Source organism: Chiroxiphia lanceolata, chromosome 2 (genome assembly GCF_009829145.1).
Source record: "Chiroxiphia lanceolata isolate bChiLan1 chromosome 2, bChiLan1.pri, whole genome shotgun sequence".
Taxonomy (NCBI): domain Eukaryota; kingdom Metazoa; phylum Chordata; class Aves; order Passeriformes; family Pipridae; genus Chiroxiphia; species Chiroxiphia lanceolata.
In genome coordinates this window covers 5904571-6034856 of record NC_045638.1, presented here as the reverse complement: position 1 = coordinate 6034856, position 130286 = coordinate 5904571, and the positions used below count along the sequence as shown (strand labels likewise).

General features: G+C 40.8%; 4 protein-coding genes across 6 annotated transcripts; 1 reads left to right on the top strand and 3 right to left on the bottom strand.

Moving 5' to 3' along the window:
- Nucleotides 1-12819: 12819 nt before the first annotated feature.
- Nucleotides 12820-44165, top strand: LOC116783152 (V-set domain-containing T-cell activation inhibitor 1-like). 2 transcript variants are annotated; one of them, XM_032680472.1, is made up of 6 exons: nucleotides 12820-12933; nucleotides 32691-32776; nucleotides 33169-33221; nucleotides 37898-38233; nucleotides 39309-39344; nucleotides 42560-44165. In XM_032680472.1, exons 2-6 carry the CDS (start codon nucleotides 32769-32771, stop codon nucleotides 42661-42663), a joined length of 537 nt encoding a protein of 178 aa, XP_032536363.1. In that variant the 5' UTR covers nucleotides 12820-12933; nucleotides 32691-32768; the 3' UTR covers nucleotides 42664-44165. The 2 variants fall into 2 exon arrangements, with proteins under 2 accessions (XP_032536363.1, XP_032536364.1); XM_032680473.1 differs by lacking the exon at nucleotides 39309-39344.
- Nucleotides 44166-52151: 7986 nt separating this feature from the next.
- GATD3A (glutamine amidotransferase like class 1 domain containing 3A) lies at nucleotides 52152-58597 on the bottom strand. The gene is made up of 7 exons (XM_032680415.1): nucleotides 58372-58597; nucleotides 55784-55836; nucleotides 54910-55023; nucleotides 54446-54565; nucleotides 53290-53382; nucleotides 52947-53103; nucleotides 52152-52331 (listed from the first exon to the last, which is right to left on the bottom strand). Exons 1-7 carry the CDS (start codon nucleotides 58486-58488, stop codon nucleotides 52203-52205), a joined length of 783 nt encoding a protein of 260 aa, XP_032536306.1. The 5' UTR covers nucleotides 58489-58597; the 3' UTR covers nucleotides 52152-52202.
- Nucleotides 58598-60441: 1844 nt separating this feature from the next.
- On the bottom strand, nucleotides 60442-77091 carry PWP2 (PWP2 small subunit processome component). 2 transcript variants are annotated; one of them, XM_032680395.1, is made up of 21 exons: nucleotides 77003-77091; nucleotides 76598-76710; nucleotides 75721-75815; nucleotides 75261-75360; nucleotides 74119-74307; nucleotides 73557-73692; nucleotides 72830-73050; nucleotides 71808-71951; nucleotides 70989-71059; nucleotides 70144-70280; nucleotides 68865-69013; nucleotides 68097-68244; nucleotides 66914-67064; nucleotides 66383-66563; nucleotides 65226-65373; nucleotides 64175-64283; nucleotides 63679-63744; nucleotides 63102-63320; nucleotides 62745-62895; nucleotides 61548-61622; nucleotides 60442-61397 (listed from the first exon to the last, which is right to left on the bottom strand). In XM_032680395.1, exons 1-21 carry the CDS (start codon nucleotides 77018-77020, stop codon nucleotides 61238-61240), a joined length of 2781 nt encoding a protein of 926 aa, XP_032536286.1. In that variant the 5' UTR covers nucleotides 77021-77091; the 3' UTR covers nucleotides 60442-61237. The 2 variants fall into 2 exon arrangements, with proteins under 2 accessions (XP_032536286.1, XP_032536287.1); XM_032680396.1 differs by having other exon boundaries at nucleotides 74119-74262.
- Nucleotides 77092-79311: 2220 nt separating this feature from the next.
- TRAPPC10 (trafficking protein particle complex 10) lies at nucleotides 79312-121582 on the bottom strand. Its single transcript, XM_032679191.1, has 23 exons — nucleotides 121282-121582; nucleotides 112031-112112; nucleotides 111206-111341; nucleotides 109910-110106; nucleotides 107940-108135; nucleotides 106792-106903; nucleotides 105519-105766; nucleotides 103199-103345; nucleotides 101175-101289; nucleotides 99923-99999; nucleotides 97618-97709; nucleotides 96386-96526; nucleotides 95273-95385; nucleotides 93747-94261; nucleotides 89766-89907; nucleotides 88256-88414; nucleotides 87304-87533; nucleotides 85995-86095; nucleotides 85506-85632; nucleotides 84363-84533; nucleotides 82796-82973; nucleotides 82220-82414; nucleotides 79312-81408 (listed from the first exon to the last, which is right to left on the bottom strand). Exons 1-23 carry the CDS (start codon nucleotides 121358-121360, stop codon nucleotides 81170-81172), a joined length of 3792 nt encoding a protein of 1263 aa, XP_032535082.1. The 5' UTR covers nucleotides 121361-121582; the 3' UTR covers nucleotides 79312-81169.
- Nucleotides 121583-130286: the final 8704 nt, after the last annotated feature.

The following is a 130286-nucleotide window of genomic DNA, read 5'->3' as shown; positions in this document are numbered from 1 at the left end:
GGACTACATATCCCAAGCAACTTGAACACCTGCACAGGAAAGCAACACTTGATGCAGGTTTGGAGCAAGACTCTAAGAAATGGACTTACTTTCACAGAAAAGTGAAAGACAGTTATTGTGGCATGGCTGGTAAACCACAAGTGGAAAGCCCCAAGAGAAAACATGTGTAGCTACTTAGTGATCTGAATCCATCTGTCCTGTAGTCAAATTCGTTTTTAAAATCTTTTTACCTGTGAAAGCTGAAATATCTCTTTTGCCAAAAAAGCACTCCCTTTTCCCTCCTCAACAACCCTGACTCCAGACACTTTTCTCAGTAGCCTTTGTGCCATGCCAAAGAAACTCTATTAGTTGCTTTTCCAACTTGCAAAGTGAATGTTTCTCATATTTGTAGCAAACATACACAAAAGTTCACATTTCCCCGTAAGTGTAATCTCTCTAACCTCTCTTTTTTTCCCAGAAGAAGAGAAACTGCTCTAAAGAATAATTGAGTACAGCCCAGCTCCACAGGGAGAGAACCCCCATAACCCCTATAGATGTTGGTTGGGCTCCTGGGACTTTTCCTCTCAATGTGTGGTGGGCATTAGAACCTTCACCACGTTCATGAGATGATATGGAATGCAATCATTGTAATATGGTCACCATTTGAGGATTATTATGGAGCTCCTGGAGCAAATCCAGAACAGGGTTACAAAGATGGTTAGGGAACTGGAGCACCTCATTTACAAGGAAAGGCTGAGGGAGCTGGGCCTGTTCAACCTCAAGAAAAGATGACTGAGAAGGGACCCCATCAATATATATAAGTATCAGAAAGGAAGGTGTCAGAGGATGGATCCAGGCTCTGCTTGGTTGTTCCAAGCAATAGGACAAGAGGCAACAGGTAGAAACTGATGTACAAGAACTTAAGGAAGAACTTCTATTCAGTGAGAGTGACTGAGCACTGGAACAGATTGCCCAGAGAGGTTGTGGAGATCTCTTCCCTGAAGATATTCAAAAGCCATCTGGACACAATCCTGAGTAATGTGCTCCTGGGAACCCTGCATGAGCAGGGAGGTTGGACTAGATGACCTCCAATGGTCCCTTCCAAACTTACCCACTCTGTGGTTATAGAAGGCACTTCACATGTTCTTTGAGGTGATCTCTGCCTCTGGTATTCCAGGGAATTACAGGCCACACACCAGTGGCTTCTGTGTCATCCATCATTCAAGACACACTTAGGTGACAACAGGTCAGTTTGTACAGTTACCTTCCAACACAAGAAAAACACTTCAAACACTTCATGTCTTATCAGCACCACTAACAAGCATAAGCACTGTATCCAAACCAATGCCCCATGATGCAAAATGCAAGTCCTTGGCAACTATTAATCACAAACTCTTTGTTTGTAGTTACTAGGAAAGAGCCTGTTTCCCATTTTAGTTTGGCACAGAAAATTGCTGTGTAGAGATAGATGCTCATGTATCACAAGAGACTTAAGCTGACCCTCCAACTTGCCTGAAACAGGTCCCAAGAGTTTAGTAATAAATTAGTGATTTATTTTCCTGTGATTCCAAGAAGTGCTGCTTAGAATGATTTTATAATTGAAAAGCTTGGACACAGAAGTCATGTCCAGAGTCACTCAAGGCTGTAGCTCACTTGGTGCTTGCACTCACATCTCCAGCACGCAGAAGCCTTCTTTCACTTGCTGGACTGGAAAGTCCAGTCCTTTGCAGCATTCACCCCAGTAGTTATCATAAGTCAACAGAAGCTGTTTGAATAGGATTACATTGCACAAAAAAAAAAAGTCCACCTTTAAAAAAAAAAAAAAAAAAAGAGAAAAAAGATATCTCTCAGTTCAGACCAGGAATCTTTTAAGAATCTGTCAGTAAGAAGCAACACTAACACAGTTACTACGTGGACAGAGAGCGACTGCTCCTTCCTAATTTCTTCTGCCAGATCTGTGCTGTCCCATGTCATCCCTCTTAGGAGGCTGAGAGTGCAGTTTCGAAACAAGGTCAAATTCGCTTGCAGAAACAACTTTTACACAGCATCATGCTGGACCAGAAGCAATTCTGTTCCTCTCAGTTCATCTCTTTATCAGTCAGACTTACCACAATGGTGTTACCTAACTTGTAAAATACATCACTCCTGCAGTTGCCCTAACTAAAAATAGGTCAAGGGATAAACATGCAACTGTGTTTGAACTGTAGCTGTTTTTATAAAACTAGGCAAACACAAAATATCTTTATCGCTTCATTGGGAGTCTTATTAACCAGTTTAGATTAAACTGAGTTTGATCAAACTCTGTGTCAGCAAAGTACCAGAAGTCTTATCACAAGCCTGGTCTTTCAAAACCTTTTCTTTGGTTTTCTATACCTATGTTCACGCTTTTATCTGGCTCTATCTGCAGCACAGAGGGTTGCTCTCTTATTTAAGATATATTATTGAATTATCTCATAAATACCATGAGAAAAATCAAGCCCTGTGTGGGTTCCTGACCTACTGAACAAGGCAAGAGGGCTGGCCAGATAACGAGTGTCCTTTCCAGGAAAATTTATTGACTGTTTCTACACAGGGTGAGGTAGGGGCACAGCACCCCAGGGGTGTCTCCTGCACTCCTGCCACCAGCTGACACAAAGAGAGTGCCCAGGAACTGAAGAAGATGAGGAAGTGCCTTTGGAGACAGGCAAACCTCCAGGGATCCCAGTCCAGGGTGACCTGCAGTGCCAGGTCTCTGCTCAGAAGGTGAGGACCCCATCAGGAATCCTGGCACCCCAGGGCACAGCTCAGCTCTGAGGCGTAAAAGTGCCTCTGAGCAGGCAAAAAATAAAAAAATAAATAAACACTGAATTTTACACAACTGCCCTGTTTAGTTTAGCTTCAGATTATTTCTTTATTTATTTAAAGCTGAATTTTTCATGATGACCATGAAGCAGACAGCTGCCTGCCATGGTATTTCTCATGGAACAATTTGAACCAGCTGAGAGTGGGAACAAGAAAGAAAAGAAAACAAATTTAATATCTTTTAATCTGGTCCAGCCCAGTGACATTTGCCAGTCCTCAGCAGATGAAGCTCTGTGGGGGAAATTTTTTTTTTTAAATTATTATTTGAAGTAGCTCTTAAGTAGAGCTGCCATTAACAAACATATGCTCTGGTATATGCACCAGGCATGCACACAGTGAGCCAGTGACTTCCATTAACATTTTTGGCAACGTGGCAACTGCTGACCAGCTTTATACAATGTGTCTTAGCTTCATTTTTTAGCAATTCCTACTGCACTACAACATATCTGGACAGAAAATTAATTCTAAACAAACAAAGTCAAACAACAGCTCCCAGAAACAGAAAACTTGGCAAAAGAAATGCACCAGTTTCTGTAGCTGCATTTATTGCATCAATAGACCTTTAAGCCTCAGGAAACAGTAGTATATAATCCACATGTCAGAGACTTCTGCTAGTACTTCGTACTATGCCAGTTTTTGCATTAAAAGGGGTTTTAATGTTCCCAGGTCACAGGTGCTCAAGCTTGAGCACCCCACAGCCAGGAGGGGTCCCAGGCACAGAGGTGTGCCCCCGCCTGCATATTTTTCAGAAGTTTTGGGGTGGGGTTGAAGGCAGAGAATGAAAGGAATTGTTTGGTTTAGTCTCCTGGCAATGCTGCTCCAAATAGCCAGGAGGAAACTACTGAACTGAAGCCAGGTAAGAAATTGGCTGTGAAGGCGGAAAGGGACCCACCCTAACCCGCTCCTGTGTAGGTCTGGCTTTACAGCCCAGCTCTCTTATACAGCTCTCACTACATGTTTGACAAAGCATGCTATAATCTCAACCACTGCACTCCCAGCTGATGGGATAGAGCACCCAGCCTGGCAATACTTAGTTGTATAACATATCTCTGCTGCCTGGAAATTCCATGCAAATAATGAGCATAATTTCAGAGGTGAGCACGGTGCAGCAGCACACAGAATTTGAGCAGAGAAAACGTGCAATGGAGCAGTGTGCCAAATGCAGGTCAACTTTTGCAAGGAGATAAGAAAGCACGTGGCTCCCACAAAAACCTTGTCTGAGTGGGAGGACTGTCACAGACTGGATGCAAACTTGCCTGCTTTCATTCAGACTGTTTACTTTTCGGGGAGGCAAGGCTGATACTCCTATCTCCCCACACCCCAGCATATCAAAGTTCATTTCACTGTTCACTACCAAGACAAGCACAGACTTTTTTCGCCCTCTTGAATTGCTGCTCCCTGTAGGTTGGCAAAATATCAGCAACTTAATCGTGCCTGCCTGAATTTTCACACTGGGAACACTTGTACCTCCCTCATGAAATTGAGGTAAAAATCAGTACTTTATTTCTATGACAGCCAAGGAAATATCTGAAGGTAACAAAGTGCCTGGTCTCTCTGTGTGTCACATCCACAGAGCAGGTGTTGAGCTGTGAGGGCCTTTGGACACTCAAAGCAGAGCAGATGTTGCTGAACTAAAGCCTTTTCCCACTATTAGACCAATTTCTGATAGGTCAGGGGTAAAGGACTGCAGATAGCACCCGCAGAACTGGCACTTGAATTGCTGACAATATTTACAGAATATAACCCTTCAGAGACAAAAATCCCTCTACAAAATACAGCAAGAGTGGCTGGATCTGCAGTACTGTATTCAAAGCTCAAATTTCATCAAATTAGAAAGAGGAATTCCTTTGCCCCTGGGACTGGAGCACCCTGCAGAGGAGGGGAGTACTCCCATCACGGCCAAGGCTGCCGTGAGCAAAACCATGTTTTGCATGTAATGATTCAGTCAGCCCTGGGAGGCATCTCTCCTTTAGAGAAGATGTGAACCAAACTGTCCCAGGAACCAAAAGAAAAAAATACCTGCATGCCTTGAGAAAAGCATTAAGCTTCACTTAGCCCTGCCTTGCACAGGGGAACCAAGGCTTGAGGATACTCAAACCACTTTGGCTGTCAGCAGTTGTGTAAGACAAGGTTGGGCTTGCAGACTTAGATCAAGAGGGCAGAAAATAGATTTAGAAGAAGAGCTGACAGTGTTTTTGGAAAGCAGTCTAAAACATGAACCGCAGGAATGCCACAGGCAGCTCCTCTTCCATGGCAGAGACAGCGGCAAACAGAACACGTGCACTTTAGCCACCCAAAAATGAGGACTAGAGGAAGAGTGTCCCTCATGGAGGGTTGTGGCCTTGGGTGCAACAGTTTCATTGGTCATATTTAGAATGAATGCATTAGGCTTGACAAAACTCACACAAGATACCACAGAGAATAGTTGGTGATGCATAAACCAAGTTTGTAGGGGTTTTTTTGCTCTTGGATTTCATGATGTCCCTGCTGTGCCTAAATGAAAAAACCACTCCCATAATTAGGATTAGCCTGACAAGCTGCATCACTGAAGGACTGCAGATGACATTGTTGTGACTCTACTGGACCTCCAAAGTACACTCCTGTGATGGAGGCCACAGGGTGGGCATTCAGCACTTGGCTTTTATAATTCATTTTATAATTCATACTATTATAGTTGCAAATGAGCTGGTTGGAATGTTAAGTACCTTTCAGAAGGTAGGTGTGCTCCCCACGCATTTCTAGGCAAAGCAGAGCCCTCCCTACCATTACTGAAAGAGGCCCAAGCACAAGACCAAACTCTCCCCCCCACCAGCTCAGTTTTCCACCACAAGCAGAATTGTAAGCCCTGTTTTGGCCAGCCCAGGGTAGGGCCATATACCAGCAGCTGTAACAGAGGAAAGAAATAAAAAGTGGCTGAGAAAGAGACAGATATCAGAAACTTTCACTCTTTGAGATGTGCCAGAGTCCAGGACAGAGAGATGAAATGCAACCAAATGCTTTTTCACTGAATTGCTCAAAGGGCTGGAGAGATGAGGCAGCACCAGGAAAGCTGGTAAGGCCCATATGCAACTGAGTCAAGCCCATGGTGACATTTTGGTCACCACGATGATCTACCAAGCACTAACCAGGCTCCCCTTGCTGCAGCAAGGGCAGACATTCCCGGCCAGCCTCACTCAGCCCCTGCCCTGCTCAGCTAACCAGGCAGGTCAGCTTGTGTCATTTTGTCTAGTTTGGAGAAAAGGAGGCTGAGGGGTAACTTTGTGGCTCCTACAGCATCACACCTGACAGAGTTCAAAGAGCACCTGGGCAACACTCTTAGTCATTTGGCTTAGTTTCAGGTAGCCCTGCAAGGAGCAGGATGCTTATGGGTCCCTTCCAACTCAAGATATTTTATGATTCTGGAGGAGGTTCAGATTTCACACAAGGAAGCATTTCTTTACCAAGAGCGTGGTCAAACACTGGAACAGGCTCCTTAGAGAGGTGCTCAGTGCCCAAAGTCTGTCAGTGTGGAAGAGGCATTTGGATAGTGCCCTTAACAACGTGCTGTAACTTTTGGTCAGCCCTGAAGTGGTCAGGCAGTTGGACTAGATAATCCTTGTAAGGTTCCTTCCAACTGAAATAGTCTATCCTGTGTCTCGCTCATGCTGGGAGGAAAGCACAGACACATGGAGCAATTTAGGCTTTCAAAGTGCTTGCTGCTATTCCCTAGGAAAGCCCAGAAGCCTCAAGGCAAATACAGTCATGAACACCTTTACAGAAAAAGTGTGAATCCTCCCTCCTGAGTGTCTGAGATCCTGAGCCCTCAGGCAACTACCCACTGCAGGGTATTGCAAAAAAAGGGAGAAAAGCAACTGAGCAGAGGAACAAAACGCTAATTGATCAGCCTGGAAGATTATCATTTAAGAGATCAGACTGACAAAAGCAGGAAAAGTCGGTTTCACTCTCATTCCTTTCTCACAGTCAAGTTGAATATTGGTTCCCATTTCTGCTGGCATATTCAGGTCATTAGGCCTCAGCCTGATGTGTCTTCCTTGCCAAGTATCTCCTATTGCCAGAACCTAAAAGAACATTTCTTGGACAGGAATGCTGCTGACTGTTGCAAATGAACATGCTGCTTCAATTTCTGCTACCCTAGTAGCACCATGAAAGGACCTTCCCAGTTGCTCAAGTGTCTCAAAAGCCAGCATGAGCACTCATTATTTCTTCATATCTTTGCGTCCCCCTCATCCTGGGATAAGAGTCCTAACCACCCAACATGTTAGCTCAAATATGTGGACATGAGTGAAACCAGCCACAACCAGGGATGCTTCCCACGGGCTGGACAGCCTCAGTCTACAGCCAAATCCCAAATGATAAATAAAGTACACAGATCTCAGGTATTCACCAGCCCGATGTAAACAGTCTTTGTTTTCACCTGAACTGAAGAATGATGAAGGTTCAGCAAAACAGAGAGGATGGGTATGGCAAACTATAGCTACTGCTGGTCTGTGCTGCCTAATTCAAAAACCCTTGCTGCCTTCTGCTGTGAATGACAAACGAAGTTAAGTTTGCACTTTCCTTCTGAAGTGAGCCTGGTTAGGACTGTAGGTATTATTTGGTTCATCTGATAACAAAAGGGGAGCAAGGCAAAGAGAAAAACTCACACTTATTAATAATCCCAGGTAAGGTCATCACTATTAATAACTTATGATGAGTAACAGTCAGAAATGCAAGACTCAGTTTCTTGGAGTATTCTGGCAGCAGGTTTAGAAGCCATTTTGACTATAAACAGAAACAGAGGGGAAAAATTACAACTAAAAGAGGAACATTGTAAGGTTGCAATACGCTAACATAGTGTCAAAGGAAAATACATAGGTCCCTTGTCCAGTCTGCAGCAGTACTTAGTGGAATGCAAGTTTATAATTCAGATACTGAAGATTAAACTATATAAACCCTTCATTCTTCTATCAATTCACTTCTATGTGATGAAAACATTCTGGCTTCAGTCTGGAATGCTTATGATTCACGGTATTTAAATTAGCAGATGTGTAGGCAACTGCATTTGGTAGCAAAGCTAGGGAGTTGTATTGTGTGGGAAAGGAGATTGTATCTTGCTTCTGTTGGAAGCCTTTTAGCAAACATGCAGGATACAGCAAATGGAGGGGAGAAAGCACACTTATACAACCTAAAAGCTTCATCATGAAGGTACTGAGCATTTGAACGTCTCCAAACACTGAAGTGAGGTGCCCCAGGGACTGAAAACCAACAAGACATTGGGCAATGATCTTCAGTACATGAATTGGCTTAAGGATTTCATGTCTCAAAGTTTTGTTCTGTGCTTCATTCATCCTAACAAGTAAGAAGCAAGAAAAAAAAAAACCAACAACAACAAAAAAAAGGCAACAACAACAAAAACCAACAACAAAAAAACCCCAACAACAACAACAAAAAAACAAACCCCACCAAAATGCCTGTAAAACTCAAGCACTAAAATGAAGTATGCAGAGGGTGTAGCAAGGGTGGGTAACATGGAAGCAATAAAGAGACACTGCCTGAGCATGCAGAAAACACAGTTAAGAAAGTCAAAATCCACTTGGAATTTAATCGGTTCGGGGATTTCAAGGACAACAAGACTTCTATGCATACATAGGAGACAAAAGGAAGGGAAAGCTAGGGAAAATGTGGGCCTGCTGCTGAAGGAGACAGAGGACCTGGTCACACAGGACATGGAAAAGGCTGAGATATTGAATGCCTTCTTTGCCTCAGGCTTTTCTAGGAAGACTGGCCTTCAAGAATCACAGGTCCCAGAGACCAAGAGAAAGATTCAAATGAGTAAGACATATCCTTGGTGGTAGTAGAACAGGTGTACTGAGGTAAACTGAATATGTCTAAGTCCACAGGTCTTGATGGGGTGCACCCACGAGTGCTGAGGGAACTGGCAGATATCATTGTGAGGCCACTCTTGGCAATTTTTGATTAATCATGACAACTCTGACAAGTGCCAGAGAACTACAGGAGAACAAATGTCACTCCTGACTTCAAGAGCAAGAAGGAAGATCCAGGGACCTACAGGGCCGGTCGGCTTCATCTTGATCCCTGGGGACAGCAATAGAGCAGCTGATTTTGGGATCCATTTTCAGGCGTGTGAGGGACAAGAAAGTCATAAGGAGTAGACATCATGGCTTCATCAATTAGTGTGTGACCAACCTGATAAACTTCTATGATAAAATGATTGGACTGGTAGTCAAGGGGGGAGTAGCAGACACTGTCTTCCATAACGGTCCTTGTAGAAAAGCTGAATGAAGTATGGGCTGGGTGAGCAGAGTGAGGTGGATTGGAAAATGGCTCAATAACTTCATCTAGAGAGCAGTGATCAGTAACCCAACCTAGCTGGAGGCTGGTAATTATCACTGTATCCAAGGAATCAGCACTGGGTCCAGTTCTGTTGAAAGTCTTCATTGATGATGTGGATGATGGGGCAAATTTGCTGATGACATCAAGCTGGCAGGAGTGACTGATATACCAGAGGGTTGTAATGCCATCCAGAGGGATCACAACAGGATGGAAAAATGGGCTGACAGGAATCTCATGAAGTTCAACAAGGAGAAGTGCAAAGTCCTGCACTTAGGTGAAAAAAACCCCACATACCAATACATGGTAGGGGCCACCCAGCTTGAAAGCAACTTTGCAGAAAATACCCTGGGGGTGTGCTGATGGGCAACAAATTCAACGTGAGTCAGTGTTGTGTCCTTGTGGCAAAGAAGGTTAATGTTATCCTGGGCTGCATTAGGCAAAATATTGCCTGAAGGTTGAGAGAGGTGACCCTTCCCCCTCTCTTCAGCACTGATGAGACCACTCTTGGAGACCTGGATCCAATTCTGGGCTCCCTCACAGAAAAAAAACATGAATTTGCCAGAGAAAGTGCAATGAAAGACCACAAAGGTGATGAAGAGAGACGAACACATCTTCTGTGAGGAAAGGCTGAGCGAGCTGGGGCTGTTCTGCCTGGAGAAGAGAAGGCTCAGGTGGGATCTCATCAATGTATGTAAATACCTGAAGGGAGGGTGCTAAGAGGACAGGGCCAGGCTATCTTCAGTAGTGCCCAGCAGGACCAGAGGAAGTGAGCACACACACAGGAGGCTGTCTGAAGATCAAGCAAGTAACCCAGTTGGACCAGACCACTTCCAGACATCCCTTTCAACCTCAACCACTCTGTGATACTGGAAACCTTGTGACTGGATTTTGAAAGAACACAGGCAAAGTGTATAGCCATAACAAAAGTCTCCTTCAGGTCACTCAGCCCATGCTGAATTTAATAGGAGTTCCTTGGAAAAACAGAAAGGGTGAGAAGAAAAAAAAGCCTTTTCAGTGTTTTCTTTTTTTTTTTTCTGTCAAGATAAACAATTATAAGGCAACATTGCACTGCTGCCAGGTCCTCATTTTATTTCATGTTTAACTACACTCAGTGTAGCACAGGGGAACACTAAGCAATCACAGCATCTCACTTCTGTCACATGAGCAATAAGGAGACTGAGGAAAAAAATCCCCAGCTAAAACCAACTCCAAACCAAAACACAACCACATGCCTTGTACATATTGGTGTGGTTTGTCCTGGTAAGCAGTCATCACAGATCAGCACGATTTCCATGTCTTTATCACTGAGAATCAAATTGAGTAATAACTGTATGGCCATGTCCTCCGGGCCCACAACCTTTACTCCAGACTCTTAGATAACCAGAGGTGTCTGACTCCTGTATTTCTTTACACTGAGAGGTTTTGAAAGAATGAATTAGTAATCTGCTACCTCCCCTTGCAAGATGGGAGTAGAGCAATAACTTGAGAAAGGGATGGAAGGGAAGACACAGAGGTTATTTAGGCACAAAGCTGGAGAACAGCAGCTTTTCCATTCTCGTGATTTTTTCGCTAGATGGTATTTAATCAACCATGCCAATGCACTTCAAACACCAAACACAAGAAAAACTTGGAGTATTTAGAGACCTAGGACTTTAAAGGTATGTACTGAACAAGGCTGTTCAAATCACTGGACACTGAGAACTTACCTCAACTGATGGCTTAAATTTAGGCTGGGCTACGTAGCATCTCAGACTTGTTCAAAGCACATAAAGAAGGAATTAGCATATGAAGCATTAAGGATACACCTTTACATTCTCTAACTTTGTTATGGAGGGATTTTCTTTTACTTGGAGCAGGGCAGAGCATCTCTGAGTCAGACTGCAACAGTTCTGTTTAACTTGGACAACACTTCTGCTGTTGTGAGAGAAGTTCTCAGAGTAGGGTTAGGAGTAGGATCTTTTGGAAGAGTAGCTTTCAGAAGAGCATGGTGGGAAAACCCATCAATACTTCTTTCTCATTACATTAGTACAGCCATAGGTATTTTTGGTCCTTCATCAGGAATCATAGTCTTGGAAGCCTTCCACTTTTGTGCTTCAGTGCTAGACAAAAACCAACTTCTACAAACTCAGAAGTATTTTCCTCTACTCTATCTCATTCAAAGCTTTCCAAAGTGAAGTGCCCCAAGAAATACTCAGGATCATCACTGTCACAGGAGAGAATGAGGAATTCCATTACAATATCCTTTGAGTGAGAAACTGTATTGCTGAAATTCTACCATGAAGATGACTGATTTATCAAGTGTTACCTTTCAAACCACTCAAGTGGAGTGTGGGTGGTTTTGTTTGTTTTCTATCATAGTGAAACATGATTTTCTAGACTTTCTTCAATTATGTAACTTCTAGTTTAATACAAAAAGAAAAAAAAGAAAAAATCAGACATTCTGAAGTTTAAGCAATTTTTTTGTAGGAGTGTTCCATACTAATATTTAAATTCATCCAGCATGATTAACTAGCTCTCTGCTTCACCCAAGCAGAGGACTTAAAAGGAATGAGAACAGTGGTTATAATAATATTATTTCATTTTAATAATTATTATTATTTAGTACTTTCTAATAATAATTTATTTTAAATTAGTGGGTATGCCTTTTATGGCATGTTTGTATAATGTAAAGTTCAACACTAACAGCACATTAAGAAGTGTGTGTTTGCACTTATAAAGCAAACAAAGGGAGATGACAAGCATTCAATTCAATGCAAGAGAGACTACTCAAACAAGGGTAGTTTAAATAGAAGAGTTGAACAAAATCCATCAAATATATTTTCCTGCAAGTTCTGAATTGTGCAATTATGCAACTACATTAAAAAAAAAAAAAATCAATGAAGCAATGCCCTTCCTTACAAATGCCCATAGAAAGGAAAACTTAAACTTCTTTGCAAAATGCCATAGCAGAACATGCCAAGCACCCACATCCAAGTCCACATCTCACTGAGATGCAAGAGCTCTCTAGGGGAGAAAAAGAAAGGCTTCTACCATGGTTGGCTGGAAATGTAAGGGGTAAACATTGCTCAGTACCTGCACATCAAAAGCAGAGAGCCAGGGAAGCAACAGTGCTTGACAGCAGAGCAAATAAAAGAAACAGAGCTTTTTTGACACTGTAGAGTTTGCAAAGGTAGGCTTTGAAACTGCAAGTGGTAGCCTCTGTGTTCAGCTGTATAGGAAGTTAAATACATGAATGTGAGTCAAAACTAATTGTAAAAAGGTAAGGGTTTTTTAATCATTTTCTGTTCTTAATAGGAAGAATCAAGCAAAGTCTCAAGTGCCTGCTTGAGCTAAGAAGCAAGAGCTGTTTCAGAGACATTAGCAAAATCCTTATTCTGAACACCTTCAAGTAGCACATTTGTGCAAAGAAATACTTATTAACAAAGGCCATACATTTTATAGGACTAAAGGTAGGCAGTCCTCCTAGAAAGGACTGCAACACCTGAACACTGCATTATCATAAGCAGCTAAAGTTTGGGAAAAGACGAAAGGTGAAACATTGAATGTTTATGAGCTTTTACTGTTGGCAAATCAAGTCATTACATCAGCTGAACGCGATAGGCCCTCAATAATAATTTCTTTTATTCCTCAGCTAGTCTCGAGAAACTCAGCCCCTCAGCATCTGAGTCACTGCTCCACATCCTGTCCCGCTCCTGCACTTCCTCATTCAAGGCAGAAGTAACTCTCAGCAGCACGTTTGGATCTCAGCACATGCAGAAAGGATACCGAGAGATTCCAGAGGTAAGCAAGAGACCAAGTTTTCTATCTTGTACTAGTAAGTGCTAAAGCTGCAGTATCAGGGCTATGGCTTTTTGGCTAAGGTCTTGTAAAGTTGCTTCAAATGATGTAGGCACGGGAAAAATGAAAAAGAAACAATCGGGGTACGGCTTGTTTATTTTTTTTTTTCCTTTGTCATAAGCGACAATTTGCTGAAGCGGAAAAAAAATACAGATTGAGGGATTTCCCAGTTAAAGTGTTTCAGCTCTGTAGCTCCACTCCCCTGCACTGGCTGCCAGCTGGGGTGTGCTTAGACTGCAAAATGAGAAGTGAGGCTAAGGCTACCACTACAACAAAAGGCAGCTTTCACTGGACACCTCAAAAGGTATTTTTAACTAGTTTACTCACAATACAGTTTTGCCTTTATTTCTGCTCTTTAACCTTCTTGTTTATCTTTAATCATTAATGTGACACATTGACAGAAGTGGTTGTGTGGGGAGTTTCAGTTTAGTGAAGTTCAGAGAATGAACTGGCTGAAAAGAATCAAATCCCACTTACTGCCTCAAAATGTCATTTGGGCAAGAAAAAAAAAGGCTCAAGACATTCAGCATGCTAATCACACCAAAAAGGAAGCCCTACATAACTTCTCAGGTTCTGAATGGTTGGTCACTGTTTACAAACAGACAGTGTGTAACAGCAGCTAAAAAACCCCATGCAAGGAAGGTAAGGGGTCCCCAGGGTACCGAGCAGCACACACACAATCACACAACTCGAGGTGCAGTCTGCAGCTAATGAAGAAGTCAAGTGTAAGAGTGAAGAGACAAGAAAGAGGGAAAGCAACTGCATAGCAGGGTTTTCCCAAGCCACAAGTCACCCTTGGTTTCAGTTACAACCACTGGTGGACTTTGAAAAAGAAGAGAACAAAATAAAGTTGCACGAGTAAGTTTCAGGCAGACTTGTTGTCTTAGAGTTTTGATGGAAGATTTATATTAGATGAATTAAAAAATAATAAAAAACCAACCAACCAAACAAACAAAACCAAACAGAAAAACTACACAGCCACCAGTCCCTACAGCAGGGCATTTCAGACAGTTTTCCAATTTTATAATCTGTTTTTATTCTGGATAGCTCATCCCTTCCCTTAGAAGGAACTGTACCCACCACCAAGGTAACACAGGGAGAGTAGAAGGTGGGAAAGAGACAGCTTGGAAAAGTACAGAGCAACTGATGCTACAAAGCCCAAATTATCACACCTCCATGTGAACTCAGACCTCTCAAGAGCCAGCTCATGACAGACAATTTTGCCTTTTTGAAAGCTAAATAGAAGTATTTCACAAGTTGATTAAAACCAAATCCCAAGCAAGGAGGGAAATGACACAGTTACAGATCAAAATGTTTTTCCGTTACGGTCCATTAAATATACACACACATATAGGACGTGAATATATAGTCAGTGAAGTATCTCACTGAACACTGACAATTTTCAGAGGCATGTGGGGATGTGTATACACTGTGAATGTACCTGCAGTCAGGTTTTTCAAAGCAACCTGAGCCTCGGAGACTTCCAGTCATTGATTTCAGTTCACACCTGCTCATATGTTTTTAAATTCCAGTAATTGATTTCAGTACCCATCTGTTCAGATATTTTTAAAACAGCACCTTAGTGCCTTCAGGCACATCCTAACCACACCACAGGGTGTGGTGCAGAGGTGCCTGTGCTAACAGGGTCTGGAGAAGTGCCACTGTCCTTAGTGTAACATTGCCCGGGCATGAATTCCCTGTGCTGATGGGAAGGTACAAATTGCAGCTCCTCAATATACTTCACAGGAGTTGGCTGCTCCTGACCTGGGACAAGAGCTCTGATCAGCACAGGGCTGGGCAGACACCCTTGGCTGCTCAGACGTGGCCAAAGGCACCTGTACCACCTATGGTTTACAGAAGAGGCAAACCAGAACTTCCACTGGCTTGGGTTTTCAGTTGGGTCTGTTACTAGAAGTAGGGAAAGGTTAGTTTTGATAGTGAGTTTTTGGTTTTGCTGGGGTGCTTTTAAGTTTTCCCTCCTGCATACATAGAGTCCTAAACAAATAAAATCACAGCCATCTTCTGCATCACTAAAAAGAATCTTCATGTAATGGCAGTAGCTAATTCTAGGTTTAGTTGTTCTCTCAGCTGCTTTTTACAGAATGGTTTGGGTTGGAAGGGACCTTAAAGATTCTCTCATTTCAACCCTCCTTCAACAGCCAGGGACACCTTCCACTAGATCAGGTTGCTTAGAACCCCATCCAAAAATGGCCTTGAACACTTCCAGAGATGGGACATCCACAGCTTCTCTGGGCACCCTATTTGAGTGCCTCACCATCATTACAGTGAAGAATTTCTTCCTAATATCTAATCTAAACCTACCCTCCTTCATCTTAAGAGCATTCCCCCCTGGTCCTATCACTACGTGCCCTTGTGAAAAGTCCCTCTCCAGCCTTTGTGTAAGTCCCCTTTACATACTGGAAGGTGCTCTGAGGTCTCCCTGGAGCCTTCTCTTCTCCAGGCTGAACAACCCCAGCTCTCTCAATCTGCCTTCCTAGGAGAGGTGCTCCAGCCCTCTGACCATCTTCATAGAGTCCTCTGAACCCAGAAGGTTCATATCTTTCTTCCACTGGGGACCCCAAAGTTGGACACAATGCTCCAGGTGGGGTCTCACGAGAGAGGCAGAATCCCCTTCCTCAACCTACCAGGACACAGTTGGCTTTCTTGGCTGCAAGTCAGGTCATGCTGAGCTTCTCATACCCAAAGTTTCACTCTGAATTCACTTTTTTTTCTATAAACAAAGAGTGCTGGTGAGGGGTGCAATTTAGCTTTTGCTTGCTGTAGTTGAAGAATGCGACTTCAATAAAGAGTGGGGAGGATGGACCAAACAGGTGAATTTTTCAGAGAACAGTAAGGGGGTTGAATTTTTAAATTTCTTTCTACAGCTTAGCTTTGCACACGGTATTTTTCTCTCACACCTCCTTGTACATACATTACTGTGTACTTTTCTGTATTATTTTATTTCACTTATAATGTCCTTGCAAAGCTACTGACAAGACTAGGCTCAATGAGATGAAGGAGGCTACTATTTGCTTGATTTTTCTTTTTTGCCTCCCATTAGTTTATGAATATAGAGTTAATTGTAGAGTCCAAATGTGTTTCTCAGCTAAGCACATTTGAGATATAATCATTTCATCTCTGGCTTCTTAACATCTGAGCTTCCCATGTTCTGCCATGTGCTGAAGTTCTGAATCATAAGTTTTTGTAAAAGCAAACTTGCTTTCAGCTCCTTCATCAGTAGCCTTGCCAGAGCAATGATTGCTGTGGCCATGGGTAGAGAGTTATCAGAGCTAGAACCAAGCAGATCCTTCTCATCATTTCTCAAGAGGATTCATTTATTTTGACATCAGGAAAGGGAAGAGCATCCAGAATCCCCTACATTTCCCTTGTTGAGGCAGACCAGCTTTTAAAGAGAGATTTACAGGATCTAAAGGAAATTGCTGTATGTTCCTTCTGCATCCTTACATGATGCAAACTGACTACTGAATACATCTGAAGAAACAGCACATATTCCAGTTATCCAGCTCTGGAGGAGCTGTTGTTGTCTTTTTTTCCTGCACCACCACAAAGAGTGTAAACAACACTGAACTGCTCCAAAAGCACACTTGTGTTTGCAGTTACTCTCTCCATTACCACAAACTCTTAACTTTCTGAAAGGTGACAATGTCCTCCTACCCAAATGCAGTTTACCAGCCTGAGAAAGACATATCTCAGATAGCAATGGTGAGGAGGAAAGAAGAAAAAGATGCCCAGAAGCATTTGTGAAACCCAAGAGGTGAGAGGAGATGGCAGCAGGAGTGTCACCTGTCACCACTGTTCCAGTTCTTCCATATATCCAGTGAGGAACATCCCATGGCTTATTCACTCCCACACATTTCTCACCAATAGCAATATTTCTGACAACTCAGGGTGCAAGCTAAGTTTTCCTTGCAGCTGGCAGAACTATAGTTAGCATTGGAGGTACATTTCTGAGAGATTTTTGAACACAGGGCATGACCCTGTAGGAATCTAATGCTCCTTTCTACTAGGTTCTATAGAGTAGAACCTATACTAGCTCCTGTTGTCTCCTACAGCAAAATTTATATTCTTTTACAGATAGATTTTGTTTATTTGAGATGAGGAAGGAATTTTTCTGGACAAGAAAGGCTGCAACAACGCGTGAGGATGGGAATGGAATTCTCCTGGGGTTCCCATGTTGTGTTGCATCTCTAGTACTTTATAAGTCCCCTGCTGGGAAAGTGGTGGGGAGGGAGAAATTAAAAGCTTTAAAGCTAAAAGGTTTTCCTGGAAAGGTCTCCTTCACAAGACAGCCTGGGAAATAGCTGTGCCAAGCTAGAGAGTCGAGGGTCAGCGTTTCATCTGTCAATGTCTCATTTAAGTCCCTATGCTATAAAACATTTTACTGCCTCCTCCCCCATTTCTTCCCTCACCACAGAGGAATGAAGCAGAAAAGAGTGTGTTGATTTGTACTAGTGTTGTCATCCATCCAATAAATATGCTCTGGGAAAGCCTAATTCCATAAACATTGCTTCGGCCCACATTTGGGATCTATTAATGCCAAAGAAAGCAGCAGCGCCTTGCTGAGCACAAACTCCTTTTACAACACCAGGATACTGCAGCACAAGTGCTGCCCTAATATTGGATATAGGATGAAGCCCTAATATTCTTAAACCAAAAAGCAAAGTACCTAATTAAAGAGCTAGCAGGGTTGTATGGTAAGTCTGTCGGGGGGATCTTTGAATTTCCTCACGGGGAAACTTCTGTCCTCAAAGACTGTCCTCCACACAATTAATTTCACCCTTCTAAAGCCTCACTGCAGCTACAATTTTCATGGTGGTCATGGAATGAAACCACTGTATTACAGGTGTTTTCCAAATACTGCTCTCACAGCTGAAGTTGAACTCAGCTCAGATGCAAAGTGACATGCACAAGCTGGTCTAAGTCCCTGCAGCTCTGCTGACTTGGCGTGGTTGCAAGAGTGTCCCCGCCTCAGTCCAACTGCAGACATGTTCCACACATCAGAGGAAGGAAGAGAAGGATCTAAGTTAGGATAGCCTTGATTAAAATTCAGTTTTATTGTCTTGGTTCCCATTTTCCCTTAATGCTATTTTGTGTTGAGAGAGGCATGAACGACTTTCCACCCAGAAATAACCTTCATGTCAAGGGGATGTTTACGTCTACAGGGGATGTAAATGTGCTACTTAAGCTCCAATCCTCCTTGCCTTTGCAGCCCATGGTGCAGGACATTTTGGGACAAAACAACTGTAAGGAACAGAGCTCAGTGAGTTAACACCAGTTATGGCAAAGGCCACCGTTGACTCGCTACCAGCAAGGTGCAGGTCAGAGATACCCCAAATATTTCAAATATTTCATCCTAGGTGTCTCCAGAACCTGGGGGGCTGCAAGGCTCAGACATTTTGCCACCCCTGAACAACTGCTTAGAAATAGGGTTGCTTCAACTTCTAAACCCTCTGATCTGCTTCGGAGCTGCTCTAAGGTGTTCACTGTCCTTCAGCTGCCAGTTCAACTTAGCCTCCCAAATGGCTGTTTACGGGTCAAATGAAGGCTTATAAAAACAACATGTAATACTCTTAGTTCAGGCCTCTGAATAAACAGTCCTAGAAGTGCCAAGGTCAGCTCTGAGGTCCTCAGAGTCGGAGGCACTGTAAGAGTCAAAATCAATAAAGCTGTCTGGTCACAGGACAGGAATGTAAGGGCTTTGAACTACAAGCATGAAATCATCTAAAGAAGATTTCCACGGGTGTTCTGAGGAAGTGCTTTAAAACTAGGTTATGTAAACTTCACATATTTTGAGTGCTTCCTACAAATGATTTCTCCCTGGGGTTGAACCCATAAGCTACTACTTTGTTTAACAACTATCAGGTAAAGCACAGGGCAAATCACACCTAGGAATTACTAGGTAACTTTCCACAAACATATCAGCAAGGGGAGAAGAAAAAGGATCTTGTTCCATTACATATTCTCACGAACAATGGACAGTTGTGTCTGCAAAAAGGGCAGCTGTAATGTTTATTGCCATTCAACAGTGCTCTAAAGATCCACTGGCAGCTGCCAGTAAACCATGCACAATGACATCCCTAATCAATCAGCACTTTGTACTTTGTTATCTGAGGGCATTACATCAGTTTTCCTTTGAGGGTTAGGGATGCAGTAGGTTGCACAGCAAGTCCCAAACACTCCTCCCCGTTGCCCCAGTTGAAGTTTCAAGATGCTGTCTGGGTAAGCAGCAGGTAGTTGCCACATTCCCATCAAAGCTCAATCAACTCAATTTCTCATTGAATGCATCAGCTCTTTTTACCAGTAAGCAAATACAAATTGGAGAAGGAATCCCACCTTTCCAAATCAAAAAGTTTCTATATAGTTTTCACTCCAAGCTTAGTCATTTCTGAGGCCCCAAGTCTCATCATCTGTTACCACAAACACTCAGAACTCGAGCTTTGGGTACATCAAAAAGATGGGTTTTCATGAAGTTTTAGCATCAAGAGAGGATGTGAATTCAGACAGTCCAGCTATGGGGTGGCTCAGGGAATACATCTCTTCCCAGAAGTAGGAAGAGTCACTCAGTTGCTACATCTGTCTAGACTAAAACTAGCACATTGCAATGACAAAAATCCTTCCAGATGTAGCTTTGTTAGATGTCTCCCTGGAAGTGTCTACTTCCCTAGATTCTGATGGCAAAGCAGAAAATCAGCTGTTTACTCTAGCAGCAACAGCTGTAGTGGAAAAACACTCATAAGTACTTTGAGACATGCAAGTATGGACATCCTTGTCATCCTAACAAAATATACACAGCATACTACACGATACCAGAGAATGTAACCAGATATGATCCTGCCTCTGTACTTGCACATGGACAAAGTGTTTGGCCTATGATTTTAAATATATTTTCTGCAAGAACTGAATAAAGGAAGGTAGTATTATTTTTAAAAAGTGTAGCAGGAGTTCTTAGAGAAATCCAAAGACAATCAATGATCTCTCACATATATAGAAACAGAGTTCCTCCAGCTGGTATTTTACATGTCTTGCTCTCACTTACAGAAAACCGAGTTGTTCACTGGTGTTTACAGTTCTCAATGTGTATGATGACAGAAAGCAAAGATCTTGTCTCTGATTTGGGTATACATACACCTTAAGAGATCACTAAAACAGAGACTGTCAGAAGAGCTTGAGTGTAAATAGTTTAAGAATTATCACAACTGTAATACTCAACATTTGTGTCATGACTGTAGGATATGTGAACAGAGAAACATTTGAGAAGCCTGGTCTCGCAACTACACAGTCATAACAATCTGCTCAGTTCTGGATGGCCTCACAAATTACCTTGGTTCTCTGAAATGCCTGGAGAAGATACACAAAGATTGAAAGCTGTAAAGTGGATTAGAGATTTCCACTCACACACACCTTAATTTTTGAGATGGCTGGAACAATTGTCACATCTTTGTGCCCTTCATACCTCAAGGCACATCATGCAGCCAAGGAGCAATTTGCTCCTGTACAACACATGTACTTAATAGCGCTTCCAAAAATCAGTGGCACAGACCTACTTGCTCTAATGTTCCAACTCACTTTTCCCTGGATTTCCAAAGAACAGTAATTATCTATGTGTTGCAAAAATCTCATGACTTGTGCACAACTCGTCAAGAGCTTGAAGGGTGCCAAAACATATGTGCCACAGGCACTTGCTACTGTACAAGAGCTTTGTGTCTAAGGCACTGTAGAGACCAAGCAGGTTCCTCCAGCTACAACAGTGGAGCTGCTACCTGTTCCACCCTTGCAGAAGCAGCTACTGGGCCTGGATCATCCTCGGGAAAAATTCCTGGTGAGAGACAGCATCAGAAGGTATTTTACAGGGTGTTAGTCAACGGAAAGAAAAGAGCAGGCGTTCCAGGGAGATAAACGTGTGTGTTGGGAGCAGGGAGATGTCATACAAGAGGTGCTTCATCTAGAAGAGTGTCAAGACTTCTCATCAACACTGGTCAAATTAAATGTTACTGTTTTGGAAAGGGCACAGTCACCTGGGGAAAGGTCAGTGCAATGTTCTGCTGAATTTGCAAGCCTTATTTTGGCTGTGCATTTCACACCCTCAACTTCCACTTTGGGGCTAGTTGAAAACAAACTGTAAAACTAAGTTCACCTAAACTTTCACAGGGGGTTTCCTATCTTGAAAGTGTAGAACCACAAAGAGGCCAGGCTGATATTTCATAGCATGAAAGCTTGTGGTTTTGCACAAGCTGCTCCTCTTTCTTTTCAAGTCATTACTTACCAACATGCTTAAAACGGCAAAGGCATACAAAAGTTCTGTTTGGTATCGCTGACACTGAGAAAGAATAAGTTTGGTGCACTCTAAATTACAGAAAAGAGATGCCAGCAGCTACCCTGTTGTAGATGCAGCCTGCCTGCATAGCCAGCAAGTTCCCTTCATAGAAGAGTTGGGCAAAGTTGATCCAGTGACTCATTGCTAAGGTACTTTGTTTCTGTCCAGGGTCATATCTAAAGTGACCTCCACCAAAGCCCTTGGGATGACCTTATTGTCCACTGTCAAGTGACCACCAGATGCTATTGCAACACAGGACATCTGGGCAGCATTTATGAGCCCTGACAACATCTGGTTACTTTCTGATATTAAATCTCCAGCCCACATTCAGCTGTGTCCTACTTTCAAATGACAAGTATTGTGTTCTTTGGTATTAAACACAGTAACTGGTGAAAGGGTTCCATGGCTAAACTAAGCTCCCTTTGAGGAAAGGAGACCATTCACTGCCAGAGCTCCATTATAACTGAACTATTTCACTTTGGAAGAGTAAACTAAAGTCAAGTTCCCCACACATACCTAAAGGAGAGAGCAGGCAGCATGTGGAAATTAATAGTACACACACACACACACAGAGCCACAGGAAGAACAGGGTAATGTTGTGAGAAAAGAGTAGAAGGGAGGATGTCACCTGTTCCATGTGCCATGGTTCTGAACAGAAACATCTGTAGGAAGCAAACACAGGTGGTCTTTCAGAGTGATTCAAAAGAATAGAGTTGCTTGTTGTGCTTCCAAACACCAAGCTTTTTACTTTGAAAAGCAGCCAGCACCTCCCTGGGTGGTCAGGATTGTAGACTGGGGGGAAAAATGCAACGCTATTGCACTAATAACAGAAATTACTCTTTTGCTGGTGGGACAAGAATGAGACAAGATCCAATCATGCATACAGTGCTTGAGATGGGTGCTTCAGAGAGAAAATTATTTAGCTGAACTAAATCTGAACCAAGCACTAACAAGATCTGAATGCCTTAAGAAGGTTGAGAAACATTCCAGAGTAGAGGGCCTGCAGGAAGTGTTTATGATCCCCACTCTTCTTTTTCCAACTTATGCAAAATAACTGTTCAAGGTCTTTCTTTCAGACCATAAATACATCCACCTCAGCTGTCAAGCCAATAGTCTGCAGTCTTCCAGCACCTGGGCAAAATAACTTGGGCACCTCTACACAACTCTGGTGTATATTGTATGCACATTCCATTGACTCTATGTGTGACTGTTCTCTGCTTGGAACAATTATTTACAGCTTAGCAAAACAAGCATGAAGTGCTTACAGCAGTTTTTAGGGGGTGCTGTTTAGGATCCTATTTGTGTCCCTCTTTGGTGAACAGAATTTAATTGGACCTCAACATTCCCGTGTTTGCAACACAGCCATGCCACTAGAAACTTTCTGCTCTGATACCAGAACACTTACATTTAAGAACTGTATAGGCTTCAACTTCATAAATACGTTCACAAAGCAGTGGTTGGGAAGGCAATTTCCTTTGGGAGGAGGGGGTCAGGTTTAAGTCTGAAATATTTGGCAACTCTGTCTTATTTTTGTCAGTGGTTAAAGAGTCCTTGAACCATTAGGACTTCATCTTTTTATTGTACAAAGTATTCCATGAGTACTTCGTGCTTAACTTTGGCCAAGATGGGCTCCTGGAGAAGGAAATGGCTTTTCCTTGCCTTAGTTATTTACATTCACAGTGCTTATCTGTTATTCCCTTGCATAGCAAAAGGTGCCACCAGAATATCAGAGATATTTTGTTAGAACACCAAAGGTACTGGGTAAATGCTGTCAATTACTCAGCAAAAGTTGTTCTATGAACAGTTCCTCCCTTCTCAAAAAGTTCTCACAAGCGGTAGTTGCAGGTCTGTTTACAAGAATTAAAAGAAAACAGACCACAAATAAAACCCAGACACCTTCACTTTTGATTTAACAGAGCAATGCTCCTAGAGAGACCAACTCAGGCAGAGACCATCTCCTTTTGGTTCAGTAGCTCTGACATCAGTAAACTCATTAAAACCATTTATTGGCCTCATGATTTGTTCCAGGTCTATAAAGTCTCTATGATGAACAGTTGTTTATGTACATGTTCAAACAACCACATTGTGTAGCTGAGTAGAAAATCCCAGGATGTGACTCAGGTCGTTTCTCTCGCTCAGAGGAGCCATTGTCAGAGTTTATCTTCCAGGTGTGCAAACCCTCAGCAAGGTGCCTGTCATGGGACTCTCAGTTCAGTCACCAGTGAATATAATTCTCCACAGAAGAGCCAAGACAAGTTACACCAGTCTTGATTAATCTCAATTTCTTTTTCTCCTCTCATCCTGGCACCCCGAGTTTCCATTTTCAGACCCACCATTCCCATGTTTCCATGTCCAATGCAGCAGCTACAACAGCATAGGCTACTAATTAACCTCATTTACCTTTGAGGCTCATCGATACTTAACTCCTTCCTAGAGAACAAAAATAAACGTTTTCTGAACTTGATCCAGCTTTCTTCCTTTTATCACGCTTCTAGGGAAATATAAAATCCAACTGATTGTAGCATTACAGGTCAGGAATGAGATTTATTGTCCTAATAGGTCTGATAGAGGGAAAAATAAACTGACTGTTGAGTCTTGGTGGAATTGTATATATGTATCACTAACAATAGCATCTTGTCTCAAAGGTTCTAGGGTATGCAAATTAAAAATAGCTAAGAGGAGAGAGGAGTCACAATTCAGAAAAGAAACTGGTAGTCCTTGAGCCTGTTGCTGGCAAAAATAAGCATCTGCAGGTCAGGATTTTCCCTGATCTTTCTGTATTGGGTTGGAAAGTAATTTTGGAGAATAGAAATTCTCTGGCATTAACGTGTTAGACTTCCTCCTAGAAGGCATCGAACAAAAAACCGATAAAGGCATTTTATTGACTACTCTGTCAGCTCAAAGCAGTCTCTTGAGCCTGAAATAGTTTCCCTTCTCCTTCCTAGGAAATTCCCCTAGAATTTCCCTTTCTCCGCCTCCCTTGTGATCAGGCTACATCCACCACACAAATGCAAAACTTCCAAGGGAGGGAGTTTTCCTCTTTCCTTGTTTGGACTGATAACATTTACCAAGGGGGTTTTAGAATCCTGGCTTGGTGTGAAAGGTAACTGCTGACTGAAGAGAAAAAAACAAACTTGTAAAATGGATAACGCATTGGAGCTTTACAATCTAAGTAGCACAATACTGTTCATAGGATGGTCTGGGTTTAAAGGGACTTTAATAGTTCCAAACCCCCTGTCCTGGGCAGGGACACCTTCCCTAAACCAGGCTGCTCACAGTTCTGTTCATCCTGGCCTTGGGTTCTTACTCAGTGTTCAGTAGTTCAATTATTGTAGAGTTGTAACCTCCCTAAGTTCTATGGTGCTTCAGCTGCACTCTGTCAATGGATGGGATAGAGAACAGAGATAAAAAGAATCACATTAATGAGCTTTTAGAGACTTATGAGCTGTAGGCAGTGGAAGAAGTTAAGGCTGCTGAGATACCCTAGGTGCTAGGCAGAGAGCTGAGGTCAGAAAACACTCCTGCTTCAGCATTTGCAGGACAGCAGGCCCAGCTTGAGATGCAGGCGAAACATAATCTCACTTAAATCTCAGAGGGCTGGAGCTGGGAAGCAAGAGGCAGCTCAGCTCCTTCAATGCTCATCCCTCTGTAGCGAGAGAGACCACCCTGTGTCACCTCTCTGGCAGCCACTAGCCCTGCTCAGTCCTTTCCGTGGTTTCTACCAGCAATACCCTCTTTACTCTGTTTTTCCAAGAAGCCTGAACCAGCCTTGTACATGTCTAGCTGTGCATGTGCCAGGGAGTCCTTGTCCCTCTGTGGGAGCTTAGTGACAAAGGAAGAGCTCAAATAATCATGAGATGTCAACTGTAGATGCAAGTTAAGGAGCTTTGCCCATTGAATGATGAAGCTGCAAACTATTTGCAGAAATTTAAACTAGGTGGAGACATTCTGGTGCAGGGAGGTTCCTACAAGTAACAGACTAACAACAGAATTAGGCTGTCATCCTCATCTTCAATGAGAAAGAATCATTTCACATAGGGAATCTCTAATCCAGATAGCACAAAACCTTTTAAGGCAATTAATAACTACTGTGGGAGGGAAAGGCCACAACACAGAGAAATGCGTGGAGAAATACCTGCCACACCCATACTGTGCAAAAACTCCCCATATATTTCAATCCATTTGTGTTCATCGTGCCTGTATCTGGTTTATGAGAAGCTATACTCAGGGATTCATATCACTTGACACACTGGCTAAAGAAAAAAAATAACTAATGTGTAGATACCTGAGAGGGCCAGAGGAATGGCAATGAGGTAACTTTATTTCACCCATCTTCTCTCCTACTCCAACAGAGCCTACAAGAGTTTCTCCTTAGTTTATGTCTAGCAAGAAGCTCACACACAAAGGCAGTAAGAGGACTCAGTAAGGTTACTGGAGATTATGGCAATAAGTAGGCACACCTTTTGACAAAAGTTGAGCTCTCTACTCCCAAGTGGTACTAGTACCCCAAACTGGATCATCTCTCCCTTCAAAACCATGTCTCATTTTCATAACTAGCTTCAGATCATCCACTTTAGAAATATCAGTATCAGTGTTGTATTAATCCAAACATTTTTACTGACATCAGTTAACTTAATGCCTCCAGGACTCCTCATGTGATTGAATCCAAGCATCAGCTAGATTGTTTGGTTGTCGAGTGCTCCAGAATTGGGTAGTACCACTGATTTAAGGGTTAGTTTTAACAGGTGCCAGAAGAAAAAGAAAGCCCAGGGTGAAGAATGAAAAATTAAAGTCCTGATATCCATGTGAATATTTTACTCTACAGTATCTCTACCTTCAGAGGTCAAACAAGCCATCATCCAGAGAGTTCTAGAAGCAAATGTTCAGATAGGAACTGCCTCCAAAATCAGAAAAAATACACAACATGGATTTAGGTGAAGGAACCCTTGTTTCTTTCTGCATTGTCACTTGGGAGCTGCTTCCTTAAGGCTACAGTTTTCTAAAAAGCAAAACCCCCACACAACTATGCCTCTTCTCTTGAAAGAAAAAAATCTTTATTCTTGAGAAAAATATTCATCAAAAGCAAAAAAAACATTTTGTTGGAACTGGCAGAAGAAAAGCAGTGGAAACTCTCAGAAGAACAAAAAGGAATTGAGAAAAAGAGGAACTTTGGGGGGAGCTGTCAGAAAGGCTTTGCAAAAAGGAACAATGACATTTTGGTTTCATTCTAGAAGTTTCACAGAAGGGCATGAGACCCCCTGCACACCACTAGTCACAGGGAATAAGTCTCACCCACGAGCACAAGACCAGGTAGAGGGTGGGACACACCATATGCTGCCGAAGCTGTGCTTCCTGAGCTGTCACCCAGACACTCAGGCATTCAGCACTCAAAACCAGGAGGCCTTAGGATGTGCAAGACAGGGATAGGTGGGGCTGGGAACACTTGCTGGGGTTTTAGAGGTGAGAAATTCCTCCCCGTGCCAAGAGTCTTTCCAACAGGAAGAACGCAAGCGAAAGGCAGTGCCCTGCCATACAGCAGCAGTGTTCTCTTGGAAAGCTAACTGCTCAATCTAGCACAAAAGTTGTCTCACACAGAGAATAAAGCACGTTTTAAGACAATGGGATGGGAGCCCACTACTGAAAATTACACACAGATGTCATGCAAAACTGCCTAACACTGACCCCACAGGCAACAGTGACAGTGTCCCTCTGGGATCTGTGTGCAGACATCCTTCTAGGCCTTGGACTGACCTTTGCCCAAGGGGAATTAAGCAGAGAACAAATACAAAATTTCTCAGAAATGGCAGCTGGAAGTTGGATTGCCATGGATCTTGACTGCCTGAGAATTCAATCAGACCAGACTTAACATGAAACCACTGAACACCCAAAAGGCTGTGGTATCATTTGCCCAGTGTTGAATTCTGCTCACTTGCATACCAAGAGCGTGCTTCCTTCCCTCTGAAACTTGAAATGAAACGTGCCACATTTAGCATCAGTCCCCCGAGCCACAAAACCCTTCCCATTTTACAAAGCCACAAACTACTGCAGTTTAGTCTGAGACTTATTTAGAAAGGTTATTCTGAAACCAAGTCTAGTTTCCTGAGCCTTCCAGTTTACCAGGTGTGCTAGGTCACACACAGCCCCTTTTTGGCCAGACACATCTAGAGTTTTGCTATTTTCCTTCAAACCTTCAGAGAGATGTTTATGTTTGAATCCTGGAAACTGATCCATTATAAACTGTAATTTCTGTTTCTCCCATATGTTTTATTTCTATACATTGGGATAAATTCCTCCTTACCAAAACTGTTTATTAAAAGCCAGAGTAGGGTGTGTAAGTTCCTGCTGCAGCACCTGTACATGGTACAGTGAGGCAAACAAAGGGCAATGGAGTGATGAAGGGTCTGGAGCACAAGTCTGATGAGGAGCAGCTGGAGGAACTCAGCCTGGAGAAAAGGAAGATCAGAGAGACCTCATTGGTCTCTCTTTCTCTTACCTGAAAGGAGATTGTAGCAAGGGGGGGATTGGCCTCTTCTCCCAGGTAACAAGTGACAGGACAAGAGGAGATGGCCTCCAGTTTTGCCAGGGGAGGTTTAGATTAGCTATTAGGAAAAAAAAAACCTCACAGAAAGGGTTGTAAAGCACTGGAAGAGGCTGTCCAGGGAAGTGGTGGAATCACTGTCTCTGGAAGTGTTCAAAAAACATGTAGACATGGCACTTGAGGACATGGTTTAGGGGGTGAAGATGATGGTGGTGCTGGGCTGACAGTCAGACTTGATGATCTTGAAGGTTTTTCCCAGCCTTAAAGACTCCATGATTCTACAGCTTTCCACTGGGAGCAAGTCATGCACCATCACTCATTCAATTGTTGTCCTTGAAAAGGAAGAATTTTTCAGATTAGATATGAATTTAATAATCTTCCAGTCCCCAGAAAACAGGCAATGGGAAATTCCAGCTGCACGGGGAAACGCAGCAAGCCCGAAGGCAGCACCCCACCCACCACCTCCACAGCAGGGGTGATGTGACTGGAGCACGGGGCAGGGAAGAGAGGGAGCAGGGACAGAGTACACAGAACTCCAGTGCACAGCAGATAAGGCCAAGTTCAGAGAACTACAACAGCTATAAACTTCGCTAAAACAAACAAACAAACACACATGAAAACCAGGCCAGCCACCCACACCAGTGCAGCTGAAGATGAGGATCCCAATCCAGGATTCAGCTGTCACCACGGTACATGTTGCAGCCTGAAGCTCCAGGCAGTCCCCCAAGGAAGCAGAGAGCACTTCTTCCCACTGCCTTGAGCCACACAGGTGGATCACACAGTGGTTAGCTACAGAAACACTCCCTGCCACTGCCCACAGATTTCCAGAAGACCGCTTTCAAATTAGGGTAATTTCAAAACCTAAAACCCTAAAAGAGAAAGCCACTGTCATTTTTTAGTATATATCAGCATGTATCCCCCTCCAAGATCTCTTAAATACCTCTTCTTGAACTAATTACAGGACAGGTCTGTAAATGATTCATGTTGTTTACAAGTTGCTTTCAGATAAGAACAGAAGTAATCACCCAGTTTCGGTACCAGACTGTCACACCATAAAAACTTTCTCTAAGAAACCAGACTGTAATTTCCGCTTGCAAGCTTATTCATTAGCTTTCTATTAGCTAATTGGTTTTACCTAAAGGTAAAATAGGGACTGTGTGGTTGCACAAGTGGAGGGCATTTAAAGAAATGACCGAAAGTTGCCTTCACAGGGGTAAGGAAAAGTAAAGTGACATTTCTTTGCTCAGGGTGCACTCAGGACTTCACTAAGTCATGGAAAAAGGTGCCTCCCCCATCCTCCTACAAGCATCAGTAACGACAGTCAGTCTGCATGAATTTGTTTACAAAAGCTGCAGGCATACAAGAGAGGGAGGCAAAAAGAAAAACTCATACTCGGAGCAACTACCAGTGACTAAGCTACCAGCTGCATAACGAGAAGTTTTCATCTTGGCAGCAGCCTTCATTCCTCTGCTAAGTGATTTTTGGCTAATCCTCTCAGAATTATTAGTGCTTTCTCCCTCAGGTGTATCACCATTCATTCAGTGCCCAGCTGCATTACCCACATTACTCAGCCAGTGCTGAATGTTGACAAACGAAGTGGAAGAGCTGGCAAGCAGATCAGTTCCTTCCATAGAACATACAAATTGTTGTGCCCACTTAGTTCACAACAGCCTTTAGACCAGCAGCACACTTTGTGATCACCACACAGAGGGAACTCCACTGTGCTCAGCATCCCCTGCCCAGCCCAGCCCCCTGCTTCACCCCATCAAGACCATAAAACCTTCTCAGTCCTTCTCTAGATTTTCAATTCTCAGGTGCTTTCTGATCTCTATCCCAAACTGATCACTCTTTCCAGTGAATAGCATTCAACAATAGCATTTAGACCCTTTCTCTACCCCATCTCTCCTGCATTGGAAAGAGATAACTTGAATCAATTTGCTTCAGGACACAAAGCCCTGCTATTCTACAGGCACTGGGAGCATTTGATCACTTGCCCCACTTGATTAATTTAATTTTATTGCAGGTTGAGCTAACCTGCTCAATAAATGGCCTTACACATATGACACAGAAGCAGGATGACAGATTTGCAAGAAGATCATAGTTCTACAATTTAATCATATACTTTACAATTTAACCATATGCTTTAATTACATTAATGCATTAATAATTTCATGTGGGTTAGTGTGTTAAATAGTTATTAATTAGCATTTTTATTCTTCAGGAAGTGATTATTCATCACAAAGCCTTACTCAGTTAATTATTTTAATCTCTGAAAAAGTCTTAAATAATTCCTCTGTCTGATTAAAATGAACAGTAAATGGGTCACCATTTAAATTAAAAAAAAATTACAAAAAAAAATTGCTAGTTTCCTAAACTCCTAAACTAGCACTTAAAGGAAAAAAGTTGAAATAATAGAAACTGTTTAAAATTCTAATTCACGTGGTGCATGAAACATCTTACACCACCTGAACAGACAGGAATAGATCTCCCCTTTACGGTACCAAGGGCAATCCTTCTGTGGGCTCAGTGTAAACACTTTTGTTCCAAGCAGAGTCTGCTCAAACCAGAAAGAAATGTTATTTCAACTAAACAGCACTGAATTAACCAAAATTAAGGGTCAGGTCCTCCAGCTAGACCCATTGGAAGCGTTCCTGTGGTTAGACACTGCTTCCTAAAGCAAGACCTTTCTTTATGCACAATTTTAAATGTCAGCAGGGAAGTAACAACAGCACGTGGATGGCAAGAGAGCTCAACATTCACACGCAATTTGGTATTTCAACTCTGATCCCACTTGCCCCCCAATCCAAAACTTTTGAACAAGCATTTGTGAGAACCCAAAACCCCACAGGGACTCTGTGGGAGTAAATCAGCCAACACCAGTGACACAAACCAACCAGCTGTGCTGGAGCAACCACCTTCATGTTTTTCTCAACTCAGAATCAAAACAGGTAGAAAAGGACTGACCCTTCAGAAGACATCACTTTTAGGAGTTCAGACTTCTTCAGGAGGTATTTCTTCCCAGAAAGGGTTTTTGATAAGGTGGTAATTGGTCAAAGTTTGGACTCAATCTTAGGGGTCTTTTCCAACCTAAATGATTCTATGATTCTGTGATAAAAGTGGTCATCAGTGCCTGAATTCCATTTGCAGAAGGTAGGCAGGAAGGAAACACATATGGAATAAGCTCACTTTCCCTAAATTTTTATCCTTGCTTGAAACAACCTCCTCTAAGGAAGAGAGAGGCAACCACAGGAGTTCCTAAAAAACACAGATGACACACTGGTTTTAATGTCAAAGAAGCCAAAGATGGCAGATGGTTTGTACTGACTATCAGAAAGAGGCTGCTAAATGAAGCATAAGCAGAGCTTGGCCACAACGAGAGAGGGAGGAACACAAAAATCCAGGTCTTGGGTCTTGCTTATCCCAGGAAACCCCTTTGCACCAGGAGCAACAGGCAGGAGAACAGTTCCAGCACCTTCCCCATACAGAGCTTTCTCTGTGAGAAGAGGACCTTGGCTAAAACACTTCTTCCACCACCAGCATTATCCTGGAGCACACATGGAGGAACAGTCACTCAGATATCTGTACTCCTTAAGCTATGATATGCTATGAGGATGGCAAGAGAAAGTCCAAAACCCACATTCTTCCCTCTGCTTCCATGTATATTCCATTTTGAATTTTTTCCTGAGACAGTACCTGTTTAAAGCTCCCTCAAAGAAGCTCTTTTAAGCAACATTTTCTTTATAGGCTTATTATTTTTGCTGGTAGATATGCAGCTTCAGTGGTGTACTGGTTTAAAGGTAAACCAGCAGGGGAAATGAACTCAACTCAAAAGAGAGATTATAAATCAGAATAACAATTTAATAAAATAATACAATAAGTATAAAACACATACAAACAATTGGTTTTAACCCACAAAACCCAAATGTATAACCCAGCACCCTGGGGCATGAACAGAGTGGTGTTTGTCGGGCCCCCTGAGTCCAAAGGAAAAGGAGAGGGGAAAACCTGTTGGTGAGAGTGCTGGTGCAGTCTGGTCAAGAGTGGTGATCGGAGTCCAGTCGAGAGTGATGGTTGCAGTCTGGTTGAGAGTGATGGTCTGCAGTCTTCCTCTGGATCCCACGAGTGGTTAAAAATGTTCCAAGACTCCAAGATTATATGTTCTCCAGTTCAGGCAGGAATGCTCAGTACTTCCCTCAGGGCGGGGAGTTCCACAAAAGAGTGTGAGGACAGGGAGGCACCCTCCTATCTTGCAGGCCTCTTAACACCTAGTCCATAGCCTGAGGAGTCAGGCTCTATGGGTAGAGGGTGTAAATGGTTCATTGATAACAATTTCTGGGCAATGGCATGGAAGGCTATAGAATACACAGTTTTGGGTTACACCCATCCAGTGATGAACTGGTCCCAGCTGTTCTAACTAGGACAAGTGGTATTTGATAGTTTGTTGGATAAATACAACACCCATCAGCTTTCACCACCTTCTTTGATCTCAGCTGGCTGTAGAACCAGAGTCCCTTCACTGGGTTAAAAGCTCCAGGCTAGTCAGTGCATGGCTTGTGACTCACATCCGTCCTGCTCAAGAAAATATACCTTTTGTATTGCAAGAGCGTATTTAGAATGCAGATACACAGACAGTGTATATACACAGGGTGTACATAATGTATACACATTATATACACAGTGTATGTAATAATACACCGTGTTTTACATGCACAGAGTGAGAGAAAGCAGGCTGAACCACAGCAAATGAAGTACAAGTAAAATACCTGTTTTTCTCTTATAAGAAATGCTTATAACAACAAAAATTAAGAGCCTTTCACTCTTTTACAGACACAACTAGCAGCTGTGAAGCTGGTCTGGTGAAGCTCCCAACGGGGACGGATTCCCAAGGGCTGGGAAGGCACAAAAATGAACTGGTAAGTTATGCTTTATTTTGTGCTGCAAAACAGCTGGAGTTTGGGAGCAAAGAAATTTCATTTAATTGCCAACAGAAAATAATCTCAAGAGCAAACTGTGACTATGTGCAATTAACTTTGTCGACATGAGAATGCAAACCAGGGGTCTGGTGTTTGCAACTGAAGCCTCATCCCATTACAACCACTGAGAAACCTCAGGAAGGAGATAAAACCCACACCAAGACTAGATGACAAAATAAGGCAGAGTTTCTAATCCATTCACCTTCATATCCAAATTATCTTAACAGATGAAGGAGTTGGGAAAGGCAGGATAAATTACACCAGAGAAAAGGTCTTTGATCTCTGCTCTAGCATTCTAACAAAGCATTTGACCTTTCTCTCTTTCTCATTAGGGAGACTGCACTCTGGATTGTTGCCTGCTTACTGATTGTGTCTCTACCCAGAGGTAAATAAATTATAATACCCACCTAGGAATTTGCAGAAGTATTTATATGCGAATACACAAACTGCCAACAGAATCTTGGAGCAAAACAAAACAAATGCATGCATTGCTTTGCATATATTTCATCACAGTCCAAGGTTTGCAAGTATAGGTCATAACCTTCAGATAAATCTCTGTACCCAAAAGAAGTGGTTTCCAAGTTTATAGGTAAAAGTTTGTGGGTCTGGAACACCTTAAGTTTATCCTGCCATGTCCTTAAAAATACTCTACCATTTTCATAATATTAAGCATGACTTGAAATCTCGTCCTTTACAGCCCCCAACTGCCTTGTATCTGGTTTTGTATTTAAACTCAATAAGATACCAAGCTCTCTACAGGTATAACCAGGTAAGCAAAAGGTCTGGAGCCCAGCAGCAAACTCTCCCTAAATCTTCGGACATGCTCTGCCAAGTTCTGGCAGAGTTGGGTTTCTGACATTATGAGGAATAGATATAATCTTCCCTAAGAAAGAGACACACTAGTATGTGCTGGGGCGAGAGTTTTATATAAGGTGCAGGGTTAACTCCCTGCCATTTCCTTATCTGAGGTTTAAATTCAGCAGTAGTAAGAGTTCTGTGTGTGGTCAAGACTCCTGTTTGCTCAGAAGTGCCTCACACTTACCAGATGCTGCAGTGGTTGAGGAGGTTACACTTCACCTGGAAGGAGTCTACCCCTCTCTTCTGGAAGCACAACTGACCTTTTTAGCAAAACCTCTCAGGAGTCTCCACAGAGAAGTGTGAAAACTCTATTACCACTCAAGATGTGATCCTTTGGCAGCCAAGTGCACCTGAAAACACTACTTAAGTGACTGCCCTTTAACTCCTTCCTTGCCATTCCCACCTCCCCCAAAAAGCAAGGGAATTCAAGTTCAGTGTTTCTGAGCAAGAAACTGTGATTGCAAACAGCCTTCTACCCTCCTCAAAATACTTTTTCACGCAGGCAAGATTTAAACCTATAAGGAATTGCACAACACTGCTATATCAGAGTAACACATTTTGATTTGAGCTCTTAAGGACTCAGAAACACAAGAAACTTTCTGTTGTTTCTAACATCAGAACATTTTTGCTTAACGCAGTACTTCCACCATTAAACTACTTTGTTTTTTAAATTCACTCTGATGATATTAATGCAGCTCTAACAACAGACACACTTCCCACTTCCAGGCTCTTTCCCACAAGGCATAAACTCCAGATCACCTACTGGCATCCCAGATTCCTCTGGTAGAAGCAATATACAACTAATAAAAACAAATTATTAACATAAGTCACCTTCAGGGAGAAAAGGAGAGAGAAACAAAAAACCCCAGTCTTTGTGAGCTTCCCTGCACCACACTTTGGATGCTGAAGCAGCAGTGTTTTCCTATCATAGGCATCTCACAGATTGGTTAAATTGGCACATTCAACTTCACCTTGATAGTTTTAAACATTTGGGCAATATTTAAAACACATAATTAAAAAAAAAAACCCTCATCTCACTTTGCATTCAAGTCTTAAAACTGCAAGTGGAAGCTGTGTGCCAACATTCATTTGTTCCAACATAGAGACCTGCACCTTCTACATGCAAAGCTTACCCAGTAGGTCAGATGAGCACTTCTCATCCTGCTTCATTTACTACTCATCCAGCTGCCACCACCTCCACTGCACGGTTGCTTCAGACTTCTGGCCAGGAGGCTCCTACTTCCACATCCCCCAGTACATCAACAGCCTCAGTGGGAAGATTAACACAACATCACCAGCCTTCAGCATGACTTTATTCTTATTCTCAAGACTGACTTCCATAAGGACACTTATTTGACTTGTACCCAGAAGTCTGTTCTCCCCATCTACAAAAGACCTTGTGCAGCTGTAGGCTCATTAAGGAACTCATTACAGCAGATTTCAGTCACCTGCTTTTGTCCCAGCAAATTTCAGCAGTGCCTCCTTTTTTTGGCTCCTGCTGGCCTGGTTTTACCAGCTGAAAGCAGTGTAGGGCAGGGTAGGAGTTTCAAGAGTCATCCCAAGTGTTACAGGGTTTGTACAGAGGAAAGGAATGGTTATGCTGAGTTCATATGCTATGTACTGCTGTCCTCCAGCTTCAGAAAAAGAATAAAAAGCAAAAAAAGCAAGTAGATACACTTCCAAAACCAGTATGAGATTTAGAAGCATCCACAATCAGGAGACAGGATCCATGTTCTTTCTCCCTCTATGACCAAACACCATCTTGTCAACCAGACCATGGCACTCGGTGCCACAGCCAGTCTTTCCTTAAACTCCTTCAGGAATGGTGACTCCACCACCTCCATGGGCAGCACATTCCAATATCTAACCACACTTCCTGTGGAGAATTTCTTCCTAATGTGCAACCTAAGCTTTCCCTGGACCAGCTTAAGGCTGTGTCCTCTCATCCTATCACTGGTTGCCTGGGAGAAGAGACTGACCCCCAACTGGCTATACCCTCCTGTCAGGGAGTTGTAGAGAGCAATAAGGTCACCCCTGAGCCTCATTTTCTCCAGGCTAAACACCCTGAGCTCCTTCAGCTGCTCCTCATCAGATTTGTGCTCCAGACTCTCCCCCAGCTCCTTTGCCCTTCTCTGGAGTCACTCTGGCCCCTCAGTGTCTTTCCTGAATTGAGGGGCCCAGAACTGGACACAGGATTCCAGCTGTGATCTCACCAGTGCAGAGTACAGGTGGACAATCACTGCCCTGGTCCTGCTGGCCACACCATTCCTGGTACAGGCCAGGATGCCAATGGCCTTCTCAGCCACCTGGGCACACTGCTGGCTCATGTTCAGCCACTGTGGATCAGCACCCCCAGGTCCTTTTCCAGTGGGACACTTTCCAGCCTGCAGCGCTGCGTGGGGTCATTGTGGCCAAAGTGTAGCCAAATGGTTGAGCTCTCCACACAATAACGGGATTCTCCTTCCACCAACAAGCAGAAATAGCACTGGGCATATGTGTTTTTTCCAGCTAACACTTTACACTGTTGTGCAAAGCCAGGCTGGGATTTTCAGCTGAAAAATCTGAAAACCTAAGGAAAGCAGATGTTTGGTGACAGAGTTTTAATCAAAGACACTTAGTTGGCTCTGAGATTCAGCTTTCTGCATTACAGTTTTCCTTCTGCTTTTATGTCTGCCTGAATGGACACATCGTGACACCAAAAAAGACTCAAAACAGACACTGATTGATATGGAAACAGAGGCCTGAGCATGTGACAAGCTGAGCCCTGGCTGATGAGCCAGTGGCTTCAAAGGGAAACTGGGACTCTCTTTGGTTTTTAGCCTAATACATGCAGAGAGCTGATGCAAGCCTAGAACACAGGAATGACCGCACTGCAACCAGGAATATTTATTTCAATATTGAGTCTAATTACTTACCCCTTATGCTTTATAGAACTTTGGCCATGAAAACAGATTGAGTTGTTTCACAGTGAATTTTAGCTTTTCTTCTTGGCACAATCACAGACTCACACTGCTTTTGTTCTGCTCCCCGCTGGGGATAACTTTTCCATCCAAATTAATTCATCTGCATTTTAATTTATAAAATCATTTTATGAAACAGGTTTGGTCAAGAAGTTAATTTAAGCCAAAATTCTGTGCTGAAAATACCCAGCTGTATATGCTTTATAAATATGTAGAAACCTTATTCCATAGCCCCCTCTTCCCCCAAAAAATATAACACTACAGTCTGGTAGGAATTGAGGCAGAATCACCCATTTGTACAAGTTTTAGTATGCTTTCAAATAACTTGGAAAAATTTATAATAATAATTGGCATCAGATTTATTAAATGTGTGTAAGTGATGCCTGCCCTGCCTGTGGCCCTGTGTGTTCACCTGCAGGTGAACAAAAGCCTCATCCTGGCTTTTGCATGGGCTGGAATTGGTTGGTAAGGCTGGTAACATCCTTCCTCTTGTGTAGGAAACCTACAAAGTTTCCCCAAGGTCTTGGAAAAGTCATTTAGACAAAGTGGATATGACAGACCTTTCTTTCTGGGCTACTGGAGAATAATGCCAGAGTATGAGAGACCACAGGACAGGTACAAGCAAGAGTACAACAAGCCAGATCTGCAGAGAAAAGCCTTGTTCTGTCAGACCCCCTGCAAGGTGTCACGGGAGAAGGGAGACAGGGGGTTCTAGCACGTTCTTTGCAAGTCGGGAGTCACAATCTGAAAGCCAAACAGTGGGAGTTGGGGGATACCAAACCCATCCAGGAGTTTTCTCCTGCTGGTCCAGCACTCACTTTTCACATTTATTCTTTTATTTCAGCCAGATTTCCTACAAAACCAGAACTTTTTAAATCATATGTGCCCACCTTCACTTCCCTGCATCCCCTTTTCCTCTTGTGAACCGACCTATTAAAGTCAAATCAGATACCTGATCTCAAGACTAAGATCCCCAGAAGCTGGGAGAAAAATCACCAGCTAAGGAGATGAGTTCAAGCAGAAACCACACTGCCAAAGTGAAGGCAACTTGCACATAGCAACATCTGTCCTGCTGCACAGCTGGCTGGGCACTCAATCCTGGTGTGTACGACCTCCTGCCTGGCTGGGAGCAGAAGAAGTGGGAGGAAGAGTGGCAATAATGATGTGATGAAGCCAAATGATAGGAAATATGTTGTCCCTATGTCTCATGCACACTGACGAAGTTGTCTGGTTTTTATTCCAGGTCAACCAGAAACATGCCGTGCATATGTTGGAGAAACTGTTGTTTTGCCTTGCTCCACCACCCCTCCTGGAGAGCTGATCTTTTCCAAGTCAATGCTCTACTGGCAGATCGACCAGAAGATAGTGCACTTTTTTCAAAAAGGGAAGGATTCACTGACGACCCAGGACAAACGTTTCCGTGGCAGAACCAGTCTTTTTTTGGACCAGATGAAGCATGGCAACCTTTCCTTAAAGATCTCCAACGTCCAGTTACAGGACAATGCTGAGTATACCTGCATCTACAAACAGGATGCAGATCATCAAACAAAGAAATCTAATATTAAACTCAGCGTCTCAGGTAAGACTTTTTTTTAGTTTGGTCATATATGGCCATTGACTGGGATGACTTCAAACTTTGAAGCAATTTTTCACTCATTCTGTTCTTTCTGTTTCATTCCGTTCCTTGCTTTTGTGGGAAGAATATGTGAGAAAGAAAAGAAAAAGCCTCTTTGTCAAGGTTTAGCACAGCATATCCACAGAAGCAGCAGGACTCCTAAAGGCAAACCACCTGCTTCTTCCCCCTCCCTTTGCAGGACATTAGGAACTCTGAGGTCTCCCCACATTTAAGCATTTGGTTGTTTGTGGATCTGTACTGTCAAAGTCCGGGCCATAGACCCTTGCAGACAAAAGACAGCCAGTTGCTAGTTTCCTTTTCCCTTGCAGCTGGAAGATCTGGATCTGGTGACAAGGCTGGACACATGCAACAAGAATTATTATTTTTCTTCCTTAGGAAAATGAGTGAGACCATAATACATGCTTGAATAATGCCAAACCAGTGAGATAACTTTTGAACTACCTAAAAGCATGGCCATCAGAAGGATGGGGCACTGGGTTTGACCAGCTGACCAGCAGGAAAAGAAAGTTAAAAAAAGGGGTATATAAGTCAAAACAAATCATACCTTTTTATTATGTCTTATTTGAATAAACCAGCTGGAAACTTTCATTATGGTCAACCATATACATTTAGTTCTGCTTAAAATAGAAAAAAAAAATTGTTTTCAAGTAATATAAATCCTTAAATGTCTTTTAATGCACATTATTCTAAGGAAAAAAAGTGTTTTTAAAATGTAAAGTGAAACGCTTTTGTTCAGGAAATTTCAAAGTGAAATATTTTGCAGTTTTCAAAATGAAAAAACCCAGTGTTTTGGAAATGCGTAATCAAAATATTTCCATCATCTAATTTTTGGGAGCAGTAAGGTGTCTTTTACTCTGATTTAATTCTGTGATCATATATAAACTTTCAGTTTGTTTGACAAATGTATTCTTACCCAGGAAAAAAACTCAAAACACTGGCCCTTAGATCTATTATCAGTACACTTTTTCCGTTCTAGGGTCAAACAATTAACTTTGATTCTTGGGGTTTTTTTTTCCAGCCCCACCTAGGACTGAGGAGACACCTTTTCCTTCTGGTAAGGCAACACTCCTTAATTTACTAAATGTCTGAGTGATTATCCAGTTCTCTATTTTGAATTTGCAAGATTGGTAAAATCTGCTGAATGGAAAAAGTCCGATAAACTTACAGTGCTTGTTCTCTCTTACTAAGTCTGGCAAAATACAGCTGTCTCAGACAGGGAAAAATGTCTCCACCACTAAGACACACCTAGACTGCAGGAAGAAGAATCCTGAAGTGCCAACAGTCACATAAAGCTACAGTCACAGTGTGGGTATCCAAAAAATCAGTAAAACACAAGTAACATGGAAGGCACTCTGTTCTGGGAGTTAAGGGCTTTGTAAATTACCTTGGTATGAATGAATCCCAGAATCATCAGGGTTGCAAGAGACACTCAAGGTCATCCAGTGCCACAGTCACCCCAGCACCACCATAATCACCCCTAAACTCTGTCCCTGAGTGCCACATCCAGATTCCTCTTGAACACTGCCAGAGATGGTGACTCTGCCACCTCCCTGGGCAACCTCTTCCCATGTATAATCACTCTTTCAGTGACATTTTTTTCCCATTTGATCTGAACCTCCCTTGGCACAACTTAAGGCCATTTCCTCTCGTCCTTTCACTTGAGACATGGCAGAAGAGACCAACCCCCACCTCACTACAACCTCCTTTCAGGTAGTTGTAGAGTTGAGCTACCAGATCAAGACATTTGAGGGGTCCTTTTGCTAATACATATTCAAAAAACAGATGATTAATGACTCCACATAAGCTCTTCTGGGAAATTAAGGCAGATTTCATCCAAAGGTAATTCTGAAATATAGTGCAGATGCTCATATGTAGGTTTAACCATTACAGAGAGGTAACTACACCAAGGTCATTTGTAGACACTTCTGGAGTGAACACAATACAGAAGGGATGTCCAGCTTGTACATACCATCATCAGTAAGTTCTCCCTTAAAACCCTTCCTACAAGCCAAATTATTCTTATTAGCTCTACAAAATCTTAAATTGGTGTCAAACTTGTAACAACTTGTCATATAAAATCAATAGGTGCAATTCGTATCTTAGTGCAGCTGAAAGATATGATCCTTTACATATAACAATAATTATATTGCAGTTAACTTGATAAGTTCAGCCACAATATGACCTTACAGACAGATTAGGCCACAATAAACTCAAACAGAAACTAAGAAGAGAAATGTACCAGTGTTTTATCTCATGACCACACAGAAGAAAAAAACAAAACAAAACAAAACAAAACAAAAACAACAGTTTTGTGCTTCATGAGCAAAAAACAACTTGAAGAATTACAGGAAATATCCTTTTTTAAGATCCAAGTACTCTAACTGGCTTAAAGGTCTTTAAAAAACATGAAGTTAAATTCGAGGTGGTATTATATACCTCCAGTGGCACAGCACCACATTGCAACATTATAAAAGCAAACAGCTGTAATATCTCTTACTGTTACCTCCCACAAAACGATAATGAATTATCAAGGGTCAAACTTTTTAATGAATAGCAATGGAAAATCCTGAAAACCGAAAGTTAAGTAGGCTGTATTTAAAGTTGTATATATGTTTGACTCAGCCAAAAGCTTCCTGAAAACTTTCCCTCGTTACAAACTATTTCCTATGAAAAAGTATTTTCACTGAGGAAAAAAAAGTATTGGGACAAAGGGTGAGTGTTTCATTTTGCTATAGGAGTACAAACTGAATTACACACTTTTGACACCTGATGGTTCTTGTACTGCTGGATTTTGAGGGACTTGGGGAGGAGGACAGAACAAAATCCTAACCCTCTAAATGTAATTTTTTGCAAAAGGGAAAAAATATCTCCTACTGTCAACATCTTTTAAATAAAACCATCAGCCACATCTCCCTTTTTTCTTTTTTTCTTTTTTTTTTTTTTCCCAGCAATTTCTTAAGAAAGGGAGGAGGAGAATCTGGGTTTTATTAGTTGTTATTTTGGAAGAGACTTAGAAAAGTTTAATGACCTGCTGAGAACAAAGGCATTGTATGCAAATGGTTTTCACTAGTTCTCATTGACACTTCACAGTCAACCAGAGCAGCAGATATTATTTCTTTCTATAAAACAAAACCAGCTTTGTTTCACTTGGCTACATTGATTGGCTTGATTGATTTGTTTTGCTTTGGCTACATTTCTGCTTTTTTGTTGGATTATTTTTTCTAGTTATTTTTAAGAGCTGAATTGTATTGTCACTCTGCATGTCTTGCGAGACTCCTTCTGGGTCAATAAAACTCGTTTAACATTTTTTCTGGGAAAAATGAAAGGGCCTTGGCATGGAAGAGGGCACAAGAGGCAAGGAGACTTGCTCTAATCCTAATTTCAAAGTGTTACTGAGGACTACCTGATGTTTACTTGCTCTCTACACTTTAATTATAACATACTTCTTCTAGGAAGAGGAGGGGGAAGCACCTTGACTAGTGATGAGTTAACTACAATGAGATACTGAAAGGTGATACCACAGTGATAGGAAGAGCCCTCAGGCTGTTGATATAAAAAACAATGTACACCCTGATCTTCCAGGAAAAGGACTTGGACCTGAACACTTAAAGGAAAAATTTCTCTTCTCTTTAAGTCAGGGGTTCAAAATATTATTTTACTGGTGTACTACACCCAGCACAGGCTGCAGGTACCACCTGTGCCAAGGGTAATTTGTCCACTTGTGGGTTACATACAAATAGTGATACACGGTACTGCCACCACCCAAGCATCTGTAGCCTAGACTTTTTAACACTTCTTACCCTTATTTATGGACTCTTAATCACAGTGTCTACCTCAGAGCCCGAGAAGGAAGAATAGTAATGTATTTTCATCCTAGAATCACAGAACAGTTTGGATTGGAAGGAATCCAACCCCCCTGCCTTGGGCAGGGACACCTCCTCGTAGGCAGCTGGCTGGTTGTTGTTTTTCTATCAGGATTTTAAACAATTCTTAGTCATCCAGAAAATTAAGTTGCATTCATTGTCGCTGAGTTTCTGCGCCTTTTCTGTGATGGGGAAAAAATTATTTGTCACAGTACCTTGAGACTGGCTTTTCTGGATGGTGTGCACACACACAAAAGGGGAATTTTGAAAATGAGCCAAAATCCACATCAGTTTTACAAACACTCTTCCATCAATGCACTCATGCAAAATGTATCACACAAACTTCAAATACACTTTTTGTCAAGTCACCACTTACATGCCAACTTTCTCTTTTTCAATTTTCCAGGACAGAGTCAGATTGCCTCCAGAAGCCCTCCTGAAACACCATGTCCGGCTGTGTTTTCCCTCTCTCTCCACCTCCTGGTCACACTGGGGGTTTGGCACTTGTAACCAGGGAAGCCAACCTTGTCTTTGGGAAGTTCTCCTCACCAGGGGACCTCACTGGGCAGAACAGGCCTGTAGGTTCCAGAGCCACGTGACAGAAACACCAGTAGCTGAAAACAGACGGAGCACTGGGTGTTTATGTCCCACATTTGGTTCCAAAAAACCAAAGGCAGCAAAACTCTGAGGTGGCAAATCTGCTTTTTCATTTGGTTCTTGGAGTCCAGTTTTAGTGCTGCCAGTGGGAACATTTTAATTTGTGGGTTTGCTTTAATGACAGGAGAAAAGACACAAAACTACGGGGTCACATTATAACTGACCCTAGTGAGACATTTTGCTTAAGATCTCATCTTCTGTCCTTCAGAGACAGCTAAAAGGAGGAGCAGACAAAAACTGGAAGTTGTAAGGCCCTCCCATTTTGTGAAACATAAAAGAAGGAAACCTTGAGAAACTGCAGCCTGTGGAACTTTAGCTTCTGTTTTCACTCTTCAGCATCATGGGCCATCAGTAAGAACATTTTTTTTCCACAAGAAATATAGTATTTCTTCACCGGAAGGGTGAAGCTGATTGAGAAAGGGGATGGAAGTCCATAAAACATCAACACAGAAGAAGGAAGTGATGTATTACTACAAAGTCCACTTCTAAATCAGCCAAAAAGCTTTAGAAGGCTGAATTCAGTATTTTCTCTTTTTGTCATGAAGCACTGCTCACAAATGCGAGCATCGGGGGAAAGCTGGATACTTAAGCTAAAACCATGCAATAAGAAATTGTTACTGTGACAATGTAACTTAGTTTAAAAGAGCATCTTTGGAGGGGGGGGAAAAGTATTTAAAAACTCATCAGAATCATTGTAACTGACACCTATGCAAACTAAATAGGTTTATTTCTGGAAATGTTTGATTCAGGTAGCATAGATGGTCCTGTGTAAAACTTAGGTTGGAAGGATCCTACATACAAACAAAGTGCAGAAGTTTTATTTCAGGCCAGAACTGCAACTACCCTATTTCACAGCCAAAAAGCACTCAGAGGACAGAACCACTCCCCTGGGCTGGTGATCAGCAGTGACTGCAACACTTCCCTCCTGGCTGAGCCCTCGAACAGGGGGAGTGATTCATAAGGACTTGCGTGAAGTCATTTCGAGTTGGAACAGTTGCACCTTTTTCTTTCAAAGGAAAGAAAGGAAGGGAATAGAGTAACATAGAACTTAAAATGTTATCCACGGAGGTAAAGGAGATGGTTACCTTTGACTTTTTTAACAAAGGGCCCTTTCCCTGTGGCGGGGAAGAGAGATAACATCCCACACCCAGACTGTGCTGCTGCTGCAGCAAAGTTCAGCAGGTACTTGGCTACCCTGGGTACAGAGCAGCTCAGTGCAACAGCTGGGGTTCCCCTTCACAGGATTTGAATGTAAGAATTGTACATACTGTGATTGTCTTTTTGTGTCCTACCCTCCAAACGTTTGTCTCGGATTTCATGTATTTTTCAAACCAAAATTTGATTAAAAATAAAAACCTAAACCAAAACCAAAAACCTGGATGAGAGCAATCGTTTGGTCTACAAGAGTTATGTATTTGTATTCCAGTTGTTCCTACAATCATCAAGGCTCCTCTACAATCAGAAGGTCCAAAAGGTGATATCTGTTGGTCCTAAAAGTCTGAACTGCCTGCCCTCATCTCAAGGACCACATGACTTTTAAAAATCTATTAGCCACTCAAGCAGCCCTCCACTTTACAAAAGGTATAGAATCACAGAATTGTTTAGGTTGGAAAAGATCTCTAAATGTCATTAAGTCCAACCATTAACCCAGCACTGCCAAGGCCGCCACTAAACCATGTCCCTAAGCACCACATCTACAGATCTTTTAATTACCTGAAGTGATGGTGACTCCACCACTTCTCTGAGCAGTCCGTTCAAATGTCTGACTGCCCTTTCCATGAGGATTTATTCCTAATATCTACTCAAAACTGCACCTCCCCTGGTACAACTTGAGGCCGTTTCTTCTCATCCTGTCACTTGCTACCTGGGAGCAGAGCCTGACCCCCACTTGGCTACAGCCTCCTTTCAGGTGTCTGTGGAGAGCAATAAGGTCTCCCCTGAGCTTCCTTTTCTCCAGGTTATCACCACCAGTTTCCCTCAACCATTCCTCATAAAACTTGTGCTCCAGATCCTTTGCCAGCTCCATTGTTCTTCTCAAGGAAGGTTTGTTTTCTTCTAAAGGAGGGTCTGCTCTTCAGGGGAAGAGCCTTTGGGGTGCTGGCCTCGAGGCAGTCCCCATGCCCCAAAGGATGTGGGGCTGTGCCTGCCTTTGGTGGCCATGCACTGGACACAGCTGGGAATGGCAGTGGGATGAAATTACTGATGAGGTTATTCACATGCAAAGGAGCATCTTTTTTTTTCTTTTATGTTAATGAAAGAAACGATGAAAACCAATCCTCTAGCAGACGCTCAGTGATTAATTGGTCTGCAAAACTGGTGCAATGAGTGCAGAAAGCTGCCTGGTTATGTCTGCTCAGTTAAAGAATCTCAGCATTTTGATGCCAGCTGTGTGTGGAGAGACAGGCCTTCACATGTGTCCAGACATGGCTCTGATGGACCATCAGGCAGATAGAGACTAAAGACAAATTCCTTGCCAGCAGTGCCCCCCCCATCCAGAGGGCTGGTAGGGAAATACAGTCTGTCAGGAGCAAGGACTTCAAACCATATCTAATTTATCAGCTAAAGCCCGTGTTTTGAGTCACACTTGAAAACAAACGGGGAGCCAGTGCATTTTAAGACCACACTTCCCTCTTTGCAAAGGGCCCCACGAGACAAAGGGATGTTGAAAAAGCACATCCTGAAATAATTTGTTTTAGCTGTACTAATTGCATTCCCATACAGTGCTGTATCTAGCAAGAATCCAGACTGGAATTATAAAATTCTTTGATCACTGCATTGACTGCCACATCAAAAAAGGCAGGTCACATCTTTTAGCCATTGCAGGTGGATATTTTTTCAGACATGGAGGTGTAACTTGGCCATCTTCTTCCTTTAACGATCTCTTCACCTCCTCTCCCCTCTCTTCTCCTTTCCCTTTACCCTTTCCATTTTCCTTAAACCTTTTCCCTTAACCTTTCTTTTCTAAACTATGGCCAGATCTTGGGTTTATATCTCATCTCAGGTGCCTTCCAGTCACACTGTACAGAAGCCATCTAAAACCTCTCCCTCCAATTCCTTCCTCCCCACACCAGTCACACAGCTCTGTCTTTCACCCCTTTTAGACTGACAGGCACTGTGTGAATGCTGATTTAGTCCTTACTAATTACATACTAAACCCATCATTTTTCTCCACTTTTACATGGAATTAAAAAGGTGTTTCCATACTTTTTGAGGAAGAAAAGACCTTTGACAAGAGTCACAAATGAAAATTGCAACAAAATCGTTTAAATTCAACTAATAAGTAGGCATTAAGCACATTTGCACAGGGGTTCACCTGTATTAATACTCAAAGGCAAATGGTAAAAGACAATTTCTTGAATAAGGCCAATAGGTTCAACTCCAAAAACACTTTGCAGGACTCATATCATAAAGGCTACAATTGGTAACAGGATTTTATTGCATTTTTCTCAGTCTGTTTCAGAGCAGATGCTCACAAGCATTAACGTGGGACGCACACGTAGCCAGGAACAGGGTGATGCAATCCCCACTTTAGCCTGAAGAAACAGAACTTGAAGCCTGGCAAAGTCACAAAGAACTTGAAGCCACAGAAAGTCACAAAGCTCTTGTGCTGTGAGGAGCCGGATGCATGATTATTATTATTATTATGGAAAAAATATAAAACTTTGCCGGAAACAGGAAACTGACTGATGCACAAAGATGTCCCCAAGAACACACTGAAAATTTTAAGTTGGCATGAAAAAAAAAAAAACAAAACAACAGAATATTCCCACATCTGTTTTTTAATCATTTTCTCTCTCTTTTTTTTTCCTCCTCTAAATTACTTTTTTTGTTTCAGCCTTTGAGAAGAAAGGGCTATCATCAATGTCACATATTACTAAGCATGATACCCTCACAGTATGGCACAAGAACACAGGCTGAGCAGTTCCTGTCTCGTGAAGAGCAAGACTTTTAAGAATGAGGATCTGAATTTTAAGAAGAGGAAGAGGAGGAGGAGAAGGAGGTGCGTGGTATTTTCCAAATTATTGCACTTCCTGACACCAATCCTTTTTGCCCTCCAAAAATTGCTCTGCTGTGCTTCTTAGCCAGAGTTGGGAAAGAAAAACTGAGCCAGGGCACAAGTGGTGACCTGGAGGTGCAAGAGCAGCAGGTAAGAACTGAGTTGCAAGGGAACAGAGGAGCCCTGATAGAGGCTGTGCTCAGTGATACAGAGGACAGAAATAACACATTTATTTCATTGTTGTATCATCCATCTGTTTTTAAATATAATTATTGCTGTGATTTCTGTGTTCTGCTTGGTGCTGTATGAGCACCTCCACTCACATGTGTGAGCTCTGTGACTTACAGAAGGGCCTGGATGACCTCCACATGTTGTTTACAACTCCACTGTTTATTACTCAGATTTGCAGCAGCACTTGGGAGGTTTAAACATCCCTGTATATTATATTTTTCCAGAGCTGTAGTTAAAGCCACTCCCAGGGGTTATGTATGACTGTCTTTCAGATTTCCTGGGAGAAGTTTTGAATGACTGGCAGACCTTGACTTGTCCTTCCTTCTCTGGGTGGTGACACAGCAAGTGTCTGTCTTGAAAGTTCACTCAACATGCAGAACATGGGCAGCACATACTTGTGTTTTTTTCCTGTTTCATTGTGAACAAGAGGGACAGCTTTGAAAACTAATGAGTACAATAACAATTCACACATTTAAGGAGGAGGAATCTCCACTTCTCCCACTTCTGGTACCTTGGTGGCCCACACCTACATACTCCATATGGCAAGAGCATAAGGCTGATAATCTGCTACAGTAAAGAAATTTTTAAGATGTCCTTGTACATCATTCTTGCCAAAGAATGGCTGTAAAAGTGAGCTCATTTTTTCATGTTTGAAAGGGACACTGGTAAGAGACAAAAAGGAGTTAGTCTGCTCATCTTGTACTTTATCTAAGTTTACAGTGAGGCCAGATTAACTGGTTAGTGTTTCCCTCTGTGAGCTCCCTTTCGTTCAATATGATGTATGGAAATGGCTCATATAGAACATCAGTGAGAAATAAGTGTGGATATACTTGATACAGAATCATAGAATGTTAGGGGTTGGAAGTGATCTTAAAGATCATCTAGCTCCAAACCCTCTGCCATGGGTGGGGACACCTCTCACCATTAATTCAGCTAAACCTGAGGACAGTCATTCCCATAGTATGACAGCAGTTGAGCAGAGTACTAAAAAATACTGAAAACAAGCAAGGGAGGTGATTATTTTAAATATACATCATGAAATCATGTGTCTCTAGGTGCTGCAATCCTTGCTGCAACTTCTGTTTCAGCTTCTGGGATAGTCCAAGTTTAGCCCTCTCTCTCTCTCTTTCTGCAGAGATGTTGATATCACTAAAATCACCCTGGAGAAAACAACCAAATATCAGCTCCTTAATTCTTTTGAGGGCTAAGGCTGACCCATACCACATGCAAGCTTCCCCTCAGCCACTCCAAGCCACAGAAAGGAGGAAGAAAACCAGCTCAAAGAGAAGGCTCAAGCCCTGGAACGCAGGCAATGCTCAATTATTTGCAGATGGAGGATCGTCTAAGCTCCCACTCCGAAAAAAGAAAAAGGCACATATACATAAAAGATACTGCTAGCTTGGAAACACACAGATGCTTCAGGAAACAGTGTGTTTCCTTCAAGGGGTATTTCTTGGCCTGATAAAAGTCCCTCCCTACAAACCTTGGTAATAGGTCATCTGGTCTATAACAGCACTAGTATTTAAAAAATAAACAAGTAACAAAACAACCCCCTCCAAAGCACCCACATTAAAACAAAACAAAACAAAACAAAGCCCACTGTGTACTTTTATGACTTTACACTACACTGCTCCTCATTTTTTCAGTTATAGATATCACAGGAAGGGTTTAGAGCTTAATCTGTGTATATTTGCTATTATACTTTCAGGGGGATAAATAAAAGGTAACTGTGCTGAAGAAATGAGCCTTAACAAGACAGCGTGACAAATGCATTCACTGCAATGGAATAAGATGCCCTATTTATTTTTGTTAAACCAGTAGGAAACAATATTTGTTTTACTCTCTCTGTGCCTCCAAAATGTCAAGAAAACAGTCATACAGAGCTGTCCGACTTTCCAGCTGTTGTACAGCTGGAATATTTTGCCTGGGTAAGTGAAACCCTGCACAGAACATTGTTCACCAAGTGCCCTCTGCTGGCTTTTTATTCCCAGAAAGAAGTGTCTCTATTGTAGCCACAAACCGAAGGGTAAAAATGAAAAGGGCTTTTCAATCTCCAGCCCTTATTTCTGCTTTTAGAAGAGAAAAGCACTGCTGTCAAATTTGTGAGCACTTGCAACAACCCACAGAGCAACATTTCATAAAACTGGGTTTGTGTGGAACAGCAAAGGAGGCAAAAAGGGGCAGGAAGAAACACAACTCCTCCCAAACCCCAAAGTTAACCCCATCACAGCTCTAGAAAAGCAACACAAGCAGGAACACATTCATTACAACTGCCTTTCAGCAGGACAAAGCTCTTAAATGCTTCCTGAAGATAAGAAATGTCAGGAATCCATAAGCCAGGTGTTCTGTGCCTCCTCGTGGAGGCCTGGAGAAGCCTCTTTCACTTCTTATTTCTGATGGCATTTAAAAGAACATATTAATCATAAACTTCTATTTACTTGGCTCAAAGTAGCAAACCCCTCACCAGCTCCTAGTAGCCCTTTGGAAGGAAAGGAAAGGAAAAACCCAGCTTGGCAAGCAAATGTCTCTTTTAATAATTCTCAAAACACACATGGAATTTCCCTCCAAATTTACACTGGCTGAAAGCCAAGATGACAATCCTATCTCTTCTGCTGAAGTAAGACAGTCTTCTATCAATAAAACAAAAAGAAAATACCTTGAAAAATGTGTGTACCAAAGGTTTGTAGTCAGACATTACTGTGAAATTAGAGAGAATGAAAAAAAACGAAAGGCAATTCTGCTACGTGATTCTTTCTCCCTTAAAAAAACATTGTCTCTAAATTCAGGGAAATTAAATAAAGGTAAAAAGAAGGTCTAAAAGGTGAGTATATCTGAAAATAAAACTTCGTCCTTGATTTCCCCAGTCCACATTTTTGTCCCATCCCCAGTAAATGCCCAAGCTTCTAGCGCTGACAACAGTGTGGGCAGCTCGCTTTTTGTCACTACCTTGAAAGATGTTTCAGGCCCTGAGGAGGAGCTGGATCCTTAGTAACTCTTCTTACAATTCCCAGCCCCAGCCCTCAAACAGCCACTGGTTTGAGGCCATCATTTGAGAGTGTTGCTGTTGTTTAGCAGTGAGCTCACATTAGGTGAGCTGTTCAATTTGCACACTTGATTGTCAGCATATGTTAGTGACAATCCAGCCTGGAAGTCACCAAGTCAGGGATGGACATGAAGGTACACAGAGGATTGTTGGCATCTTCATGGCTTGGGTGTCTGGATTCAAGGAAGAATGTCAGAGGACTGTAACGAGGCCCCATCTGGATGATCTAACCAGCAACATGCAACAGCTGGTCACTGCATGGTAACAGCAATGTTTTCAAAAAATCATCATTTGTCAGGGCACCTGAATCTAAGATTCAGAATCTAAGAAAGCTTTGTGCCACCACAGCTGCACTTACCCTGGGAGAAACCCTAAATTCAGACACAGAACCCTGCTGTGGCGAGGGAGTTAATGGGAAGATTTAACTCAGAGGAAGAGTTGAGCTCAATTTAGATCACTCTTGAAGGTACTGCTAACACAGGCAGCAGCTGTTCTTCCTCTGCCCTGGGGATTTCAATACCATTTCTGTTTTGTGATACTTTCTTATGTTACCAAATTTCTTTTAAAACTCCTGCTGATGTAGGAAAGACATTCACTTTAAAGAGTTGTTACATTTTATATGAACAATGACCTCCCATATTTCGCTAAGCCTCTGTGTATAAAATTGATACTAAAAACACCCACTTTGTACAAGCAAAACTCAGAGGAAAGTTTTTGCACTCAATTACATATTGGTAGTGGTTTAAATTCTGTTTCTTACCAACTTGATAATTTCATGAAGAATTTGATGGATAAGCAAAAGAGATTTCAGAAAATGTCCAAAATCCACTTCATGAACCATGCCTGCTACCATGATGACTTGGTTTCTGTGTGTGATTCCTCACTGGATGCGGTGATCTGCACAGGGAATCTCTAGGAAATCCCCCAAGAATACACTGCCAGCTTTGAAGAAGAAAATCCAAATCATCTAAATCCAAATGTGGGGGTTTTTTAGTGACAAAAAATTAGAGGCTCCAGAAGCAAAAAATGCTCATTCCATGAACACTGACTGAGCAAGTTGAGCATGCCCAACACTAATAGTGGAACTTCACTCCTTCTCTTTGTCATTTCATAATGAAATTTCACAGTTTCTGCTGGATTCTATATGAAAAAATGTACCAAAGAAGTGAACTGAAATGCAGAAAAACTGCTAAAATGGGCCAGTCAAACAAAAGTGAAGCGACAAGGATGACATAAAGGCAGAAATTAATTTATTTATACATCATTATTCCAGACATTCAATAGTATTTCTTTGGAGAAAGCTTTATTACCCTAAAGCAGAGGAAGTTAGGATAGTTTGAGGCTGCTTTTTCCATTCACTACTAGTCACACAACTGCTTTAACACGGATACTGTCCTTAAAAGTTGTGCGTCACATCAGCGGATATTTTCTCCTTCATTTCAAGACCTTTTAAAACTATAATGGGCCAATGGATGAATTTTTCAAAGTGCTACTCTTGTGGCAGTTGCGTCCTGCTGCTGACTGATATTCAGAATGGCTTCGTGAAAACGGGATTCTTTGAAATCGAAAAAAAATATAATTTTTTTAATTAATACCAAGCTAAATTAAGACATGGAAGATGTCTATTCCCTCAACAGCTGATCCTGGCTTGTAGTTCACAGACACAGGCCTGAGCAGATAAACCTTGAACCATGCACTCTTTCCTCTCTATTCCCATTCTTCAATCACCACATGTGCTGTCACTACACGTGCCAAATCCCTACAAAATATCTGCCCTCAGCTTCTGAAAGGGCCTCCAAGTCTCTTTTTGCCCTCTTAGAATTGGCTTGACACTGGTGCACTGAGAGAGGACTTGTTCCAGAACACACCCACATGGCTCTCTCCAGCTGGAAAAGGTCCAAAACAATGCTCTGTGCCTCAGGTCAGGCTCCTTGTCCTCTGTAAGGGCCCTCCCTCAGAAAGGCATGGAAATTCCTGCAGCTGGGAATCAATCAGCTTGGTATCAGCATTCACTACAGTGTGAACAGGTCAAGCAGGTGAAAACATTTCCATTGGTCCATGATATATTTGATACTATGCCCTAAATTTAAACATTTCTGGTGTTGTTGTTTTTTTTTTTTTTTATTTGCCAGTTAGTTTTAGCACATTCTTTACCATTGCCCCAATGCCATCGAAGATATTGTGTAATTCTGTTTCACACATAAATGCTGGGGTAGTCACCACCTTGTTTTTTGTATCCACGTGAGCTTCGTAAAAGGGAGTTAAGGAAAACACAGACATTTTGTGTCTGCAAAATGAACCAGTGCTGACAAAACCTCACAACTCCACTATCCTATAAAAAAGCATCTCCAAATACATTATACCACTCAGCTGCAAAGACAGCTGCAGCCTATAGTACAAGATAGTAGAAGCTGTTTTTGCCAGAAATACAAACACCACAAGAGAAATCTGTGGAAACACAAGAAAACCTACAAAATTCACTGGCTGTGATAAGATGTCTCTGAGTACAGTCTGATTGCAGAACTAGCCTTCAGGAAAAGAACAAAGATCTCAAAGAGAACCAACCAGTTGTAACTTGTGCAAGTTTTATGTGCAGACTCACTCAGTATTTACTGCATTTCCAGGTGTCCAAGGGAGTTCCAAGGCAACAACTGAGAATGACACTCTGACTCACAGCTGTGCAGTTACACAGCTGTGCACAGAAGACACTGTTTCTAATCCTGCACTGGATCACATGCTATCTGCTTTACACTAAATATTCCCATGAAACTCTAAGTGGAAAAGCCCAGATCCTACATATATTCGTTCCTTTAATGACACATTTCCAAACTGTCTCTCAACATGAAAATTATCAGGAAAGGATATAGTTACTTCTTTCACACAGTGCTTTGCTCCCAGCTCTTTGATGGCTCCTGCAGTCCCAGCATAAGGCCACTTGCCACCTTCCTCTTCTTCGTGGCCCACAGTTACTTCAGCACCAGAGAGAACCTTTGCTGCCAACACTGGGGAAATGCAGCACAGGCTGCAACAGAAGGAATTGTAATTCTACACTCTTTCAAAACTTGCTAATAACTGAAAAGATTCAAATGGACACAGCCTTACACATCTGAAAGACATCACAAGGCAACTTCCACTCAGAATTTTCTTAGCTGCTTCTTTGACAAACACCTACACACACACACACACACATCTTGAAAAACATACGTACCCAATAGGTTTGCCTGCTTTGTGGAAGTCCTTCAAGACTCGTTCAACTTCTCTGTTCACCTTGCAATCTTTCCCATCAACAGCAAAGGTAGATCTGTCACAGGAAGAAACTTTATACATAAGTCAGTATAAACCTACAGAGGTATCTCCCCTGTGACTGGCTCCTAAGGGTCATCACAAACTTAACAGCTTCTAAAAGGTGGTTGAAAAAGTCTCTAGTCGACCGTCAATGCTTTAGCCAAAATGCTTCACTTCCAAGGCTTTGGTCTGTCAGAAAGTTCCCTACTTGATATAAACACCTAGAAACAAGAATTACGAAATCAGCTCTCTAGGATTACTGAGAAGTGGAACAGCAACCTTTTCAAAGAAGAAAAAAACATAAAGAAGAAAAGGGAAATAACATTCACGTTTCTCAAAGCTAAAAAAAGCTAGGTTTTTTGAACTAGCTATTGTATTATCTTTACTAAGGCAAGGGGGGGGGTTTTTGGTAGGCAGAGAAGAAGAAACAGAATAATAACACTACAAACACCTGAAAATATTGAAGTTCTACCTTCACTTCCCTCAGTCCCAAAATGAAACACCTCTAGGTGTAGGAAAATACATAAACTCCAGAATTCTCACCATCATTGTTAAGAAATTATAAAACAAGACAATGACAAGAATTTAAAAGGACTTTTGCTTTTGAAGTAGGAGTTACATATGTAGTAAATAAGGCCATTTATTGCTTCCTGATTTTACTGTGTGATCACAGTTCACAGAATCACAGAATGGGATTGCAAGGGACCTTAAAGATCATCCACTTTCAATTCCTCTGCCATGGGCAGGGACACATTCCACTAGACCAGGTTGCTCAGAGCCCCATCCAACCTGTCCTTGAACACTTCCAGGGATGGGGCATCCACAGTTTCTCTGGGCAACCTGTTCCAGTGCCTCACCACCCTCATAGTAAAGAAATTTTTCCTAATATGAAGCCATTTGCCCTTGTCCTGCCACTCCAGGCCCTTGTAAAAAGTCCTTCTCCATCTTTCCTGTAGGCTCCCTTCAGGCACTGGAAGGTTGCAATTAGGTCACCCCAAAGCCTTCTCTTCTCCAGGCTCATTACCAAAAGTTAATTACCAATATTTAGTTGAGGAGTCTAATGCTTAGTTGGCACTCACAAGTTTTTGGCAGCTCCAAATCCACCAGGGAATATCACAGCATCATGGTCTGCTGTGGTCAGCTTAGCCAGGCTTGCAATTTTACCACGAGCTATTCTTGCAGACTCCACTAAAACATTCCTTGAAGAACCAGAAATAAAACAATGAGATAAACTAAGAATCTGCACACAGAATGACATGAATAAAGTTTTGTCAGAGGACGAGGAGGAAGGGAGGAAGCAAGAAGAACAGTGGTATTTAATAATTGAAGTTACTGATACTTCTAAAATACTACTCCTGGAAAACACAGGCACTGAGAAACTGTATATAACAGAGTCCAGAAAACTCATTTAATATTTTCTCTCCAAACAAAACACCAGATGCATTCAGCAAAGGCATTCAGCAAGGTGCTACAAGTGCAGTCTGAAGACTGTCTAAGAGACTGAGGCTCAGCAGTCATGGAAAGCACATGAAACACAGATTACCTTGACTCAGCTTCAGCTGGTTGCCCCTTACTGTGGTCAATGACATGCATCTGAGGAACATCTGGAGCATACATGTGAACCTCAGCTCCCCCACGACTAAGGTGCACCAGCACACTACAAAAAAGGAGATAAAACATGCAGAAAACCTTAAAAGAGAGGCTTTATCTGGCCCCTAAGTCTTGCTACAAATATTCCACCACCTGATTTTGAAAGAAGAGGAAAAAAAGACACATCCTACCAAAGCATACTGAGCACATAGCAGCAAAACCCCTGTATGGAACATCACAGTGCAGAGCAGAACACAAAGCCAGTTGGGAGGCAGGGTCAGGTAAGCTGGAGACAAGTCATTTTGTTTGGTGCTTCTAAGAAGGCAACCAGGAAGAATAAAAACTTCCTTTCTCCAATTCCCAAGGTTTTATGGAAGAGCCCCACACTTAATGTACCCATGTGTACATTTAACCTAGGCCTAGATGAAACATCTCTTATTAATTCACAGTAGGAGCTAATAATTCAACTTAAGTATTAACAATTCAACAAAAAGGAGTAACAGGAACAGAAACTCAAAGTGATTACGAAATTAAGTCTGTACTTAATTCTCTTGAGACTGATTCTGGAACTCTGAATTTCTGCTTCTGAAGAAAATACTCTCAAACTCTTTGCTCTGGCATCACACACATTGTGCTGCATCTTTGGGCAACCACTGAGTAGTGCAAGAACACAGCCTGAGCTCCCAGTTATGCTGTGAGGAAACTGTGAAGCTTCTTCATACATCTTTCAGGGTAATTTTGATGGCCAGAGACAGCAAAACTAAATTAAACAGGCTGCTGCAGTGTAACAGAGACTGTTTTGGAGCCTATCTCATAAAGCAACTTACGCTGAAGCCTCGTGGATTTCTGTGCCATCGTAGACGCCACAACCAGACAGGACCTGCAGTGAGAAAATCAAGAGAGTATTTCAGGTGACACAAAACTTCCTACAGGATCTTTCGCAAGGTAAGATGAAAACAAACAAACTAAAAAGGATCAACAAACAACAAAAAACCCCTCCCTTCATCCCCCAGAAGAACAACTTGGCAACAAGCTCTTTGCTAACCCAGTGAGCATGATGCTGTGAGCACTGGAGTCACCATTTGACACACTGCAGAACTGGCATTTCCTATTTATAGCAACCCATCACAGGGGTCAGAAATAACCAGTGTTTATTTCCTGGCTTATACATTTATTCCCCAGTTAATAAACTGACGTGTTATCCTCTAGGTATGTTTTTACTGTGCACACAGTGGGTTGTTCTCACTGTCTTACATCTTTTCAATGAAGTGTCCACAGTCATGTGAAACAGCTTCTCATCCAGATGCTCATCAATCAGAAGTGGGATAAAAGTGCACTTCGAGGTGGCACTGAGAATAAACTACTTTACCTGCTGCTGTATTTTGTCTGAGGATCTGCATCAGAGATCAACAGTTAAATCACTTTCAGTGCAATAGTGCAATTATGCTGTATTAGCCACGCTTTTCCTTAATAATACTGGCAATAATACCTTAAATTTGTTTATACACACCAGAGGATAAAAAGCACAATCAATCATCTACCTTTGTGTGAGTGGAGAGTCTTTGTCAAAGTAGAAAAAGAAAAAACATTTTTAAAAACTAAGGGGAAAACCATTATAATAACAAAATAAAACCAAAAAAATCCAAAGGATTATGTAGTTCCTGAAAGTATATTGATGAACTCTTGTGGGGGTTTTTGTTTGGCTGTTTGTTTTGAAAGAAAAAAATCCAGTTAGGAAGTCAATTTCCTTTCCTCTTTTTTTTTTTCTTCTTTTTCACTTTACTCTCTTCCCTCCTGGTTTTACCTCAGTTTTTTGAAGCTCGAAAGTTTCTAATCACAGACACATGAACAGAAACTCAGAACTGAAACTGTCTTAGTTAGAAATGTTAAAAATGTTACACTTGAAGGGGCTTTCAGGCCCCAGTACCCAGTTCTCTGCTCTCAGGGGCATGACATGCCACCACCACTTCACCAAATGAGCAAAATCCATGAATGTTCTTCTGTCCATGCTAATCCTGTTCTGATATGTAAGAGCTGCCTTTGAATTCACAACCTTTTTATTTTATCATTTATTTTAGAGTGAAAAACAGATAAGCAACTGTGCTGTAATTATCTTTCATAAGCAACACTTTTTAAATGTTGTTGAAACTCACTGAAACCGAAGAACTAAAACACTGTCCTCTTCTGTTATTTCAGTACCTTCTTGTTGCCAAATCTGTTTCCTACCTTAGTCAGAAATTTATGTCACTAAATGTCAAAAATAACATTTGTTTTCCCCTCTCTATTTAAAAAGCTGTGACTTGCTAAAATGACAGTATTCCTGGGTTAACTGTTAGCCACTTGGACCAGCATTCTGCCCATTCCAGAGCCAACTCTGCCCCAAACAGATTTCTTCGTGCAGGTAATGCCTTCTTATCTCTTTATGTTTAATGCCATCTAGACTACACAAAGCTCAAGCTTCAAGGGCTGTTCAGTGAGCTCCAAAACTGTGTGTCCCTATGGGACACTACCTACAGCCTTGATTTTCCTTTGGCAACCTCTGGCTCCTCCACCTCCTGGCTTTCTTTTGTATCTGTGATATGCTTTAACTCCTTCCTGCAGAAGAGCACAACACAGCCTCAATAGTTTCCTGTGCGCTCTCAGGACCTCCCCCAGTCACATTATAAACTATTTCAAGCTCTCCTGGGCTCCTCAGGAGCAACCTGGAGTGGCTAAAGCAGGTCCAGCAGAGGGAAACGAGGATGACTGAGGGACTGGAGCATCTTTCATATGAATAAAGGCTGAGGGAGCTGGGGCTGTTCAGCCTCGAGAAGAGACGCTGAGAGGGGACCTCCCCCAGGTCTGCAGGGTCTGCAGGGAGGGGGCAGAGGATGGACCAGGCTCTGCTCGGGGGGGCCCAGCAATGGCACAAGAGGAACGGGCAGGAACTGATGCCCAGGAAGTTCCACCCGGACATGAGGAAGAACTTCTTTGCTGGGCAGTGACCGAGCACTGAACAGACACCAGAGAGGCTGTGGAGTCTCCCTCACTGGAGATATTCCAGAACCGCCTGGACACAATCCTCTGGGATGGCCCTGCTTGAGCAGGGAGGTGGGACCAGATGACCCAGCGCGGTCCCTTCCAACCATTCTGTGGTTCTTTACAAACCAACTCCAGGCCAACAACAACTCCACAGACGTCAATTTTTACGCGTTCCCCGCTCCTTCTCTGCCTTCCTCCAAGTTTCTCAGCTCTAGGCGGGTTTCTCTTCTCGAATTCAGCCTCTCCCGAGGGTTTCCAGCAGCCACAGCCACCGGGCGAGCCTTTCCCGGCCCCTTCCTTGCACCCGCCGGAGAGACCCTCCCCTGCAGAGTGTGAAAAATAAACCAACGCGCTTCTCCTCCGCGCGGCCCCCGCGGCTCCTCCATTAACTCACCACAGCGACGCGGGCGGAGTGGCGGCGCCGGGCGGAGCAGTGGAAGGAGGCGAGGCCGGCGGGTCCCGCCGCCCGCCACAGAGCGGTGCACAGGGCCGGGCCGCGGGAGCTCAGCATGGCCAGGCGGGGGGAGAAGGGAGCGGAGGAACCGGGAGCAGGAAGGGGGAGCAGGTCAGGAGAGAGCGGGCGCTGAAGGGCCGCGCTCCGAGGCCGCCGCGCCCTTGGCGGCGCCCCCTGGAGGCGCGGAGGGGCCCCTGAGGGCCCTCGTTCCCTTCCCGAGCCTCCTTTACTGGGAATATTTTCATGGTTAGGCTTCGCGAACGAAGATTAAGGAAGGCTCTATCCACATTTATTACAGGCACGCTGGTGGCTAATGAGGCCAATACGAGATAGACATATCCGATTGCAAAAGGCACAGCAAAAAGACTCCTTAGATGGTATATTCCACAAGACGCGGTTCTTTCTGCGTTGTCTTTTCTCCTGGAGAGTGATCCTGCGTGTGTTCTCAAAGGAGACAGCTGCGTTATAGATGGCATGTCTCCAGGCCTCCCAATTGGAGGCCAGAGTAGACCAGTTATGGTGATCAATATGGCCAAGGCTGAGATGTTGTTTCAGGGAGTCCTTGTATCTTCTCTTCGGGGCTCCTCTCATGCAGCAGCCAGTGGCAAGTTCACCATAGAGCAGGATCTTAGGGAGGCGGTGGTCCTTCATCCTGGAGACGTGCCCTGCCCATCGCAGCTGTGTTCTCAGTAACATGGCCTCGATACTTGTGACTGCTGCTTGTTCTAGAACAGATGTATTGGTCACAAAATCTAACCAGTGGATGTTAAGGATTGTACGGAGGCAGCGCTGATGGAAGCGTTCTAGGAGACGCAGGTGGTGCCGGTAGATGACCCATGATTCGGAACCATATAAGAGAGTAGACAGCACTATGGCTCTGTAAACACTCATCTTGGTACTTTTCTTCAAGTGTTTATTATGCCATGCTCTTTTATGGAATTTCCCGAAAGCACTACATGCCTTTGCTAACCTGTTGTCTATCTCCCCGTCATAACAGTAAAAAAAAACCCCATGGAAATAAGCCCTCGGGACTTGTTTTGAACACAAACCTTGCAGCAAGAGGCACCCTAGGCCAGAGCTGTTAATGAAAGTGGGGTAAACAACACACAGGGACAGCCGCATTGCTGCCTCTCAGGGACCCTGTGAAATACTGGGGTTTAGTGTTTCTTTTACCCTTCTCACTTGGTTTTTACTTTTTCCTTCTTTATTAAGGAAACCAAACTATGGACATCATGAGACATTTCCTCACTGAAAGCGTTGTCAAGCGTTGGAATGGGCTGCCCGGGGAGGTGGTGGATTCACCATCCCTAGAGGTGCTTTTGGATGTGGCACTTTGTGCGTGGTCTGGGTGACAAGGTGGTGATCGGTCAAAGGTTGGACTCGATGACCTTGGAGGTCTTTTCCAACCTATTTCATTCTGTGATATGTATAAGAAAGACAGTCCTGCTGAAATACACACAGACATCTCTATCTGATGTCAAGGTGCAAGTCTACAGCTGCAGTCTCCACCTGCCCTGGAGGAAGGTAGGGAAAGGTTGATGCTTCCAAGCCTGGCTCCAGCCAACCCGGAGGCTGTCAGGCTCACAAACCACACCAAAAAGCAGTAGGATCAAGCCAAACTTCGGACCCATCAAATTTAAAACCTCATACTTGAGTTTTCATTATTCTACCTATGACTATGGAAGGGCACGAGGGAAAACTGTATTTGCTTTCCTGTGCATCATAAAATTTGCTATGATTACCTAAAAGAATATTCTACTCTAAGAAAAACATGTCTTATGTCTTATTTAAGTAGCAAGTGTATCTTTAATTTATACACTGAAATTCTACAAATTGACTGTATGTGTTCACTGTACACTTTGGACTCATTTTTCTCTTCAGCAGTTTTAATTACCTCTCCTCTACTCCAGAAGTGGAAAGTGACCAGAAAATAAATCCAAGAGAACAGAATATTCAGGATCTCAATGTTGTTATTAGTCAATTTTCCCACCAAGTCACAAAAAAACCCAAGGAAATCAAAATTCCAGATTTTAATGTGCTAATAAACAACATAAAAAAACCCACAGGACAAGAAAAAGTTTTCATTTGAAAAAAAAAAACTCACACATTTGTAACACATTCTCTTAAGGCTTAAATTACATTATTGAGTTGGCAATGTCCAAACAAATTTTTACTACAGTATCTCAAGGTTCGTAATTAAACCTCTATAAGATTTTTACATCACAGTAAATATTCTCTCAGAGTCATTGCTATGGATGTAACATTTATCCTCATTATTGAACCTTCATCAGGTTTGGAAGTTAGAGAACTAAGAAAACTGTTCCACAAATATGTAAATATTAAATCGAAGTAAAACAATATTTAAAACAAGTTGAGAGCAACAGACAGACCTCCAATTAAGAATGCTTTTTAAAAAGGATAAAAAAAAATAGTCCAATGTATGACAAGACTGCATTACAAAACTCACAATACTTAATGTACAAAGCATTTTTAATAAACTTCTTCCAGCCGTACTTTTAATTTCACTAAGAACACTTTTTTTTTCCTTGCTTGAAATCAGAAATTATTTAAAAAAAAAAAGAAATCAACAAGAAATCAGTGCTGTCGAATTTACAGCCAAGGGGTACACGATTTATGCCACGGATGGCACTTTGCCTATCCTACATTTCCCCCCCTAACTCACATGTAACTCCATCCACATTGTTGGGAAGAGCTAATAGATGCCACTATGAGGGCCACTCCTTCTCAGTGAATACCACTGCATAAAATACTGCCTTGAGGGTTTTCTCCCTCTCATGCAGAGTAACTAGGAACTCAATTTGTCTTTATGAACCCCTTGCATAAGATAATCACTGTCAGAATCCAACTCTTCTTCATCTACTGATGGTTCTTCAGCCAGACGTTTCACGCCCCGCTGTTGTGAAATGGCCAGCGCGTATTTGATGTTGTAGATGTTCCATTCACAGCTGTAAAAATAAACAGGAACATGTCAGAAACAAGACTGCATTCCCCTCCAAAAAAAAAAAAAAAAAGCACCTCTAGAAGAAGAAACGTGCTATCATCCCCCAAATTACTCCAAGTTTTTGATTTAAAAGTTTAAATGTAACAACACGTACAGTTTTGAAACATCTTCGAAATGACGCTGGATGCTTTTCTGGAGGAACTGAATCATAGGGAGCAGCTTCACTGACCTGGAATGGAGAGAACACACCATTTGCAGTGCAATTTGTTTTTACATATGGAAATCCTTTCTACAGTCTCAAGATTTTAACAAGCATACATGTTAACTTTTCAAAGCAAACTTTTAAAGATATACTAAATAAATAAATAAAAGCTTTTTCCTTTTGACTCTTCCCTCAATAAGGTCAGAGTACTCAACACTAGTAATATAATGTAATAATACAAGTAATACTCAATACAAGTAATGTCAGAAATATCTTTTTTCTAATGTCAAACTGTGGCTTGAAGAACTAATTCTGCTTGCTGGTAGCAATGAGAGTTCCTTCCTGGTACTACAATACTTTCTGTACAAGGAAGAGTTTGTTTTAAATCATCCTCTTCTACTTGAACAGCAACAAAAGGAGAAACTTCTTCCAGTCATTCCAGTAACTAAAACATTAATACCAACGCTGAAGCAAGGAAAGAGTTAGACAATACACTGGTGTTTAACCTGCAGGACTCCTTCTCATATTATCTTTCACTTAGCCTGTTTTAAATTTGTAAATTTGCCTTATTTTTTTCCTAAATGCCTATAAATTCTATACTATGGGTGGGCTAAATATAATTCACAGACCAGGCCCAAGTAGTGGTAGAGAACTATACAGGAAAGGTGAGTACTAACAGCTAAGAGTTCATGCTATAATCACAAGCTTATATACATATATAAATGCAGTCAGCACCTGCAAATTACCTTTCAGTGACATTTAAGATGCATCACTGTTTAAAAAACTCAGTTGTCAAACCTACTATCACTCTTGAAATCTTTATGCATTTATAGGCTAAGGAAGCTATGTGAAGTTTTATCTATCAGATTTGAAAATGTTTTTGTAGTATCTCTTCACAAATCCAATAATTTATTCCAATTCTATCATACACACTTGTTAGAATCACAGAATCATTTAGGGTGGAAAAGATCTTTAGGATCGAGTTCAAATCATCACTTTTACCATTAGTACAGAAGTAGTAAAAATTAAATAATTCTAATTGCTGTATATGCATTATCTAGAATGTCAGCAGATGTTAAGTAAAAACTGACGGGTTTTAATTTTAATTTTAAAATGCTTGTGAGCATTTAGACTTTCACAAGATCTCACCTTGTTTTCAATTTCTGTCCATGCAGCATGAGCAACTTATGAGCCCAAATAAGATAGAACTCCAAGTGACATGAGATCTCAAATGCAGAGGCCAGGAACTCCAATAATTTCTCCACATACAGGTCTGGGAGTGATGAGCAGATAACATCAACTGTGCAAAAAGGGAAAAAAAGCCCATAGACTTCAGAGTTGAATTACTATTTGGATCATCCCTTTTAGTCTCCAGCTACAGCAAGAAGTCCTTAGGTATGAACATTACACTTCCCTGTCCAAGAGTCCTTTACACCTCAACTTATTTTGGCTTACACATCTCTGCTTACAACTAGCTCAGCCGAATTCCATGGAAAATCCACTCACCTTCACTGCTAGGAACAGCCTCGATGACCTCCTGAATTAATTTCTTTTCATTCAGCTTGAAGGCCATGATGATGGCCATTGTGTACTCCTTCCGGCGCAGTGTTTTGTGTATGTTGCTGGGTGTGACATCAACATCCAGCTCAAAAGGATCAAAAATCAGTCCAGAGTCCAGAGAATAGATCAGAAGACCTTCTGTGGTGGTGGCTGCCCAGCTTCGTCCTAGAAGAGAAGTCACAATATTTAACAACAAAGCTGAGTTTTCTAGAATGGAAACAGAAGAGTAATGATGAACAGATGACTCATTGGTTTGCAAGGAAGGGGGAAGATTAAAAAATGCATCTTTGATGGACCTGTCAGCAATGACAATGCTTGTAAAAAACACCAGCTCAAAGTGACATACACTTAAGTTTCCTAATTACCCACTGCACAGAAAACCAGGCTCTAAACCTAGCAGCTCTACGTTACATCTGCAAAGATCTCCAAGGCATTTGCACTTCATTATTACTCCTCCAAGGCTCTGCTCTTTTGCTTGTTCTATAAGGAATGCAAAAATCCTAAATTAATTGTCAATACTCACCTGTAGGAGAGAATCGCACACAAGTCACTCTTATTTCAGGTTTAAAGTGTCGGTAACTCATGTCACCTAAAAGAGAAGTTTAGAAGTGATTTAATATGTTCACCAAAGGTTCACAGTCTAGTTATCAACTCTAACTATGATATAACCTTTAAATAATGCAGAACAGGGCAAAAACTGGCAGAATTAAAGACTGGATAAGGCACAGTCCACACCTGAGATATCATCCTACAGCTCAAGTGGTGGGACTGAATTTTGCTCTTTGAAAATTAAATCAGGACTGCTGGGTTCCTTATCCAGGAGATCCTGCATCTCCTGTTTCCTGTTGCTTCTACTATGCAAAAGGATCAGCTGAACACTTGTGTGACAGATCCTTGTGTTTAACACCCAGGTAATTCTAATGTTAAAACTGAGCTCCACAAATCAAACCCCTCCTATCCATGTCAAAGATTTTGGTCCACATAAAACTAGCAACAAGAGAGCAAAGCCAAAGCCATACCTCTCTTTACTCCAGGAAGGGGAATTGCAACACCCTCGTCACCTCCACCCCCTTCATCAATCAGAGCCAAGCTGCCAAATTCAGTCATTTTTCTCCGATCTAAGTATTCCTAGAAAAACACACAGTTTCCATTCAAAGCACTGAATCTCTTCTCAAACAGTTCAAGCCAGTTTAGAGTGTGGTTTCACACTATTACAATGTTGTTCTAGTCCAGAGATGCACTGTTTGTTGCCTCAGCTGCAGCTTTGCTCCTTCTGCCCTTCAGGCTCCGTAACTGCACTGTGCCAATGGAAGGGCTGTGTGGCCACATAGCTGTGCAAATGAGATTTTAGGGACCTCCCTGCCCCCCCATTTTTAAACATCCATCCCTTCCAGGGTTCTTTTTCAGCTGATATACTTTTAAGCCACGTGCTGAGCTGCAACAGCACAACTGAGGGCAGCAGAGAACCAAAGTGCTTCGCAAAGCGCTGTGGTCTAACAAGAATACTTGGAACCACAGTCCCTGGAACAACCATCACTCTTCCAGGTAAGGGGATGTTGAAAAGGTTTACTGGAATTATTTTCCTTCTGATGATTTTCATCACTTCCTTTACTTTTGAAGGAATTTAATTTTGCATTTGGCAATATTCAGACACGGAGTTTATAAAGGTCAGTGATGTTGTTCTGTCTCCACAATAAAATCCTTCATTTCTTTGCTAACACAAACAACTGACATCCAGGGAGTTAGTTTAGTACAAAGTGTTGAGAATTTAAATTTTCATTACAGTTTTAAGTTTAGTGCCAATTAACTTAGCATGTTTGAGAGTTCTGCTCATTCAATACAAACACACTACAGTCTGGCAAAACTGTAGCTAGCTGACTGTCAGGAACTAGTTCTGTTTTCTGAAAAATATTTCCTTATCCCTCTCCTCCACACAACCAAGAAAATGAACCCCTGCTTAACAAAACACTCATGAATAACACTTAATGAGATGTTATACCAAAACCAAAGTCTTGTGGGGGTGGAGGAATGAAAAAAAAAAAAACAAACCAGACTCGTGTGCTCACATACCTCCATTGCATCTAAAGAATGGTTGCATGAGATTTCAAATTTTTTCATAAGAATCTGTTCCTTGACATTATATATACAGACAAACTTTGACAATCCACCTGCCAGAATAGACTGACCATCTGCTGAGTAACACAGAGTAGTAAAAGACCTGGTAAAGAAAAAGAGAAAGTAGTTAAGTTCGCTGTCACATCTGCACTAAAAGACACAATACAGTGTGTAGACACAAAATAACCATTCCATGTAAAAGTGGAGGTCTTCACTGATACAATATGCACTTAACACACAAAATCATTTAGCAAAAACAAGTCCTTGGTGCTCTACTACGAATCACAAACAGTTTAGAACTTCAGCTTAAGTACTTTCATTCTACTGATTCTGGGTCCCAGCTCAGTGAATGAGCTCTCAACTACACCTTACACAACACTAAGGATGGTCAGAGGAGCTAAAGAAAAACCAACGTTATGGTTAAAGAAAAGGTTGATAGCTCATCACCAAAAAAAAAAACTTTTTTTTCTTTTCACAAAGTCATTGTTCCCTTTTTTAATTTTGAGGGGGAGCAGTATGGAAAAAAACGAAGAAAAAAGAGCAGAATGAAACATGACTTTTACATTATTCTTTTTGACAGCACATGAATTCAACTTGCCTTTAAACATTACTTCACATGCACAGCAACATGTATAAACCCCACACTGTATTAACATTTTTTAAAAAATGCAATAGTTTCTGCACACTAATAGTTATATACTGGTACTTCTGCAACAAGATATTCACTTAAAAACCTATCACATAGCAAATGAACAACTTGTCATGAGAAGTTTGATATTTTGCTGGGAATCCAACTGATAAAAAAAATTTTCATTACAGTTTTAAGTTTAGTGCCAATTAACTTAGCATGTTTGAGAGTTCTGCTCATTCAATACAAACACACTACAGTGTGTTTGCTCAAAATCATGCTGAGCAGTGGATGAACACAGCAAAAGACAAAAAGGAGACATCCAGATGTCAAGTCAGGCGGTGTTTTAAAATCCAACATCAGAATCAAAATATCTGAAAAGCAGATACACTCTGAAATCTTCGTGTAGAAAACAAAGAGAAAGAAACAATTCAAAAGGAACCCAGTGTGGCACCCTCTTTTCACTGCAACCCCATGTACATACTTGCCCTTGGCTGCCTGCTTGGCAGTTATTTTATCAAGCTCCTTCCTCCCCATCTGAAGATCGTGCCTTCCCTCAATTGAGCCAGTCTGCACTGCATTTTCGTGATCCCAAAACGTTATCTGTCCATTCAAAGCAGCAACTGCCAGCTCCTTGCCATCAGGACGGAAAGCAACGACGAGAACTGCAAAGAATTTAATCAACAGTTCAAAATGCAGTCAGATGTTTTTCTAAGAAAATACCCCAAACTTTTCTAGGATCTTACCTCAACTGCCAGAAAAAGCTTAACAGTAACAAGTATGACTTTACTTCTTTCACTGAACATACAAATGTTTAGCTAATTATAAAGCTAGAGCTAGTATTAAAATATTTATTGCACTGTTAACGAAGTACTATAGTGAGGTATCTCAACTTTTGGTTTTTATAATCAAGAATGAGTCTGTCTGTACTTGACATGTTCTGTTGTTCATTACTGGAATATTTTAGATAATATTTTTATATTTGATATAAGATGCAAAATGAAATAAAGATTACCATCTGAGTTCATTATTAGTGTCTCCTTAGTTCTCCAGCTGTCTAACATATCCCATAACTTGACTGTTTTATCCCAAGAGGCACTGGCTAGAAGACACTTCATTGGGTTAAAGGACAAACTGCTGATGGGACCCTCATGGCCTGCTAAGACCTAGTAAGAGAATAAAAGGCAACATGGAATTAGGTGAAAGAAACTGAAATTCATGTAGTCTGTATTCAGTAAACTCTATTACAGCCATTAAACCACGCCTAACTTGTCAACACATGCTTGAGATCACTTTTGGACATGTGGCATGATACACACCAGTGATCCTAAACTTTTTATTTTCACAATACAGACACTGTATTTTCACTATATAGATATCTACAACTACTCCTATGCACAAGTAGCCTCTTTAGAGACCAAGACTTAGGAATGCAGTGTACTATTTCAACCTCTCTTATCAGAACAATCAGAACAACTGTGAAAAAGCAAGTCGTTGCTCTGAGAATTCGTATCCCCTGCAGTTGAAAACACTTCAGAAAAAACACTAATAAAAACTGTGAGTAAGAGTAACATGGATTTTTATGTCATGGAGCTCCTACTCCTCTCAAAAGAAATCAAGGAAAGAAACTGAACCCAAAACTCTGGAGATCCTATCAAGTATATACTGAGTTATTACAGTGATCTGTATTCAATGGCTGTGCCAAATTAAATATATGAACTGCTGAGCTCTTCTACTCGTTCAAGATGTACAATAATGCTTAAGAACTGAAACAAAAAAAACCTTCTAAAAAAAAAAAATAGCACCTCTGCTCTGCTCCAGCAAAACCCTCAATGCAATCTGTATTGGTCTTAATACAGCACCTACAATTTCTCCATTACCTGCAGATAATATGTAGAAAAGAACATCTCTGAGCAACTACTGGAGGGAAAGATTCTTATGCCCACTTTTTAGCTCAGCAATACTGGTGTTACCTTACCAGCTAGAAAGAGCTCATTACTCAAAAATTCTAAAAGCTATTTCACAGACAAACTCAAGGTGGTCTCCATGCAATAAATAAAAAAAACATGCTGAGAGAAACAAGTGCAGCTTCAGTTTTTGAATGTAACAAAACCACTTCATGTTGTATTGAAACCCTCCCATTAATCCCAAATTGATACTGTGTTAAATTCAAGCCCTCCAACATTGTAGGTCCTTACATCCAGCAGCCTCCCACTCTGCATTGACCAGATGAATATTTCAAAGGAATCCTGGGAACCAGCTGACACAATCTCCCCACTGGAGTCCACAGCCAAACAAGAGAACTGACTCGGTCGTGGAGACGTGAAGGTGCGGAAATTGCGGTACCTGTTGTAGGTGTGAAAATAAATCATGACAACACTTTAGGCAGATTTAAAGTTATGTTTTACAAACTTATTTAAAGTAGGATTTCATTTTATTTGTAAAGTCTTTCAAGCTATCTACAGAAAAAATATTCTGTGTATAAAATTAGATGTGATGCCTCAGCACGATTCCAAGATTCAAAGAAGTATTAAAAACTCTGCAGAAATAGGAGCCAAAAATAATCAAAAAGAAGAGCTCTCTTCTATTCAATAGTGTATGTCTATTTTTGAGAAAATATGGGCTTGCTTACACATCCAGTTCTGTGCACAGTGGTATTATAACAGCTCAACTATGGCAGGTGTTCAGTTAGTTAAGTGCCTTCTTTCTCCTCGTTTGAGTAGAGCCAGACAATGATCCTACTGGATTTCCAGCTCCCCTGAGCAAAGTTCTTCCAGAATTTTCTTCACAGAAACTGGATGGAGTGACAGGATTCCTAATTACCATCTAAATTTAAATCAAAGGCTGAACCAAAACTCAACAAGGCAGTACTCACATCAAACAAGCAATTAGCAGTTTGCTGTATTTTGGGGGGGAGGTGAAAGCTGGAGACTAAATGAGACACAAAAGCTTTTATGAAGAGTTACCTGTGCAGATCAAAGGCACGCACTGTTCCATCAAGGGAAGCACTCAAAACGACATAACCAGTGGAAGTAAAAGTTACAGCAGTTACACCACTGGTGTGTTCTGTAAACGTGACAAAACAAAAGCTGCTTGAAGTGTTCCACACTTTCACCTGCAAGAGAGACAAGAAAAGACTTCTTAGAATCTCCATCATCGGTTCAGAGAGACAATTAGGGTAAGGCAGCAGAAGAGCAAAGAAAAACTAGTTCTAGAACTCTGCAATAGCATAAAAAACTTTCAATATTAGCAGTAAGGAATTCTGTGGAAGTGAAGTAAACAGGTCACAGCTTAACTTTAAACTGCTAAAGACACATTTGCTACATGAAAATCTAAGAGGAGACAGACAAAAAAAAGAACTGAAACAAAGTTAGTTTTCAAGGAGAGCTTGGTGAGCATCCTGAGCTTCCAAGCTTTGTACTGCAATGGATAAGACAAGTGTCAAATTCAAAACCAACTGTGAAGCCATCACAGAAGTTACAACTGAGATGATATTTCAGTTGGGCTTTTTCCCTGAACAAAAACATTATGTATTTAGCTTTCTGCAGTTTGAGACTTCTGGAGTTTGGCCAGTTTTGAACCCGAATGGCAGAACCCATGAAGTGGCAGATCTTTTCTGATGCTCAGAAAGTATGGACTGGAAATCAGCTGCTATTGTTGTTCCATTTAAGCGCCAAGACACTGTGGGACTGCTCTACAAAATATCTTTAAAAAAAAAATAAAAAAGTACCTGTACTCATAGCATGTAATTTCACTTCAAGTCACCCATGAGAAAGTAATTTTTTTTTTAACAACAAGGTGCTGGAACGGTGCATTTTTAAAAAGTTGCACTTAAATAATCTGAAATTAATTTCATATCACAAACAATTAACAGGGCATGAATTGGGGAGACTGAAGTTCACTCAATCCAAAGTATCATGGAACCACCATGAGCATACATGAATCAACATCTGATGAATTAGACATTTTGGTGTTTATGGTGAGTGGATCTGTAACAATTAAAAAAATCATCTGCTAAAAAAGCATAAGTGATACAATTTGCTGACACTAGTAATAATAAATCAAAATATGCACGCTCTAGAGAGAAAAACAAAAACATTTAAGAAGTGATGATGGAAAATCATTATATTAAGAAAAGTATGTATCAATTACAGTAATAGAGCTTTTGACACAAAAAGGAAAGTCAAGCTGCTTACTATGTTATTAACACTTCAGTTCATATTCCAGCAATACTTCCCCACTTACTTTCCCATCCTCCCCTCCAGTCACTATGTACTGTCCATCTGGAGAATATGCCAAGGAAACCATGCTGTTGAAATGTCCCTGCTGCTTCAGCACATAGGATTCACTTTGCCATTCCCACACCAGGAGCTGACCCAAACCTGTAAGAACAGCAGAAGGACTGACCAGAATTAGGAATACAATGACCCTGCAAATGCAAGTCACAAAACACACAATTGTACAATGTAAAAAAAAAAAAACCAAAAGATTGATGCAGACAGGTTGCACTCTGCATTTTTCAATCCTAATAAAAGCCCTTTCTCTATTATAACTTCAAGGCAACTTTCCTCAGCAACCAGGAGCTGTTACTTGGATTAATGTTCTCGATACTACAGCAGCAATGCTATCAAGCAGCTGATAAATGAGCTGGAAAGAAAAACAGAGCTGCATAAAAAGAGTATGGTCTTGGTTTCCATGCAAATCATTATGGACTGGGTGGGAACACTGGAACATCCAGGCAGGTCTGTGATATGGGATGTGCAGCAAGTGGCAAAGGAAAATAGACTGGCCCAGAATGAAAGCATATTATAAACTACAAGGGATATGGGCTTTACCCTAACTCTGCTAGGGTTTTCATATATGAAACATGTATTTTTTCCTTCATCAACAAAATATTTTCCTGAATCACAAGGGTTCTGTGAGGAGAGATTGATTAGGGATACTTGTTTTACTCTAACTAGATATAAGAACATAAATTATTAACAAAACTTTAACATTTGGAGTCAAGATGAGTAAGAGGAACTTGGGCTTGCACACCCACCATATTCCTCATTTTTCCATGAACAGAGACCCCCAAAAATTTGACAAACCTGAACATCCAAATGCAATCCAGTCCCCAGTGCAGTTGATGGAAATAGAAGCTATCCTTTGGTCTGAAATACTGAAGTACAAGAAATACCCAGTAAACAAACTTGTGCTTTCACATCTTGTGCAATAAAACTTCAAGTCTAACATTTACTATCTCTCTTCAAGCAAGTTGTTTGCTTTACTGAACTTCTGTACCACTGTAACATCAAAAGTCTCATACAAATTCTTTTTTTTTTTTGTTATACTCAAAACCACCAAACAGACATTACTGCCTTATTTGGAATGAAGACAGAGTATCTACATCCCAAAGATGTGCTTGCCAGCTCAGACCACAGCTCCCCACATACAAGAAAAGAAAAGGTTTTTTGGACATGGAAATTCTTTAGCTGGCATCCTACAGCTATGGAAAAGAATTATGATTTTGTTTTTCAACTTAAGGACAATTTACAGAAAATTTTACACATGCAGAACTTTTTTTCTCAGCTACTGTTTTCTACAGAGAAACTGAAAACATGAAAGTCCACATGGTTGAAGAAATCTTCAGCCAGTAACTAGAAAATTCTGAACAGTTTTCTCATTCAGACCTCGCTTTTCCATAACGACCTATGGAATGGAGTTATATGGTATTAATTACATAAATTTACAATTCTGCCTTTCCAGACTAAATAGATGCTCATGTTTTAAGATTTTTGTGCTGTGTTTATTCATCCTTCACTACTAAATATGGTGTGTCCTCAGTCAAACAAACAAGAAACTCCCTCAAAAACCATACACCTCCCACCCCAAATCAAGCTACAAACAGTGACAACCCCATACCTCACCTCAAGGAGTGGATCAAATTGAAATCTGGAAGCTCGTGGAGGTGAAAGATTCCAGAGGCAAAACCAGTGACTAAAAGGTGTGTTTTCTTGTGATAGGCTGCAGCTGTCAGGTTATTAAAATCTCCCTCCTTATTGAAAAAATATCTGACATCAAAGAAATAAGAAAGAAGCAAGGTGAATGCAAAAGAAAATCATGCTGTTAGAGCTGCCCAATATTTTGATCAAGGTCTCCTATAACAAAGCTGAAAAGCAGGAGTTCCAGAAATTGCTAAATATATGTACTTTATAAAATAGACTTAAAAAATATGTACTTTACAAAGCTAGTGAAAGCTAATTCTCTTCTTTTCTCAATGTTCACAGCTGATACAGCAATCTGATAATCAGAAGTGACACCTCATCACGTGCAATGGAGGGGACTAAAAGTTAACCCTAAAGGAACTGTTCTTTTGATCATCTAATGCCCATATGGATGGCTGCCATGAATCCACTGGTCATCCTTCTGTATGTGAGTCCTCTTACGTAGTATACTTCAAATTCCTTCAGTTTGGAAGTTCACTAAGGCTAACTCGAACCTGGATTGGGGTAGGATACTTCCTTTATACCTCCTTCACAGTCGGGGAGAATGAGAACACTAAAGTTTATCAAATGTTGCTGTCACCCCCTGAAGCCAAGCAATCCCTTTTTGCAAGAAATCAAAGCCTCTAGACTTGGAGGGTACTGTAATAAAGATCTCATTACACTTCTTGGGTTTCAAACAATAACAGTACACTATGTGTCAGTATTTCTTATATTATTAAAGTCACAGAACTTGTTGTTCTGAAGGTGGAAGGTATTGCCCTTCATATAATCAAGATAAGACAAACAGGTGTCCTACCAGAACTATTTAGAATGGGACCTACAGTAAATTTGTAAATCCTGGGCAGTTTTATTCTGCTTTGAATGAGTGATAACAGCTGAAAAAAAAGCCCTATATAGTAAATCCCCATGACATATCTGACTGTGGAAAACTGGAAACCACTTACTTTGCGACACGTGAATATTTAACCTTATTTCTAGTCTCCTGTTCACTTGGATTGGCTTTTCCGTGGATTTCTTCACCCTTTGGCTCTTCAAGCAACTCTTCATCATCTTCTCCTGCATTCTCTTCCTTAGCTGCATCTTTTGGGGGCATGGGCTTCAAGCCATCGAGCTCTGTGTCACACTGCCACACACAGAGAGCTGCATCCTGGCTAATTGTGTACAGCTAGAACACAAACACAAACACAGGAGTATTGTCCAAACCTCGGCTTTGTGCTCTACTGTTAATATAGACCTGCAGAAGGGTTAGCAAGTGTGCACTCTCTTGTTAGGATAACACATTACTTAGCCCTCTTAGAATCTGAGGTGTTTTGATCTGGAAATTTCACTTCTCCTGAGAACTGGTGATTCACTTTACGTGTTCTCAAAAATTTTTTGCAAGGTCCAAAGGTAATTTGATTACCGGGTAACGTTACAGCTAAATAATTTTTTCATGTTTAAAACTATAATATTTTAGGGGAGCAATTTTCAATAGCTTACCCACATTCTAAAGTTTATTTTTTTAAATATCCATGGAACTGTAAACTCCCAATCACAGCACACGAATCAAGAGACATATTGCTTATGCACTTTCTAAATTCTGAGATATTGCCAAAACAGTCATCTACAGGTAAGACTGTGCTTCAACTATTTAAATATTAAAATTTAAGAATGCTGTGTGATTATACATACATCTAGACTGTTCTCTTCAAAAAAGCAGGCTACAATTACATCCTTATGCCCTCCAAGTGAGTAGTAGATCAAGTTTGCCCATCGTTCTGCTCCAAACACCCACGTAGACATGTCCTTGCTTCCTACTGCAAAACATCTAAAAAAAAAAAAAAAAAAAAGGCAGTTTGAATTAGAACACTGGTTTGAAAAACTTTCCAATGGGTAGTGAATGTTCTGAGCACAAAGACACCAGTCACCACTTCAAAAGTAATTTTACACACAACAGAGTTGTAAACTGAGGTTGGCGACTGCAGCAAAAGTAGAAGGGGCTAAATACATTCAAAATGTCAACCACGCTCACATTCCTAAGATATGTTCCTTTTATGGGTTACTAGGCAAGAATCCCTTGTTGATCCCCAAAACATGCACATTTTATACTTTCTAATCTGCCTAATTATATTTTTTAATTCAAGACAGTTTTTAAAGCTGGTACAATACTTAATAGGAAAGAAAATAGGTTATAACATGCATACAAATATTAATAACATGTGCAGGTAGACAGTGCTTTAGTTTAACAACTCACTTGGAATCATCAGTCCAGTCAATACAAGTTGTTTCATCATATGGGCCATAGTAGGTTTTGTCCAGAACAAATGCATTGAATTCTCGTTTCTTCCCAGGAGCATGGTACAGGTAAGCAAGGTTGTCTTTTGTAATCACAAATTTCCTGTCATATGGGGAGGGGAAGGGGGAAGCATAATTGCACACAAAACTGTTAAATCAAACAACTGTTCAGTACAGATTGCAACACAACAAAATAAAATGTTAAAAAGGCTCCTGCACTACTGAAACAATAAAAAGCGATTGTTTCTGGATGAAAAATATTTTCAGATTGATATTATCCCCCAACTTATGCAATATAAAAGAGAAAACCTTCAGTAAAAATCACTTAAGGTGAATAGTCAAATATTTATTCTCCAATTCTCATAAAAGAAGGAAAAATTCAAACACTCAAACCAGTATATTCTATTTCAACCTCTCTTCACCTCCATACATTGGCCACTTCTAGAAACACAAAACATGTGCACCCACACCTGTTACATATATCCTCTGATATGATCCTCTTGACAGCACAATTCCCCAAGGTGGAACTGTGATTCCAACTTTCAAGCAAAACCTCATTCAAGATCTCTCTAAGTCAATCCCAGTGAGGAATGCTGCTGAAGGGGGAGCTTCACACTTTTTCCTCTCACCTTTCTGATGCTTCTAGCATTCATGTCACCACAATTTGGAACCACGACCACACAGTTAAAAGATAAAGGGTGTGAAAAGAAACACCAAATTCAGAGAACTGCCTCTTCCAGTAGTGCAGTTGTCTTAGACCAACCCAAGTCAGCACTAAAAATGCAACCCCACAACTGCCAGCTGACTGTCCCCACTGTGGGCTCTTTCACCTCGCCTACAATATAAAATGCAGTCAAGACTCACAGCAACTCTGTGTTTCTAAAAGTCCCAACACAAACAACATCTGTGACAGGCAACACTCCTCCAGTACCTGTTTCCAGGGCTTTGCTTTTCCTCTTTTCTTCCCCTCTCAACTTTGCAGATAAAATCCACCTTACACTGATTAATAAGTATCACCCCCAGAATGTCTTCATAATCTCAACTAGTTTATGGGGTGATTTCTGCTGTTTTGTTCTAAAGAAGCATGCACTCTTTACTTACTTGCCATCAGGGGAGAACTTGACACTGTGAACTGGCTTGTGAAAATAAAACTGATGTATCACACATTTACCAATCAAACTGACAAGCAAGGCAGCTCCCTCTGTAAGGGCAGAAAAAGAAGGGTCATGAAAATAACCAAGTTCCCAAAGAAAACATACTCCTAGCAAGCTTAGTTTCTTTCCTTAAAGGGGAGGGGGTAAAGTATCTCCTCAGAAATTTTTCAAGACAGTGTGCTTACTATTATAAGAAGAAAAATACAAAACTACCATATATTACCTAAATTCTGTAAAAAGTTCTTTTTAAGTTCAGTAAATAAAGAACTCTTCCCCAAAAGTTCCAACATAACTTTTAAAGCAGAGCACTTCTAAGGTTGAATACCTAGCAACACAGATTTTCCCCTCTCAAGGCTGAATTTTTACTGCATTCTCTTATAAAACAAATGTCTCCTTTGTGAAAGTACCTTCATCAATCAGAATGGCAAGAGTTCCATCTGGAGAGAGCCCCACGCACACAATATTAAGCCGTGTAGCCAAAGGAAACGTCTCACACTTGTTACTACAAAAAAAAAAAAGAGATAAAACAGTAAATCTGCGACAAGGATGCAGAAGGAACAGTCGTCTTCAGTATCAGTGAAATGTGGTCTGATACCTATGATAAAGCTACAGAATCAACTCAGATGTAAAACTTTCATTAGCTGTCAAAATTCCATGAACACTGACTATGTGGTTGTTCGGTGCAGGACCAGGAGTTGGACTCAGTGATTCTCAGGGTTCCCTTCCCACTCGGGATATTCTACGATTCTGTGTAAGACACAGAATCTGTGTAAGACACAGGCTGCTGACTGGAATACCGGCATAAGGAGAATAAATCACAACCCTGGCACACGGGAAAGGCCGATGACGGTCTAAGCTTTGCCGCATACAAGAGAGAGAGCAAAACCAGCAGCACATAAGGATACCACACCACTAAATCCAACGCAAATTGGTTTTTTCCCCTCTTTGCTTCTAAAACACACCTTTACATGCTTCTTACGCTATTCTCCCCACACGACACCCCGACAGGTATTCCAGTAGGCAGATAACCTTTTAACGCCAAGGTGGGATATTCTGGAAGGCCGAGCATCCCGGAGAGCCCCAGCCCACGACAGAAGGATGCGGGAACCGGCGGTGCGGGAGCATCATGGACAAGGCGGCCTCGGTTCGGGCTCCACAACCTCCTCAGAGCTTTATTCCCCCCGAAATCCCGGTGCTGGCCCTTCCCCGCCCCTCCCAGCCCTGTCGGAGGGGGCCGAGGGGGAGGGAAGCGGTGGGGGCTGGGGGGGGGGTGGTGTCACTCACTTCTTGAGGTCGAAGAGGGAGACCCTGTTGCCGACGGGGCTGAGGAGGGAGTTTCCATCGCGGGTGAAGCTGAGGTTCCCGCGGCGGTACACGGTGCCCAGCAGGCCGGAGAACTGCGTGGGGAGGAAGGGGAAGAGTGAGCGGGGCGGGGGAGAAGGGGAGCAGGGGGGAGAAGGGGAACAGGGGGGAGAGGAGCAGGGAGGGAGGGGGAGCAGGGAGGAAGGGGGAGCAGGGGGGAAGGGGAGCAGGGAGGGAGGGGGAGCAAGGGGGAAGGGGAGCAGGGGGGAAGGGAAGCAGGGGGGAAGGGAAGCAGGGGGGAAGGGAAGCAGGGGGGAAGGGGAGCAGGGAGGGAGGGGGAGCAAGGGGGAAGGGGAGCAGGGGCTGCCGAACCGCGGCCGCACTCACCCGGTAGGCGAAGCGCATGGCGGACACACGTGTGGAGGCAGCGCCGGGGCCGCGGAACCGCGGCCGGGAAGGGGCGGGAGGAGGGATTGGGGATCCCGCACATGCGCCCGGCGAGGCGACGGGGGCGGGCCGGGAAGGGGAAGCGGGAGGTGCTGCTGAGGGTGGTCGCGCCCTGTGGGTGAGGATTAAACCCTGTCGGTAGCGCTGGAAGGAACCGCAGCGGATCGTCTGGTCCCACCTTCCTGCTCAAGGGCCAGCTCGGCACAGGATTGTGTCCAAACGGCTCTGGAGTGTCTTCAGTGAGGGAGACTCCACACCCTCCCTGGGCAACCTGTTCCAGTGCTCGGTCACTGCACAGGAAAGTTCTTCCTCACGTTTAAGTGGAAATTCCTGTGCATTAGTTTCTGCCCATTGCCCTGAGATATTGCCTGTTCTTCTCTAGGTTGGCATCCCTGAGAAGATCCATCCTCTGACACCGTCCCTGTAGATATTTGCGCACGTTAATGAGATCCCCTCGGTGTCCTCTTCTCCATCCACAAACCGCGCCTCTCCCCCCACAGCCGCTCCCGTCCCTCCCCAGGACGGTGTTGCCGGTGTTACGACCCGGCAGGATAACTCTGGTTCTTGTTAATACACCCCTCGGGGTCACTGCAGGAGCTGGGCCTGTTTAGCCTAGAGAAGAGAAGACTGAGAGGGGATCTCATCAACGCATACAAACATCGCCAAGGTGGATGTCAGAGGATGGTGCCAGACCCTTTTCAGTGGTGTCCAGGGACAGCACGAGAAGCACCCACCGGCCATTAACTAAAACGCAAGAAGTTCCACCTCAACACGAGGAAGAACGTTTTCCCATTAAGGGTGAAGAGCACCAGAACAGGCTGCCCAGGCTGGGCACGGGTTCTTCCTCTCTGGAGACATTCCAAACCCATGTGGAAGAGTTCCTGTGTCACCTGTTCCAGGTGACCGTGCCTTGGCAGGGGAGTTGGATTGAATGATGTCCACAGAACCCTTCCAACCCTAACAATTCTGTGATTCTCTAACTAGAGTGAAACAACGCTGAATAACCGGTGTATAAATGAGGCAAGTTTATTTTAAAGCAAATTAATTGCAGCGGAGAGGAGATGTGTGGACGGTTTGGTTATTTTCTGTAGAAGTATAAAAATACCACAAAGAAAATACACGAGGACAAGAAGGAAAGAGACAAAAAGGTTAAAAGTAGATAGTGAAAAGATATTACCACCCACGGATCCAGCGGTGAGACTTGATTGTTGTAATTTCAACATCCCTTGGTCACAGTCTTGGTCCTTTGGGTTCCTTGGGTTGTATACATTCAAGTGAGCGTTAGAACACCTAGATCTCTCCCCAGGGAGGAAATTCTTCATGTCTGATGCAACCAGCATTGCAGGCACCTTCTTCTTATGGAGAGCTCTTGAAAAGTGTCAAGAGGTGCTTTGGGGTCCTTGGTGGTCTCGATCCCCTTCTCTTGGTTTTGCCCACTCCTTGCCCCCAGTTCTGCACCTGCACTGTATGTTGTGTGGTCACCGAGGATGTGAACAGGAAAACTGGCACTGCTGCTCTACCTTCATACAGCCCCACATCCTGTTCTAACTTGCCTGCTTGAATGGTCATCTGTGTTTGAGGCATAACAATCCATTAACTCCATACTTCTACAGCCGGGCCCACGGCTCCCAGACGGGACAGGATCCAGGGAGTGAAGTAGGAGCAGGATAATCACTTCCAGTGGGATGTGCCTGTCTGTGTGTTTTGCTGGGGCAGCGGGGCAGACACATAGACAGCCTGGAGCTAACAAGCTTTAAGGATGTAGTAGATCAAAATGCTGATGTATGTGTGTGTATACGTTGCCAACTTGGCAAAGGACTCAAGGTTCATATATCCTACAGCTGAACTATATTCATTATAATACTAAAAATCACACCTACAGGGTAACAAGACCCTGCCCAGGTGAAGACCCTTTCCCTGAGCATGTATAGAAGTTAGCTGGGAGTACATAACCTGTATGGAAATTACTAACCCTTTGTAATAGAGGGTTACTGACACTGAACTTCTGCGTATAAATAATGGTGCAGAAAGTCCAGAGGGACGTGCTTGATTTGTGGAATAACACAGAGCACCCAGGCTTGTGCAACCTCTGAAATAAATAAATAATCAATGTCTCTCTCCAGGGTGTAATTATTGGCTTGTTGCACACAGGGTCATGAATCTGATTTTTGCAGACAACAGTAGCTTTGGCTAAAACTGGTGAAACAATCACTCCTTCCAACAAAACAGAAGTCAGAGCAGCAGAGAAGTTGATTTCTTTTTAAAACATGTATATTTAGAACTGTAACGCTTACAATTTCATTAAACAATCTTAGTACAATGTGTTTAATCTAACAGTATATTACAGAACAATGTGAAAAATGATTTAATAGCAAACCATGAAAATGGAATTAATAATACCTGCAGTGTCAAAGTCACTAACTTGTTACCTTTTCCAGTCAAGGAATCCCAGCAGTCATTCTCACTAAATGATGCTTTGGGTTTTATCCAGAATAAAATGGTATGATTTCCACAGAGAAAGGGCATTCCTTCACAGAAAGAAGATGCATAATAAGAACATTTTCAGCTAGCAGGTCTACTTTATACATCTATTTAGACTTCTTTTTTTTTAAATAAAAAATAATAATTAAAAAAAAAAAATGTTTAGACCAGTGCAGGGTGCCTATTCATTTTTTCAACTTAATTGCTGTTCTTTTTGGAAAGAGGGTTTGTTTTTTATTTCCCCTTTATAATTTAGCAGAAGCTGAATTTAGAAAAAAATAATAACAATGAATTTGTCTAACAAGCAGCTCCTCACTTTAGTTTTACTGACAAGTATTTGACATGGGACAGTTTCCTCTGTGGAGTCTGTTGACAACGCACCATTATAGATCTGCAAGTAGAAAAGGTCATTCTCACATTAAATGCACAAGTTTCAGTATCAGAAGCAGGACATCAGAAGTTGTAATTTTTCCAGTCACAGGTGGATTTGCAACATTCACAAAAATTACACTTTTTTTTTTTTTACATTTTTTGTATTTACATTTCAGATATAAATAATGGAATTCTTTAAGTTACATGTTTTAACTTTGCTTCACGATTATTCTACATCTGCAAGCTTTCCTATATCAAACCAACCTCTTTCTTTCATCATGAATGCAGAAGTCTGGCCTCTAATCAGTAATAATTACACTAAGCCTTTATGACGAAAGGTTGACTGTTCAAGTATCACATCATACTGAAATTTTTGCCCCAATTTAAAAATTGGGGCAGCAAACGAAGCCACTTGGAAATGGTAGTAAAAGAAATTAACCTGGGAACTCAATAAGCCAAATAATTTATTATTAAATTCTATCAATATCTTTCTTTGGTAAGAAATATGCAAGAGGATGACCCAGCCCCCACCCCCCAAAAAAAATCATATAATATGTGACATCACAGTGTCTACTCTGTGAAGGAGAAAGCCTCAGAAAATTAAGGAATTTTGTTCAGTTAAGATTGTTTATAGCAGTAGCTCTTCCATGCATCTAAGTATGGAAATGATGGAAGTTTAATATAAAATTGCAATGGCAGGAATTAACAATGATAAAACAAACAAACAAACTAAAACCAAACCAGTAAAGCAACTGTCACACCAGTGAATGTGCTGTTGGATGCTCTGTTATGTTTCTGGCACAAGTGTGGAAAAGCCTGTAAATTATTACATAAAAATTCAAGATTTGGATAATTATATCATCCAACTCTACATTCTAAAATATGTAGGAAGCATGAAACAAATCTCTCAGCTGCCCGACAAAAAAAAAAAATAAAGAAGTGGTCCAAATACTTGGATTTTTTTGCTTTTGTTGCCCTGTGTTTTGATGCAGGATGTGACTGAAGGGAGAAAACCCAGTAGCTTACACAAAACATACTAAAGTGGCAATATAAACTAGCTGACACAAGCTTCACTGTACATTTAAATTGATACAATTGTCTGGTGCTTCCATGGCCAGTACACGTCGAGTGCCATAGGTCTCCTTAGAGTTAATGTTACAACGAAGACTAAATCAGGTCATTTATCCTTTAAAGTGCTTTCATATCCAGTTTCTAATGGGGTTTTTTGTGTTCCTTGTTTTCCATACCGAGTTGTCACGTGACATTGACTTCCAGAACGTGGTCGTCCTTGCTGGGAATGACAAGGATTTGCATTCCCGTGCTGCTGTTGAAGACCTGACCCGGAGAGAAGGCTTGGAGCCGGGGCATCGGCAAACCCTTGTGCTCCCCGCTGGCTGTGGAATGCAGGCTGCCTCTGCTCCTGATGCTGCTGCTGTCAGCCTGGTCATCCACGTTCTTGTCCACAGACAGGTTATCATTTTCAATCCAGCTATCTGTTTAAAATAAAAAAAACCCCACAGGATAATTTCAGAGCTCAGGCACACAGTCAGTTTACCACCTGTTCAGTTACTGAGCATCTCTGCTGAGGTAACACTCTGTGCACACTTTTAGGCCAGCAGCCAGATGTAACAGTGAATTATACTGGTTTATAAGGAAAATTTCAGTAGCATTACTTCACGTTTGTCACAGGCCAGAAGGGTGCACACTGGCAGTTCCTGGAGCTCAGCTTGACACATGTTGCTTGCACAAGTGAATTCTCACTAAACTCTGGGATTACTTCCCAGTATAGATAAATACTCTGAATGGCTGTGGCAATTTAAACTCTTCATCTCATCTGGTCTACTGCCACAAATTTTCAGCAGTTCTTTTGTTTTGTACTTAATCCCTTAAAAAACTGGGAAAAAATTTCAAAGCTAATGAAGACACACTAGATGTCCAATTTACAGGAAATGAAACTGCAGGATTAGAGGGTTATCGAATAGTTTTCACTTGATTATAAATCAAGGAACAGTCAACTTCCATGACAGTGACAACTACTTTTCAAACTAATCTTTAAAGGAAATGTAAGAAAACAATGCATTTATTATTCCTCCTCACAGACTGAGGTGGCAACCCAAATTCAAAGTTCCATTAGAGCAACATTTTGTAAGTTTTTTCGAATGAGAACTGTTAGTGAGGGTCAGTAACAGAGACATCTATGAGTACCTGGCCAATATATTTCTTGCCTTGCTTTTCTCTTTACACAACAACACAGCAGAAGCAGAGTAATTTCTGTAAGTAGCCACATAGTGAAGAGAGCCTTACCAGCATCAAGTTGCATGGAGTGAGCAGAATGGTGAGGGAGGTATTTGAACAATCTGACATCAGGGAAAGGCAGATTTCCAGCAAACAGCGGCATCACTTCCATGTGGACTTTGTGAGTTGCTCGAGGTGCTACAGGCATAGATATCACTCCAGAACTTTTTCCACAGACTGCCCAGTTACTACTGTTGTCAACAACTGCAAGAATTAAGAGCAAACACTATAAAGATCTTCTGTGAAAAATGGAGAGCCCTTACAATAATTTCTTTCAGCATTTTAGCAACATCTAAAAGCCCACCAGCTTTTATGTGTGAAGAGCTGTGCAAGGTAAGAAAACAGCTCTACACAAAAGGGACTACAGTTGGGCCCCAAGCAAGTATTCATCCATTCTGAAGAGCATTTATATTCCACTGGAGGACAGATTAAAGAGAAAAAATAAAATATTCTCAGTCTAGCAAAATGCAAGCTGCTTTACCGAGCAGCCGCACCCACAACACGAGAACATGTGCCATATAAAGGCTGGCAGATGCCACCCTCAAGAAAAGAGTACTGGGGAATTTTCAAGAAAAACAGTCTTACCTTCATACATAAGTTTTGTTGTGCAATATCCATCTGATTCCGTTAATGCTTCATCTCTGTCAACCTCTGAGAGGTCAACAAGTCGGGTGATTGACACCTCTAAGGAGCAGAGGGAGCCTGTTTTACAGTACTCTGCCCCCAGTGGTGGGAAAATCTCACTTTTCACATGATACAATGTCTGTCAGGGAGAAAACAGTGCTGTTGTCAAGAAAAAAGGGGTGTTTTACTTGTGTTTAAATTGAACTGGACAACTGATACAACACAAACTTAACTTCACATTTAACAGCCATATCCTGTTAGATCTTTTTAATGCAAGAATCAGTTACAAGTAATGTTCACTTAATTATCTTGCTCAGTTTACAAAAATCGTAGAACATAGAATCCTAGAACAGTTTGGGTTGGAAGGGGCCTTTAAGACCATGTAGTTCCAACCTCCTGCCATGGGCAGAGACACCCTCCACTAGATCAGGTAATCAAACCAAATTTGATTCAATCTGTTTTTGACACCAGCAGCTGAGCATACCATTTTTTCCTTCACTTTTGTGCTTTAACTCAGCCTTTCAAGGTTCCTAAATCGACACTAATCTTACCATTTAAATTTTTTTTATTAGTTTCTTAGCACCTCCCTTTACAGGAAGAGTAATTCTGAGTAATACAGGACCCCTCTTACCCTCACAGTCCCCCAAATAACAGTGCCCACATCAAAGAACTAATTTCCAATTCCTACAAAATTAAATTTCTACCAAAACCCCCACTGTTTAACACAGCTAGTTCTCTTTAAAACCTCCAGAAAGGTGCTGATACAGGTGCCAACAAATGCTTGTTACATGCCAGCAGGTAAACAGACACCTAAAATATTGCTCCAATGCCAGTTTGCAATAAGCAGGTAAGAAATTCAGCAACAGTGAAGACAGACAAAAGGATTTAACCCAATGAAAGTCTTCTCATGATGCTAATTTTTGCCCAATCATCACAAAGGGTAACATTGAATTTAGAGATGACATTAAATAATGTTGATATAAGCTCCTATTAATGGAATTTTATCCAGCCTATAAGCTTCCTAGCTGATCAAAGGAATAAAAAGTTCGTCCATAAGGAAAAAGGAGAAACATTTAAGATAATGGCCTAGAAAACCCTAAATATTTCATTAGAGGAGCTCATCTCAAGCACTACAAAAAACAACTCAGATGCTTTCAATAGCACAGATTTTTTGGAAATTGCAATTTGCTTTGGAGAGCACAGTCTTAAGATAGCAGGGAGAAAGCAGCTCAGTAATCTTCAGTAATCTACAGAGAGTCTCCATGGCTCAAATCCAGGAAGATGAAAACATCAAAAAAATTAAACAAGACCAAGAGCAAGTGTTATGGCCCCAACCACATTCCTGTGGCAAGGATATGATTCCACTATATCATACCAGGCTGCAGATGTATCATTCACAAACTGGTTTTCCAATGATTCTAAGCAAGTATTAATCTCATGATGTAAACAGAACTTTCCTAATATATTTCTTGACTTTCCCTTTCCATACATTAGGAAACCCTTTTCAGTTAAGATGTGCCATACTCACAAAAAAATTTTCCACTTGGAATTCATAAGTGAACGGCTTCAGGGTAAGAGACTGTTCTTCAGAGGTAGCTGGACAAAAGCTGACTGAAAACAGGCACTGCAAGGAGAGAGGAAGCTCTTTTGTCCACTTCAATTCCCATACAAAGAATATTGATTGCTTACTGTATATGACCTGAAAGAAAATGTTTAAAGTGTTAGCTCCTTCCTTCCTCTGGAAAACAAGTGGAAATGCACACATATATGTTAGTCTGTTCTGGCATTAATATGGTTTATAAAATTAAATTAAGTAAATCATTAGGGAGATATGCAACCAAAATAACTAGTAGTGATTTTTTTTTCCACAACGCACATCTGTTTAAAAGGAGGGATTTCACTGTCAGAATCAAGTGTTTCAAAAGGGAACACTTCACATTCAAACATGCCTGGAAAATATTTTAATCAAAAGTCAAATTTAATAAATTTATTTATATGTCCTTATATAATTTTCCTAGGCACCAAGAATGACTGAGTTAATATGTTCAGACAAGGCTGAAAGAAACTTCAAGGTTGCCCAAGAAGGTTGTGGATGCTCCATCCTGGAGGTGTTCAAGGCCAAGCTGGATGGGGCTCTAAGCAACCTGATTTAGTGGGAGGTGTCCCTGTCCATGGCAGGGCATTGGAACAAGATGATCTTTAAGGTCCCTTCCAACCCAAACCGTTCTGTGATTCTGTGACAAGGAACTCTTCTGCAACTCAACTAGTTTACAGCTGTATTTAACTGTAAAACTGTGTCCATCTGATTTTTTTTCCTAAAACCTAATGACAAACTGCAGCCATAAGATGGATACATTAAATGTCAATGGTGATATTACATTTGTATAGCTGTTGTTCATATAGTGCTTTGCATGAGATGAACAAGTTTGAAAACCTATCTAATAATCTTGGCAAGTTTTAGAATTATTCTGAGATCTACAGGTGTCAATGCTGTCCAAAGCATCCTTAAAAATCAATTTACTCAGAGAACTACAAAGGTCTGACCTAACTCAGCTATCAGTCTTAATTATTACAAAACCTACGTGCAAAAGTAGTGCTAACAATTTCACTAAAAGGAACTTTCATCTACTCGTCCTGCCAATGAGCTCATAAACCACCAAGTGAACTTTACCTGTTGAGATGCAGGGTTGAGAGGTACCAGCTGCAAATCTCTACAGTCAGCAGAGTTTTTTAGGCTGTAGTCTGAAAGCTGGAAACAGAGTTCTGACAAATTCTGAACACAGACTTGCACATATTTCCTGAAAAACGCGACACAGTTTGTTCAATGAAAGCTGAACCGTTACATTGAGAGAGTCCATGTCCATAAAACAAGGCTGTAAAACACCCTCTTTCACAATAAACAAAAACAGATAACTACACAGAAACAGCTTAGCTTGGTTCAGCTTGTGGTCTTATTTCCAAAACAGCTGAAACCACAGATTTGTTTTACTGTCGTGAAAGAACACTAGAGGAAATGCACATGCTTCCAGTGGGAAGACAATAAAAGCTCAACTTAAATATATTAAAAAAAAAAAAAAGCTGCTATAAATATTACTTATGAAACTCCAGCTCCATATTTTATAAGAAGAAAGAAACAATAAATACTTAATGAGTACATTACCGTTTGCCAGCTGACAATAAGGAATGCTTGGCATTAAAAGGGATGCAGAATGTTAATGCAATAATAGTGGAGTAAATCGACCAAGGACAATCAATGGTCACCTAAAGAAAAAAAAGGGAACAAAGTTCTTATCCATAATGGTATTTGGCATAAAGATTTTGCTTTTCTTCTCGTTTCTAAGCAAAACGTTTCTCACAAAGTGTCTACATCTAATGCATCCAGAATGGGAAGAAGAAACAAAAAACCAAACAAACAAATCAGTATGTTAAAAACTAATCTGAGAAAATATTAGGTTTTTGTTTGCCTGTGAGTGGGATATGAAATATCAAAGCAGCTTTTCCTACAGAAACTCACATACCCAGTTCTGAAGACTGAAAATAAAGGAAGGGGGAATAGAAGAAAGAAGAGGTAAAAGGACACAAACAGTACCACTAGCATCTTGATAACCTGGTAAAGGTCAGTGTCAAATAAATTGCTACAAGATCTATTACTTACATGTCTTTTTAATACTTTAATATATTAAATTCAAGCTCAAAATATTTTAAAAATATTTAACATATATGTCTTCTAATTTGAAGCAGCACATTTGACTGAAGAATTTCTCCTGAACTGAATGCTGCCATTCTTCCAACTGTAAAGCATATACACTTAACAACATATTTTTATATGCTGAAAAAAGCCCAAATTTTGTCACGTCACATTTTAGCAACACTGGTCTGTAGCTATTCCTTTCTACCCAGCTCCTCACACACAAGGATGGTCAATTTTAACAGGGAGTAAACTGTGAAAGGTGATGGTTTCAAGATCATTTTGCTGTCAGCTGAACAGCTTATTTCCGTACTACTTATTTTATTCACCCTTCATAATAATAATTAAGAGGAAAAGCTACCTCCAACTAAATAATGTGACACTACAGCGTTCAGTGCCTCAGCATGGCATACAGATTCTTTGCAAGTGGAAGAAATACGTTTCCCATGAATCAGAAGTGGGAATTTAAAGACCACCACAACACCTTTTACAAAGTCACAGGTATCCTTCATGCTATATAAACTCTGAGTGTTAGAACATTAAAACTCAGATTGCTAGCCAGGGGAACAGTTGCCAATATATTAAACATAGTGTATCTTTCTGCTTATGTTTACAATTTTTTTATATTTATAACATTTGCTATGATTTTTTGCATGTACATCTTTTAAGGGAAGATAAGTTCCAGACAAGCAGTTCCCCATCACCACCACTTCTATTTTGTGAAGTGCTTACCCCTGTGATCCAATAAATTTCAAAATAAAAATGTTAAACTACATCTTACTTTTTGGTCAACAGTAGCCATGCAGTTGTCTCGTTTCTGCTTCTCTTTGTTTTTTCTGTGATTTTCTTTATTTACAGCATTTTCTTTCTCCACTGCAGATTCCGTGGCTGATGGCAAATACATGACTTCTAGTTCAAATTCAATCACGTGATACACAGGAGCCACTGGCAAAATGATGCTTGTGATCTTCTCAGAAGACTGAATCCTTAATGATGATTCTGAGATCTTTTCTATAATTGTGTAGAGTGGGAGAAAACAGAAATAACAGAAAAATATGTGGTGCCATAACCACTTCCTAGCAAGACCCCCACCTTTGCAAAAACAGCAATGAGAAACCATGTTGTAAAACTCCATAGTAACCTCTTCAAACGATATCTATATATTTATATCTATAATCTGCACATCTTAAATATAACTGCTATTCACAACTTTACAGGAGTAACACACTAGCCTTTTTAAACAGCCAGAAGGTAACCATGTTCCATGTAGTCCCTTTAATGTTCAAGAAAGAACTAAGAGGACAATTTGATAACAAACTTCAAACCAGCTAAAGAGCTAATTTCTGCCATCATATGACATTTACTGAAGTTTTAACAAAGTCCTGCACCTCCTTGGTCTCATAATTTCACTTATAGCAAACTTGCAACTTATTGAACACACACAGGCATCAGCATTTTTGGTCATCATCAGCAGTTTCACCATGCCTTCTGCATTTCATCCATGAAAGTAAAATTGTCCAGCTATGTTTGCTGAAAAGTTCATACTACTACTTTGAGGGTGAAAACTTAAGACCCTTCTTGCTTTGAAGCACTCAGCTGCAAGTCCCTAAAACTGTCCTTAATAATGACTATTGAAAAAGACAGTGTCAGTGTTCTTAATACTGCAATAAGCACAGGTTTACTTCAGGATTTTCAGGCTTTTAAGGGTTGTTAATTTTTCCTTCCTTGCTTACCCCTGGTGTTGGAATAGATCACTGCCTTGCTCTCGGGGTGGTACAGGATGGGCATGGCGTCCGCGTTGCTGAGCTGCAAAGTGTCCCCGCTCTTCATGGTGTAGTGACCAGTGGTCACTGTGAACTTCACCTTCTGGGGAATGCCAGCCAAGAGGCTGTCTGGAGCAGAAAGCAGAAACTGTTAGCAGATTCCAGCAGATGGTTACAATGCACTGCTAAGGCTCACTAGCAGACCATTCATCAGACATCAGGATAACTTACAAGTGAGGGGTTCTGGTGTTACACATCACATTAAACCCAGGTCGGATACCTCTTGTGGGGAAAACAGTGGTTAAACTTGAGGGGCCAAACCCACTGTATCCTGGATGGCTTAGAAGAGCTGGCTTACATCCTGTGTAGCTCTGGCAGCACAGAATTCAGTGAAATACAATAACCCCAAAGAATTCAGTGAAATACAATAACCCCAAAGAATTCAGTGAAATGCAATAACCCCAAAGAATTCAGTAAACATTTTAAGTTCTCCAGGTTGTAGACAGCTTTGTGTTTTTGCACCTGTGATGCCAGTCATACTCCTATGTTATATTTACATAATCAACCTAACAAGAATGCCAGAATGCACACAGGATCACCACTATCAGTTTCACAGGGCTAGGTAATTTGATTAATGCCCAAATGTCCTTCCATCACCCACACACTGCAAACCCTGTAACTGGAATGACAGCACAAAATGCATATTAACTCCTCAGCTGCCACACTTAATAGCCTGAAAACACAATCACTATTAACTTCCATTTATAAACTCTGATAAACTCTACAGCAAGTAATGTTCTGCTGTCCCTGAAAGCAATGGATGTATTCAGTATTCATTTTTAAAAAGTTTTTATTATCATCTCTAGTAGAGAATACCAGTTCTTACGTATTTCTTGTAAATACCAAAGGGATTGCAGAATCACATTAGGAGGAATTTATTCACAGAAAGGGTGATTAGACATTGGAATGGGCTGCCCAGAGAGGTGATACCATCCCTGGAGGTGTTTAAGGAAAGAGTGGAAGTGGCATTTAGTGCCACGGTCTGGCTGACAAGGTGGTGTTCAGCCATAGGTTGGATAATCATCTCAGAGGTCTTTTCCAACCTAATTGACCCTTTGATCACAAACCAGCCAAATAATGAGCTCAGTAAAAATATTTAAATATTTAAAAATTTAAATATTCACTTCTAAGCAGGGTGGCAGCTCAAATCACACCTGATATTTAAGTGCCACAACGTGTTCAAATTTACATTCACAAGTGACACTGCATGTCCAGAGCCAAGCACTGGAATGAGTTGTTGAAAACTAGCCATTATTGACAGGGCACGACTAATGGATAATTTGAAAAGCAGGAATATATTTTACACTCGAAACTAAGAGTAGGGAAAAGTCTGAGTAATACTCAGGCCAGAAAACACTTCAGTCCCACAGGAGGGCAACAGGAATCATCAAAACAACTCCAGCATAGCAGCTGTACCTACCAGTCATGGGCTCCACTTTCAGCTGGGGCTCCTGGGAATACACGTCGTACTGCACAATCGGGTAAATGTGCAGGAGGACAAACTGTACTTTTCCCACTGAAGTGCACAGCTGCCTGAGCGTGTATGTCCCAGGTTCTTTGGCCTTGGAAGAAAACATTGCAATGGATTTTTTTCAGTTCAGGAAATGCTTCTAGAACAAGCCCTCTGCTAAAGAACAGCTCACTTTTACCAGGCGCTTTGAATTTGTAAATTAACATGGCAGATTTGTTTTTCTGAGTAAATGAGAAGATTTTCACAAAGGAGCACCTTTTGCCCCATTAAGATACCAGCTCGAGAGTGCTTGCTAATTCAAGAAAAAACAACATAACTAAAAAGTACTGATAATCAAATAAACTAACATAGCAGCTCTGCTGTCAATTTGTTATTTTGGGGTGCATTTTGTCTTGTTTCTCGGTTGGTTCCCCCTCCCCTCTCCCCCAAGTGCAACATACATGAAAAAATAATTATATTATGAAGTACTTCAATGATACCTGTCCTTATTTGGCTAATTCATAAAAAAGAATTGTAAAATCCTACAGTTCTTATATAAGGCACACCTTTCAGCTCAAGCTATTGATTTCATACATTCCCCTGAGTGGAAGTTCACAAAAAGTAGTACCTACATATTTAATTCAAAACTCTTCCCTTACCCTGAAAAATGGGATTCAGGATGGTTTTTTATAATATTAAAAACAACATCTGTAACATCTGCTAGTACATTTATTCTTGATTCTATTTGCTCTTAGCTACTACTGCTAGGGAATGGGAAGTGTTTTCTTTTTTCATGAGCCACTTTACCAAGTGCAATATGTAAATACCAAGGCTGGGTATAATTAAATCTAAATAATAAGTCTAGAAGTTAAAGAGAAAAGCTGTAACAACTTAACATTCAAACCTCACACAGTTATTTACATAGCAAATCCTGACTGAAATTCAGTATTATGCATTTTGACACTAAAGTCACTACATTTTGGCCCTTGAACACTTTATAAACAGAAAAGCATGAGTGAAGTCTTTCATGAGATATACACATACTTTAAATCTTAACATGGGGTGGGAATATTGGTCTAAAGAATTTAGACAGTGCCTTCTGATCTCTTTTAAAGCTTGAAAAAAAAATACTGGAAGACTGCTATGAGCATAAATAATGCTGACCATCAGTCTAAGATCTACAGAAAGAATCAAACTCCCTCTACAACACAGAAGCACAATCATTCCTGACTCTGCAGAAGTAGTGCAGTTAAGCATTACTGTAAGAAAATCTAGAAAACAAGCTGTCAGCAGCTTCTATCCTCTGACCAGCTATGTAATCTAGTAGAAGTGACACAGTATATTACTACAGTGACAATGGATTTTCAGTAAATATTTTGTGAATACTGCAGCTCAGATCTAGAGAAGGTTTCATCATGTTATCTATATATACTTATATATATATATATAGTTATACACTGTTGAAATTGTAATACTGCAGCTCAGATTTAGAGAAGGTTTCATCATGTTATCTATATATACTTATATATATATATATATATATATATATATAGTTATACACTGTTGAAATTATAACGTGCTCAGATTTTCCCTTTGAGGACTGGTAAGTCTTGCTTTAAATAACTGGGTTGCAGGATTCACCCTGAGCAGTCTTCCCATGCAAAGCTCTTTTCTTGAACAGAAGGTTGGGAAAATAAGGAAGTTTTAAGTGTAAGGCTGTCCACCTTCCAGTAGCCACCAGATGCATGGCAGAGACAGACAAATTTAAAGCAGAGCTCTGTCTAGCTTTTCATCCATATCTCTTCTCCTGTTGTTTCAGATCCCACTAAGCCACAAAGCCTGCTCAGAAAAGTCTCTAACAGCTTTCTTCTGGTAATGCTCCTTCATCTGAAATCCTGTTCTACAGGCATGTTAATTTATTTTACAGAAAACTATATTTCCAGTCACCGAGGCCTCTGACATGTCCAAATCCCATTAACTTGTCCCAATCCTCTGAAAGGTTGAGAAACCTAAAAAATTTAGGTCACTAGGAAGTTCAAATGACATTATTGCCATTCCACGTTGTATCATGAGGGACTTGAGCTCAACTTCCACCTTGAGATACCTGCTACTGCTTTCTGCCCCAGTGCTGGGGGAATGGAAAGGTAGAGCACGTGAGCCTATTGAAAGCTTCACCCTAAACAAAGTTCTATGACAAGACAGAAGTTAAAAAAAAAAAAAGAAAAAAAAAGAAAAAAAAAAAAAAAAAAGGATAAGTTAAAATCTCAGGTGTGGAGCACCTAAATATGCTAAAAATGCTCAAGAAATCCCCTGTCCAGCTCTGTCTAGTAATCAATTTCTAGGCATCAGGAGTGAATATGTGAATATGTAGACTCTTATTTCAAAATTTGTTTATAAAAGGACAAAAATGGGACCACAGTTAATTTAAACCAATTAGAAAACGGCAAAGCCAGCAGGCATATGTAACGTGTGACTGCAAAACACTTTCTCTCTTCACAGCATCCATACTCAACCCAATACAGAGGCTTGATAATGCTCAGAAAATGAAGCAGCTATGAAAAACCTGTCACATTCCTCACTGGCCCATCTCTTGTTAATCACTGATGCTGCACTGAATTTCTCAGTGTTTTCTCACTCAAATTTTCCCTAAACTGATGTTCACTACTGTAGCATTGAACTCTACAAAATTACTTCCCTATGAAGGGTTACAGAGGTGGGCAGGGAAAGTAAAGAAACCCAAAGAACAGAACAAGATGATAATTGAGGCCAGAAGCCCCCACTCCTGGAATGCCAAATGAATGGTGAAGTCTCACTTTTGAAAACGCTTGGCATCTCACTTCCTAGGACCAAATCAGCAGGTAAATGCCTTTCCCATTTCATTAAAAGAAGCAAACAAACCACAAAGTGCAAGGCCACAGAATGAGGGGCAGTTAGAAAAAAAAAACCACAACAAAACCACAAAAACAAGCAAACAACCCAACCCACCACCACAAGCACCAGGACTGGTACTCAGGGCCTGCCAATTTCCAATTTACTGTGCATGTGGCAGTAATGCAACGTGAACAGAAGTGATAAGCACTACTGTCCTTAAATATTTCAGCAATTACTGGGAGTACTCAGCTTGTTGGGGGAAGAAGGGGAGGAAACAAGGATTACTCCAAGTATTAAGCTGACTCAGAGTGTATGTGTAAATTGGAAATGGAGGAAGTTTCATATCCAACACTATATGCAGAAGTAGGACTGTAATCTAATTTCTGAGGGTGGCATTTAGAGTGGTGACACTCTATTTTCACATTTGTTCATGCCAATTTAGTCTTCCTGTATCAGAGAATCCGTATGTTCTTGTCTTCTTCTTTCCTATGTGAATAAGATGACTAATGGGGGAAATTTTAATTCTAACATCTAAATTCAAACATTTGTAGCTGAGCTTAACTTTGTCACACTTTTTGCAGGCAAGTTTATCACATCTATCAAGTGAAAAAGTATTCTGCCACCCTCTGCAGTGAAGAACAGGCTATCAACCAAATTTAACCACACAATCACTTATTAAAGGGCTAGAAAAAGGACTTCCATCAAAATTTTTAGACATTATTCTGAATGAGCTCCACAGTGCAGGCAGATCTCATGAGCAGTACATTATATTGTACAGGAATTTATCAGTTTCATTTTTGGCAGCAATAATCGAGATGTTTAAGTTCTGGAAGGCTGACTCAACTTATTTCAAATAGAAGAGTCATCTGTAAATTTCAGCATAAACACAATAGAATCCTTTCAAGGGATTCTGTGGAATGAAGGTGTAGAACAACCAAAGGAAAGCCATAAGGGGAATGGATCATCCAAGTGTAACAGGAAGCAACACAGGTACCACCTGCCAGCACTAAGCTATTCCTCAGCCAGCATTTTTAGTTCTTCTTTCACGAGTGCTACGTTCACCAAACTATAAAAACATACCTGAATATTGAATGTTATTTTGTTGTCCCCTGGTTCCAGTATTAAGTTGCTGCATTTCAACACGTGAGCCCCATCTTCCAAAGTCACCCCTGAGGGCACGTCCAGCGAGCTGCTGCTCTCTTGCCTTCGCAGGAGCATGTGCACGTTTTTGCAGATAATTCCTGCCGTGTTCAAAGAGTTGTCTGAGGGACTCCTTTCATACATTTCATAAAGCTCCAGTGCTGGCAAGTTGTTTCTTGACAAAGGAAAGCCTGCAATTTCATTTGGAAAGCTGATAACGCCGTTGGAAGTTTTGTGCTTCGTGAGCCACTCAGCTGTTTTCCTGTAACTGTTTTTTTCAATGCTGAAGTGAACGTGGATGGCAATCTGATCCACTCGGACAGGGATGGGCATCTGGCTCAGCAAAGTCAACTCAATGGACAACTTTCCACCCACGTGGACAACAGCATTTGGAGGGTCAAAATGCAGAGTTTTCAGCTGTGCGAAGGAGTGCATAGGCAATATAACCTTCTGACCTGGAAAGACAAAACCAGGGATGTTATTATTCTACAGTGCTGCTGGAGCTCAGCAGATCTTTTCTCTCAAAAAATTTAACCCCTAGAATTAAGTGGATCGACATTTCACAATGAATCATTTCACAGCAAATCAATGCTTTAGTATTTTTTATCTTGCGTGAGACTTAAAGGTGCTGAGATTTGTTTTCTAACAAGTTACTTACACTACAGCTTCAGCTGTTAAAAAGAACTAAATTAAGAGAGATTGTCCAAGCAGAAGCTGAACATTTCACTACTGTGGAAAGTGTTCTAGATGAACAGAGTAGCATAAAGTGACAAACTTCCCAGAGCATAAAAATCAAGATCAAGTATAAGTTTAAGGAACTATTAACTGGGCTGGTGCCTTGAGCCAGCAGCTTTACCATACAAGGAGTTTTCATTCTCTTTTCTACGTTCCAAAACCAACGCTAAGGCAGTACCAAACCTTTATTAAGAAGCAAGTCTAAAAGAACATATTACGTGTGGTAGATCCATTCATCAAGAAAAATGTCTGCATAAAAATGAACAGTCTCTATATCTACAGGAGGAATTCTGTATGAATTTGAATTATGATTAATATCTGACAACAAGATAATACTGAAGCAGCATGAAGAATAAAGAGAAGATGGACAAAGTAATAAGCTGCAAGTGGATGGGTACAGATCTAACATCAAAATCCCAGAGGTATCATCACAGAGCTGCCACCTGCACGCCAGCAATGAGAGAGAAAGGTAAGTCAGCAATTGAAATAATCCAACACACAACAAATTAAGAGCTGTCAAATCAGAAAAACATGACTGAAGGAAAACAAAGACTTTGTAGGTACTCAGGATGAAAATGTTAATTACTCTTTCATCTTTGACTACTCTTAATTATCGCAGTTTTGTAAATGTTTTGGAGATGACATGTAAAGAACCACGTCGGTTCAGAAGTTCCCAGTCTACTTTCAGATCAGTGCAGCTTAAGTTTTAAGTATTTAAGAAGGAGACTTACCTTGGTTCTCTACTTGCTGATTGGCAAAATCTAGTATTTCTTGGCAAAAGCTTTTGCGTTCATCTTCTGTTAAGTGATTATCACCAGCTAATAGGCTGCTTGTTTGAAGATAACTAACAAAGTTAAGGAAATATGAGGCACAAACCTACAACAATGACAAATGACTGAAAACAAGACAATTCAAGTACTGCTTTTCTAATCTTTAAAGACAAGACCTGATGTTATCATCACCAAACTCTTCCACTAGGAGAGAATCAATGGAAGATTTACTATCATATGAGAGCATTGCAGAATCTCAATATTACGTTTGCAGACCTACTAAAAATATGATCCATTATTAACCTGTGCAATCTTCTCCCATCTAAAACGATTAGTGAGCATAGAAAATTCATTATTTGACTATTATAAATGCTGCATGCAAGTTAAAGACTCAGTGACGTGCATTACACTGCCCAACACTTAGCACTAAATAACCTGAGTATTTGATTTTATTCCAGTTTACTTGGCTGAGAATCTGCCAGCTGTTATAGCATCACTTACCATAACTAGGTCGTGAGACATTCTTTAAAATTTTAAGTGCCAGGGATACAAATGATCACTTAAATATTTAGCTAAGAATGCAATATTACTGGCTCAGATTCTTTAAGAGCATTTGCACTGAAGCAGAAAAATTTAAGAGTGTTTAAAAGCGATGTAAGAATTTGCAAAGGAGGCCCATATGTATGTCTGTCTAGTTCTAAAAACACCCAAACAAACAAAAACCCAGCACAACAGAACAAACCCCAAAATACAGTCTGTGGTATCTGCTGAGCTAAAGACAAATTTGACATTATCCATGATGCAAAACTCTCTAGAGCCTGGAGTTTAAAACAGAGAGCAGCAGCCACCTGCAAAAGGTGTTAAGTGAACCAGACATTAAAAAAGTAAAAATGAAAAAGTAAATAACCCAACTGTCCCCCAATGAACAGCAACAATGGAAACATGAAACAGCTCAGCTGTCTGATGTTTGGCACTCTTTACTATTAAATAAAACTTAGAGACGCATCAGAAAAATAATCCCAAGCATAATTTTCTCCAGTCGTGATTTTTCTGGCTCCGCCTTTCAGAGGATACTTTTCTATCTGCCCGAGGTGTTTCTGACATTCAGCCAGCTGCTTTCTCGTGTGTGTGACGAGCAAGGCCCAGCCCTCAGCAAGGTAAGTTTTCAGCGCTCCCTGAAGATAGACTTCTGCCTTCTGTGGGCCCTTCTTCCTCCTTGAAAAATAAAGAAATGAGTAGAAGATATATAAGAACCTTTGCAGCCATGAAAACTCTCTGTGCCTTTTCTAAAAGCGGCGATGGGAGAGGAACACTGCATGTCAGTGCAGGGCAAGGTGCAGGGAACTGTTTTGATCTCTATTTTGCTGGTAACTATGGGCCTACCTTTATGCAATGCACTTAAGCAAGTAGAACTGTAATCAATGTCAGTGAAAGGCTTCATATATAGATCTATCCCAAGTCAGAGCAAATGAGACAAAAGCCATCTCAGGCTTCTGACAGTGAACTAAAACTATGCTTACTCAAAAATTTCATTTTATCACCACGCAGCAATTCCGTGGTAGCCTTCAAAACTAACATTATTCCTTCCCCCAGGTGAAAATTTAAGTTAATTCAGCAGAATCTGTTGCAACTAGAAGATCAGACTGCTTTAGTGAACATAGGTGAGAAGCATACCCCAAACACCTTTTCCCAAAAAACGCCTAGGACTCCCAAATTCTTCTGAATTAGAAAAATAAAATGAAACAGAAAAGCAATGCAGGAGGTTTCCTCAGTGGATTTTAGCAGGGATAAACACAAAAAATATATTTGGAAATTAGGAGTCACTAGGCTTCACAGTGTAGGAAACAAACATTTTTGCAATTGTAACCTCAAATATGAAACTGATAACTCTCCAAAAACATGTTTTCTGGCTTTCTTAGGTATATACAGATACAAATGTAGTTAAGATAACTTTGCATTTACTATAGTCTGCTTCCTAATGTGGCTTCTGTCTTGTTTGAAAGTTTATAGTTATTGCTTTCCCACCACACCCTATTGCTCTTTTCTCCCTAGAAGAAGAAAGATTCAGGCTAAAGAACATGGGACAATTAAAGGTAAAAGTTCAAAATCATGAGGTGATATAAATAAATTGCTAGTACTATTTTTCTTTTTTTTTTTTAACTAAAATACAGCCTGAAAACAGGGTTTGTTTGCATTTTAAAAAATACTTTTTACAACTCCTGTTCAAATACTGTGTATTTTCCTCAGGGATAATATTCAGACTTTTCAGAGCTAGTGCATTTAAGACATTTTAAACATTCACTTACATATAGAACTCTGCCAAGTCCTTTCCCACAAGCTTAGCTGAGCGAATTCTTCCAATATTTGTGTACATTTCAATGGTGGCATGGGACAGATCCTGTTTAAAAGAAAAGAAACTATTATAAGCTTTATGTATTTTTAGTAGCTGTATGGTATTTCACACAATCTCATAGCCAGTTAACTAAATTACTACAACAAAATGCCCCGAATGAGTCACATTTGCCCTGAGCACACAATACAGAGCAGTTTGTAACAGGTCACCTTCATGTTTTCTACAGCTGGTCATTATCCCATAGCTGTATTGTAAGTAGCAGAAGTAAAAAAAGCCTATTAAAATCAGATAAGGCAACTCAAACCCACTAAAATAATAGCTGAGAAGCAGTTCCAAGCACTTATTTACATTTGAATGCTCCTGTCTCTTTTTGGAAAGCACCTGTTTCTCAGCAACTATCTGCCATTAGATTATCATTGCAGGATTTTGTGGTGTATCATTCCAGGATACATCACAGCAGAACATATTTACAACAATACTGGACCTTTCCTCAGAGCCACACAACTAATACTTCCAAACCAAATCAACCACATACAGAACATGGTACATGATTCTTTCACTAAATCTGCACATATTGCCATCAGGTAATTGGAAGTAAATTGTATTTAAACATACAATTAAATGCAAAATGCTAAGGTTATAATCACAGTAAGTGTTTTCACTAGAGTGCCTTAAAGGAATTTTGCTTGCAGCTATTCAATCCCAAATTGAAGTTTATCACTCATCTTTAAGCTTAACCACACAGCATCTATATGTCACCTCCCTCACCTTGCCTTAAGCTTGTAATAACATCAGCAAACCCTCCTCACAAAATCAGCAGCTACAACATACACTGTATTCAACCATCAAACTTTTTCCTCAAATAATCACTGGCCAGATAAATAAAAACACATCACATTTTGACAGGACAAGGGGGAATGGCTTCAAACTAGAGAAAGTAGGTTTAGGTCAGGTACTAGGAAGAAATTCTTTACTGTGAGACACTGGAACAGGTTGCTCAGAGAAGTTGTAGTTGCCCCATCCTTGGAATTGTTCAAAGCCAGGTTGGACAGGGCTTGGAGCAACCTGGTCTAGAGGAAGGTGTCCCTGCCTATGGCAGGGGGTTGGAATGGGATGATCTTTAAGGTTCCTTCCATCCCAAACCATTCTGTAATTCTTTGATCATTTTTATAAACCTGCAGCCTCTTTTGACTATCAGCAACCTTCCAGAGAAGCCCATTCTCCTTCACTTAGTGTGTTAAGAAATACTCTATCCTTCAAAACCAATTCCTTAAGAGCTTCCAACAGCCTAAATATTTTGCAGAGTACCTATCAGAAAACATCTATTCCTATGGGCAGGAAAATGACCTGAAAAGCTATGTTTCCCCACAAGTAAGGTACAAGCCAACATGCTTGTAGAAGTTTTTAGAGTCTTAAAAAAAGATTCTGAGGTTGTTGCATAAGACCAGCCATTGAATGAGAACAAAGCCTTTTCTGGTAATAAAAGCTCATCACTTCTTGCTTTCAACATCTCTGAAAAGTTGCATTTTACTTTCCAGAATCATTAAAATTTTAAATGCAAATAAATTATCTTAGCTGTGCCTGGAAATGTTAACTAATTCTACGTTCTTCTCCACTGAATAAATGGATATAATATAATATAATCAATATTAATAATAGTAGTAAGTATAATATTAAGTGTTAAATACTAAACAAAACCCAATCATTTATAGTGCATCAGATATCTGAATTTCTGTTGTATAAAACTGCAGCCCCAAGTAGAAACAGAAATGCCATTTTTTCCACTGATGTCCCACAGTCAATATGAAAAAAAAATAAATCAGCAGTATAACTGTAACCATGTAACACCCATTGCAAGATGCAAGCCTAAAGCATTTAAAAGGAAGCTGAAGTCACACATCAATATTCCTCTGGAAAAATTCAGTTAATTCTGAATTTGGGATAGCAGAATATGATAGCCATGACATTGGCTTTTTTAATATCTAAGTACACACACTTACAGATAATAACCTCTAGCTCAGAACTGTAAATATTAAAGTTAATGCAAATATTTGAAACTTGGGACCTGTACAGGGTTCTGACTGTAAAACAAATCAGCCTTGTTGCCTTCAGTGTGCAAGGAATGACCTTTGATACCAAAATATGGAAATAGAGATTTATGTTCTCAATGTATCTTCTCAGGTTTGAAAATTTTAGCCCTGTTCCATCTACAATGTTAGCACACAAAACTAATACAAATAAGCAAAAGTCATACTTACTAAGTAGTGTTTTTCAAAAGCTTCTACAGATGATAAGGCCTCTTTAAGTTTCTTGTAAGGGCTCTGTGATGCATTGGCTTTAGAAGAAAGCAGAGCAAAAGGTGTTACTTACAAATACATTCTTAGAACAGCCTGCCTGCATCCCACCCCACCCCACCCCATCCCTGCTTTTTCTTCAGTACAAAGTGGAGAGAAAACTTTAAATTAATTTTATGTGGAAATGTCACTAACACTTTGAAACAGACCATGAGCTTCTTTTCCCCAGGCTCTAAAAAAAAAAAAAAATCAAGAAAGGCTGTTCCATGTGTACATGTGAGTGATGTTCAGGGCAGCAGGGTAAAGGCAAGCAGCAACACAGTAACTGCACTAACTTCTCCACATTTCTTCAATGTACAGCACACAGTGCCACTTAAATACCATATCATGGCAAAAGTAATACTCTCACAACTCCCCACTGCTGGATTTATAAATCAGCATGACAGAAGTATACTGTAATTTAGAGACATTTTACTACTTTAACCAATGTACTTCAAAGGAAAATGGTTAACAAGACCAAGGTTTTTTCTGAAGTAGCTTGCTCAGTTTATAGGTCTTTGCCAGACTAAATACATATCAATATTTTAGAAGAAAAAAGCCCCCAATTTAAATAACCACAACAGGCACCATAGTACTGAATTAAGACTCATCATACCTCCAAAGCAAGTGAAGCACCAACTTGTCAGCTAATGCTTCCAAGATACTAACTGTTGTAGCATATTTAACATCTGAAAGCTTCTTCCCATCAGAAATATCTTGGAGAGTGACAAAATCCCAAAGGAGTAAATAAATGTTATTGTTCAGCCACTCAATACCACTTAAATAATATCACTTTGTAGCTCCAGCTGCAGGTTATATATTTGCATCAGATCAAGGATGCTCCATTTGTTTTTCAAATAATTTCATTTTAAATACTCCTCTGAAAGTATTAAAACCTTAATTCAGATCTGGCACTGCTCAAGACCATTTACCTAAATGCTGGTAAATGGAGCATTAATGGAAAAACTTGTACTTTCAACAGTAACGAGATGCACTGATAATTTAAAATAGTAGACACACATTAGAACTTTATCTCTTACAAATTCCTTTATCAATGTGTGTGTGTATATATATATATGTATATATATAGGTATATCTGGAAATTCTTATTACTAATGTATTTATATGCTATGCATTTGAGACAATGTCAGTTCTTGGAAGGAATTCCTGGCAGTACCTGTTTCAGGCCGTTCTGCTCCCAGCCCTGCTAAAAGATCCACAGTTCTGTTAAGGTCTTCTGAATTGGGTCCCTTCTCTGACACAAGTCCACATAGGTAACCCAGAGATTTCAACTATAAGAGAAACCACATGCTTGCTTTCAATAGGCTATAAAAGCAACATAAAGCTCCTTTTATTCTATTACATCATTCCCACAATACATTTCCATTGCTTTCATATTATGCTGCCTGTAGGGTCTGTGTTAAAGTTGCTTCATGGGGGGAAAGTAGAGAAGCTTTCAAAAGTAACTGTTATTCTCACAGTAGAAATTAATTTATTAAAGAATTAAATTGCATGTAAGTTACTGACTCAAATATTGGAACATGTGCACATACACACATGTTCCTATATGCATAACATCTAATCTGAATAAATCCTTCTGGTTTTCCACATAAAGACAGACAGAGCTTGAGATGTTTGGCAGTTATGACAAGGATTACTTCTAATATCTGTATATGCATTTTTGAAAGCTATATAACCAAGAAATGCAGGCAGTCTCCAGTATACTGAGATTAGACAGCTTGCAAATTCACCTCAAGTATTGTATTCAGGTGAAAACCTTCCTGAAAAAGAGATTAGCACAGCTAACAGTGTTAACAGAGTTAAATACCATAAAACCCCTTGCAGACAGCAGCTGGTTCTCCTGACACACAGGAGGCAGAAGAGGATACTGTCTTAAAGAAGTTCAGATTTATTGGCCATTTGGTTAATTCACTCAGAATAATCAACTACAAAGATAAGCCCATAAAAGAATGAAGGTCTCAGTTTGTCATTACACCATAAAAAATGGGGATGGACATGAACTTCTTTTTTTTGAATTTATTTTAAGCTCCACTTGAATTTGTCACTAGTTGCTCAATGTCTTTCATTCAGTCTGTTCCACCTTACTGCTACTCATTATCCTAAAATCATTCCCTTTACCCTTTGTGTTAGAAAAATGATGAATGGGAGGAACATTTCCAACTCTGATACATCTCTTCCACAGAAACATCTAAGGAGCATGGGAAGAATCTGATGCAGTCATTGCCACTTCAAACAATCCTTTGCTTCCTTTATTCTGATCACACCCCCAATCCTTTTTCTATTTTTAAAAAATAACTCTTCAAGGTGAAATTGTCTTTCTCTGTTTTTGCAATAAGACAAGGACCTCCTAGGGTCAGTTAGGGGATTCTTAAGTCTACTGGAATATAAGCAAACTATGATTAAAATAAATAGAAAATATTCTACAGACTATGGAAACAAGAGGATGAGCAAACATTTGTCTTCAGAAACATCTACACAGATCATGGTATGCTATTTCAGTAGTTTCTGCAGTTTGCCTTCTCTCTAAAATTTTTTTCAGCAGTAGCAACCTTAGACATCAACTCTTTCATAGAAACAGAATAAGTAGAACTTGAAAAGGCATTTGTGTAATTAGGGTAGCAGCTTAACCAAACTGAAAAGGTCACTTTAGATAATTTACAGTTAAGAGGTGGTAACTGAAAAATTGGAAATTATTTGCCTCTTTCACAAGCTGACAAGGGTAACACCTTCAGTGAAGTTGGGGGTCTATTACTACTGTTCTAACATACTGCAGAAATAATGTACTGTGTAAACAGATTGGTGGAATCTCTATTTATAATGGTAAATGCATCCAAACCAGGGCAGCTTTTCCTGCTGTAACTGAAATTCACACGCTCTTTCTCTCAGTCAACATGGACTGAACTCCTTATGGAGTTTAATCAAACTAGTAATTAATTATCAAACTCGTGGTGAGGAAGGGGAGGACAGAAAAAGAGGAAAACAGACACTTGTTAGTCCCAGGCCTCACCTGACAGTGGAAAAAGTCGATATAAAACTGAGTGTCTCACCTGGACTAGACTCAAGACAACACACAGAACCTCATAATAAATTCCTCAATAAGAAGTGCAAAATCTCTTCCATGCAAACAAATTTTCTACTTCAACACTGTAATACCACTGCCCCAACACGCTGTTTGCTCACCTTCTCAGTGGCATAGCTCCATAAGCCAACTGTGTGGGAAACATTTGCATCTATCTGAGCCCTATCACAGCAGCCTTCTATCCTCTGTAGGACTTCCAAGCAACTCAAAAACACCCAACAATCCAGAGCTCCGGGAGGAACCGAGACCTGAAGACAAACAGATAAAATTAACTGGGAAATAAACATTAGTCAGATGAGAAAATACTTCAGCAAAATGCTTTTCTTGATGCTACACAGCAGAACCTTTTGGAAGAGCTTAACTCTAAGAACACACAAAGCACAGGCCAACTCTCAGTGCCTCCTGAATAATTTATATCTATCAGTTCATGAAACAAGGACAGCTAAGCAACTAAACAGTGATTATATTAACTAGATTTGATACATTTATCAACATGAAAGAGAAGGAAAGGAAGACTAATAGGTACCAGTACTTATTCCAAGTTTGAAAACTAAGCCTAAGGAAAACAGAGTTAGGAAAAAGTTCTCTAAATAGACTACTACTTTTTTAAGGAGACATCAGTTCTAACTGAGACTGAAATAAAAGCATACTAAGAGTTAAAAAACCTGAAAAAACAAATTAGTTTAAGTTTCTTTCACAACAGTAAGTTTATTCATCAAAGGATAAGACATCTATGATGGACAACTAAGTAAAGAATGGAGGTGAAAACAAACAAATAAACAAAGAAACACATACAAAAAGAGAAAGACAGGAGAGTGACACTAGAATATTTTCAAGAATCAAGATAAAACTGAGCATAACTGAAGATCTAGAATATAATCCCAATAATGGTGTCTCAAAGTCCTGTTCATAAATAATGCAAAAATATTCCTTTTAGAAAGACTATGGAAGTCTTGAAATGAATAATAAACTAGGTGACTAATGTGATAGGAAAGTTCAAAGTACAAGCAGAATGCATTTGAAAAAATAATAAAGATCTGAATTCTGAAAGAATTTTAAGGAAGATTAAAGACAATAAGAACAGAGAAGTTTAGATTTCTGCTGTGTGTTCTGTGGTGCCAAGCCATGGTAAGGGATTTGCCCATACTAAGAAAAGGGATCCCAACAGGGATAACTACATGCTGTGCACAAATAAGTGTCACTGTCTCATGCCCTCAACACCTGCACTCAATTTGGATCACTACAGCACGACAAAACAGCTGAAATAAGAGACAATGCAGAGAAAAGCCCCAAACACTGAGGGCACAGGACAGATTTGGGGTAGAGCAAAAGGGGGAACTGTAGGAAGTACATTCCGAGATTTAGAAGGTTGCATGGACTTATTTTGGAAAGAAAAAAAAAACAGCCACAAAATGCACACACGAAACAACATCTGTGGGAGTTACACACTAGTTTTACAATACACGATGATGTCAGCAATGCATCTGAAATAGGTTTGCAGTTTTTAAGTGCAGGTGAACAGATGGAACTCACCACCACAGTGTCAGACAGGCAAGAGTTAGCAGTTGTTATAATGGTACAGAAAAAAACTAACAGAGCACCCATGGGATGAAGGACATGGATGAGTCACAAGGTGATATCCAGAAATAATCTCATGCAAACTACACTGTTCTTAAAGATCTATTTCAATTCATAGACACCTGTGGTCACACATGGAAGGGTGACCAGTGTACAACCACCCTAACAGAGCATCTTTAAGAGGATTTAAAAATACCATCAGAAACTAAAGTATGAGGGGAAGAGAGGTAAAGTCTGGAGGCAAGAGATAGGGCAACAAGCTTTGAGTGCTGTCCCTTGTTCTTCTTCTGTCACTGGATGAGCTGGCCAGAGACACAGGTAAAATACTGAAGAGCATTACTGGGCACCAAAAGGAATCACAAAATAAGAACCAGAAAAGGCTGGATGGCAGTAGCTATGCAAAGAAGCCCCTTTGTAGATACTGTTTGTAGTTCAAAACTTCTCTTTTATACTAGCCTGCATAACAATATATTAACCACTTTGCCTCATTTCCTTCAATACAACACTGCTATAGATTTAAATGATGGGAACTGTATTTCAACATAGTGGTAGTAAATCCATGAAAGGAGCAGATAAATTACCTAATTGGTAAACAGTCAACTTCCTAGCTGAAGACTAAAATACTTAAACTAAATACAGGTTTGGTTTTTCAGATATGTCTCCAGGTTTCTTGCCAAAGACGAAACAACCAACAGCAGCACGATCTGTCATTACAGCATCATTTTGATAACTCACAGCCAGTGCTTATTGTACTCTGATCACTGGCATCTAAACTTCAAACACCTTGTTAGATCGTCGCTGGATAAAATCATTCACAGAATGGAATATATCACACTGACTCACTTCTAGCAGCTTGAGTTCTTGCACGCAGTTGTGAAGAAGCTCCAGTGCTCGCTGGGAAACCTCCCATGGCCTCTGCAGGAAGATTAACAACGTGCACTGACGGGAAAACAGGTAACTACGCAAGTCCAGCAGAGTAGCTTCTTGATTCTGAATTAGCTCTCTCTTCTCCATGTCTATTGGTTTTCGCAGAATTAAACCATTCCAGCTCCTCACTGGCTGGCAAAAAAACGTCAGCCAGTTTGCACCATCTAAGTAAATAAAGTTAATATCCAAGAATCAACCACTGCTTTCTATCATAAGCCTCTTCATCCTCCCTCCAGAATTTGTGAGCCGGCTTAGTCCTTCCCAAGTTGATCATACAGATAAATGAATTAATAACTTCAAGAACAAAACAAAAAAACCAGCAGAACTTCCAAAGCTAGGTAAGATAACTGAATCTCAGAACATTCAAACCCCACAGGCATTTTGTCTTAATTGCATATTTATTATTAGTATAGTGACAATCAGTTCATAATTTATTTCTCAGCAATTGAGCCTATCTGAAGCTCAAAACAAACAAGCTTTATCTACTTAAGTATTTCTTACTGAGCTGTCATGGATAGATGTGCCCCCAGTTCAGGTATTGCATTGGGTTCAGTCAGCACAAATATATTTCACTGCAATTACTCCTGCACTATATTTTTACCAGATTCATAACACATACCCCATTAAAGCTGTTATATAACAACATGTGCTTTAGCTCATTAAGGCGGCTTAAAGTTATTTGATACTCCTTGCACAGTAATTTTTCTTGAAGAGGAAGTTAAATCTTCTGTAGTGCAGATTAAGCACTTACTTCTGTTCAGTTTTGTAGTGATTACCAAACATCTCGTGTAATTTGAGGCAACACTGAATGCATTTCTCCAGGAAGCTCTTTACTGAAAAATTTAGCAGTGAGCTGTGAAAACAGCAGCTGCATCTCAGACAGATCAATACCTGGGTAATTACAGAGTTCAGGGCTCTGGTTGTAACAATCACCCCGTAAGAGCAAAATGCAGGTTTTCATTACAAACTGCTTCTGAGCCTCAGAGATGAGAAACAAAACATTAGTTAAGACTATAACTGACAAACACACGAGTTTGCAAAAAACACAGCATAAAACAAGAGCACAAACTGCCCAGTGCATCCTCTCCCTGACTGGCACAAACACATGTGGTACCAAAAGCACTGGGATGCTCAGCAGAGCAAACACACTGATCCACTTAACAGTTATTTCACATTTTAAGACACTTACCACCAGCCCCAAAGTTGACAACATATTGGGAAAACAAGGCATCCAGTTCATCATACTGCACTAGTGCATCCTCAAATTGCTGCAGCATCTCAAAGACAAAGGCCAGTTCTTCCTTTTGACACACAAGCAATACAAGGAACATGTTACTGATATTGTTCACACTGGAATTACAGCCTGTCCCCATCCACAGAGCTCTGGGAACTATTTTTAATAACATTCTTTCCCTTCCAGTATTCAAACATATAGGAACACCTGCCATTGGAGTAGATGCACCATTTCTTCCTAAAATAGGGAGATTCACAAAAGGAGATAAAGTCACAAAGCTATGCCAGTAAATTCTGATGTGTATCCAGATCCTGATTCACTACAAGATATTGCTCATACATCTATTAAAGTCTGAATTTAAAAATAAAAAAATAAATAAATACTGAAGAGTCATCTCCCATAATAGTACTAATTTTTCCTCTCCATTTACACTGTGGAGGCAACAATTGCAGTGTACCATAAAAGGTTTCCTTGTACACAGAGCCTAACTGGTAAGTAGAAGAAGTCTGAAAATTAGATATATCCTATGCAAGAGGCAGCACATGCAGTCAAAGGAGATGTGAAGATGAGGTGGAACTGCGCTGCACAGAGACCAGAAAAGTCCAAAGGAATCAAAATTTTTACTTTCATTGAGCAAGAGTTTCTTGTTTTTCTCTAAACCAGCTGAAATGAAGTTATATTTAAGGAGTATTAAAGGAAGTTATATTAAAGGAATTCAAGGCATTATCTATGTGGATTATTCAAAATAGACACTGTATTCTAAACATTCTTTTCACAGGCACAGTAATGGACTATTCACCCAAAATGCAAGAGCAATTACTAAATCACTTTCTAGATTCCATTTGTTTGCTTCAGTTTTGACAAGCTTGAAAAGATTCTGCTTCTTTAACAGCAGGAAACTGTATTACTGTATTAAATGTATTACAACATAACACAGACCTGCTGCAGACAGGATCTAAAAATGCTTTGAAACCAGTCTTCCTATTTCCTGCCCCAGCCCTCAAAGAATGATCAGAACATTAAAAGTACTGGTACAACAAAAAAAAGCACCATTATTAAAACTACAACTCGAGTATTTTTCTTCAGTAACAAGAGACTCTTACCTGGACCATGAAATACTCGCAGAAGCTCCACCCTGGCTCAGTCCTTTTCTCTCTCAAAGTTCTCATGTCATCTTCAAACTTGCCTAAGTTTTTGGTAAAAGACATGAGAAGCAACGTCCTGAGTTTGGTCAGGAAGGCATTCCAAGATTCCTGAGAACGGGAAGAGTCTTTCAAAGGGTCAGAAAGTACCACACATCTGCAAGGAGATTGATAAAAATGATTTTTGAGGAGGAAAACACAAAATTCACATGTAAATGCCAGGTCAGAAGGTACCACGAATCTGTAAAGAGACTGATAAACATTATTTTTGAGAAGGAAAAAACCACACAATTCACATATAAATGCACAGTTGAATATTGTGCATACCTGACAATTTCAGAGAGAACAAAACTTAGCTTTTTATTCCATACTAATGAGAGGAAAAAAACAATTTGAAGGTTATGTTTGATTGTTTGGAGGTGGGTTTGGCCTTTTTTTTTCCTGGTTGGGGTTTGGTAGCTTTTTAAAAACTTTTCCATGCATGTTTAAGTCTGTGATATAGTTTAGGAGAAGACTTAAATATTTTCCACAAAATGAATATTCTAAAGCTTTACTTTTTTTGAAGCAAATAATGGATACATTATTCCAATTACTTAAACATAAGTCATGTAAGTAATGCTGTAGCTGTCATGGAAAAAAAAGTCTTCTTAGCAATACAAATCAGCAGAACAGTAATTATAGTTACTCCTGGTAAGGATTATGCAAAGTACAAATCAAAGATCCATTAGATCACATACAGTCAGCCTTTCCTAAGTCACTAAAAATAATCACCCATAATATATTCTTGCAGTGTCTCAATTTGTTTTGACACATCCTATGTGCTAAAACTTCCACTGCTTTTCTCAGGAAACAAACAGACACCATTAATTCACAAATAAATCATCCTTTTTTAGAGCGTTTTCTTTCTGCAGTTTTTCCATCACAATTTAGTAACATTCAAAAAACTAACAGCATCTCCAAAGGCAGAACATCTCCCATCCAAGTAAAGCACTATTTCTGGTTAGAGAATTGTACAGCAGAATTATTAAACCAAGCCAATTAATCAGTTAGAAGCCAAAAGCAAACTGAATCAAAGTTGTTCAAACCATTTTCCCCTGTAACCCTATAATATACCAAACACTGCTAAGGTAAAAATGATGCCAATGTACAGTTGTGTCGTAACCTGCTGACCTCCAGTCACTGTCAGCTCACACCAAGGTACAAAGAGTGCTTCCACCTACTCTTTTTCAACTTCAAATGTGTTCCTTGTCATTCCTTCTGAGGGGGAAAATCCCCTGTTTAAAGTCAATTCTTACGGTTAAAAGAAAAAAACCAGGTAATTCATAATAGATTCAGTGCAACATTTCAGAATAAGGAAGACAGTAAAGTTGGCTTCAAAATAAGACTTGTGTATTTTGTTGGCTTTAGTGAAAGCACAGTTTCATATATTCATTATCATTTTCCTTAGAATAAAAACAGCTGAAGAAACTGGCCTTAAGTCAATTATCTGAGAGTGGAAAAGTGATTGAGTGAACGGCAGAAAGTACAATGTCAAAAAATAAGCCCTATTTGCTTCATATTCCCTACTCACCTCACTCCCACTACCTGTAACCCTGGTAACATTTTTGCAACCACCTAAGCAAGCAAAAAACCCTGAAGGTCTAAAAACTGATTACGATCACAGTGTTCTCCTTAAACCTCTCTTAGCCAGGAGGAGACACTTGAAATCTTATTGAAACACATTTCGAAGCCAGCACGAACCCAGGAAGAACTGAAAATAAACTTCTCCCTTTATTCTTTGTGTCAGTCTCCTTCAAAGCACAGATCTTACAGTCTGAATGCTGGACATCAAGACTTTAAAGGAGCAAGGAATCTCTGACATAGGGAGTCAAGTTTTTAAATCAGCACATTAGTCTAAAGGTTAAGACGTTTGCAAGCAAAAGAATGCTTACCTGTCACTTTGTTTGTTACAGAAGTCATTTCTTATTTTATCTACTATGGAGGTTCGAGGAAGGATGTTTGTTTTGTTCTTTTTCTTGGCATCACTCTCAACCACCACAATGAGCCAGTCCACTGAGCTGTGAGCTTTGAGAACGTTCTGCCACTTGGTGATGTCATCCTTGACTGTAGTTTTGTACACTTCCGTGTCCTGGGATGAGAAGTGGTGAATCATCAAATTAAACACACACTCTGAACAATTTCAAAAGGCAGGTTTTGTTCCACAAGAAGGCAAACAGAAGCAGAATTAGTGACAGTAAGTTCACTTACTGTAAGAAATCAAATGAAGTAAAGCATAGTGAAGTTTTGGTCTTTGAATTTAATTTATTTCCAGTATTTTGACTAACAGTAAATACAACTTAGTATTTGGTATATTATCAATCTGTAGATTACTGAAATTAAGATTTTTAAACATAATTTAAATTTTATTTTACACATTCTTGAACTCTACAACAAAAACCATGTTTGAAATTACAAAGCTAAACTGTTTTTTTCTCACACGGTAACATAAGTTTTTGCACCTTCTGCACTGCTCAAATCTTAACCTGTTTAAAAGCTTTTGCATGAAAATAATCAGAAGAAACCACTTGGCATCATTTGGCATTTTTTTGGTTTCTCGGTTGGTTTTATACAGATAAATTCAGGTAATTCTTAAGGCTGTTCTGGGTACTTTTTGATTTTTCATCAGATGTCACCTGTGTCCTTCAACTGGATAATTAATTCCTAACAGAAGCAAACCAAAAACCAGTGAACTGTAGATAAATAGGATTAAGACATTCCAAATCTTGCCCAGTTTAGATTGCTGACATGTGCTAATACCTGACACATATACAAGATGGAACTAAAGAAAAAATACATATCTTTACATTTCAGTGCACGAACAGATCATAACTGAACTGCTCTGGCCACATTTCTGTATTATGAAACAAGTGCACTGTGCTACTGCAGCAGCACACTCTTAGATCCTGGGTTTTTTTATGACAAAATACTGAAAACAGGTTATTCAAATGCCTGTCCTCTTAAGTGTCAAGTAACATTACAAAGAAATACTGCTTATGGCAAAAACTACTCAAGCTGACTAAGTTTTGTTTCCAATATTATTAGGTATGTAGGCTTATGCAATGCAGACAATTGTTTTGACTTTCTGCTTGTGCTGTCTGCTATTGTCATTTGATTTTCATGCTTATTTGAATAATTGCACTTTTAAATCTTGAGTCCTCGGTTTTTCACCATGTTTTCCTGATACTTACACAACATTCTGTCCAATAAATATGAAGAAAGGGGAAAGTCAAAAGGGCCTTATTCCCCTCTTTGGGTAATAGCTCCTCTTTAAACTGAACAAAGTTGGATTCTAGATGAATCATCTTCGGAGCACGGCCATAAGACCTACAAAGTTTGAAAACTGATATTAGTGGACGAGACACACACAGCAGAATACAAAAATGAACATGTATTTTGGGGAGGAGAAATAAACTGAATTACTCTGGTATTGGAAAGTCACAAACCACGCTTACTGCAGTTTGTATAGAGTTAACTAAAATTTGGTATCACTTAGAATGTGATAGAGGCTGCTTTTGGAAGAACAGGAGCTAGAAGCTCTCCAGTTTTCAGTAAGAGATTTTCTGTGTCTTTAGGACAAGTAGAAAATACTAAATAAGAAAATTCCCCAAGTATTTTTTCCAGTCACAAAACACTGTGCCATACCAAACTTCCTGAAGGAAAGTATATCTAATTCCACACAAGTTCTACCTATATTCTCCTGAAGAAGACAGCATGTCACTTCCAGAATACAGCTGACAAAGTACATCAAAGCCCACCAAGACAAACCCACAAACCACAAAAACAAGAAGAGAAACACAGTATTACTATCATTTTTCTTTTGGTGAAGTTAAAGGGTTTGAATGATCATCCTGAAGTGCATAACACTGATTATCTAATTTTTCCAATTTCTTCAAGTCACTTGCTCTATTCAACTCAATTTATGGTAACAGTTTCTCAGAACACAACAAATACACTCCTACTCAAGTTGAAAAACACACACTGAAACAGTATCACAGAAAAAACCTTAAGTTTACCTCCTCCATTCCATGGGTTCTCTAGGAAGCTGCTGAGAAAGTGTAGGATACAAGGAAGTAAATAAATTCTGATCTCCAGCACCTGAAAGTGAAAGGCATTAATCTATTAGCACGTGCAAATTATAGAATATATATGAGTATGTTATACTCCTAATGCTTTGCTGTTTCAATAAAAAACATGTAATTTTGTCTGCTACGTGGAAACTGGAGTCCAGCACTGAACTAGATTTTTTAAAATCACATGCTCTCATGACCTAATACAACACTTTTACCAGGCACATGATACATACACTGTTATAAACCTCCTATTGTGATTTTCCACAGAGCTACATAATCCATATACCAAAGAGGGTATCATTCATATATACAGCTGGTCCAACTCCAAAAACTAAACAAGCAGCTCCTCAGCCAGAGTCATTGGCTAAAAAAAAAAAAGTATAATTAAAAATCTTCAAGAATTTAACCTTCCCATACTAGAAGGCTGCTTAGACAGTGGCTCACATCCCTCCTGTAGCTGCACCTACCCTGAGAAAATTGGCTTTAGCACATGTTCAGTGCTTTACTGGATTTGATCCCTCTCTCCTCATTATTCTGGGGCTGCTGTCAATACAAAAAAACCTCCCTGACCACCAGGCTGTTCTTGAGGCCTCAGAAGTGTGAGGTCTGGCCCTACACTGACACACAGATCTGTGGTTAGGCTTAAATCACTCCAAACAACTACATTGAAGACACCACCCCTGCAGCAGCTACTTGTACACACGAGTCAAAACAAAATGTAATGTCTACCATATGAAAAGAACATATTATCAGCAGCCTATTCCTAACAATTCTTAAATTCTGTTGCTTTCCTTTGGGTATAGGAAGGATGTGACAAGGAAAAGACAGGCTTAAAGTATGTCTTTCCAACTTCTGATGGTTATCAGCACCTTTGGCAAAGAGATGGCAAACTATATATAATGGTAAACTCTGGAACAAGGTATTCTGTCACACGTGTTTGAATCCAAACTGACCAGTTGACTGTACCCAAGGAGTCTTTATGATACTTATATAGAAGACATGGCATTGGATGTCTGGCAAAGACACACATCCAAATGAGAAGCATGTCAGGTCAAAAACACATTTGCCACTCCACTTGCTCTTAGTTCTAAAACCTGATGTGTCACATGCCCTCTCTGAATCTGGGAGAATGAGGATGTTTAATGGCACTGTTTACTAAATCTCTCATGTGCATGTTCCCTTCGCTGTACTTCCTCCTTATTGCCTCATCTCTGGCCAGCAACATCCTCCTCTACCAGGCTGCAATTTAATTCCTGAAAAATCCTTTATTTCCTGAGCTGAAGAGCTACATTTTCCAATTAAGAATTTAACAGCCATATAGGCAATTCTGCTATTTCCTGGTAGTTTTCCACCTGTTTCCTTTCCACAATCATGTGCCATTGTACAGAACATAGAACAGGAAGATTATCTTCTCATCTTCCTGTGGAACTGGATGCTACAGCTGGAGAAGTACCTGAAATCCTTTTTTCTCCCTCCCACCACACAATCCCACCTCCAGGCACACAGCCAGGCATTACCTCCACAGTACTTTACATGCTTTAGTTTATCTTGGAAATCCTTTCCTAGTCCACTCACCTTTTCTCAATTTTCTCATATATATTCTTTTGATTGCCTGCATTAGCATAATTCTATCACCACACAGCAAAGTAAAAAAAAATATGAAATTTACAAGTCTGATTAAATGCTAGAACAACCAAAACCAGCTCTTCTGATGTCTGACCACATTAACTATTATTCAACAATACAATTTCATATACTAGCTAAAAAGCCAAATAAAAACAAAAAAACCACCACTCAACTATTCATGCTTTAGCCTTGTCTCTAGAGAGTACTTTTCTTGACTCTTCACCTCCATCCTGTCTGAATTAAGTGTACCTCACCCAGTATTATTTAAGACTACAAACAAATGCCTAAAATGGATACTGAAACAAGTGTTAAGTCAGATTGTTAATGCTGTTTTATACCAAGTTACACCTCTATGAGCAAGGCCATGGAGAACAGCCTATTGATTTGCAACTCATTACTGCCCACAGAAAGTGAAACACGGCTTAGTGATTTAGCAACAGTTTGATGACCACATCAAAACGAGAGCCCCTGAAGCCTCGAGCCTGATGGAAAGAACAAACCACGTTTTTTACCCTCTGGAGCATAATAAAGCATTCTGTCTGTACTGCACCTAAAAATTCAATGTATGCCACAGAAAACGCCACAATTCAACATCTTAAATAAAAAGGACTACTCCAGAATACAGAGGAACTACTAAAGGATTATGTTTAAGCACTGTGCTATTCCAGACAGCCACGTCACATTATCAGCTTAAGAAAGGGATATTCATTTTAAAACCAGTCAATTTTTCCTTGTGTGTTGGGTTTGAAGGCATATAAAATACACATAAGAATGTGTTTTATGATCAAGGCAAAGGCTGTCCTCTAGGATTAGAAGAAAAAAGAGAACAGACCTTCAATGCAAAACACATTGTCTGTCTTTTGAACACAAAGCAAACGCCGCTACCACATATTATCAACACCCAAAGGGCTGTAACATTTCAGGTTCTGCTCAACTAGACCTGCTATCTACTGTAATCAGCATGTTTGAGCTGCTCAAGTCAAGAACACTAAAAATGAAGTTATCAGCAGGCAACACTAACACAGCACTGACACGGGACCAACATCAGGATTAGTAAGTAGCAAGGACTTGTATTTGACTGAATTCTATGAATTATGAATAAAACACTCCAAAACCACAAGTAACCCTGGAATTCGAATTTACAGCAAACCCCAAAAGCCTGCACAAAAGTCTGAGAATTGCTTCAAAGATTTTGCTGTAGGTTTCTTTGTTGGGTTTTCTAGGGAGCAGGGGGGAAGGTTGTTTTAGCTGGGGGGGAGGAGGTTGGAAAAAGAAGGAAAAAAAACCCCATATGACAACTCAACTGTATCACAGCAAATTCATTTCAGTGGATGTGAGACCTAACCCAAACCATTCTATGACTGTCAGTAATGGGGGAAAGCTGCCCCCAGCCAGAGTGTAAGTGACAATCAGATACAACCAAAAAGGAAAAGGAAGGATGTGCATTTATGGGAAAGAGAAATAACTCTGGCATACTATCATAACTAAAATCAAGCACCCTTCTAAAGAAGGGGTTTCTTCTTTTAGAATCAACAGACTTAAATAAGACCTAAATATCCAACTGAGATGATAATTAGGGAGTAACACTGAAGTGTCCTCCTTTAACACTTAAAACACAATTAGAAGCGCACATCTTCTGTTTTATTATATTAAATTTGCCTAATAAAATTATTTTATAAATAATACTATAATTCAATTTAATAAATTTATAATATTTCAAATTTATATATATTTTATATTACTATTATGAATCTGATACATGTTCTGATTGCTTTATTTTAATATTTGATTAAAGGGGGGGGAAGTTAACCCATAGTCTGTGGGGCACCAATCTCAGCTTTTAAGCTATGTATCTCTGAACTAATCTGCTCCCCACCTGCATGTCAACACACAAACCCCAAATACAGAAAAAACACAGTACTTCTTTCAGGGATGCCATGGCAAGTGTAGGGTGCTTCTGTACGTGAAGTGGTAACACTAACACACTAATATTGAAACAGTGATGTTCAAGCGTTATACATTAAAAAGAAACACTTCTGGAGACAGAGAAGAAAGGACAGAGAACCTGTTTCCTTTCTTGCCATGTTACAAAGTTCAGAAGGCACGGCCTTTGCCACTTATCTAAACACTTCACAAACCATGGGCGGAGAAGGGATTGATCAGAGCCCTGAGGAGAAGCTCGACGTGACCCGGCAATGTGCCCTGGCAGCCCAGACAGCCACACATGTCCTGGGCTGCATCCAAGGAAGTGTGGCCAGCAGCTCACAGGCGGTGATTCTGCCTCTCTATTCCACTCTGGTGAGACCCCACCTGCAGTGCTGCATCCAGCTCTGAGGCCCACAATGTAAGAAGGACACATGGACCTGTTGGAGCAGGTCCAGAGGAGGCCACAAAGATGCTCAAAGGGCTGGATCACCTCTGCTCTGGAGACAGGTTGAGAGAGTTGTGGTTCAGCCTGGAGAAGAGAAGGCTCCAGGGAGGCCTTAGAGACCCTTTCAGTGCCTAAAGGGGTTCCAAGACAGATGGAGAGGGACTTGGGACAAGGGCATGGAGTGACAGGACAAGGGGTTTCAAACTGAAAGAGGGCAAGGTTAGATTAGGTATTAGGAAGAAATTCTTCCCTGTGAGGGTGGTGAGGCACTGGTACAGGTTGCCCAGAGAAGCTGTGGCTGCCCCTGGATCCCTGGAAGTGTCCAAGGCCAGGTTGGATGGGGCTTGGAGCAACCTGGTGTAGTGGAAGGTGTCTCTGCCCATGGCAGGGGGTTGGAATGGGATGATCTTTAAGGTCTCCTCCAACCCAAACCACTCTGTGACTCTTTCCTCCTTGTCTTTCTCCCTGACATTTTGGTAGATCACATCAGTGCAGCCATCCCCTACTTCCCTCTAGCCCTGTCTAGGACACTTGTTCTGCTGTGAATTTGTACAGGAATGATCAAAACCAGAATGACCTTATTACCACAACTCCCCAGCAGTACTCTTTGCAGCTGTCTGATATGAAAGAACCATAAAATATTGACATTTTTCAGTTTGATACCTGCCTAACAGCACCTAAAATCCCCAATAATCCATTTTTTTTCCTAACAGATTCCAAACTTCTTAGATGCTTAGAGGTTTTGTCACTGTAGTATCTGAATATCCCACAATGATTTTTTTTTTCCTCTAGAGGAAATTATCCCAACCCACTAACTACATAGGCAGTGTAAAACAAAAACTCCTGAGGTCAGATGACTAAAGAAGACAAATATTTGCCTTTGATAGCAATGACAAGCCCAGTCAACTGAGATAAAAGGCTTTGAATACCTTTAAAAGAGCTCGGTGCTAAGACTACACTTTGGTGTGGGTTTGTTTGTTTTTTATCCCCAAATATCAGTCACAGCTAACCTTTCTGATCCCACTTATTTTTCCTCTGGTAAAAAGTCCTACTATGAATCTTTTTTTCTTAACTCATTAGCCTATTATAAGTGCATTCTACCTGAAGTTCTGGAAGGCTGGTGGGGTTTTTGTATTTATATCTTTTAAAGGTCCTCTCCCCCCCAGCCCAAATTCATATTCAAAAGGGGTCTAAAACCCAAAACACAACACAGCTTAATTGCTATGTAAAAATCATAGCTGATTCACTAGGAGAAGAAAATCCTTTTAGCAAAACTTTAATGCTACACTACTAAATCACTAAAAAGAATATGTTGCTTCTTCTCATGACATATGTAATCAAATATTTAAGCACAGAATAATGGATCAACTACACGATAGTTATGACTTATAATGCAGACAGGAGTTCTGTTTGAGAACAGGGAAAATCCATTTATAGGATATAGTTGTTTAAATGGTTTCACTAGCAGCAAATCATTATAATCACTTGGGCTACATCCCACTTCTTGTTGGCACATTTTTTTATTACATCTACCTACTAGTAACAGAAGAACTTCTGAATCAAGCTCTTCCAGTCCCAGAACAATATTCTTTAACTGCTAGCATTTATTTTCACCACAGAAAGACACAAAATTCTTTCCCTACCCCTTATTTTTATTAACCTTTCTGCTTATGCTGCTCTTGTAGATAATTGCAAACATTTTCTGTTCTCAGGCCCACAATGCTTTTGCTGATGGTTTTGCTCTTGCTGTATCACAACACACTCTTAACATGGACCACATGACAGCAAAACATCATCCCAATTTCCTCCAAAGATTATACATAAACTTCCTTGTGCTACCACAGTGTATTGACAGTGAGAGCAAACATGCAAACACACAATACATAAACAGATACTACAAGCTGAGAAAGAATATTCCACAACTGCATGAAGACAATGACAAAAGAACAGCTTGGTAGGAAAGCTCAGAAAAACCTATTAATTACTTCATTTAGCAGGATTGTCTTTAGTCTTCAGCCTCCTCTTCATATGGATAGACAGAGCTAATAATTTAAGTGCAAATCAGCTACATAAGGATGAGTTCTTTGGTTGATATATGCAACAACATTATACTGAAGCTCCAAAGACCTTCTCAAAGTTTCAAATAGGCCTCGTGAGAAGGAAGCAACATTGTTTGGGTTTCCTAGGAAAGCAATCTGCATTGTTTTAAAGATTATGTCAAGACAACATTGCCCAGAAACTACTCGAGTTCAAGATGTCTGATGCAAACACTCAACTTGCCTGTGCAAATAAAACAAAAAAAAAATTAATGATGCTAAAAATAATACTTCTACAGCAGTGAGAAAGCTAGAAGCTGACTCAAAATGCTTTGTAAGCTCACAAGGTCTGGTAGCAATGCAGATAAATTGCTACAAACTCGAATTGAGAGTTTGCAAGGTAACGTGCCAGAGAGAGCAGAACCACAGCTGGACAGTGAAACTCCCCAGTGGGTTTACAATCTAGCAAGACTGACAGTATAAAAAATTTGACTCGAATTAATTTGGAAATGAGTCAGCATGGCACTCAGTCCTAACTGACAAGAATGATTTAATACTCTGGGATGCTTCCACACTCTGAAAAGGGGAAAAAGCAACTTCACAGCAACTTCCTGTGAATATACTACTTCTTCCACACTTAAAAAATACGGTGGTCTGTTTGCCTAGAGAAAAAGTCTCCAGAAGTTTTTCAAGCCTAGCTGACTCCTGTGAATCTGAAAGCTCTCTGTTAAAACCACGGAGTTTTGCCTCTAATACAAACACCATAAATACAAGGCTAAATCACCTACACACAACTGATAAGGGCAGAAAGATTAACTTACAGTACTAACATGAAAGAAGTAGTGACAAAAACTGCATTTGCAATTGGCATCAAATATCCCAGACACGTGGAACCTGCCATTTTTTTTTCCATAGGCCAAAGCCTGTACATATATAGAGTGCTGAATTCAGGATTGTACCAATATAGCAACTAACTGCTGTTACAATACAGCCTAATTCACAGATTTTAAAGCATAACTCTCTTTACCAAAGGAACATTCCTTTCAGAGTACTGTTAAATTTATTTCAAGTAGATAAAAACATTTGTTTACAAACCAACTCTGGTATGCACAGTGCTGAAAAGAAGTTTCATTCCAAACAAAATTCCCCTTTCAGTTCTTCCTTAAGAACAAACCCTAAAAATTAACAGTATCTCATTAATCTGACAGATATTAATATAAATCTTGTAGCAAAAGGAAATATTTATGTTCTGAAAAGCAACTTCACTTAATCTTCATTCTCCCTTCATATAATAAAAAACTAGCCATCTTCTCTCAGGTCTGTTTTCCCCTCACATGCACCTGCTGGATGGGGCAGTTATTCCAGACAGCTCCAACTGCCTGGAACCACAAAACAAAAGATAAACTGTATTTGTTGAGCAGCTTCTAATATCCTGGCTTTTTATGTGTTTTCTAACAAACCAATGCCAACTCAATTCTTCCCCTGAAAGGCCAAGCTTCTTCATAAATCACTGGCAATATAATGCTTAGAGGAACTTTCCTTCAAGTAAGTCATTTTTGTTGAATGCATTAATTTGAAATACTACAGTCTCAAAGTACTAACTGCTTGTACTTTAACAGACTAAAATGTTACTTATTTAAATCATAGAGGAACAGCAAGGACTGACCTGCACCACCATCATCTCCCCCTGCTACACTCACAGTGACTCTTCAATTCTGAATACAGCATAAAGCCAAAAAATTTAAAAGGCAATTCCCTCACAGCCTGAACAGCAGCACAAGACCAACGAGGAAGACAACAATATCCTCCAGATGTTTCTGATATGTACATTTTTCTGACTTGAAATCTGAAGTGAAATGGATTTCAAAAACAGGTGAGCAGAAAAGGTTCAATACAGATATTATTCACTTCAGTGTATAAACTGCATCAAAAAGAAAGAGAAAAAGGAAAAAAGCAAAAAGTTTAAGAAAAAAAAGGCACATTTATAAAATAGTCTGGAGAAAACACATACACAGAGTTCCACAACTATACAGTTACAAGGTTACAGTTGGATACTAGTTCTAAATAAGGTCTAAGACCTTAATCACCAATAAAAGCTCACTCCATAATAAGACAACACACAACTGTGAAACAGTTTCTATTTCACAGGCACATAAAGCATTCCCAGCGTTCGAGTGATAACATGCAAATACGTAGCTTGTTACATTATCGATGGAGATGCTTTTGACCAAGAACAGCCACTGGTTACCCACTGTTAAAAAAGAAAAAGCAGAATTCTCTGTGCTGATCATGTTACTTTTTTATTAACGGTGTTATAGACATAGTTAGAATAGAATGGACTATTTCAGCTGGAAGGGACCTACAGGGATCATCTTGTCCAAGTGCCTGACCACTTCGGGGCTGTCCAAAACTTACAGCACGTTGTTAAGGGCACTGTCCAAATATCTTTTAGACACTGACAGACTTGGGACATCAACCACCTCTCTTGGGAGCCTGTTCCAGTGTTTGACCACAAGAAATGCCTCCTAATGTCCAGCCTAGTTCCCGTGCTTGTTTCAAGTGAACTTTGTGTGCATCCCTCTGTACCTGTAAGAGCACAGGGGCTCATGTTTTGCACCAGGACCTGCCTCCGATATCCGAAAGAGCTAATCCATCGCTGGAACCCCGCGATCCCGTTTGCTAACTGAACTGCCCCAGAGATGAAACCCAAGCAACAGTAGTCAAAGATTAAATTATAATGTCACTGGGAATCCATCAGTGGGATCACCCCAGAGGATGCCTCGCCGCTCGTAACTCCTCTTTACCGCCAGCAAAGCCGCACAAACCTCGCCGGCAAGAAGTTTGGGGTTCAAGATTTATCGCTATATTCCAACCTCTCCCCCCAAAGCACCTGTAAGCGTGACGCCCGGTTTGTTATTTACTGCAGAAACAACCCCAAGTTTGCCCACTGTCATTAAAAGGGGGAGGGACGACACCACAGAAGAGACAAAACCCGCCATCAGATCCCCTTGTAGGGGGGTGGCGGCCGCGGCACCCGGAGCTGCAGGAGACCCCCCAAAACCTGCCACCACCGCACCCCCAGCCCCGGGGATGCCGCCCCCAGCCCCGGGCCCGGAACGGGCACCGGCCGGAGCCCCCCCTGCTTCCCCCCGAGCACTCACAGGTCACGATGGGCTTGTTCTCCATGGTGTAGATCACCGGGGGCTTCTCCCTGCCCTCCTCCTCCTCGGCGGGGTCCATGAGCGGGCGGGGTCGTCAGCCCCGGCTCCCCCGCCCGCCCGGCGCCATGGAAACCACGCCGGGGGGCTGGGACGGGACGGGACGGGACGGGGATGATGGGGATGATGATGATGATGATGACGGTGGTGCCGCTGCCGCCGCCCCCCCTCCCGCCTCCCCCCACCCCCTTCCCCGCGTCCCCGCAGCGCCGCTCCGGAGGGGAAGGCGGGCGGGAGAGACTCATCCGCTTCCTGGATCACCGGCCAGGCATTACCGCTTCCGGGGAGCGCCGCCGCCGGGAGAACCCGGAAAAGGGGGGAATGCAGCGCGGGGCTGGAGGGGAAGCGCGGCCCGGGGGACGGAGGGTGCCCTGACACTGCCGGGTGCGCCGAGGCAGCTGAGGGGCAGAGCCCCCCCGGTCCGCCGGCACCCGGCACGAACTAGGAGAACCACAGGATTCTTAGGGCTGGAAGGACCTCTGGAGATCACCCAGTCCAGCCCCCTGTGCCGAGGCAGGGTGACCTGGAGCAGGTGACACAGGAACGCGCCCAGGTGGGTTTGGGATGTCTCCGGGGAGGGAGACTCCACGCCCGCCCTGTTCCAGCGCCCTCGGCGCAAAGAAGTTCTTCCTCATATGTTGAGGTGAAGCTTCTTGTGTCTTAATTTATGGCCGTTTCTCCTCATCCCGTCGCTGGGCACCACCGAAAAGAGCGTGGCACCGTCCTCTGACACCCGCCTTGGAGAAATTTATGTGTGTGGGTGAGATCCCCGCTCAGCCTTCTCTTCTCCAGACTAAACAGGCCCAGCTCCCACAATCTCTCCTCGTACGAGAGATGCTCTTTAATAAAGGTGAATCTTTGCTTAAATTCGTTGCAGGGCTTCTCTTGAGGCTCTGGTGGACTTTGGGCAGTGGCCTGATGCTTGTAAAGGGGCAGAGCCCCACGTCTGGGCTGCTCCTGTGCCCCAGGGCAAGGAGGGGTGTCTGTGACACCAATTTCCACAAGTGGATTTAAGCCTCTGCTCACCACCTTTGAATAATTCCCCTGTGGCAATGTGGAGTTACCGTTTTCTTCTTTTCTGCCCAGGTACGGAAAAGGAACATCCTCACAGGAACTCTGCAGCATGTTTCGTCCTTTGGAGCCTGTGACATTCCCATGACTGTTCTTGGTAGTTCAATGGAAGTGCATTAGGGATTATGTTTTACACTGACCTCAAATACTTCAGGCACTTTTGTTGCAGGCCACCTTGAAGATATGCTTTAGAGATCATAGTAAATCAGGCTCTGTAATTCACTAATGTAATTCACTAGTCAGATTCTTGGAGCATGGAAACCATGAAGAAGAAAGGGTGAGGAGTTGTGTGTATGGAGAGTGAGCGCAGAGGGAGGATTACAGGGAAGAGGAAAGAGCACACAGCATGGGCAGGTGAGTAATTGGAGGTGAATGAGATGCAAGTGCAAAACTGGCTCGTTCAAAGGAGGCACAATCATAAGTATATTTACTTTCCAGAGCAATGCATAGCATTTAAAATGTATAAGTGAATATGGCCCTTGAAGTTTAAGGGTTTATAATGTTGGGGTTTTTAATGCATAGAACTAATACCATATTACATTTCTGTTGGGTCTAATTAGTTGTATTAGACTTTGGTACTCGTAAAATTGCCCCTTGTTTTAATGTAGACTGAGATGCTACTCCTTTGCCTTGGTTGTCTGCAGTTTCTTCAGAATCAAGAATCTCAAACTTAGAGGATTTACACTTACTATCTTAAATAGGAATAAATAACATATAGAAGAGCATATTGAAAGTAGTCTACCATAGGGGGTAAAAACCACAAAACCCACTGCATACATGTGTAAACCCAAATGAAGTCTAAAGTAGGACTATAAATAGTCTGTATATTAATCATAACTCTTTATTGCACAGTGAAATTGTGCACAGGTGGTTTGGGTGTTCAAGTATTTACAGAAGTCAATTTGTTTAGCATTTTCTTGCAGCAAAACCTTAACCATGTTTTCTAGGCTTACAATGTTGTTTCAAGTATAATTACAGCACCCTTGTAACATGTTTCATCCTGTACTGCTGCTGAACATTCCAAGTTCTGTCTCTGCTGTTTTACTTTGGGGATTAATGGTTGTTTCTAATTCTTTGAGTATTTTCGCTAACATTTGCACAGAACTTCTCTTTCACCTTGGTTGTAACAAGACTTGTTTCCTTGGCACAGTTAAATACAATATTCCTTACAAGGCCAAAACTTTAAGACTCTTATCTAGGACAATAAAATGTTATATCTGATTTTCAGGTTTAGATGAGCAGCTAGACACTAACTTTTTTTTTAGTGCTGTGGGAGTCAAGACATATCGTGGCACAAATTTGTTTTTAAAATGTCGGCACATACATAATTTTACAGTAGAGGTAATAAATTTGTGGCAAATACATGATTTACTAAAACAGAAAAGAAAAACACCGTTATATGCACATGCAAAAAATCATAAATTCCTCAGAGTAACTCCAAAGTAACTCATTTTATACATCTGTCAAATGGTCCTGCACAGTCCTAAAAATCACAGGCAGGGAAACAGGCAAACCCAAGTCAAATGTGCTTATCTCCTTTTGTCAGAGATTAGAGCTAAAGTCCATAGTTCATTGGGATTAACGTTTTAATCACCACTGAATTTGATATATATTCAATTTCCTCTCTAGTTCATCTTCTCCCCTGACCTCCCCTCCCAAAAAAAGGAGACAGACACATTAATATAGGCAAGGAGATTTATAAGACTAAGGAAAACAATTTTTCACTTTGTTCTCAGGTGTTTAATTGCCAAAAATACTTGAAAGTCAATTTGACAAGGGAGTAAAATTGACTGGTCTCTGATGGAAAAAGTAGATCTTTTGTAACAAACTAGACAGAGGAAAGAAAAATAAAGCATTTGGAAATTGGAACTTGGGCAATTTTGTGCTTTTACCTTGCATTTTGAAATGAATGGGTGAAATTTTTCTTTTGGGAAAAATGTGGCAAAGGGAAAAAGGGACCACTTGAATGGCAATTAGAATTTTTCCTTTTCCTCTTGCCGTTAAACCAACAATGTCTAAAATACTCTCTTGTCTCTACTAGAAATCATACATGGCTTAAGTGAACACTCGTTTTTTATCCACAAAGATATTATAGACACCAAGCCATCATGGTGCTACAGTTCTCACCAGTTTTTCAACCTTACATGCTTGGCAAGATACAGTTTCATTCCTGCCTACAAATCAGTCTCTTTGGCCAAGCAATTGGTGAATTCTCTTCACCAGTTCAGATTGTTGGGTATCAGGTGCCTGAAACTTTTTTTGTAGCCACATTAGCAGAGCAGAATTATAGCTGCCCTTTGAATGAGGAGTCAGTCAGGGAGGAGGAGCTCAACTTGAGGTAGTTTATGGCCAGACAGAGCCTCTACAAGTGCTTCTTGCAGCATTATAATTTCTATTCCAGCCATAGGCTTAGTGCCCAAGTAGGTCACGGCTGGGATGGATTTTGACTTTGAGGCACAGTATAAAGGAGTAGGTTAATCTAGGAGGCATCTGTATGGCTGCATGAGAAGACTGCATATATGTTACTGGAAGAGTTTCCTGGTATCCAAGCCTGTGCATCTTGTCTTCCTCTGGATTTCAGGTTGGTTTGGACAGAAGTGCACACCAGGAGTTTCTTCTCACCCCTACTCCACAGTCTGGCTTCTGTGCAAAGGCATCAGAAGTGTGCTGGCTGAACAGAGGTGTAGCACACACCATTGACTCCTTGGGTGGGTATTTACAGGAACAGGATTCTGGGTGGATGGCAGCACACCAGCAGGAAAGGCAACCTCAGAAAAAACCAGACTCTCTCTCCCAAACCAAGGCACACAAACTCACTCCTGACATTTGAAAATGCAGACTCCACACATCACACTGACTTTGTTGAACTGCACTTCATCAAGTGTCTCAACAGCAGTGGGTGGTGTCTACTCTCCCAACTTTGTATGTGCACTCTGATCATGCAGCCACGTCACTCCCCCCTCATTTCACAGCTTCTCTCTGCAATAGCATTTATAAGATACTGTAGAGAGTTTAAGATTTCCTCCATCAAAATTTTGCGTGGTTGCAGTTGTTCTTCTGTAATGTTTCGTGTTATTGATGAGTTAGGAGATTTAAACACCCAATGGTCACTGCCAGCAGGCACTCCCATCAGTGTTGTGTGGCTCATTTTGGGTTAGGATAGTTTCGTGGGCAGTTTCTGTGGCCTTTGGGAACTCTCTCTCCTGGAGGAGGAATGAAGTTTGACTTGAAAGGTGGGGATTGTTTCAGGGAAAGAAACTGGTTTCAAGTGTGCTGTTTGTGTGTATTGTACCATGATTAATATAAACAGAGGGTTAAATTTCTCACTGTCCCTTTCTATCATATTTCACATGTTTTGAAGCACAAACCCACATGGCACAGATGTCAAGCAAACAGGGGAAATCAAGATATCCCACACCTTTTTCTGCTCCTGAATTTCCATTTCCTTCTTTTCCCCCTTGCTCTTCTTCTGTTACTGGTTTGTTTAAACGATGTTCTCTGCAAAGCAGGACAAGGAATTTCATTGTCTCTGTAAAATACTTAGCACTTCAACTTGACCAAAATAAAATATAGCTGTACCCCTAAATACAGTATCACAGAGATTAATGAACTCTGTAACTGCAAGAGAAGGAGCAGTAGATTTGTGAGGAATTGGATCCTGTGTCTCAGGTCTCTCAAGGAGTGAGAAGGTTAATTAAACCCTGGCTCGTTGTTATAACATTAAATCCTAAAACATTATGTCAGTCTTTGGGTCCCTACTGGGACAACCCTTATTGAAATTCTTTCAAATATTTAAGTAGCAGGACAAAGGAAGGAAAGCAGTTAAAGTGTACCCCTAATTGCCTTATGTTTTGATGGAATGTCCATTACAGGGGGAACTCCACGTTTGAAAATGTTCCTGCTGAGCTTGAAAATTGTATCAACTGTCCTATCTGGGGGAGGCAGAGAGAGAAAGGAATATAAACAGAAAGAATGGTGTTGATGAAAGGAAATAATCACCAGCAGGCAAGGGTGTGATAGGAGGACAATAAAACTCCTATGCCAGGTTTTGGCCAGGATGAAGACAAAACCAGCAGTAGTGTCCACAGTGCAATTTGATTCCCCCTCTCCAGTGTTGTGTGACTGATGGCCTGTAAGATAATGGGGGCCCAGGGGTACCCTGGGAGATCCTGGGATCCCAGGATTTGCTAGCAATAACAGTCATGAATGTAAAATGTCTTGTATCCTTTAATTCACATAAAATCCAAATAAAGATCTTCCATGAAAAATTTTGTCTGTATAGTCCCTGTATCTGACCACGCTGTAACATTTCTGTGTCATGTGGGGGGTTGACCCTGGCCAGCAGCCACACAACCCCTTGCTCCTCCATCGCCTGTGGGACAGGGGGAGAAAAGAGGAAGATTAAAGGTTAGAATGCACATGGGTTGAGATAAAAACAGTTTAACAGGTGAAGAAAAGACAAAAATGAAGCAAAGAAATCACTCATCACTTCCCACACGCAGACCAATGCCCAAACAGAAGCCACCTTGGGAGCCAAAAATCTCCCTTCCTCTACCTTATTTTTCACTGATGACCATGACCTTATGGTGTTGTATGGTATGGAAAAGCCCTTTGGTCAGTTGGGATCAGTTATCCCAGCTATGTCCCCTCACAATGTCTTGCCTACCCTAACCTACTGCCTGGAGGAGAAGAGTGGGAAAAAGAGAAAGCGTTGATGCTGTGCAGGCTCTGTTCAGCAACAGCCAAAACTTTAGTTTGTTGTCAACACCACTTTTGCCCCAAATTCACACCACAGTGTGGTATGAGCCACTATTAACTCAGTCCCAGCCAGACCCAGTGCAATGTCTAAACAATTTAGATCATCATAATGCCAACTTTCAGTTGCTTAGAGGGTCTTGAAGAGGTTTTCTCAGGGCTTTCAACATAGGCACAAAAATGAGTACCAGTTACAGTGTGCCCAACTCTGCTTGTTTTTACAGAAATCTCATTTTAACAGATTGGCTTGGTTTCCCTGAGATGACTTGGTGTAGGGTTAAGCCAGAGATAATAATGAAATAATATCCCAACTTTGATATTCTGTCACCGCCACTTAAAACAGAGCCTGTAGGCAGAGCCTATAGGCAGGTAGACAATTCTGGGTGAAATGGTAGGAGAGCGCTTATATATCTGATTTTATATCAAAAGTTCAAATCCTGTCTGATCTGAAAATTAATACCAAAGAGAAGCTGCATGGGAAAATGAATGTTCAAATTTATGTGGACAGGAGCAAGGTTTGGAATGAAAGACTCTAAAGGAATTTCTATAGAAAACCTCCTGACTGAGCATCAACTTCCACCTATAGGGAAAGTTCAAAGGAATTTTTCCAATGAGGTTAAAAGATAAATCCTTGCTTGTAGGGATTTCTCACCTTTTTCTTTGATACTTTTGGTAATTCATATTTAGGGGAGAAATGGATGGTGAAGTCCATGGGCTTCCAACTGAGATGGCCTTCACTCTATATGGTGTTTGGGATTAAAAAACCCAAACTGTAACTAAGTTTTATAGATGTACTTAAGGAAACCTTATTCCAAAGAAAGAATTATTCAAGGAATCAGGATAGAAGCAAATGTATAGTTCAGATAATTCCTGATAATCAAACTCCTGTGAAAATGAGACACAATCTCTTTACCCCATTAAATAGTTAACTGAAGGAATTCCTTTGCACTTTAAGTACTTTCATTTCTTTGCCTAGACTTTGAGATTTTAAGGTCAACATTGAAACCAGAAGTTACTGATTTATGCATTTGATGTCAGCTTAGAAATGGCATTTCACCTTATTGTACAAAGAAGATATGTGCTGGTTTTGCTCTACAATTAATTAATTTGTGTAGGAAAGGAAGTAAAAATTAATGCTTACTTAACTTTTTGTCATCTCTGGGTTGTAATGAATAAAACACTTTTGCATGCAGTCAGTTGGTTATTTTTAACTGAATGAATTTTTCATCGGAAATTCTGCTTTTAATTAACTTATCTAATGAATTCACAGCCACCTGCAGAAACATAGAAAAAAAAAAGTCAAGATTTTTACATTTGGGAAAATCATTTTATAATATTGTAAAGTGAATTCTTTTTTCAAAATGAACCCTTTAAAAGCTACCTTATCTTTTTAAATGAGTATGTCAGCCAGCAATCATTCATGGTACATAATAATCAGAATTCTGGCTTTCTCTTTCATGTTGTTGGGAAAAAAATTATCAACTGAAGTGTATTTAATAGCAACAAAATCAGCATGAGGAATCTTATTTCCATAGCAGCTCTATTCTAGAGTATTTTCACTTCATCCATAGATTTCTGTCTGTGTTTCTGCAGCAGAAAGTTCTGGGTGAATTGCCCCTCATCACCAGAGCTAGGAAAATATGGGAATGCAGAGGAAGTGATTTGAGCCTTGTGGAAGAGCTGCATGTGTCCTTGTTCTGAAACCCCTAAACGACCACCAAGACAAAGCAGAGGGGACAAAGTTGAAATGTGGTATCAAAGACCATCAGGAAGGGTGAGGAAAAGCTAACAGCCTGAAGAAGTGGAGAGAAAAACGAGAAATCATAGAAATGCTTTGAATAGTTCTCAAAAATCCTGCTAATCCAGCGAAGAGGCTACAAAAAGGCAGCATGTTCGAGTTATCAGAGGCAGCTTCACCTTGCAGACCCGAGGAGAAAGGCATTTGGACTCACAGAACAACTGCTGAGTGTGTTACAAGTGCACTGACCCACCTCAGTAAAGAAGAAAAAGTTTAAAGCATGAAATTTTGAGTGTGAGAGTATAAACATTATCAGTATGTTTATGTCAGGTGTCTAACACAACATAATTTGCCAGCAACTGGGCTTTCTCCCCCTATCCCACATGAACAGCATAAAAGAAAAAAGAGGAAAAAGCAGATGTGGCAGCTCTTATTCCAAGCTAATTTCAAACACTAGAGGAATTCAACCTGGTGATGTCTGCAGCTGAGTTGTCTCCTTTTCTTCTCCCCTTGCAGGTCATTTATATCTGTTTCCCGAGTCCCTAAAACTCGTTTAGAAACCAACTTAGCAGTAGTGCAGCGACCTTGGAGCCTTTCACAGCTCTGCTGAAATCCAAACAACTTTTCAGTCAGCACTGGCAGAAACAAGGTCAGGTGCCAGCAGGCTCTCAAACCCCAGGAGTTCCTGCAGCTCTGGACTATTTTCAGAATGGACCAGAGCTGCAAAACAGAAACACTTCAGCTGCCAGCGGGGAGGGCTAATTAGATGGTTTGGAACATCAAGATCCCAATCCGCAGCATCCAGCAGTCTCCCCAGCTTTTCATGGATGTTACTTCTCTGAATCACTGGGCTCTGAAGCTGGTCCCTGAGCAGCTCCCTTTTTCCTCCTATCCAGTCCTGCTGAGCCCACAGCCATAGCAGCTGTCACAGTATCAGCAGCTCTTAATGCATGAAAATCAAAAGCAATTCTCCTCGCTCAAGAGAAGGTTTGTGTGAGGAGTTTTGTTCTCATTTATACCAAGAGTCTGAGTGGCAGAGGGTCCAAGGAAGAGTCCCAAGGTACTCACACCCCAGGGTAGTTTTCAACTTCCTCTTGAGACTGGAGACCCTGGGGCTTATTTCTTGTTTGCCTGGAAAGTTATAGTATCCTGAGAGGAGTTAGAAGCACAGAAAGATACAAATTTGAACACCAGCTGTATTTTGGAAAAGGGGGAGGTAAGACACCACCACGGGATGTTTCCATGCACAACTCAAGTGCAGGGGCTCTGGTACCACCACCAGCAAGGTGACTGTGTTGCCAGATACAGATGCATTGCCTGCTATGAGGGCTTAGAGAGAGCGTGATGTATTTAACCTGTGCACGGCCAGAGAGCTCCCTGTTCA

Excerpts from the sequence above, each read along its gene's own strand:
- GATD3A (XM_032680415.1), bottom strand. The coding sequence starts at position 58,488 with ATGCTGAGCTCCCGCGGCCCGGCCCTGTGCACCGCTCTGTGGCGGGCG. Across the intron at positions 54,566-54,909 it reads CCAGCTGAAGCTGAGTCAAG|GAATGTTTTAGTGGAGTCTG; the intron begins GTAATCTGTGTT and ends TGGTTCTTCAAG. Across the intron at positions 52,332-52,946 it reads ACTGTGTGAAAGAAGTAACT|GAAGCTCACGTGGATACAAA; the intron begins ATATCCTTTCCT and ends ACTCCCTTTTAC.
- PWP2 (XM_032680395.1), bottom strand. Across the intron at positions 74,308-75,260 it reads AAGTTCTCCCCTGATGGCAA|TTTTGTGTGCAATTATGCTT; the intron begins GTAAGTAAAGAG and ends TTGATTTAACAG. Across the intron at positions 73,051-73,556 it reads TTGAAGAGAACAGTCTAGAT|CTGTACACAATTAGCCAGGA; the intron begins GTATGTATAATC and ends TTTGTGTTCTAG.
- TRAPPC10 (XM_032679191.1), bottom strand. The coding sequence starts at position 121,360 with ATGGACCCCGCCGAGGAGGAGGAGGGCAGGGAGAAGCCCCCGGTGATC. Across the intron at positions 108,136-109,909 it reads TGTAACAAACAAAGTGACAG|ATGTGTGGTACTTTCTGACC; the intron begins GTAAGCATTCTT and ends ATCTCCTTGCAG. Across the intron at positions 82,415-82,795 it reads AACAAAACTTATGTATGAAG|TTGTTGACAACAGTAGTAAC; the intron begins GTAAGACTGTTT and ends TAATTCTTGCAG.
- LOC116783152 (XM_032680472.1), top strand. Across the intron at positions 38,234-39,308 it reads TATTAAACTCAGCGTCTCAG|CCCCACCTAGGACTGAGGAG; the intron begins GTAAGACTTTTT and ends TTTTTTTTCCAG. Across the intron at positions 39,345-42,559 it reads GGAGACACCTTTTCCTTCTG|GACAGAGTCAGATTGCCTCC; the intron begins GTAAGGCAACAC and ends TCAATTTTCCAG.